General features: G+C 34.9%; 2 pseudogenes; both read right to left on the bottom strand.

Annotated features, from left to right (window-relative positions):
* Nucleotides 1-10,053: 10,053 nt before the first annotated feature.
* LOC130857603 (26S proteasome regulatory subunit 10B-like) lies at nt 10,054-11,234 on the bottom strand (annotated as a pseudogene).
* A 29,104-nt stretch (nt 11,235-40,338) lies between these two features.
* Nucleotides 40,339-106,770, bottom strand: LOC130857602 (nucleolar protein 56-like; annotated as a pseudogene).
* Between the last annotated feature and the right edge of the window lie 37,409 nt (nt 106,771-144,179).

Genomic DNA, 144,179 nt, shown 5'->3' with positions numbered 1-144,179 from the left:
CTCTAAGAGTGGAATCTCTATTTCCCCCAGTCCTGTGGAGGCCCTGCAATCAAATCCCACTGGCCTTCAAAGTCTGATTCTCTGGGGTTTCCTTCTCCCGTTGCCAGATGCCCAGGTTGGGAAGCCTGACATGGGGCTCAGAACCCTCACTCCAGTGGGTGGACTTCTATGGTATAACTGTTCTCCAGTTTGTAAGTCTCCCACCATGGTTATGGGATTTGATTTTATCATGATTGTGCCCCTCCTACTGTCTCATTGCAGCTTCTCCTTTGTCTCTGGTTATGGGTTTATTTATTTATTTATTTATTTATTTATTTATTTTTTTTTTTTTTTGGTGAGTTCCCATGTTTGTGTCGATGATTGTTCAGGTGTTAGTTGTAATTCCAGTGCTATTGCAAGAGGGAGTGAATGCACGTCCTTCTATTCTGCCATCTTGGACCATCTCATAATATTGTGATTTATAACAACAAAAAAATGTATTTGCTCTTCCTCCCTGTTTCTGGCACAGAGCTCTTAAAACCCTTCAAATTTCCTAAGTGATGAGTGATATGAAGGTATCTTTTTTATGTTAATGAGGTGAATTTTGTACCCCATCTAAGGATGGGGGCTGACTGCCAGGAGAAATAGCCATGTGATTGGTTGGTTGGAACTTTCAGTCCCACCCCTCAACCTCCAGGAAGGGCAGAGCAGAGAGGACCCAGAGGTTGAATCAAATACCAGTGGCCAAAAATTTAATCAATCATAACTATGAACAAAAAACCCAACCAAGGTCAGGGTTTGGTGAGCTTCTGGTTTGGAGATGCAGGGAAAATGGTGCCTGGAGAGGGCATAGAAGCTCTGTGACTTTTCCCCATATCTTGTCCTCTGCATCTCTTCCATCTGGTTATTCCTGAGTTATATCCTTTCATAATAAACTAGTAATTTAGTGAGTAAATGGGTTTGCTGAATTCAGAAGTACAGGTAAAAACCTGGCATCCTGAATGGGAAGCATTCTCAGTTGTTGCAACCTCTGATCTATATAGCCTGTTGGTCAGAAGCACCTGTGATGACCTGGGATTATGACTGGTGTTTAAAGGGGGTAAAGGGCAGTCTTGTGAGGCTGAACCCTTGACGTGTTGGATCTAATGGTATCTCCGGCTGGATAGTGTCAGAATTGAGCTGAATTGTAGAACACTGAGCTGATGTCTGGAGCCTTGTTTGTGTCAGTGTTGTAGGGAAAGCCCCTTCTCACACATACCCACATGTTGAGAATGGTCTCCAAGCATCTAAACATCCTTATATAGACATTTGTGATTAATGATGTCAGCTTGAAATTATGATCCTGGTAACTTTAGGTATTTGCAGGATGCTCTAATAGATTACTAGGAAATTAAGTATCAAGCAAATTATTAACCACATTTCTTAGGGTACCATGTGGAACTTAAAATATTTTCTCTAGTGTTAGGCAGTATCTTTTATTGATATTATAGAACACTGATTCTGAGCAACCTTGCCTATTATTATGAAAAATTATAATCAAAATTTTAACTGTGCAAATAAATCCTGGATCTAATTCCATAATAACTGAAGTGAGGTAAGAGATTAATAATGGCAATAGAATAATTTATTTTTTCCTTGTTGAATGTTTATGTAAGATCTATTCTATAATCAATTACATACTAGCAAATTCAAAATGCATCTTGATTGTCATTTTAAAATTTTTACTCATTATTGTTCATAATAACACAATACATTTATGTGACAGCATTCTAAGAATTATTAATAGAGCTTAATATTATTGACATCTGTACTAGTCGGATACAAACACTGGTTAACTTATACCAAAAGAAACATCTCAGAAGTCTAATCAGGTGGGTCACAGAATTAATGGGATGGTTGGGTTCAGGAAGGAGCCTGGAGAACAAGGCAGAGAGAGGACAGTACTACTGGAGCACAGAGTTTAGATTAGTAACGATTGTTGTTGCTGGTGCTGGTATTGCTGCCATGGCCCTGATAACTATGGTTTTTTATTACCACACCACTGGAGTTTTAGTTCTAGTCCAGTTGAAATGGAAAACAAAACAAAACATTGAAAAATGTGTTTGTCTTGCATTGACCTAGCACCCTCAGAATTCACCCTTAATTATATCTCATGGGATTTTGTCAAGTTACTAAAATATCATAGTTATTTTAGAGTTATAGGACTTCTTCTTCTAGATTTCTGTTTCTTTTTTTTGAATGTGTCTCCTGGTAAAATCTGGAGTTATTAGCTAGAGACAAAAGGGATGAAAAGTGGAAGGCATTTGGAGAAATGGCTTCTCTTTTCAAAGAAACTCCATCAGCCAAGGTTGTCACAGAATCTTCAAGCCAGCAGAACAATCTTTCCAACAGGAGAGAGAAACTGATTTGGGTTTCAGAATACTCTGAGTCTCCTTAATCTCCTCTAGATCCCCTTTCCAATTATCAGTGTTCAACTGCTTCTCCACAAATCTCTTAAATTTCACAAAAGAGACCAAAGGAGGCTGAGAAATTGTTTCATTTTGTAATCTGATAACCTCCTGGAAAAAATGTTAGCTTTTCTTATGGAGATTCCTTGGTTCTAGGCATGGGGCTTGAATTTCAATCTTTACTTGAGCTGAGAATTTAGAAATCTGATCTAGCCATTCTCTTTCTTATTACGTGTGAAGGAAATGATTATTTTTTTCCTTGTGCCCTTCATATAGATTATGGCAGTTGCCACACAGACCCCAATGACTGTTTCACAGTGGGTCCTTTATTTCATGTGACCACAGAAATAGATTAGATCATTTGTTCTTTGCTGAACGCTGTGGAATTGCAAATCTCTACCTTTTAGTGCTAAATTGAATCTTGACTATCTTGAGCCTCACCTGTGCCAGAGACAGAGCCCAGATTTCTCTGTCCTTGAAAGTCTGTTCTTAGAAACCACTCCAATTTCTATACAGTACTAGTCATGGTTTGCAGCTACAAATAATAGAAACAAATTAAGCAGAAATGGACTTTTTTTGGAAGGGTTTCAACCATAGATAGCATAAGTAGGAAAGCTAGAGAACGGATCTTGAGCAATAGCCAAGGCAGGCGAGGCACAGCCAATATAGTACCACAGGGACCGTATGCATCCCATGGAGCCAGCTGGACCTTGGCCATTGCCTCTGGCTTCACTGCCACTGCAACTTCAGCCTTTCTTATACTCCTATATGGTCTCATGATTTCATTATGTTGTGCATGCCCTGAAGATTTATTTCAAGTACATAGACTTGTCAATTATAAAAGATAGCACTTAATCATGGCTCACTATGTACTATGTGCCAGATATATGGTAGCTTTTTATATTTATAGCTAATCTAAATACTATTCCCAAGGTTGAATTGTCCTCATTTTGAACATGAAGATGCTTGACTCAGAATCTAGTAATTCTCAGAAAAAAATCACATAACTGATATGGATGAAGCTGTGCTTACACTTCAGCTTGTCAGACTCCTAAATTAATGAGCTCTCATCTCACCTCTTCCACCACTGGCTCTATTTCCTGGTTTAGTTTACTTTTTGTTTTTGAAAGTAAACAGGCTTTCCTGGTCTTTTTGTCCCAAAACTCGAGAAAATGCTTGTGTTTTCTGGGGTTTTAGGCCACCGTTGCTTGGGTCTACTGTTCTGTCTATTATAGATGAGACTACGTTGCCTCCCACATGCAACTTTTCAGGAAAAACTGGTTAAAAAAGTAAACAAAACAGACACCAACAGGAATGTATATTAGAGAAAGTATACAAAGGCCAACTAATTTATTTTATTTGCACACTGGATGCCGGGAAAGGGGGTTGGGTTTTAGTCTTTGCCTTGCTTTCTAGCCAGGAAATATTGTGGGATATAAATAAATGCAGCTTTGGTCCCATGGAAAAAAAGTGTTAAATTAGTAGGATGAAGGAGAAGATTAAGGCTTGAATATTTGCAAAAGTGGAACCCTAAAATAACTTGTATACAAAACAAAACAAGCCCAGAACTTTAAGTCACCATGTACTGTAATCAAAATACAGGTGGTGGTCAAATATACAATGGCCCACAGGCAAGGCAATGAACTCAGCTCAAAGGTTATAGACTTCATCTACTCCAAAGGTTTATAACTCTGTTTTATGGAAGTGTAATTTAAGTGAGACAGAGAAACACAGCAGAAAAAGAGTGAAAAAAGGGAAGAAAGTTCAACTAATCTTGTTCTTGTTTTAAAAAATAATTTATTTACACTTTATTACATGTTATTTGAATTGTTAACATTTTGAAGTACTTAAATGCTTTGATATTTGATTCACTACTCTGATACTGTTTTGGATCTTTTAAAAATATTATTAGATAAATAGCATAGTAACTTCTTAAGTAAGATTGTGAGCTATTTGTATTTATACAGACTAAGTTTAAGTTCCATCTCACCACTGACTAGCTAAGTAACCTGGTCAGTCTTCAGTACTCTTAAGTTCTGCATTATGCCATTGGAAGGTTAAAAAAATGAAGTGAGATAATGCATGTAAAATACTTATATTAGTATATGACATTTTGTTAGGACTTCTATATATATGTTATCTGTTGTTATCATCATAATAATCATCATTGTATAATAAAAATGATCAAATAAATCATCTTAAGACAATTACCAACAACATTATTTAATGGCAAATTACTAAAACAGGAGATGCAACAAGGATGGGGTCTACCTGTGTTATTAAAAAAGACTCAAGGCACGAAACAAATCTAAAACTGTTAATAATTACACTGAGAAAAAGTATCATTATCAATAGAGAATAAGATTATATACCCAGAAATAGAGACTCAAAATGAACGAGATACTTTCATAAAGTAGCCATATATAAATAAATATAAAAATCCACATTTTATATACTGGTTTTTGGAATTTAGTCATCAATTTTGAAAAACAACTTCTTGCTTAAATTCTTTAAGTTGGGACTTCCTTGGTGGAGCAGTGGTTAAGAATCTGCCTGACAATGCAGGGGACACAGGTTCAGTTCCTGGTCCAGGAAGATCCCATATGCCACGGAGCAGCTAAGCCTGTGCACCACAACTACTGAGCCTGCACTCTAGAGCCTGGGAGCCACAACTACTGAGCCCACAAGTCACAACTACTGAAGCCTGGGCCCCTAGAGTCAGTGCTCTGTGACAACAGAAGCCACCGCAATAAGAAGCCCGCACAGCGCAACAAAGAACAGCCCCCGCTTGCCACAACTAGAGAAAGCCTGTGCAGCAATGAACAACCAATAAATAAATAAATAAATAAATAAATAAATAAAATTTTCAGTATATTAATAGATTAATTTTAAGAGAAAATATTCATAGCCCCTGGGGGAAGGGCAACTATTGGAGAAGTACATGGTTCAGGAAGAATTTTGCTTTATATGTATTACTTATTTTATTTCTTCACAATAAGAATTTAATTGTGAAATTATAATTGTCTTCAGAACTCCAAGAGGAGAATAGAAATAGAAATTCTAATCAGTTAATAATGGAAATAATAGAAATTCATTATCAATAATTTACTGTGACTCTAGACCAGGTTAAATAAAGACAAAAACAACATTCAGGATAAATGAAGATAAAAAAATAACAAATCAACACAAAATGTGGAATACCAAAACTAACCTGCAAAGTAAAAGGGTAAGACTTTGTATACAGAGAGGTTTGGGAAGTGTGTATGTTTAAAAAAGATACCATCCTCTCAAAGAAAATAGAGATGCAACAATAAAGTAAGATAAAAAAGGATAACGGAATAAAAAGGGAATTTCCTGAGTTAAAGTTAAATGTGGAAAAAATTATGACCAACTTGCCAGATGTCAAAATATATCAAAATCACATAATTCAAGGGAGTCTTGATATAAAGGGAAAAAAGATCTTAATGTACTAGAAATATATTTATATCAAAAATTGTAAGAAATGAAATAGAAAAAATTATATGCGGCATATAGATCCAATATGAAGAAAAATAATAAAATTGACATTTCTATGTTTCAACCAAGGTAAATAAACACCAAATAATCTTCAGGGCTGCTCACGGGTCCTTCTCTGATTATATTTGTCTTCCTGCCAGAGACAGGCAATTCTGAATTTTGTGAAAATTAACTCCCACTTTTTTTTAAAATGTTTTAACACACATATATGTAAAATAAGTGATATTTAGTTTTGCTCATTTTTTGTTACATTGCTATAAATGAAATTGTATTTTGTGTATATGTCAATGACATATTTTCACTCAAACTTGTGATTTTGAAATTCACCCACAATGATGTGTGTAGCTGCAATTTGCCATTTTTCATTTCTTTCTGTGTTCCATTGTATGAATGTACCACAATTTATTCATCCACTCATCTGTTGAATGTAAATTCAGGTTGTTTCTAGGTTGCTTTGTGTTGTTGCTGTTATTCACACACACACACACACACACACACACACACACACACTTGAAATTACTGGGTGAAAGGAAGAATATATACTTCCTAGATAGTGCAATTACCACCTTTCTCTTGCCCAGTAGCTCCATTAATTCTCCTCTCTATCTCCTACATCATCAAATGCCTGCCTCCAACAGGTTTATGTCCATCACCATACAAATACACTGTATTCTCTCCCATCTTAAAACTATCTTTTTTTAGAAGCCTTATATCTTTTGGTTAAGATACTGCTCCATTATTCTGGTTTCTTCTATAGAAAATCTTCTGAAAGAGTTATTTATAGTCACTATTCTCTAGTTTCTCTTCTATCTTTATTTCTTTGACCCAGTCTAGTCTTATTGCTCCAATGAAACTGCATATCAGCTACTATAACACTAAGCCTAATGTTTTATTTTATGCCAAAATTTATTTTACTTGACCTACTGGTGGCATTTGATCCAGTTGATCACTCCCTCATTTATAAAACACCACCTTCATTTTTTCTTCCATGTAGGACTTTCTTGGCTGCACAATTCCACTTTGCTTTATTTCACTTTATTCTGTCACCTTCAGTATCTCTCCAAACTCTAAATGGTGGTAGCATCCTAAAATTCAGTCCTTGTTCCTCTTCTCTCCTTTATCTATTTTCATTCTCTCTATGTTTTCATACAGGCTGATGGTTTTCATTGTCATTGATATATCAAAAGATCTCCAACTGTGTATCTTCAGTCTAGACTATCTCCCACTGACTTTCAGACTCACATATTTAAATGACTTGATGACCTTTCCATTTCATATCTAATAGGCATTAGAATGTAATATGCTTAAATCCAAATTTTTCTTCACATACTTGCTTTCACCACTTTCTTTCTTATTAAAAATGGTGATTCTCTCCTTCCAGTTGCTTAGACCAAAGAACCTTGTATTTATCCTTGATTCTTTCTTTCACCCCTCATATCCTTATCCACTTGTCAACAAATCTCATCAGTCTACCTTTAAACATACCAAAACATGAACACTTCTTACCACTTGGGTTATTAAGCCACCAGATGCCTTAAATCTCTGTTCAATTGTCATAACATCTATGAGTCTTCTCTAACCATCTATGTTAAATTCCCTACACATCCAAGCATTTCCCTTCTATGCTGCATTTTTCTCTTTTGTGCATGTCAATCATTAGCATAACATATTTTGCTTACTCTTTTTTTAAAACAGTGTTTCTCCCTTTGTATAATGTAAGTTCCATAAAAGACAAGAGTTTATGTTTCTTTTGTTTGTGGCTGGGTATATAGGACCTAGTATATTACCATTCATATATTTGAACCTGAAATTTTAGTTGAAAGAATGGATAAACGAATGGATGGGATGTATAAAAATGTGTTCAATCTCATAAATAATCATAACAGTGCAAATTAAAATAGCATGATGTATCATAAGTCTTAAATTGAGACAAAAATGAACTAAGACTAAATATCATAGAAGGAATGAAGCAACATAAATCAAAGTATTTGGAATGTGCAGTTCCCTGACTCAAAAGTTTTATGTCTGGGAATTTGTCTTAGATATAGGTATGTTCATTGCAGTGATGCACATATGTATACAAATAAAATACATTTGTTTAAAGAAACCATTGTTAAATATTATAATAATTATTCAACATGTAATTATTGAACATAGGATGATCTTTCATTTCCTCTTTCTCTCTACGTACGTATGTATATGTGTGTGTGTATATATACACACACACATATACACACACACATATGTATATGTTTGTATGGACTTTACTTTTGAGAGCAGTTTTAAGTGCAGAGAAAAATTGAATGAAAAGTATGTAGTTCCCATATTCTCTCTGTTCCCACACATGCATGGCCTTCCCACTATCAACATCCTGAGTTGTACTTTTGTTGTAATAGATGAATCTACACTGACACATCATTATCACTTCAAGTTCATAGTTTACATTAGGGATTACTCTTGGTGTTGTACATTTTATGTCAATTATTTTTTAAGGAAAAATCATGTTACAAAACAGTATAAAGCATACTACCCCTTGCTCATTAAAAATATGATTATTCAGAAACATTTTTGATCTATGAAACAAAATATTAATGCTGGTTATCTCAAGACATTAGTAATGAAGGTGGTTTTATTAGTAATCCATATTTCACATATTTTATGTATAAGGGCATTTTATAGTCTTCTAAACATAGAGTAGCATTTGCTCCTAGATTTCTATTATAAGTAATTAATCCAATTACATGTGTCATTTAAAAAAAGGATGGGGGGAAGTTGCGGGAGGGAGGGAATATGGGGATATGTGTATAAATACAGCTGATTGACTTTGGTGTACCTCAAAAACTGGTACAAGAGTGTAAAGCAATTATATTCCTATAAAGAGCTAAAAAAAATAAAAAATAAAAATAAATAAAAAAAATTTAAAAAGGATAAACTCTGAAAACTTACAAAATTATTAAAACTGTCTCTAAATTCTTGAATGATTTAATGCAATTATTAATGGGTCTACTTTTCCCCACACTGTGTTTTGAATGTACATTAAATTAGATATAATGAATTAAGGTACAATTTCAAACAATTATATTTTCAAGTGAAAATCTAAGGTCACCAATGATCTTAAACAGCTCCAATGTCTGGAAAATAGGAGTTAAAACTGCATTCCAAAAAAGGAAAAAAATATCGAATCTATTAATCTATCCTCACTCTTGAATGCAGCGCTGTAAACAGGTTTCTCAGGTCAGTGGAGAGGATAACAGGCTTTTAAAAGATCACTTCTCAATGGAGAAGTGTTTAAGACACAATGCTTCTTTGCCTCAAGATATCAATCCTCATAAGTTGCAAGAAACTAATCAGAAGTTTCTAAAAGTATTAGTTCCAACATGTGAACTAAGTTTTAAAATCTAAAAGAATATAAAGCCTCCAATATTTTTATGAATGTAAGCATTAATGAGACTATGGAGAACATACATTTGGGTAAAAAAAAAGAAAAAAAAATTAATATAGATAAATATATTGATTGCTTTGTTTTTGTGATTTCAGGATTTATACATAAAATTATCCTGAAAATTATGAATGGTCTTGCTGTCTAATTACAAAAATCAAATTACCACATGATTTTAGAAGTTTGTTCTTAGAGGATGAAGTGTAAATTATCAATGTGCTTGATGCTAGATTAGAGAAGATGGAACAGAATATAAATGAACTTTTAGAAAAAAGTGTTCAATATAGTATTTTTTTTTAGGAGAACTGAATCAAACAGATTTTATTAAACTTTTTAGGATGAGGAAAACAAATGATAAAAAATAAGTCATAAGAAATGCTCTCTGGTACTACTATCTCAAACCATTTTTATGAAATACTCACACAGCAAATACAAAAAGCTTCAACACACTTTTATAACTTTTGCTGCAATAAATGCAACATTAACAAACATACAAATTTCTTCCATATTTCTTAAAAGTAGAATTACTGAATTACTAATTTTTATGTTATTCATACATATTTTATTCATATGCTTTTCATAAGATCATTGCCAATACATACATTATTTTCCTTAACTTTATTTTTACATTAAGCCAATATGTCATGCAGCCATCAAAAACCTTACAGTAAATTACCCAGGTTTGTAGTCCAACTTAGACTCTAGCTTCTTAGAATCAGCCACTTTTCTGACTGCTTTCATAAAGTCTTCCTGTACTACAAAATCATGATCAGCACAAACTGCAAACATACCTGCTTCAGTACAAACATTTCTCAGGTCTGCTACATTACAGCCGCCTGAAAGCTTCACAATTGCTTCATAATCTATTTCCCCATGCTTTGTAATGGGGCCTGCATGGATTTTCAATATATCTAACCTTGCATGTTCGTTTGGTAAATCAATATGTATTTTTCTATCTAATCTGCCTGGATGAAGCAAAGCAGGATCCAGTGTATCCGGTCTGTTGGTAGCCATGATCATTTTAACTCCATGTAGAGTATCAAATCCATCCATTTGATTCAGTAGCTCCATCAGAGATCTCTGAATCTCTCTATCAGCTGAAGTACCCTCAGGAAACCAACGACCACCAATAGCATCTATTTCATCCATAAAAATTATGCATGGCTGATGGTCCCTGGCATTAATTAAACATTTCTCTGATCAAACGAGCGCTTTCACCAATGTATTTGTCTACAATAGAACTAGATACAACCTTTAAGAAACTGCAATCCAGCTGGCTAGCAACAGTTCGTGCCAAGAGTGTTTTTCCTGTACCTGGTGGTCCGTATAACAAACAGCCTTTGGGAGGTATTATTCCTACACACTGGAATAATTCTGGGTTTGTAAGAGGTAATTCTATTACCTCTCTTAATTCCCGAATCTGTTCTGATAGCCCTTCAATCTCAGAATAAGAAACATTCCCAAGGTCCTCATGAGACATGTTGTAAACCAGTGGATCTACCTCTCCTGGCATATACCTCACGAGAGTTAGTGTAATCACATCCAGAGCAACTCTTGTTCCTGGCTTCAGCTTACTCTTGTCAAGCTGTTGATGACAACCCACAACATATCTTGGTCCATTTGTAGCTTTAACAATGAATTTTTCTTCAGTTAATTGCTTAAGTACTTCATCCACAATCTGTCCAACACTTTGTAGGGCCTTCAGATCATTTTCAGACTTCATACTGCTTGGTAAGATCTTTTAATTGTTCCCTTAACTCCTTGAGATGGCCGTCGATCTCCTTGTGCTCCAGCAGCTTCTTGCAGTAATCCTGAAGCGCCTTAGCTCTAGGGTCTGCCATGATGAGAAGCCGCTGCTCCAATATAGTATATTTTACTGCTTGTAAGGAACTGTTAACCTATCTCAAAATTACTCATTTTGCATTTCTCCTATACTCCTAAATTATAGGAGAAAAATATTTTCTAAATATCTCAGGGATTTGGATAGAATGAAATAAATAGTTATAGAAGTGCCATCCTGTGAGTAAAACTGCAGAGGGCTGCATGCTTAAAGACATGAGTTTTAGGTAGAGTGCGGCCATTGAATAGCTGGTCCACTTGGTTAAGCCAACTAACCAATACTCTGACCACATTTCTCTGAAGGAAAATTACTGGTCTAATATTGTATGACTCCATGAGACATTATATTTGCCAGAGTTTTATCTTTATAAAAAAAAAAGCACATAAGCTTTCTAGGTTAGTTTTATGCCCACATGCCAGTAAATTATGTTTTTTGTAAGCTTCCTTGATTATTTGGTTGGACACTTGAAGAAAGACAATTTACTGTCATGGTGATCTGGAGATAAATTCTGATGGCTGCATCGAAAAATGAAAATCCTGAGAAATAACATAAGAAGTATTTCCGGCTATCTGGGTGTGTTTATAGTACAGAATTGTGGGAAGACATTCTGGAACCTTTTTGAAACATTGAAAATGTTGAAGTATGCGGGCCGAGCGATGGGATTCAGAATGTCCTGCTTGAGCAGTGGAGGAGCTGAGGGTGCGGGGCGTGGAGACTAATATCACCCTGTTTGGTCCTGAGGGATGGCTGGTTAGCCAAAGACGGGTAAGATTCCTCAGAGGAGGAACAACCTAAGACAGGCACAGCCACAGAGGGGCCAACAGGGGTGGTGCATAGAGCCTTCCTTATATCACCGTGTTTGGCCCTGGAGGATGACTGGTTAGCCAGAGACGGGTAAGATTCCTCAGGGGAGGAACAACCTAAGACAGGCACAGTTGCAGAGGGGCCAACACGGGTGGGGCACAGACCCTTAATCCTTTTGAGAGAGGTCTCCTGCCCCCAGGGCTGTTTTGCTCTCCACCCCCAGCTCAAATCCACACCTGCTCAACTCAGAACCAGGAAGTAAACAAAGATAATTGCCTCAGTCATGTGAGGCCTTTGATTGTTTATGAGTGTAACCTGAGAATGTTAGCCCACGAACTCAATAAAAGCAACCTGGGATGAGTCAGCAGGGCTCTTGATCCGAGAGGTCTTGAGCCCCCCGGTCCCACTTTTCTCTTCAGTCTGTGTCTGTGTCTTCTTCAAGCTTGCGGCACCCGTCACTCACCTCGAGTCGCCGAGCTGGTCTCGGCACAGAATGAATTAAACTTTGATCTTAGCTGGAAAAGTAACTTCTAGAATAATTTAAATATATCATCCTTAAGATGATCTTTGGAAGATCTGGTTGCTACGCAATTGAAAGGAAACAGTATGAATTGCAATAGGATTGGTTTGTTATATCTGTATTTGGTAGCCTTCACATTTTATGCTTCTGCATAAATACACATAAAACCAGTAATTCCAGAAGTTTTTAGTTTTATTTTTTGTTTTGCAGCTGGAAGATATGATGCTTTCTCATGTCTACTTGAGGAGAACAAGGGATAACTTTTTTGCTTTCTGTCAATGAGAAAGACACCTAACATTTTAAGGATAAGTTTATGTCTCTGTATGAATTGCTAGTTAATACACCTTCAACAATTAAATAAATAACTAATGAGCTAAGGAGAAATAAACGTAAACTTTATAGTGCAACTGTATTATTCAGCTGATATCATAGTCATATAAATAGTTTTAAAATTAGTGGTTTGAGTAGCTATGCCATGTAATAATGCATAGAATAGAGTATGTGGTTGTGTCTGTAAAGATTTTGCAAAATACCTCATTATTCAGAATTATTACACATAAAAATAGATTAAATATTAAAGCAACAACTCCAACAGAGCATCTAATTTATGCTGAAATTGTTGACTGTTGTTCATTCACACTGTAATGTGAGCTCATTGAAGTGTGGGACTCTTTTAATTATCTGTTTATTGGTTTATTGTTTTGTATCCCAAGTAGTGGGCACATATCTAACATAATTGATTGAATTGCTATTATGTTTCAGGCACCCTTTTAGGTGCTAAGAATATGAAAATAAGCAAAAAGACAAGGTTCCTAATTCTTCGCTTTTATAGCCTGTAGTACACTCTAGGAAATATGCAACAACTAAACATTGCAACCAAGGTAACCAATGGTGTTGACCAATGCTATGGTAACCAAAGTTTTCTATAATAGAGAAATTTAAGCTGATCATTAAGGTAGTAAAATCTCCCTGTGGTAGTATTTATTGACCTGAGATCCGGAAAAGAGTCTATCTCAGGCAAGGAGAACAGGGTGTTCCCTTCCTCCTGTAACAGGAAGAGCATGTTCGGCACAAGAGATTGAAAGCAGTCAGATACGATTAAAAAGAAGAGATAAAAGATCTAGACCATGTCAAACGGCCACTGAAAGTGATTTTGCACATATTACTATGCGTTGTACTCCTGATATAATTTTATGTTATTTTATTTTCCATCATGAGAATACAATTCCATAAAAGCAGGGACCTTGTATTTCTTGTTTTCTCTGTGCTATAACTCCCAAACCTTTAATAATGCCAGAATACTGCAGATGTTGAATACATGATTCACTCAATGAAAAATGATAAAAATTGCCATTAACTATTATTACATTGGTAAAAAGTTATGGGACAGAACATGTACAGAAGAAAGCTTCTCAGTCAACCAAGAAACATATGCCATTCTTTAATAGACAGAGTTAAAGAAAACACAAGCATGAAGGCAGACAGGTGGGCTTTCCAGAAAAGCCTTTGCCCAACGGATTAATAGTTCATTCTATATTAACTCTTCTATTTTCCCTTCACTCTTGACTCAACTTAAATTTGTCTAGTGAGATGTTGCTTGGGTACAGTATTACTGTCCTTGGGCCTTCATGTTCCGATTGGCAAGATGGAGGTTATAATAATTTGTTTGACATGTTGTTGTGAAGAAAATGAGATGAAAATAATATAGCTTAGAATATAAACATGACCTATGGTTGATAACATGTAGAATTTATGTTATCTTGCTGCTCCTGCTGAAGCTCTTGCTACTACTGTTGGTACCCTGGTATTAGAGGATGAATTCTTTGAAAAGATGACTGCAGTGGAGTATAGTGAGCAGACTGACTGAAGGGAGTGTCTTCGAAATCAATGCCTGTGGAAGGAAAGTGAAGGAAGCCAGGGTTGGGCAAAGGGAGTAGAAATGGGAGAAGGCTAGTGCCAGCCTTAGCTGACCCACAAGCAGCTGCAAAGCTAAAATGATTCTTTGGAATTTTTCTCCAATGGGCTTACATGGTCATACCTTTATTCTTCTGACTTTCTCACTCTTTGGATGTAGGCATCAACAGGAGAGGTGTGACCCTGTGGGAGGGAGCTCTTTGCATCTGAGACATCCATGGAGGGATTGAGAGCTGATGTAACAAGTCCTTTGATAGGGGAACTGGGTGCACATCACTGTGCCCAGTATACCTGGCTTCTTCTTTCAGATGCCAAACTTGTTAGAATTCTGACTCTCCCAAAATTTAACAGAAAGGTCATTGGTTGGGAAAAATTTTTTTTCTATTAATCTATTCTATTTTATTCTATTTTCTATTCTATTCTATTCTGTTCTATTCTATTCTCCATTATTCTATGCAGTGTTTACTATGCAATAATTATGGTGATATACATACGCACACATTCTCTTTGATTCTTACAAAAATATCATTTTAATGTGATAAAAAACATATGACATAAAATTTATCATTTAACCATCTTTAAGTGTACTGTTAAGTAGTGTTAAGTATTTTTGCATTGGTGTGAAACATGTCTCCAGCCCTTTTTCATTATGCAAATCTGAAACTTTACACTCATTAAATAACAATTCCCCTTATCCCCCTCAACCTAGCCCCTGATAACTACCACCCACTTTCTGGTCTATAAATTCAACCATTTTAAATAATGCATGTAAGTGGAATCATACAGTCTTTTTGTGCCTGGCTTATTTTACTTAGCACACTGTCTTCAGTATTCATCCATATTGAGGCATGTAATAAGATTTTCTTCCTTTTTAAGGCTGAATACTATTCCATTGCATGTGTATACATATTTTATTCATCCATTTGTTCATCCATTGACAGAAACACTATTTTTACAAACAAATAAAATGAGGTTCAGAGAGGTTAAACATTACCCTAGAATCAGAAGTAAACAGGCAAAAAGGTCAAGACTAAAATCTTATAATCTGGTTTCTAATTCAGGTTTCTTGGACTAATTGATATCTAAGGTGATTTCACTTTCAAAATTCTAAGTCTCTTAATGCACTGAAATATGCCCTGCCACAACCAGAATCTGTATACTTTATTTTAAAAATATATTCCTGATATAATATCTATCAGGGTCTTAAAAAAGGGAGATGTTCAAAGAAGGCTTACATATATGTTGACATAAACTGATTTATTCTGAAGTGTTGTGAACTTAAGTTCCTGTTTAGGAAGTTTACAGCTTTTAGGAATTATTACTGAAAGTATTTAAAATGATGTTACTGACATTATTTCACATACATAAAAAAAAAGATGAAAAAAATTATTATTACCAGGAATGACTGGTTCTACTCATTGAATATGTGAAAAGGATGTATTTTGGCTTATGGTTACATTGATAAAATGAGCCTAAATTTAATTCAATAATTTTTGTTTGATTTGTTGTAATTGCTTTATATTATAAATTCAAGCATTCATATCATTTTCAACTTAAAGCAATGCCTAAAGGAATCTGAAAATTCAATTAACAAGAAGGTTGTTTAAAGTTGTACTCATCCTCTCCTGGGAAAATGCTCTAGTATTCTAAAGCAGTGGCTCTTGATGTGCAAGCCTGGGACTAGCAGCATTAGCCTTACTTGTGAGCTTATTAGAAATGCAAACCCCCAGAAACCATCTCAAAACTGCTGAATCAGAAATTCTGGATGAGGGGCCAATCAAGCTGAATTTCAACAAGCCTTCTATATAGGTGCATGTTGAAGTATGAGAACAACTGGGAATCATTGATCTAGACCATTTCAGGCTGGAGAGAGGTTAATGTATTGATACTTAGATATAGAAAACTGTTGTGAGTGGTCACAGACCTTGGCGGAGAGAGAGAGTGACTGCAAGAAACTGATTCCTGGCTGAGAAAAATAAGGAAATGTATAGGAAAGATAAAGCATTTCCTTGCATTAGTATTGAATGAGATGAAAATAAAATTACTCTCCAGAAAAGGGTCACACCTAGAGAGAAATGCAAAAGCAAAAAAAGAAATAGAATTCATAGTTTCTACAGTACCCAGGTCTACAAACTCCTGGAAGTGTTTAAAAATACAAATGTCTAGACTTTCCCAGCATTCTCCCCTCTGGAGTTTATTTAAGGGCCCAGAGATTTCCATTTTGTAAAAGCTCCCCGAATGAGAAACATAGATTTAGTATGACTAATCCTGCAATAAACATGCTTATTGACGGGATAGCAACAGTGTACCAGTATCCAATGATTCCCAGCCTGGGACTGGGAGGGAGGAAGAAATTTAATTTATTAATTTATTTTATCAATTCAGATAACTCTAGTGTTTGTTCTGGCTTGAGAATTGCTGCTAATTCCGACATTTCAATAATTTCCAAGTTGAGAAAAGTTAGAAATTTTATCAATTTCCTTTTACATTTATTTTTGTTTCTCCAAAATAGCTGGTTCAATAACAGCTATATCTTTAGTAACTAAACAATTCTTAAGACTAAAATATAGGGCTTCCTAGGTGGCACAGTGGTTAAGAATCTGCCTGCCAATGCAGGGGACACGGGTTCGATCCCTGCTCCAGGAAGATCCTACATGCCGAGGAGCAACTAAGCCCATGAGCCACAACAATTGAGCCTGCACTTTAGAACCCATGAGCCACAACTGTTGAGCCCATGTGCTGCAACTACTGAAGCCCATGTGCCTAGAGTCCATGCTCCGCAACAAGAGAAGCCACAGCAATGAGGAGCCCACGCACCACAACAAAAGAAAGCCCGCACACAGCAAAAAAGACCCAACACAGCCAATAAAATAAATAAATAAATAAATAATTTTAAAAAAAGAATAGATGTGGTCAATCCACAATTAAAAAAAAAAAAAAGACTAAAATATAATAAACTTTGGTGAAAAACTTTAGAAACACAAAACTTTGTTTCCCAATATAGTACTATAACCTTTTTACCATTCTAACCTCTGTTAACCCAATTTTAGGTATGAGCTTATTGTCAAATTTGCAATTAAAATCATCTACATCTTTACATTTTCATCTGGTTTCATTGGACTCTCTTTTTACTTTTAATTAAAAAAATATATTTAGTTGGTTGTGGCAGGTCGGATCCTCATTGTAGCGTGCAGATCTTTTAGTTGCGGTACGTGGGATCTAGTTCTCTGAGCAGGGATCGAACCCAGGCCCCCTGCGCTGGGAATGTGGAGTCTTACCCAATGGACCACCAGGGAAGTCCCTCTTTTTAATTTTAAAAGCAGAATGGGGGATTCCCTGGTGGTCTGATGGTTAAGACAGCGCTTTCACTGCCACGGGCTCGGGTTCAATCCCTAGTTGTGGAACTAAGATCCCATAAGCCATGGCCAAAATAAAAAAAAAAAAAAGTGGAATTTTCTATAGTTGCTACCATCCTTGGAATAAAATACTCATAGGATATAGATGTGTTCTCTAGTTAAACAGTCTTTGGCACTTACTATATATTTTATGTTACAAAATATATCTATATCTTTAACTATCTATCTTACTCTGAATAATATTTACATATAGATGTGGCATCTTACTATGTATATTAACTTAGGGATAAATATAGGCAACATGCAATAAATATGGATACCATGCAGAGAAAGTCCAGTGATCTTTGGGTAATATAATTAAGCCAGACAGCATTTTCCCAGGCTGTGGCTATTTAATTACTTCACATTGTAAGTGATTCCATTTGAAAGTGACTTTTTTCCTCATGCTCTTATAGATACAAACAAAGTGATTAAAAGAATTTATGTATCTATCTATCTATCTATCTATCTATTATCTATCTATCTATCTATCTATCTATCTATCTATCTATCATTCTATATTTTGGTATAGAGGCCATGGTGAGTTTATGAAATTAGCAGGCCCCAAATTTTTCCCCCTTTGGTGATAACCAAGTCATTGAAAACAAAGAAGTTCACATTGTTACCTCTGTGTTCCAGGGAAAGCTTTGATCAATGTTTTACAATGTGTCATTATCAGGTAACACATTCTTCACAGTAGGTAATTAGCAGGTGATAATGAGAATCAAGTCCAATATTTCACATATGCCCCTAAAAGCTGTACTTCCCGCAGGAGGAAGGAGATGAGAAATTGGGTTACAAAATGGTTTTCCTCATGTTGCTTCACTAAATAGAAGGGTAAATTCTTTTTAAAATCAGAAAGCTGGACAAATGTTAGGAAATCAGAATCTGCAAGCAACCAGATAACACTATTGATCATTAACTGTGGATTATCTATTGCATGCAGTGTGTTTTGGTTGAACTAATTTTTTAAATAACAGAGACTCTTTTCATGTATCACTGACTCCCAAACAAATATCTTGGCTCATTTACAATTAACAACAAAAGTTAGAAGTTATTAAAAATTAAGCACCAGCTGAATTTACTGGACAACACCCAAGGTAATGTACGGCATAATTTTGTGTGGAAGATCTGCCTGTCTTAGAATCTCCATCACCAGGTTGCCAAAGCAGTGGAGATGTCCAGTTGAGACCACTCTTGGTGTGAAAACAAGGAAGAATTATAACACAGTGGCTAAATTCTAAAGCTCTGGAATCAGAAGTTTCAGGTTTTCATTCTGAGTCCTATATGCTTATACTGGGTGACTTTTGACAAACTGCCAAACTATCTGAGCCTCTTTAGCTTTTCATGTGAGGCTGATGGAGTGAATAAAAGTGAATCTTTCATAGGTAGATGTGAGAAATATAGGTGAGCCTGAAGATAAAGTCCTTAGAGTACTTGGGGATGAGGGCCACATAATTTCTAGCTATAATTACGATGATCATGACTTCTGCTATTATCATTGTCTAGCAGAGCTCTGGTAACGCTTCCCAAGATATTGCCCAGGAAGAAGTAGAATATTAAGCTGTCATCAGCCACTAATAAAACCTGGAATAGAATATGAACTTAGATAAGCTTCCACCTAACATGGAAGCATGTTTAGAGGAAATGAACATGTGTCAGGTTGGTTTTAAGAAAGCATAATGGTAGTAGGAGGAGACAGAGGGAAAGCCTCACTGCATATAAGAATGGTTGCCTCAGGAAGGCTCAGATGGGTTCTGGGAATTAAGTACCTCATTACTGCATGATGGCATGAGATTGTCAGTAACAGCATACGTCAGAGGAAGAATGCAATGTCTTCTTAAATACAGTGTGAAAAATTTAGAGAGAAAAACTGAAATTATGCAAGAGGAAAACTTTGATAATTAAAATGGACATTTATTGAGTAATAGACATGTGCCAGGGACCGTGTTATGAGGGGTGACAAAGTCTTGCTTCTCCTAAATAACAGTGTTGCTTACAGCTTTAATGTGTCTATTAAAGAAAGCAATCTCAATTTAACTTCTAGAGTAATTTAAAAATGTGCAAACACACATATAATTGATGTATATATACCAATGGGTATATTTTATATATATACACACACACACATCAATTTGAGTTAAGATATAGTATTTATATATTACACTCGTGCTTATTTTTTGCAGGATTACACAGATTATTTCACCATACAACAGCTTGTTTTTTTTTTAACCCAACATTTTAGAAGCCTATTAATGAAACAATTTCCTTCCAGACAACTCATTACCTGTGCTATAATAGATTATGATATACCCAATAAATTTCTAGATAAGATAAAGCAAAGTGACTTTCCACAAGATTCTATAGTAAATCCGTGAAAGTTATAGCTCTATATTTCCCTTAATTGACCCACTATAATAATAATAAAAAAGAAATAATTACCTTTTTTAGCCAGTCTGAGATTGCTCACTATGACTCTACAATTGTTATAGTAACTGGCTACTGAGAAAATGCCAAAGGCATTCACAGAAATCCAGAGTTCATCAAAAGGTTCTGCTTTATTAGTCTTTGCTGATCAGTAAAATTACGCTTAATGAGAGGGGAACCAGGGCAGGGGAGAAAGGTAGGGAGGCAGTGCTGTGTTTTGGATAACTATGGAAACAGTTGCTAGGAAGCACATGTCTGCAAATTCTTTCCCTGGACCCACTCCCTCAGCCTCTAACCCTTGCCCCATTTCTGGGATTTATATTGCCATTTATCACCACAATTGGTCAGTGAACATTTTAGAGTAGATGGGCTAATCATGGCCATTTTCATACTATCTTTGAATCTGAAAAATAGCATATATCATTGTGATGACAAGAACTGCTGATGAGAGAAGAAATAGATGTTAATGCCTACTGAGACGTTGGTTTTCTTGTGTTGAATTAACTGTTCCTATTGCTTAGCACATTCCCAGCACCTTTGACAAAACATGATATTAAACATTTCGGATAAAGAATGCCAAATGTATTTGCTCTGAGCCCTCTGTCTCCTTTTTTGGTGAGCTGGAAGACACAAGCTAAATTTATTTTTAAGAATAGTCGAAATCCGACCCCAACAAATTATTACAAATTGTATCATATTTGATGATCCTCTTTGTGATGGATTTGTGTGTGTGTGTGTGTTTATTCATTTAAAAGATGCCTCTGCAATGGGAAACACATACTCTGACAGTTTACAGGCCAATAAACAAATCCCTATTATTAAATACCACTGTCAGAAAGTGTCTTGGTATTTGATTACTGGCAATGGTTCCTGCTGAAGAGATTCTTGGTAATAAGATCCTTGATTCTCTGGAAAGGTAGCCTGACAGATTAACCAACTTGTGATTTATCCAATCAAGGACACTCTCAGGAAGATTTGAGTGTTTCCCTCCCTTTCAATCATAATAATGACGCTAGCTAGCCCAAGATCAAGATAGGCATTTTTTTTCCCCTATAAACTCTTAGAAAAAGAATCAAGCCCTGTTCATTAGTTCTTGTTACATTGAGATTGTTCTCTAGGAACATGAAATTGTGAAAAAATATTGATTTTATGAAACTCAACAGATGTTTACTAATTATTAGCATCATTTTTTCTGAAAATAGGAATGGTTATTTAAGAAATTATATGTTTTCTATTGCTGCTGTAACAAATTACCACGGAGAGTGGCTTACAAAAACATAAATGTATTATCTTACAGGTCTGGAGGGCAGAAATCTGAATTGGTCTGTTTGGGATAAAATCAAGGTGTCGGCAGGGCTGTATGCCTTCTAGAGGTGCTAGGGGAGAATCTGGTTTCTTGCCTTTTCCATCTTCTAGGGGCTACTGCATTCCTTCGCTAGTGATCTTCCAACTTCAGAGCCAGCAATAGCCAGTTGGGGTTTTTTCTTTCTTTCTTTTTTTTTAGATTGTATCACTCTGACAGTGAACCCTCTGTCTCCTCTTTCACTTATAAGAATTTTTGTAATTATATTGGGCATACCCAGATAATGTCCACATCTCAGTTCCAGCTGATTAAAAATCTCATATTCATCTGCAACATTAGCTCCCCTTTACCATGTACCATGACATATTCACAGGTTCCAGGGACTAGGATCTGGACACATTTAGGGGGATGTTATTCTGCCTACCTCAGTGTATAAACTGATTTCTGAGAATTTATGTGGAAAAGGATGTAACTATACTACAGCAACTAAATATTTTGGAAATATAATGTTGGAGTTTGATGTTTTATTATTTTATGTTCTTACAGATTATGTCAGTTAAAGAAGATTTACCACTTAAGAAAACTCTACCCTGCTACTACAATTAGATTCCTTAAAGCTTGGAGATAAGAGAAAAACTATGGGAAAATAAATGTGGAGAAAATTAATAGAAGTCCTTCCAAATATATATATATATATATATTAACATTAGCTGAAACAAAATACATCAACCAAAGAACAATCATTTATATTCCACTTTTCTGGCATAATATGTTTATGGATACTAAGATTCAAATTTTGTTATATTAACATTTCTGAATTTGGGATTAATCTTTCAATGGCTATTGTTCAAGTAGGAGTTATAAAGCACTCCTTCTGCTTGTACATGGCATCAAAACTGGCAGAATGAATGTAACTGGTTTGAAATAAAATTCCAGATACAAAGAGGGAGCACTCTTTTAAGAAATGCTGCAATAACAAAACTCTCCCTGGCAGAGATAACATGTGAAAACACATACAATCACAGATACACACATACCCTCTCTCTGTCACATACATACACACAGATACATTCTATCTGAAGAGTTTTAGAAGAGTTGAACACTGAATATGAAAATATTTTAAAGGCACTTTAACCAATATATTTCACTTATGTTTTCTTTTTAAAATAAACAAAAGCATATATTATGTCTAAAGAATCTCAATAAATATAACAGTATGTGATAAGAAAATATTGTAACATAGTTTCACTAGCAGCATCTTTTCTTTCTTAGTGTTACATAAATAATAGTATTTCTTATCACTGATGACATCCTAGATTGAATGAAATAGTGTATGACCTTTTATATCTAGTATTCTTGTCTTTAGGAAACCTATCACCACAATACCATGTTGGAAGGTCACTGGCAGTACCCCATATTTACCACAAGGGTGAATGGTACCCCAAGTAAACCAATCAGAATATTATCACCCCTTTATCCCTAGGGATGTCACTCATGGTACATTATCCTCAACAAAAAAGGTGAGTAATGATACAAGTCAGCCACTTAGAATATTTAAACCGCTGGTCATGATTTATTTCTGAGTTGGGGTTAATCAGAGTCTTTCCTGAGATAGGATATATTGGTCTTAAGAAGAGTTTATTTTGCTGGAATCAGAATCAGTTTGAGTGATTTGCTGGATGGAACTGATTTAAGACAATCTTCCATGAACATGTGGAGACATAGCATGAGAAAAAAAGAAAGTTAAAGAAATGTATACAAAAGCATATATGAGAGATAGAGAAAAGTAAGAGACCATATAAGGTCCACTGGGGTCTTGGATCTAGCCGTGCCTAAGGGAGGATGATTATGATGTCGGCAGCTGATTTCATATGTTTAATTTTCTTTCTTTTTTTTTTAAAGAACTTTTATTGAGATACAGTTAACATACAATAAACTGCATATATTTAGAGTGTACAATTTGGTATCCCAATCTCCCAATTCATTCCCCCCAACCCTCCCTGCTTTCCCCACTTGGTGTCCATATGTTTGTTCTCTGCATCTGTGTCTCTATTTCCACCTTGCAAGCTGGTTGATTTATACCATTTTCCTATATTCTGCATATATGTGTTAATATACGATATTTGTTTTTTCTCTTTCTGACTCCCTTCACTCTGTATGACAGTCTCTGGGTCCATCCATGTCTCTACAAATGTCCCAGTTTCATTGCTTTTTATGGCTGAGTAATATTCCATTGTATACATGTACCACATCTTTTTTATCCATTCATCTGTTGATGGACATTTAGGTTGCTCCCAATTTTCAAATATAATTTAATATCTTTTTTGAATTAAAAATATGTTTCTATTTTAATTGAGATCACATCCATTTACAGCTAAATTCAAATCATATTGACATTTTTGTAATACCGACTTCCTTTCAGAAATGCAGTATTTAAATTACCTTGTGTTGTTCCTACTTTCTGTATTGCTTCATTAGTGTAATTTCTTCCTACAAAGGTCCTGCCAGAACGAAACTTGAAAATATATAAATAGATATTCAAATGGATATACATTTAAAGTCAACAAAAGAGATCAGAACAAATCTCATTCTCTAATGTAAAATAGACGGCTAGTGGGAAGCAATTGCATAACACAGGGAGATCAATTTGATGATTGGTGATGACCTAGAGGGGTGGGATTGGGATGGTGGGAGGGAGGTTCAAGAGGGAGGGGATATGGGGATACATGTATAAATACAGCTGATTCACTTTGTTGTCCAGTGGAAACTAGCACAGTCAGGTAAAGCAATTATACTCTAATAAAGATCGGGGAAAAAAAATACCACATGCATCACAAAATCCAGAAATACAATTTAACTTTTTTGGTTTTTATTAACTGCCAAATGTACTCCTGTAATACATTTTCCCAACATTTTTTGGTAAGTATTCTTTGATCACTTCTTCATATAATGACAGTTTTTGCAAAATTTTTTAGGGAGAAGAAAGTATCAATTTGTATTTCTTTAGCATGATTGATTTAAATTAACTTTTTGTTATTAATATTTTTAACAAAAAGTAAATGTGAACCAGATTCTTCAGTTACAATTTCACAAGTTTAATGATTAGAAGAAACTTCCATGGCCCCAAACATTTCAAATCATGTTTCTCATCCAGTAAACCATGTATGTCCAAGATTGAGTGCCATTGAGGGGTTTTTCTGGAAGCCATTCTTACACCAGAATGTTTAGCACAACTAACTATATAGGGATATGGCTGCAATTCACATGAATAGATGCTAATAAACCCAAATAAAATGTGCCCCCAATCCCACAGTCCCTTACCCAGTTCCTAAAATGCACACGCTCGTTCCAACGGTACTAGTTAAAAGGGTTAAGAGACGGAGGAGCAGAAGTAGGATTAATCATTGAGATACTGTCCTCAGTCAGTTGAATAACAATACCTTATTTTTACAAATTTTATAAAAACATGTAACTATGTGAACACATTGCTGAGATTCCTCCTAGGACTGAAATTACCCCATCCAAGTGAGGATTCTGAAGTTCAAGCTTCATTACCTTCCCAGTAAATGTACCTCTAGGTCTTGCAAGGAATTTTTAAGTATCTCACCTTTAATTTTATATGTTTATGTATGTGTATATATATGTATACATATGGCTCTTCATATTAATTTTGTAAGAAGCCATCCTATTCCTAAATTGTCTATAGTACTAATAGATGTGATAGAATCACATTCTTGAGATGATTCTTAGTTGGTGTATTATATTCCTTCATTGTGCCTATCTCTTCACAGTAGTTTCTACTCCCCTCATCACATCTCTGTAACCATGAAGTTCTTCACCTGATCATTCACAGTCCACAGGCTAGGCCAGAGGGGATGCTCAGCTTTAACAAAGTTACTACAGCTTCTTCATTTCAGCATTTTCCCTTTTGTCTTAAGCTCCACAAAGTTTTTATTATTGGGGTAACATCACTGTATCATTATGATTATTTTACTACTTTTAGTTTTGTTTTCCTCCTAATATGCACAGAGATAAATGGTAAACAACTAAAATTATTTCTGTCTTCTCTGAGATAGTTTGGTGGAACAGAAGAGCCCCACTTTAGCAGATTTTGCCAGCAATTATCAGCCCAGGTTGCCTACTGAACTGCTAATCTGCTTCTCTCCGAATCTGAGAGTTATATTGAGCACGGTTAGCGCCCTGCCTAGATCCCCTTGGCTCCTTTTTATGAGTTTTGTGCATCTATCCTCAGCTTTTGTGCTTTGCTTTTTATGTTTTGTAAAGAGTTATGATTTTTCTGCAAAATTGACAGAATCAATAACTATCTCTTTGGAAAGACCAAGAGCCTCAACTCCTAGACGAAAGCACTCATTTTTATTTTTCCCTTGCTAAACCCAAAACCAGGGAATGTCCTTTTGTAGACTCGCTCACTCTTAGCCTATATGTTTCAGAGAATGGATAGTGGGACATTTGCCTTGTCCCACACACGTTCTTGTTTCCACGTTCTTTTTCTTGTGACCAACCTAAGTGCCTGAAACTTACAAAATTTATGCTAATGGGTAGGAAAATTTCACTTACTGAATTTCTCCTTTTATCTTTTTTTCTATTTTATGGTGCTCTTACTTTGGGATCATTGATAGATCAGAAGACTACCCTTGGAGATTCCAGAAAGATGGAAGTGGCTGAGAGGTTTTTTTTTTACATTCCTTGTGGTAGCCGTAGTCAGTGATTGATGCAGGAGTATGAATGCTCAATTCCATTGCCTTAAGGAGAGTGAAATATAATTTATACTTCAGGCTTCCTCACCTGTGTTAACCTGGGAAACGGAATTGGGCATGGTCAGGAATCACATCCTTGTCTGGCTTCCCCTTTTTTGTCTTACTTCGCCCACTACCTTACTGGTTTCCCCTGGGAGCACATCCTTCATAAATCATTGCACATTAATCCCCATTTCATAGTCTGTTTTTAGGGAACTTGAATTTAGAAAGTGGTATTACTGAAAATTTACTATCATTCTGTCCTTAACCAAAAACAGAATTTAGTACTTCTTTTCATGGATGCAGTTTTTCAAAATTTTTTCCTGGAATTTCATGTGCTTCTTTGTTGTTATAGACAATACACACACAGAGACACATACATGTACACATACATACATACATACATACATACCTGCACACACACACAAAGCAACTATTCCGAGGCCAGGATGAAAAAGCTGGACTTGTGAGTATGGATTATCTCTGGTTAGTTTCCTGTTGTCAGTTCAATTTTTAGTGCAGTGTATTAGGCTGTACTTAAGAAATGTTAGGAATCAATGACTGTAATCTTTTCATATTATTAATTATGAGAATAGAAATCTAGTTAGTAAAGGAGGGAAGCCCCTACTGGGAGATTTTCTTTTCACTTCCATTTTTCTAACCCTATGTATCATCTATCTATCATCTATCTATCTATCTATCTATCTATCTATCTATCTATCTATCTATCATCTATCTATTTATCTATCTATCTATCTATCTATCTATCATCTATCATATCCCTATCAATTATTTATCATTATCTACTGCATATAGGCAGATAGGTAGTGTGATATATGTCTCTCAAGTTATAGAATGAAAGGACTAATTGGCCTGTGATCATTTTCTTTTTTCTCATTCTTTTATTTATTTGAGAAATCAATAATATCACTAGTAGCTGACTTGGTTTAGTAGTTCAGCTAGCTGAAGTGAGCAGCTTGGTCAACCATATTGTTATCAGACTAAAAAGCCTAAATGTGATCAGCTCTCTCTATATATATATTTTTATCCTACTGTTGAAAATTTCTTATATTTCAGTACTTTCTAAAGTGAGTGGTTGATAAACGACAAGTGGGAAAAAAGTTTGAAGTAACTGTGTTAAAGAAAAACATCTGAAGGCACTGTATTTTGTAGTGACAGCTAGTAAAATAACAGTTATTTATGTTGCATTTTACTGTTCAAAGGAAAAATGTGCTAGGTAATGGAAAGTAGGAGAAGATATAACAGAAATGCTGATGCTTTTTTTCTCAGGAGAAACCTGAACTCTAGTTGAGTGGTTCCGGGTCTTCTTTTCTCTTCCTCTCTGACATCTATTTTCAGACACATCACATTCCAATAAGCGGACAGAAATTTGGATTGTCATTCTCTGTCATTGTTCCTCAGGCTATTTAATTCGTGTCTACTTTTAATAAATGTAAAAATCTTTCCCCCATTTTTGATATCGCTTGCCCTCCAAACTCCTTCATTACTTTAAAGAAAGGCACTGCTCTGTTGTAAATTTTCCAGCATGATTTTCCATTTTCATCCACAGCTTTTCATCAGATCCTAGAAAATTCAAAGATTATTCTGTTTTAGAAGAAAATCCAGTGTTTGTTCTACCGGAAGGGGACAACTGATAGTTCTTGCCAGTTTTATATTAGGAATACTCATAATTAAAGTAGTACGGGTGGCCATATATTTTTTCTTGCTGTTAATAGAAGAACAATCTCTATTGTGATAACTTCTATAAAATTAAAAATAGAAAATTAAATGAAAAATTCTAATCTATTTATTACTTTCTCAAAAATCTACTGAACAATACAGTGTTGCTTGGAAAAGACATAACAGTACCCTTCTGAAAAAAGAACTAGGCCAATTATTGCTGGACATCATGAGTCATCAAAGAAATGCCAAAGAAATTCATAATGAAATATGACTACACACCCAATGGAATGACTAAAATTTAAAATGCTCTTAGAGATCAAATGTTGATGAGCATGTGGAACAACCATGCTTTCATACATTGCTGGGACCAGTGTACAATGCTATAACCACTGTGAAAATTGGCAGTCTTACAAAGACAAAACTTACAACTCAGCAATTCCATTCCTAGGTCTCGGCACAAGATAAATAAAAATATTTGTTCAGAAAATGGATCTCAAAACACATGATCAGTGAAAGAAGATGGATGGTAAAGTGTACGTACTGAGTGACTACATTTGCATGAAGTTCTGGAATAATCAAGGTGATAATCAGAACACTTGTTACCTTGGAGGAGGTATTGACTGGACACAGGCATTAGGAAACCTTCAAGGACTACAAACAAGTCCTCCATCTTGAGCCACATGATGGTTACATGGGTGTATACATTCATTAAAAATCATAAAATGGTACACAGACGATCTTAACTTTTTCATGTATGTAAAATATACTAAATTTTTAAAAAAGTAATGGAAATTAAAAAGAGAAGAAAAGAATCAAAACAACTATGTGCTATGTATTTTGTGTATGTTGCATATTTTTTCCTTACAGCAATCCAGTGAAATATATGTTCTATTTTCTAATATATAGGTAAAGATATCATATATCTGAGACATTAATTTATTTGACCAACCTGTTAGAGCAAATGGAGAAGTTAGTATTCAGTCTGATCTCATGACTTTTAAAGATATTGCTTTTTCCATTATAATCATGGACTAGCTAATTAAGTTTTGTATGAAATTAAAAATTACAAATAGATTGAAAAGAATATGGAAGAGGCTGTAAAAGGTTTATAAAATTACAAATAAACACAAAAATAGGATAAACCAAAAACAAGTACTGAGAAAACGGAAAATGTAAAATTAACAGAAAACATTATTAAAGGAAGGAAGTTCACCCTTCATTGTGAGAGACTGAAGTATGAATAGATAAAATGTACAATATCAAATAAATACATTACAGCATAGACCACCGGAAAAAAGATACCAAATGGAAGATACAGGAGCAATGTGATTGATCACAGCAGTCTCAGTACAGGCTACAACAGACTTGTTGTGATTTTTTGTAAGCCATTTGACTTGTCTTATTTTTCTTCACGTGTAAAAGTAGAAAATCTAATAATGAATTTTCTTACAAGACTGTAAGGATAGTGGGGAGGATTAATTAGGTAATGTTCTCGGGAGCTTTGAAGATTAAAAGCATCAAATAAGTGCTAAGAATAAAATACAAAACCAAAGAGGCACAATCGAAAAACACTCAAGTCAGAGAGATGAAAGGAGAAAAATAGACTTAGAAAAAAGATGGACGTTAAAGTTTGGAATGACATGGAAGGAGAACAGGAGTGAAGATTTTGGAAAAAATTAACTCCAAACACACACATACATGAAACAAAATATGTTTAAAGTGATGTTGATATATATTAATTCATTAAGACTATGACTTTCTGAAACTCTGCATCAATGTTATTCGTATTGCAACAGAAACTGAATATTTTCTTTGCAAAGTCATAGGATGTTCCATCTTTATCCACTTCCAAAGCTGTCTCCTTTCATTTTTGTAAAATCTGCTTTTAGGTGTCACATGCCTATCCAGTGTGAGACCTTTGTTCCCAGACTCTACTTATCCCTATCATCTACTCTAAATGTGAGAGATTCACAAAGTCAACCCAAAATAAAATGGATGGGACTCAGTGACCACAAAGGGCTTCAGTGATCTGTGAAACAAGGAAATGAGCCATTCTCCAGAAAAACGATTGGATGGACTAAAAAACTCTAAAGCCAGTTACTATAGTCAGCTTTACTCTGTAATTTCTTCAAACCAAATGAAAATTTCAAGGAGAAAGATAAAAAAACCAAACAAGAAAAACTATTGTGACTACATCAGAGAGACATTTGTTCCTTAAAAAGTTGTGAGGTTTTCTGCATGAAAAATTTAGTTTAAATATCAATTTGGAATAGAACCAGAATATTTATATTTATCAAGAAATATTACAGAAACCACAGGTCCAGAGGTATTATGTGAGTTTGAAGTAGAACCAGAATTTTAATGCCCAGAGCTATTAGTCCTGAGGAGGACCAGTGAAAAGCAAAACCATGAGGTTGGTTTAACTTTCCAGGACTTACTTTTTCCCCCCCCAAATGACCTTTTCACCTAAGTTTTGAATACCGGATGCCTGATTAGCAATTCTATCACCTTCAAACTTCCAGCTAGCCTTTTACATTCACTCAGTGCATCATCTTCCTGATCTTGACTCTGAGAGCTACATTACATTTTGGCATCTTTATGCTATCAAATTTCAATTGCTTTTCCTTCCAAATTACTTTTATGGAAAAATGTGATCTGATGAACTAATTTATACTGAAGATATTATAAAGTGCATTGGTGAGGCACTTTTTTTCCTGATCCATTACAAACTACACTCAAATAGCCCAAATGCTGCTGAAGTACTTTGAGAAAATTCAATGGGTTTTGTCTCTAAAAGCAAAACAGGAACTTTTGTAGCTTTTTAGCAGGTACTTTTGGGGTGGTAAATTAACCTAGAGTCCCTAAAATCAAAAGTATTTTTCTATATCTGTCTGTTGCTCCTTAAGATGACCTGTAAAGTAAATCTTATAAAGCCATAACTTATTTGAGTTCAGTGTTTAGGCTATATTTTCATGAATCTTTCCCTGATCCTCTACCTGTGTTGAAAGTTGCTCTACAGTTATTTATGTACTTTCTTATCCTGTCTTCTGAACTATGAAGATAGTATTATATCTGATTCATCTTTGTATATACCATGGAGATGCATACAGTATATATGTCAGATTAGGTAACTGATACTATATTACTAATACAGCATTAAGTCCCTAATAAACATTTTTTGAATGTTTGAATGATGCAATGAGTGAAGGATGGGTGAGTGAAGCAAATATGGCCATTATTCAGGAAACTATCCCTGGTGTTCCCAAAGACAAATTAGGATGTCAGTGGGTTATCTCCTGTATCACAGTTCTGAACATATATCTTTCCAGACTGAATACACTCTAGGACTCCCATTGCATACTAAAACTCAAACTTCCTAGATAGGAATTAAAAATTTTCCAGAATCTGGGATCAAATACACAGTTCACCTTAACTGGTTATTGTATACACTTAAGTGCCCAGGGAAGACATTTTAGCTGAACTAGATTTTGGCCATTTTTTCATGATGCCATTAAGTTGCTCATCCCTCACTGTATTTTAAATGCAGTTACCATACTCTCCTTCTCACATACCTGTCCAAATTTATAATGTTTAGTAGTGCTTCTGCAAAACATTTTTCTTCCCTTCTTAATGCACCTTTCACATTTATTTCATGTTATTTGTGGTTTATTTCTATTGTGGGCAAGGATCATGTCATATCCATCTTTGTACATGCTATTTCTTTCAGTGCAGTACCTGTGACATGGCTTCCCTCGAGGGATCATAGTGGACTCATCCCAATAACATTGGTCACCAATTTCAAGGAGCTAAGGAAACTGAGCTAAGACCTGCCTTGTGTGAATGACTGCATAGAGAATCACCGTGAGATCAACAGTCTCCTGAAATTACTTCAAAGTCAAGAAGTAATATAAAGCTGGTAACCCTGTAGTAAATTTGGAGGAGATGTATATCATAAGCTTTTTTTCGTGAATGAGAAAATTATAGGTGTTTTCAAAAGCTGACTGAAAAATCCAAAAGAAACATTTCAAAGAGGGTTTTGGAACAAGGTATACATGTACCAAGGGATTCTGTGTATGATTACAATAAACAGAAACAAACACTCAATTAATATACTCATCTAAACAGCTAATTTCCTACCAGAAGAAAAATGGCACTTAATTAATTTGGCTGAACAGGACTCCTGGCTGTGAATTCTCAGCTATGCTGCTTAATGGGGTCACCTAAAAGACCAACTAGAAGTACAGAAGCTATTGACGAGAAGAATTGGAAAAACTCTGTATACCAAGAAACTTCTAATTAGAGGCAATTATTTGTAAAGTTATTGTCCTGTTTTAAATGTATTATTAGAGATACCTATCTAGAGGGGAAGTGACACAATGAGAGTTGAATTAAATGTAAGAAGGTAGTTCAAGTTCTATTGCTTTGAAAGGAACCTCCTAACTCCTGGCTGTCTCTGGTGCCATCCCACATTCCCCTGTTAGCAGTGCAAAGTGGGTCACCCTTGAATCTTATCCTTTCTATCTTATATAAAATGAAGATAGTTGCGTTGACAAAAATATATGAAAGGAAAGAAAAACTTCTAGCCATGGCCAGGAGCTATTGAAATCATTTTTTGTTTTTCCTGAATGTAACATTTTAGAAAGGTTCAGAAGAATATTTTCAGTAGCCATAGCAAAAGCCTTGCTTTGATGTTAGATCAGAGATATCCAACTTTAGTGGTCAAAGTCATTGAGTATCTGGATAAAACTCAAAATATTAAAGGACAATAAATACAAATGTAGGTAAATTCCATTGACTAATTTCCATTGGATCTGCATTTTGGGGTTTTCTGCTAAAGGAACTTGGGTCAACTATGTCTTTAAATTAAACTTGTGTTTGGATAGGCTTTGGAAAGGGGCATAGATATTTATAGAGTGACAAATTAACTTATCAACATCACCAGATATTTTCTTTTTGACACTGTTTTATGCCTGTGCCAGATAAACACATTTGTTTGGCATGCAGTAAGGAATTTATGACATTTAGGGCAAGTCTGATCTGTAGTAGTAGGAAAGCCAGAGGGCTATGTGTATAAAGGGAGGCTTTAGGGCGATAGAAATATGCATCAAAAACCAAAAAAAGAAAAAAAGAAAGCACTTTGCATATCTTGCAAATATCATCTGAAGCAACAAATAATAGTGCACTGATCTATTATGTTGCTAAGTGTTTCTGCTTTATAATCTCCCTTCACTGAAGCAACTCTTAAGGTGCTTATAGAAACAATGAAAAGAAAAGCCTTGGAGAGCATAAAAAGGTCCAAAATTGAAGGAAACACTTTCAAGAGGGTTTTTTGTTTGTTTGTTTTATGAGAATAAAAGAGGTTAGTCACAACTTCAATTACAGTTTATTCAGTACTTGGAAATTCTAACAATCTAAACAGGAGATGTGACACACTACTTACCTAAGGTTATTTTCTTCCTACAGTGCTTAACTCTAAATAATCAGCTCACTATAGTGAAAATCTGACCTGAATTTAGAGAGTGTTTTCATTTCCCTCACAGTCATGTTGGAGGTATAGGGTAACAACTATGATTTGACAAATATTTCCTATGTGTAGTTATAGTTTAATTTTGAAACCATATATAACCTACATCACTATGGGATCCAGTTGACTACTAAAATAGATATACATTGTGCAATTTTATGTTTGAGATATTAATTACCAGTGCATGTATGTGGTCATTAGCATCCACAAAAAATTTAAAAAACTAAGTAGGCAGTACTTTTCATTGAAATGTAGACAAATTCATTTCAAATGTGTCTATCTCTGAGGCACTCGTAGAAAAGCAAAATATTCTTGTGCAGAATGCTGACTCTGTCAGGCACTGTTCTATACTAATAATCTATTGAAATATTTTTTTCATATTATTAGGTACATTTTTAAACAAAATCATTGTTTTCTCAGCTAATTTTATTGTATAGTTGTAACATGTGTCATTTAATAATTTTCCTCTTTTGAAAAGTTAGGTAGGTGGTTTCTAATTTTACCATATTGTAACAATGCCGTTTTGAGCATTCTCAAGAGGAAAAACATGCCATTTTTTCCTGTTTATTTTGTGTGGTAGGGGGGAGAGGAGGTTCCAGATGTAAATTTGCTATATCAAATGTACATTTAAGGGTTGATAAGTATTATACAATTTCCCTTCAAAAACTTTCATCCCTTGTCTAGCTACCCTATTTCTGGTGAAGCGTCTCTCCAGAAAAGGATTTAAGCATAAACTTTCCGTTTTACCCTTGCCATACCTAATAGAATTATCTACCTACAAACAATCTGCTGAGTTGGGATGCTGAATAAATTGGGTTCGAGTTTGGTCATTTATACTCTGTCCTCCTCTTTTCCTCCCCACTGCCTTTTATATCAATCTCATTTCCCATGTATATGACAGTCTTCTCTACTAGAAAATAATATTCCTTCCTTTTTGAGTGTTTTATTCATCTTTATTTTCTTTCAGTTCATAGCACAATTTTTTAAAAATTCTAAACATTCAGCAAATGCTTGCTGAATAAAAATTAACCATGGAAAATATGGCTTGATGAATATACATACACCAGAATATATGCTTATATACATGTAGACATATAAATTGATATAAAAGTTTATATATTTATATAAATATGTATATATAATTTAATAGTAGAATAACATTTCTTTTCTAAATCACATAGTGAATATTTTAAGCAGATATTGAGTTTCAAACTCAGAAGCCTAAACAGAAATGACAGCTTTGTTTTAAAAGATTCTTTCTGTATTTGCAAAGACAACCAATGCCCCCTTAGATGTTTCTGTCTGCAGAGGAGCCATATTTGGATAAAGAGAAGTAAAAAACCTTACAGTGTTTCATTAAATGAAATAAGTTAGATCAAAATAATTTCATTGAAGGTATAAGGCAAACCTGTTCATGCCAAACACCCAATAGAGATTTCTGCCTCTTTGTAAAGTTTTCTGGCTCTGCATACCTGGATAGAACCTGATAGTAACTTCCTGGCATCATCTTCTGGGCTTGCTCAGAGTAGAGCTGTGGTTTTTCTAGTATTACAGCTGATGGTTTACAGCTAATCCTAATGGAAAAGCAATGCCACATTTGCTAATCCTAACAGAGAGGCTAAACCACTTTCACTTTCAATCTGGAAATCCAAAATCAGATGAGTTTTTTAAAAGGAGGTGCCACTCTAAATTCTATCCCAGTAAATACAAGATTGTGTGTTTATCTGTAAACATAAATATTTCAAGTCACTTGCTATGTTTAAGAATGCACTTGAAGTCACTTTTCTCCCATGTTACAAAAAAGACAGCCATTTTCACAACTCTATTTAAAAGGTTCCATAAAATTTATTACAAACTGAGAACTGCCAACTATTTCTTAACCATAGACTAAGCACTTGATTCTCTTTTTTCCTTAAATTTTCAGATTAAATTGTGAAGCTTAATATTTATAGGATAAATATAAATTCACATATCACTTTCAAAATATTGTTTTTGGAACAAGCTAATGTAAGGAACCATATAGCTAATTTATATAATTATTAATAAAATGTCATTGACAACTAAGATTTGTACAATATTTTACACCCTAGGAAAAATTTGCCTATACACATATTAGAGCAATTCACAAATGAGGAATATTTTACTAGAATACACATTTTGGCATTGCAAGTGAAATCACCCACATCATGAAAGGGCTGGGTCAGTGGTGTAGTGTAGGGGAAGTTACTCATACTGGGTCACTAGACCCAATTGTTAAATTTTTAAGAATTTTACTGGCTAGTTGGCAGCATGTTGGTAGCCAAAAATGGGCCATATTGGGGTATTTACACCATGGAAATTGGCAAAAAGTAGAGACACTCCACTCCATCCCAATCCATAACATTTTAAACATTTACCAGCACATCACTGGATTGGTCCATATTCTATAATCCTTGCTATTAACAAAATTCTAAAATTGCTTTACAAGCTCTAATAATCTATCTATAAAAGAGTCACTACCTGAGAACTAATGAATAGTGAAATTAAGATTAAAATGCAAAATTCTTTATAAAAAAATAGTCATTTATACTGCACTTTTACTGCTTATATTAATGGAGAATAAGTTTTAACGGTGCTGGACTACTGGATGGAAAGGGGGTTTCTGTTCTCATGGATTTTCTTAGCCTAAGTGTCTTCATATTTTTCTCCTTTACTTTATGCAGAAATAAAATTAGAAATCAATAATAGACAATGTTAAAATAGTTTTTATTAAGTATTTGATTGAGAAAATAAAATCTTGGTTAAACAATGGTACATAGTCCATATATCATATCTCTGGGATTTAATTTCAATACTCATTTGCAAAATAAGAAAATTTGAAATAAATTATATATAAGGTCTTTTATGACAGCAAAAAATCTGATTCTTTTGGTCAAATAGATATTTATAATACCCTGCATATATTTTCAACATTCCCACACATTTTGGATGCTTTACTAATGATGCCTATATCTTGTCAGTGGGGAAGATATTTGTTTAGGTGCATATGGAAAGTTAGGGGTACCTTATAATACATACAGGTATACCTCTTCCATCAAAAACTATTTAGATAATACATTATTTTGTTGTAAGACTTTCTTTTAGCCATCATGCTGAACTTAATTTGTTCATAAACACTCGTAATTAAATACCCAAATGAGAAGCTTTTATCAAATAGTAAAGAAAAACTCTGGTCTGACACTTTACAATAACTAGAATCATGACTTAGGTGGAGCTAAATGGATAGAGTAATCATTAGATCTCAGATGCAGCATAACATAGGACAATGTTGAGTTCAATTGGGGTATATTTTTGATAACAGAAAGCTGAAATTTTAAGTATATGGCAAAGTTTTTTCACTACACTCAAATATATATATATATATATATTTATATATATATAAATTGAAGAATTAAACAAATGGAGAGATATTCCTTGTTCATGAATAGGAAGACTCAACACTGTCAAGATGTCAGTTCTTTCTAACATATCTATAGATTTAATGCAATCACAATCGAAATTCCATTAAGTTATTTTGTGGATATTGGCAAACAGATTCTAAAGTTTATATGGTGAGCAAATGATCCAGAATAACCCATACTGTATTGAAGAAAAAGAACAAAGTTGGAAGTGTGACACTACCTGAATTCAAAACTTACTATACAGCTACAGTAATCAAGAGAGTGTGACATTGGCAAAGAATAGGCAAATAGGTCCATGGAACAGGATAGACAGCCTAGATATAGACTATATAAATATAGTCAATGCATCTTTGACAAAGGAGCAAAGGTAATACAAAAGGGGTAGAGATAGTCTTCTCAATAAATGGTGCTAGAACAACTGGACATCCACGTGCAAAATATGAATTTAGACACAGTCCTTGCACCTTTCACAAAATTTAACTCAAAATGGATTATAGAGGACATCGCTGGTGGTGCAATGATTAAGAATCTCTGCTAGCGCAGGGGACACAGGTTTGATCCCTGGTCTGGGAAGATCCCACATGTCTCTGAGCAACTAAGCCCGTGTGCCACAACTACTGAGTCTGTGTTCTAGAGCCCGTGAGCCACAACTATTGAGCTCACGTGCCACAACTACTGAAATCCGTGCACCTAGAGCCTGTGCTCAGCAACAAGAGAAGCCACAAGAAAGAGAAGCCCACACACCACAACAAAGAGTAGCCCCTGCTCTCCACAACTAGAGAAAGCCCACACACAGCAATGAAGACCCAACGCAGCCAATGAATAAATACATACGTACATATGTACATACATTTATTTTTAAAAAATGGATCATAGAATTAATTGTAAAACATAAAATGATAAAACTCTGTTCTATGCCAGTCTCAGCCTATCATTAGTGATGCTATTGGCTAGGAATGCCTATGTGCACTTGCCTGGGGCCTTCAGTGAGCCCCACAGACATTTCCCCTTTCAAAACCAATGTTGTGGCTGGGCTGGCCCTGGTGGTTCTTATCATGATTGCAAGAAACCCTTAGCAATAACCCTCAGGGAACTTTGAAAAAAAGCAAAGTTTGTTACTCATAGGTCCTGGAGAACACACAGCACACAGTATGGGAACACAGCATACACATAATGGGAACATAGCAAGATCACAGGGGAAGAGAGGAGGAGAAAGAGAGAGCGAGCAGGCACCAGTGCAGGCCTGGGGTGCTATTTCTACTGGGGTTAGGACGCTGGGGTCCAGAGTTTTGCGGGTTCACTCTTTATGGGTGAATTTGAAACACAAGAGCAGGAATTAAAGCATGAGAAGGGAAAAACAAATGGACAATTATTTAACTAAATCATCCAGAGAGCACTAAAACAAAGAAAACTTCTGGGTGAGGCAGGCTGGCTCTTTATCTAGTCCTATAGGGGCCAATGCATTTATTTGAGATAGCTATCTTTGAAGTGAATGTCTTGCCAATCAAAAGCTTAAGGTCATACACTTGCATTACGATTGAAAACAAACACCCAAACAAACAAACCCTCAGGCACTTATGCTACAAACTACTAGAAGATAACAGAAGAGAAAACATAGGTGGGTATGGCAGTGCCTTTTTAGATACAACATGAAAGGCACAATCCATGAAATAATTAATTGATGTCTCACTTTCTTAAAATTAAAAACTTCTACTCTCTGAAAGACACTATCAAGACAATGAGAAGTTAAGTCACAGAGTGGGTGAAAATATTTGCAAAAGACATATCTATTGAAGGACTGTTGTCTAAAATAACAAGGATCTCTTAGAAGTCAACAATAAGAAAACAAACAACCCAATTAACAAATGGGCCAAAGACCCTAACAGACTGCTCACCAAAGAAGATATACATATGGCAAATAAACATATGGAAACGTGGTCCACACCATATATCATCAGGGAGTGCAAATTAAAACAAGAGTGAGATATCACACACACCTATTAGAATGACCCTTCAAAGATAGCTATCTCAAATAAATGCATTGCCCGCTATAGGACTAGATAAAGAGCCAACCTGCCTCACCCAGAAGTTTTCTTTGTTTTAGTGCTCTCTGGATGATTTAGTTAAAATTAAAATCTGGTCCTGATTACACCAAATGCTGACAAAGATATGGAATAGCAGAAACTCTCATTCATTGGGATGTAAAATAGTATAGCCACTTTTATGAAGGTTTGGTGATTTCTTATAAAACTAGATATACTCTCACCATTGCATTCAACAATCACACTCCTTGGTATTACCCAAAAGAGTTGAAAACTTATACCCATGGAAAAACCTGCCCACAATGTATGTAGCAGCTCTATTTATAACTGCCAAAATTTGGAAGCAGTCACTTTGGCCATCAATAGATAAATGGACAAATGAACTGTTGTACACCTATACAATGGAATATTATTCAGCTCTAAATAGAAATGAGCTATTAAGCCATGAAAAGACATGGAGGAAACTTAATTGAATATTACTAAGTCAAAGAAGCCAATATGGAAAGGCTACATACTCTATGATTCCAACTATATGACATTTTGGAAAAGGCAAAATTATGGAGAAAGTTAAAAAAAAAATCATTGGTTGCCAGTGGTTGCCAGTGGTTGGTGGTGGTAGGGATAAACAGGCAGAACATGGAGAATTTTTAAGGCAGTGAAGTACTATGTGTGATACTATAATGATAGATACATGACATTTGTCTAAACCCATAGAATGTATAATACCAAGGGTGAACCATAATGCAAACTATGAACTTTGGGTAATTATGATATGTCAATGTAGGTTTATCACTTGGAACAAATGTTCTACTCTGGTGTGGGATGTTGATAATGGGTGGAGGTTATGTATGTATGAGGGCTGGGAGTATGCAGGAAATCTCTGTTCTTCCCTCAATTTTGCTGTTAACCTAAAACTGCCCTAAAATTTTTTTAATTAAAAAAAATGATAAAAACTGATCTCTATTCAGCAATATTCTGTAATACCTGAGATCCAAAAATCTTGAAGAAATTTTTTAAGGAGATAAAATTAGCATTTCACATAACATTTCTCCCCTTAAACCAGGGCAATGGGGTCTCACATTTTTACCTTAATTTTATCGGGTCTTGTCCTGGCTCCCTCTATGAGTCTCTCCACAAGGTAAGAATTTTTCAGAAACAAGAGCTCATGCCCATTTAGAACATGCATTCTTACTCCTAGATTCCATTTTGGATACTAGAACCACAGAATTCCCTGCCCTAACAGCCATGAACCAGACTTAGGACCAGCGCCATCTCAGTCTTGCATCTTAACTTGCAAAGGTGGACCATTTACTCGTGCACACCCCTAACTCCAAGGGTTGGCCTGTAAGCTATTTGCAGAGGGTGTAGATGAAGATTGCTCCTGAGACCTGGAGCGTCCAGTGCAATGATGGTGAGCGCATTCATGGTGGGGAGAAAGGGAGGCTGTTAGTGAAGGGAAAAATTACATAGATGATGAGGGTGGAACATAATGTGGGTAGAATCCCAGAGATGCACTTTCTGGAAGGTCAGATTCTGGCACAGAATTCCAAGGAGATTTTCAAACTTGGTCTTCCAGAACATATGAAGGTACATGCAATCAAAGTAAGAAGATTGAACAACTTTTACTTAACAGTTTTTCAGCTTGATGTATGACATTTTTGACATTTAGACTTACAATTTGTGAGCCTCCATTTTCACTTTTGTTCTGGGCTGCACAGTTGTTAGGGATCCACTTGCCATGAATATTGTTAAGAACATTTTCAGTCTCTTCCAGTTTTCTTTCAATACAGGCCTATGGGAAGAACAGAGTTTTGAATATACTTGTTCAATAAGTTGCAAAACTCTTTTCTGACTCTTTCGTACAACCTGTCTGCTTGGAGTTCATTTCCTGTGCACCTGTCCATATCACTAGAATCTGTTGGGCAATGCAACTGATGGAAATATCGCACATGGACATGCCCCAGCTGCCTCATCAACTACAATCTAGTTTCATAAGTGTATGTAACTTCTACTAACTAGAATTATCATTTCTTGCATTTCTGAAATTCCACAAATAGCAAGTAAAAATTTAGACAGTCAATCTATGATATGTGTGCTTCAGTTTGGGATAGTTATGCCTTCCGAAAATTAAAACCAGGAAATTATCCAGGCAATTTAATTAAAGACAATTTAGTGGATTTTACGTCGTTTTTTGAACATAGTTTTCCCCAAATTCATACAGACAATTCTGTCAAACTCTCTCTCAGAAGACTAAAATTTTAACTATGTTTGCTGTCAATAAATAGGATTAAATCACCTAGGTACCTTTCTTAAACCAAATTTCTTATGGGTACAAAAAGAACAGTGTTCGTTTTGTTCTGATTTTTAGATTAAAAATATTACTCCAATTTTGTTAATGATTGTCTTGGTTCACACACTTTGTGTCTACTTCCAGATATTGTGTTCTCACACAATTCCAGTTTAGAAACAAATGTTTTAATCTAAGGTTACCATCTTTTCCTGTTGCTTTAGTTTCACTATAGTGTTTGTTTAAAAAAAGTGGTGTAGAAGTGCAATGTTTTGGGAAAAGAAAATCCCTCAACAAAGTGAAATAAATGTTAAAGAAAATAATTCAGAGTTGAAATAGGTCCTCATTTTAAGTAAATAAGCTCAGAGCCACAGGTATTAATACATGTTAAGTTTGAAGTATATATTGTTATATCTTAAATACTGCTTAAGGATTTTAATGTTGTATATAATAGAATGACAGTGAGTGTTACTCTGTGACCTCAGATATCTGTTGGCCTAGGAGACTGGGAAACTAACGACTGTATACTAAGATTATGACTGAGTGTTGAGAATTTTAGGGGTTTTTGAACCTGAACAAGTGAAACAGAGTTCAGGAAACAATACATATATTTGTAAAGGCAGTAGATTGTTCTTATGTCTCTCTGCTTTCTTTGTCCTCTCTACCAAGCTTGGACTGGGCCAGTCTTCAGATCTATGAAGAGGCTAATCAACCATATTGGACTAGAACAAATGCCCTTAGGTGGTCCAATAAGTCAGTCATGGAACCAGTATGGGAGCTAATTTTGCGCCTAGGTCAGGCAAGGAATATCACCATGGTTAGTAATTCCACATGAAAGGCCATGCAAACTTCATTAATGAAAGTATGACTGAGTGAGCAGAGAAGTTCCTATTAACCAAGGCTGTGGAGATGAGTCAGTGAGATCAATCAGATTTCTTGTGTGACCATCTTACTGTCTTGATATAGCAATGCCTACATTTGAAATGCATTGACAATTTCACATGAGATTGTAATATGTAAATACAAAAAAATCATATGGTGGGAACATTATCTTGTATTAGTCTAAAAAAAATATTTAGAATAGTAAGTTTTTGTAGTCTTACGAGTGTATCATGGTTTTGAAGTGTTTTCTATAATGGAAAGATTTTCTAATTATCACTTGTATAACTTTTTCTGAAGATCTCAGAGCAATACAATTATGCAAAGTCTTCATAATTTGTGAGTTTTATCACAATGTAGGAACAAAAAAAAGTCTTTGTGAGCTTGAGTAACTATTATATTGAGAACAGTGAGTTAAATTTAAAGACATATGTATTCATGTTTGATAAAACTACTTGATATATTACTCTAAATTTTGAGACCCATAGAAAATCGCTTCAATTGATAAAAAAAATGTGCAAGGCTCTGAAGTTAATACCACTTCAAAGTTGAAAAGCTATATGCCTTAAATGGTATAGGTTGTTTCTGCAACATGCCATTAAATTTTAAATTTTACAACTATGTACAAACTTTAGGATGATCTCACATTTAGAAACACACCAAAAATTAGAAGATGCTATTTTGAAAATATGGTAGGAAAATATACATTATTTTTCCATGGTGTGATTTTTTTAAGAAACTAAAACCTGAATTTGGAGAGTGACAACAAAAGAAAATTGTCAGGAAATATTTTTCACTCTATCAGCTATATGTGCTATTGAAAAGCCTTTTAAGTCCACTGCAAGCTTACAAAGTTCTTTTAAATTAAATTACCACATTAAATAATAATCTTATGAAAGTATATAGGAATAATTACAGATCTGAATAAAAATAGTTCTTGGGTGTAAAATCAAATTTTGTCCCCTCTGCCCGTCCCAGAAAGATGACTCAAAGCAGGCAGCCCACTTAGTGTGGAGTGCAATATCATCCACGGCTGCCAGCCTCTGGAACATTTGCCCTGTGGGTCATGCCACTGCTCAGGTTTAGGGTTTGACCAGCCCAGCCTGATTCTTTGTTCTTTGCTTCAAGAACAAATCTATATTTTTTCAAATGTTACATATTTATTTTTATTTACCCTTTATTCATTTATCACTTCATATATTTAACTTAAATTTAGCTCTGTCTCCCCCTGCCCTTTTTCTTGGTAATTGATGTAACACTACTGTTCCTCCTGTAGTATTTTCCAAGAAGAAAGAGAAGTCATTAGCATACTGTCATGTCAGACTGTTGTTTCCATAGAAACAAGCATTGCCCACTGGTGATAGCTGATCATGCATTTGCTTATCAGGTAACTTTTTATTTCCTTTTAAGGTTGGTTTAGAATATTTGCCTTTCTGTAAGGGGAGCCCTTTGAATACTTTGCGTACTCAGTACTGTGCTTGTTCAGGTCTTGTAATCACATGAAATAGCTCAAAAAAGCCTTCAAAGGAGTTGGATGCTGCCATTTTTACTGATCAGTAGAGTAGCTATGAGATTAATATAAATCCATATTCAAAATATGTAGTTATCTGCATAAAAATTTGGGCTAGTTCTTCATAATGTTAAAAATATGTTAAATGCTTTAATTTGGTTAAGATGGAACACGTTTTAACAGTGTAATAATTTTTAAAAAATGGCCTTTGGGATGAGCATGGCAATCACACTAAAGGTGAGGATGCAGAACTGATCTAAGATACATGGTCATTCTGCTGGTAGATCCATTAAGTATAGAATATAACTATGATATGTATTTTACCAAGCAAATGATGGATGTTTTAATATTTGAATGTAAGATGATAGTCCTGTTTATAACTACTTACATTTTTATCTCAAGTAATATTTGATTTAATAAATTAGTTAACTGGGCAAGTTGATATATCTATTGCACAAGGGCATACTAATGCAATTAAAAATTAGCTTAGGCAAGAATTATCATGAAAAATTTATAGAGTGCTACCAGCAAAGAATGTTTTGTATTTACTATGCCTAATATTGATTCTTCAAAGACGTGTTTCATATCCATGTTGTTTTTTACCTTAATCTTTTTTTGGTATAAAATATTACTTGAATCAAAAGATAACTCTATATTTAACAAAAGGGTTCATATGTCAACATTTACTGAAGTGGTTAACTTTCATATCATTATTTAAACCTTAAGGAGAAGGAGGTTAAGGTTTTTTTTAAAGATTCATTTGTAACTAGGCAGGTCTTAAGAAAAAAAAAGTGTTAGTAGCCCACCAGCAGAGATCTGATTTATTAGATGTGGTTAGACCAAAGATGTACATTATACCAAGAAATTCACATGGCTCTGATGAAGATAGTTTCTATACCACATGTGATTAAAGAAATTTTAAACAATAGAACATGATTTTTAGAACCAAAAGGAAACAAAAAAATCTATCTGTATTCTCTTATCTCTCTCTGCATATAGGCCTTTAATAAAAATTCAGCTAGGAGTTCTCCATTGTCTGCAGATCATCAATGCTCTTAAGCTATCTCCTTCCGCTCCCCCATTTATCTACTTCATTCTGTTTTCAGAAAGAAAATTAATTGCAATACATTGGGCAACCATTATCAGCACCTTTAAGTTTTCCATCCCTGTCTCTTTCAATTCAGGAGTAGTACCAATGAAACAATAGGTTTGATTGGGAGGATGTACCCTAAATCTTATTTTTGAATCTAGGCTAACTGTGTCTGACCAGGAAAGGCTCTGAGTGACAATTTTATCTCCTGCTGTTTAGAAAACAGAGAATTTGGCTTTTCCATCTCTCTCAGTCTGCTGATTCTCAGTAATTTAGATTACAGGCCACAGGCAGAGAGGCTCTTGCTTCCACCTCTGCCTGCAAACTGACAGATTCTTGCCTGGGCTTATTTCTTTTTTATAGAATTTTGCTAAAAGTAATAAGAGCAGTCAGAATTCTGTGTTTTTCCATCCTCTTCCCCTACAGCTACAAGTTCCAAGACATTTGGTATGACTCCCAATTATAGTTCACCAAATGTTTTTCCCCAGGACAAGTGTCACAAGCATACTGGCATATACTGTAGCCTTTCTTCTACCTGCTGTCACATACCAAGACAATGCCACATGTTTTTAATTTTTGTTGGGGCAAAGCCCTTCTTCCAGGTACCAGTTTTGGAAGTAGAATTCAGACGATACTGCTGGAGCAAGAAACCCTACATTTAGTGGCTTGAATGACGTTGTAGTTTACCTCACACAAAACAGTACAGAAATGAATTTTCCAGGGCTGGTAGAAATGACCTGTTCCAAGAAAATGTTTAGGGATACAGGTTTCTTTTGTCTTGCTCTATCATCTCCAAGTGTTCTGTACTTGGTCATATCATCACTAGTTGGCTAGCATTTATATCTCTGCCCAGACCAGAAGAAAGTAAAGGAGGAAATCCACTTTTGGTGGCTTTATAATCAAGGCGATGATCCAAACGTTGCTCACCTAATTTCATCACATATACCACTGGCTCAAAGTAAGTACATGTCTGCGCCTATGCTAAAAGAGGCTAAGAAATATATCTTTTAGGATTATTATGTGGTAACTAAAACTTGGGAGTTCCATCATAGAAGGGAATAAAGGGGGAATAAAGGCAAGAAGACAATTTGTACTCAATGCCAAAAAATGATAGTTGTGATGGATAATAAGAAAATTGATTTTAAAAAATGTTATTTGCTATGCAAAGGCTAGTTTTTTTAAAAAAAATTACACTATCCATTATTACTGAAATATTCTTTTCAGATCCATTTTCATTGTGCAATATCCCTGCTACAGAAACTATGGCTTGGCTTTAGTATTTCCTATTCTATCAAATACAAGGCCTTCTGAATAGCTCTCTAGCTCTCCAGTGCTTCCTTTACCATTTGTCTATCCCCAGCTCTGGAATAGTTTTACTAAGTTCTTAGCAACACTCATTCCTCCCTTTGTGTTTTTAATCATGGAATTTTTTTCTCTAATAACTCCACTCATTCATCTTCATCATCTTCAAAACCCGATTTGAAATTTGTCTTCTCCACAAAGTACCTGATTACTCTGCATAATTTTCCATTTCTCGCAGCATCAATTTTCAGTGTTAATTTGCACTTATGAAGATATTACCTTTAATAATTTTAACTCATTTCACATTTGTATGCTATCTTCCAGCTAGACTATAAACACTTAAAGGACAAAGATAAAGCACTTCTTTTGAAAACACCAATAATGTGAATAGTGAAGTAAATGCTCCTTACTGAAAAAGCATACCTCCTACAACAGAAATTTTTGGAAGAAAAGCACAGTGTTTGAGAATGAGAATGCCTTTCCTGTTTCTGCTGTTTAACTAGCTATGTGGTCTTGGACAGGTAATCTGATATTCTGTGCTCCTGTTGCTGTTATGCTAATGATGAAATCTAATAGCTTTGCCAGCAGAGTTCTTTAAGTGTGGTGACCATGGCATACTGGTTATTCAGTTTTTCACTTACAATGCTTAATAATATCATTTTTCTATGTAAAATCTCTTATTATTTATAACTAATTTACAAGCTTTTTGTTTTTCATAATATCAGGCAACATTGGTACGAATATCAATGTGTGCTACTGCCACTGTACTAGCTTCTAATGATAATGCTCAACTCCTTTCTCTATGAAACTTTAGAGGCATATAAAAAAAGGAAATTCACGTATATCTATTAAAATAAATTTACTTTTTACTTACTAAATGAGAAACAGCTGATTAAACAAATAGGTCATCTACTGTGACTGAAGGCCCAACAATGTCAGAATTTGTAAAACCAAAAGTGAACCAATTCCATGCAGTTCATACTGACTCAGCACTTTTACACAGAGTAATTAATGTAAGATGATATGATAAGGTTATTTGATCTCTAATGTCCCTTCTAGCAATAACATTCCATGATATACACAGCAAAAAGTGAAAGTTTCTTTATACTTTTAAATATTAGTGTGATATATTCATATTATTATTTTTCTAGTAGATTAACTTAAATCTATCATATAAAGAACTAAACAGCTTCTGAATAAGATATATATCTCTTATGTTACAGATAAAACTTCTCACATACATCAAAGCTATAAAATTCTGGATCCTAGCACACCATCCAGAAATATTAAAAATAACTAGCCATCCTGAAAATAAGGCTGAGTCTTATATTGGCTTCACATAATAGTTATTTTATTTTCTTTTTTAAAGCCCTGGATGCACAATGGTTCTCTATGCACAGTAACATTTTTATAATGAGATAATAAAAGCAAATATTAATATTGTGCTTTGTCCTTCTGCTTATTTTTTTTCCTTCTACTTATTTATAAAGAACTTCCTAGTCAATCAGAAACCAAATTCATTTGCCTCCTACAAATAGTCTCAGGGGTTCTATATTCTCCTGCCAAACATTTTATTAACTGATCCCAACTCATAAAACTGGGATTTTTTTTTTTCATTATCAGAAATTGGTCTCATATAAAGTGAAACAAAATTTTTAAAATGAGGAACTGTATTTTAGTTGATTCACGTCAAGACACTTGAATCAGCTAGTTAAATAGTTACCAATATCCATCCACTCGGCACTAACCTAATTTATGGTATATTGCTTATCTTTTGTTGCAAAACTGGTCCTTCATCTGTCCTTTATTCCATATATTCTTGTTAGTTAAAATTGGACTTTGTGATAGGTAATGTAAGAACCCAAAGTAATCTAAGAATATTTTTGTGACTTTTAAATAGGAGGATAAAAAAATAGCTGGAGAAGCCCTAGAACAAAGTAGTAGGCAAACCTGAGGTAGATGAAGATTTTTCAAAGTTCCTACCAAATTTAATCTAATCTATCTCTAGACCAAATTAAGGAAATGAGCCCCCACTATGGGCTAGAATAAAAAGAACACCTTCTGGGTAAAGGTAATGTTTTAAGAAGATTTTACATTTTTCACTTTAATACTGGTGACTTCCTCTGCATAGAGACAGGAGTATATTAATTACCATATGACAATAAAAACTGACTCTGAATTAATGCCAGTAAGGAATTTAGCAGAGAAGTTCTTTAAAACAACTATGATTAATATATTTAATAAGCTATAGAAATAAATATAGAAAGGTGAAAATGGAAAATATCACTAGAAAACCTGAATCTAAAAAGTCAAATCAAAATTCCAGATCTTAACAATACAGTAACTAAAATTACTAAACGCAAAATATGTACAAGACAAGATTGGATTGGTACAATGAAAGATAGCAAAACATACACTAAATCTGAAATTCTGGGAAAAATATAAATACACTAAATAATTTTAGTCATGTGAGAAATAGTAAAAATATAATATATTCTTTATCTCACAGTGAAAAGAATCCTGGAAGAAAAGGAGAAAATGAAGCAGAAGCAATACTTGAAGCATTGAATGTCCAAAAATTGTCCAAAACTGTTGCAAGACATGAACCTTCAGATTCAAGAAGACCTATAAAGCATGTGCAACATGAAAGAAGAAGAAGAAGAAGAAGAAGAAGAAGAAGAAGAAGAAGAAGAAGAATGGGAGGGGGAGCAGGAGGGAGGAGGAGAAGAAAGAAGGGGAAGGAGAAGGAAGGGGGAGAGGAGAAGGGAAAATGACAGAAAGAAAATCTTGTGAGCAGTCAGAAGAAGAAAGATATTACTTTCAAAGGAGCAAAAAAAAAAAAACACTGACAGATAATTTGCAAGATATATGATGAAAGTTAGAAGACAGAGGGATTAAGTTGTTAAAGTTTGAGAGAAAATACTTATTACACTTAAATTCTACTTTCAGTGGAAATAATCATCAAAAGTGAAGATAAACTTTCTGATTCTAACTAGGACACAGAGAGTTGCAAGAAACCATTGATCTCACTCTAACCACATATGATATAAGCTACAGCACCATAGTTGTCTTGAACATGTGAGAAAGCTGAGGACAATAAGTAATCCATGTAAATTAAAATACAGAATGTGGAAATTCTTTTTAGGAGTGAGAAATCATGACTTGCTTGCATTCTTGGTGAAGCAGTAGGAAGGGGAAAAATTTACCATAAAATGGGGTAGGGAAAAAAAAACAACCAAAACTTTAATATTTATTGACTGAGCGTGGCCTCATTCATGTTTTGAAATTCCAAGGACCTGTAGCCATAGAGAAAGATTACATTAACTGGCATTTCTTACATTCAGGACATCACTGAATGCTTGGGAATAACATGCTGAAAACTGAGTGAGGAAATAAGGTAGGAAAACAGCAGAAAATTACTCCTAAGAATTCTGGACACTTATCAAATGCAAGACAGTTAGCAGTTTGATAGTAATGCTAAGACATGAGAATCACAGCTATATTTTTTTCTCTGTAGAATTTACTTATAAAAGGTATAGTGCTATTTTTAGTTATGTTTGTTAATTATATTGATAAAAAATTCATTAAAAATTATTTTTAATGCATTGTCATGAACTTGAAAGTGTACTATCTTTCTATGAAAAATAACACATGATAAGCCATTCTACTTTCCACTTGAACTTGACATGCAAACAAAGCTATTCTTTTAGTGTTTTTAGTTTTAGATGGAGTTAGATTTCCTTAGATCATATCATTTCTTCTTTTTCTCTAGTTGAAACTTCTCTTTTCCTTTTGAAAGTGATGATACCAATTTGTAGGGAATGTTAAAATATGGCTTTATTTATGTTGGGGGCATGTTAAAACATCTATTTCTTTTCATTCTGTACACTTCTCAAATCTTGGCTACTGAAATGGGGTTTCTTAAATTGGTATGATTCTTCCTAAAGAATTCTTTCCATTTAGAATGAAGTGAGAAGTTTATAACAATCCTTAAAACCCTTTCCACTTTCTCATTCATTCATTCATCTGTTTGAAAATGTGCTATTGTATAAGCCTTTGTCGTAGAATGAGGAGCACTGCTGTGTACATTGACCTCTGAGGTTGGTGAAAAAACTATTTAGTACTGAATTTCCAAAGATTCAAAAAATGTTAGAATGATGAGCTAAAATATTATAAAATAGAGAGAATACAAAGCTCTATACTTTCATTTGATTATTGGATCATCATCTATATCATCATTCCTAAGTCTTTTTAAGGTGAAAGTAAACTGTGATTATGCTAAAAAGCAATGTTGAACATATACAGTGTGATGTATGAATGTCTCCACAATATCTATCCATGAGATAGATATTACCTCCATTTTCTGGCTGATTAAATTCAAACCCATGGTTAAATAAGTAGGTCAATGTCACAGATAAATCCTAGTGTCTCTGACAGCAAAACCTATAGCCTTTCTGTCTATAGGCACTTTCTGTGCCTCTGTTTTTCCTTTTTTTGTCTTTTTTAAGGAATTTTATTGAGATATAATTAACATACAATAAACTGCATATATTTAAAGTGTACAATTTGATATTTTGTGCATCTGTTTTTCCTATTCTAAAGTTGATTGATTTCATCCAAGACTCTTGGATTTATTTTTGGTTGGGTTAAGTGAGCTTGCTCAGGGTATATAATGCATGGGTCAGAAATTAAGAAACAGAATTATAGTAAACATGGAATGTGCATTGCCAGCCTAAGAAAGGTTTACAACGTGTCCACATTTGAATGTTGCCCAAAGTGAAAATATACCTTATTCTGACATCGATGAACATAATAATGATAGAGCTAAAAAAAAGAGTTGTCAGGGGTCTCTTGGAATGGTAGAAAAATAATTCATTTGACATTCTGAAATAACAGACACCCATTTCTCTTAATAATGACACTTGAGAATTCACTAAAGTAACAAGTCCATACTGATTGACAGTGTTGATTACTGAACACAGCACTCTCTGTGCCACCCTTTCATTTGTTCTCTTTACTTCAGTGTAAGTTCTATTTCAACATGTCTGTCCTTTGAAGATGAAAAAGAAGTTTTACAACGTGTATTTTTTTCTCTTTAAGGGAAAAGTTTAGGGTGGGGGCACTGGTAACATTGTTAGTATTTTATTTTTATGTTTTGTTTCCCTTTAATTATAGGTTTGCCATTTAGACCAAGTCAGAGTCTAATGAATGAATTGGCTGTGGCACAGCTGGTCCACAAATGTCAGTAGGGATGTATTGGGGGATATTTTTTCACATTATTAACTGCACCACTGATTTAGCCATGGTAACTGATATTATTTCAAGAGTTGGGAAAGAATAGATCAACTCAGCTATAGCTCTAACAGACACAACCTCAATTCTTTCAACATTGGCATAAGACTCATTAATTTTAATAAAAACTCTTTTCTTCACCTCAAGAAATGTTTCCAATTTCTGTCACAATTTGAATCCAGTCAGATATGTGATCTTAGGCTTCTTCCTCTGATAATTCATACAAGAACATCTTTTCTACCAGTATCTTTGTTTCATCATTAATGAATAACATCAAATCTGAGAAACATGCATTTACTATGTGTTCGAACATGTATTTGAGAATCTCATCTTTTAAAGCCAAAGGTGGAATATTTCTGCACATCCCAGGCCTCTGGAGATTCTATGCCTAGAATATGCTGACAAGTTAACATTCTTTCAAGCAAACCTAATTTCTTTTCTTTCAAAGTAACTCTAAATGTTTGTATTATTCTTTTCACAATTTTGTATCGAGTCAGTCCAAAGGAAAGCGATAAGGGGTTCAGGACACTGCTCAACTTTATGCCTTACTACAAAAACTTTTTGTTTTAATTTTTATACAATTGAAATATCTGTTGAAATATAACTGCATTTAGAGTATCATAATGGTTATAATTTGTACTACCTGAGTTCTAATCTTAGCTTTGTCTCTTAATAGCTGTGTGACCTTGAGCAAGATAATGAATCCTTCTGTGGTTCAGTTTCCCTATGAATAATGCATACATAAGGCTTAGAAGACTCTTTGGCACATATTTAGAGTTCAATAAATGTTAGCCATTTTTATAATCATTTCGTTGCTGCTGCTCTTATTATTTGGGCACTCAGTGTCCATGTGCCATGGGTTAATAAGAGGAATTCCTTAAGACTATGTAGAAAGTCTTCTGAGTCATCTAGAAAAATATTCACCATTCCCCTGCAGCGCTGAAGCAGATCTTTGCAGCTAAATTCCTTTTCCACTCTACTTACAGATATTCAAATGGTAATATAATTCCTATTTTTTCCTACACTTTTCTTTATGCCACTTAAATGTATACAAGGAAGTATTGCAACCATGTGTGCGAATAAGATTTTACTATGTGCATTTCAACAATTCTAAGTTTACTTGACAAAAATTTCAAAATTATATTTTGGCAAATTTCACAATCCTTGGCTCAACCAGGACCTGAGGATCTTTCAGGAGGGATATTTTCATTAGTGTTAAAGAATATATTTTCTCCTTGATAAGCTTGAATAAAAAGTAATATGTGTTTGATACTAATGCCTGTAATTCTCAGTATTTTCTAGTTTCAAATTCTTATGGTATATAATCTCCCCCAAAAGCCGTAGGTGGAATTTAAATAGCTTTGTTCAGGGTTGGATGGGTTGTAATGCCAAAAAAAATTAAACACAGTTTAATATGGCTCTTTGTGGGAGAAGTGGGACCAGTTGGTTAACATTGTCTATCTGGCAATAAAATAGAATTATGAGACAATATAATTCAAGTCTCCGAGCTCTTCAAACATTTGCTAAGGGTGTGCAGAGGAAGTAAAGGATACGAGTATACAACTTCTAAGTTTTCTCTCGCTTTTTATATTTCAACATCCTTATTGCACCCAAATATTTAGAAAGCTATTTGAATATATTTTTCTTCACACCAAATGAATTGGTGACATCCTTTAAGATAAACAGAGATAATTTAGGTGATATGTAAACATCATTGAAAATCAGTAGGTGATGGTGATTTAGCTAAAAGGAAGGAAATCAAGGTCCTTATTTTTTTTTTTTTTCGGGGTACACCAAGTTTAATCATCTGTTTGTATACACATATCCCCGTATTCCCTCCCTTCCTTGACTCCCCCACCCTCGAGTCCCCCCCACCCTCCCCGCCGCAGTCTTTAAAGGCATCTTCCATCCTCGAGTTGGACTCCCTTTGTTATACAACAACTTCCCACTGACTATCTATTTTACAGTTGGTAGTATATATATATCTGTGCTACTCTCTCGCTTCGTCTCAGTTTCCCCTTCACCCCCCGCCCCCTCCCATACCTTGTGTTCTCCAGTCCCTTCGCTGTATCTGCATCCTTGTTCTTGTCACTGAGTTCATCAGTACCATTTTTAGATTCCGTATATGTGAGTTAGCATACAATATTTGTCCTTCTCTTTCTGACTTACTTCACTCTGTATGACAGATTGTAGTTCTATCCACCTCATTACATATAGCTCCAGCTCATCCCTTTTTATAGCTGAGTAATATTCCATTGTATATATTAGCCACATCTTCTTTATCCATTCATTTGTTGATGGGCATTTAGGTTGCTTCCATGTCCTGGCTATTGTAAATAGTGCTGCAATAAACATTATGGTACATGTTTCTTTTGGGATTATGGTTTTCTTTGGGTATATGCCCAGGAGTGGGATGACTGGATCATAAGGTAGTTCTATTTGTAGTTTTTTAAGGAACCTCCAAATTGTTTTCCATAGTGGCTGTACCAACTTCCATTCCCACCAACAGTGCAGGAGAGTTCCCTTTTCTCCACACCCTCTCCAACATTTGTGGTTTCCAGATTTTGTGATGATGGCCATTCTGATAAGTGTGAGGTGATACCTCACTGTGGCTTTGACTTGCATTTCTCTGATGATGAGTGATGTTGAGCATCTTTTCATGTGTTTGTTGGCCATCTGTATGTCTTCTTTGGAGAAATGTCTATTTAGGTCTTCTGCCCATTTGTGGATTGGGTTATTTGCTTTTTTGGTATGAAGCTTCATGAGCTGCTTGTATATTTTGGAGGTTAATCCTTTGTCCGTTGTTTCATAGGAAACTATTTTTTCCGATTCTGAGGGTTGCCTTTTAGTCTTGTTTATGGTTTCTTTCGCTGTGCAAAAGCTTTTAAGTTTCATGAGGTCCCATGTGTTTATTCTTGATTTTATTTCCATGATTCTAGGAGGTGGGTCAAAAAGGATCTTGCTTTGATGTATGTCATAGAGTGTTCTGCCTATGTTTTCCTCTAGGAGTTTGATAGTGTCTGGCCTTACATGTAGGTCTTTAATCCATTTGGAGTTTATTTTTGTGTATGGTGTTAGCAAGTGTTCTAATTTCATTCTTTTCCATGTTGCTGTCCAATTTTCCCAGCACCACTTATTGAAGAGGCTGTCTTTTTTCCATTGTATACTCGTGCCTCCTTTGTCAAAGATAAGGTGCCCATATGTGTTTGGGCTTACTTCTGAGTTCTCTATTCTATTCCATTGATCTTCCTTTCGATTTTTGTGCCAGTACCATACTGTCTTGATCACTATGGCCTTGTAGTATAGTTTGAAGTCAGGAAGCCTGATTCCACCAACTCCATTTTTCCTTCTCAAGATTGCTTTGGCTATTCGGGGTCTTTTGAGTTTCCATACAAATCGTAAGATTTCTTGCTCTAGTTCTGTGAAAAATGCCATTGGTAATCTGATCGGGATTGCATTGAATCTGTAAATTGCTTTGGGTAGTACAGACATTTTCACGATGTTGATTCTTCCAATCCAGGAACATGGTATGTCCCTCCATCTGTTTGTGTCGTCTTTGATTTCTTTCATCAATGTCTTAAGGTTTTCTGCATACAGGTCTTTTGCCTCCTTAGGCAGGTTTATTCCTAGGTATTTGATTCTTTTTGTTGCAATGGTGAATGGGAGAGTTTCCTTAATTTCTCTTTCTGCTCTTCTGTTGTTAGTGTATAGGAATGCAAGAGATTTCTGTGCATTAATTTTGTATCCTGCTACTTTACTAAACTCATCAATTAGTGCTAACAGTTTTCTGGTAGAGTCTTTAGGGTTTTCTATATATAATATCATGTCATCTTCAAAGAGTGACAATTTTACTTCTTCTTTTCCAATTTGGATTCCTTTGATTTCTTTTTCTTCTCTGATTGCTGTGGCTAAAACTTCCAAAACTATGTTGAATAATAATGGCGAGAGTGGACACCCTTGTCTTGTTCCTGTTCTTAGAGGGAATTCTTCCAGTTTTTCCCCATTGAGAACGATGTTGGCTTTTGGTTTTTCATATATGGCTTTTATTATGTTGAGGTAATTTCCTTCTATGCCCATTTTCTGGAGAGCTTTTATCATAAATGGATGTTGAACTTTGTCAAAAGCTTTTTCTGCATCTATTGAGATGATCATATGGTTTTTAACCTTCAATTTGTTGATATGATGTATCACATTGATTGATTTGCGTATATTGAAGAATCCTGCATCCCAGAGATAAACCCCACTTGATCATGGTGGATGATTTTTTTAATGTGCTGTTGCAGTCTGTTAGCTAGTATTTTGTTGAGGATTTTTGCATCTATATTCATCAGTGATATTGGTCTGTAGTTTTCTTTTATTGTGACATCTTTGCCTGGTTTTGGTATCAGGGTGATGGTAGCCTCGTAGAATGAGTTTGGGAGTGTTCCTCCTTCTGCAATATTTTGGAAGGGTTTGAGAAGGATAGGTGTTAGCTCTTCCCGAAATGTTTGATAGAATTCGCCCGTGAACCCATCTGGTCCTGGGCTTTTGTGTGTTGGGAGATTTTTAATCACTGCCTCAATTTCCGTACTTGTGATTGGTCTGTTCATGGTTTCTATTTCTTCCTGGTTCAGTCTTGGAAGATTGTATTTGTCTAAGAATGTATCCATTCCTTCCAGGTTATCCAATTTATTGGCATAGAGTTGCTTGTAGTAGTCTCTCATGATCTTTTGTATTTTTGAGGTGTCCGTTATGACTTCTCCTTTTTCATTTCTAATTCTGTTGATTTGCATCTTCTCCCTTTTTTCCTTGATGAGTCTGGCTAATGGTTTATCAATTTTGTTATTCTTCTCAAAGAACCAGCTTTTAGTTTTCTTAATTTTTGCTATTGCTTCCTTCCTTTCTTTTTCATTTATTTCTGCTCTGATCTTTATGATTTCTTTCCTTCTGCTCACTTTGGGGTTTCTTTGTTCTTCTTTCTCTAGTTGTTTTAGGTGTAAGGTTAGGTTGTTTATTCGATCATTTTCTTGTTTCTTAAGGTAGGACTGTATTGCTATAAACTTCCCTCTTAAAACTGCTTTTGCTGCGTCCCATAGGTTTTGGGTTGTTGTGTTTTCGTTGTCATTTGTTTCTCGATATTTTTTGATTTCCTCTTTGATTTCTTTAGTGATTCCTTGGTTGTTTAAGAGTGAATTGTTTAGCCTCCATGTGTTTGTATTTTTTGCAGTTTTTTTCCTGTAATTGATATCTAGTCTCATGGCGTTGTGGTCTGAGAAGATGCTTGATATGATTTCAATTTTCTTGAATTTGCTGAGGTTTGATTTGTGACCCAAGATGTGATCTATACTGAAAATGTTCCGTGTGCCCTTGAGAAGAAAGTGTATTCTGTCGTTTTTGAATGGAATGTCCTATAAATATCAATTAAGTCGAGATGGTCTAATGTGTCATTTAAAGCTTGTGTGTCTTTATTTATTTTCTGTTTGGATGATCTGTCCATTGATGTAAGTGGGGTCTCCCACTATTATTCAAGTCTCCCACTATTATTATGTTACTGTCGATGTCCCCTTTTATAGCTGTTAGCAATTGCCTTATGTATTGAGGTGCTCCTATATTAGGGGCATAGATATTTACCATTGTGATCTGTTCTTCTTGAATGGATCCCTTGATCATTAGGTAGTGTCCTTCCTTGTCTCTTTTAATAGTCTTTACTTTCAAGTCTAATTTGTCTGATATGAGTATTGCTACTCCAGCTTTCTCCTGACTTCCATTTGCATGGAATATCTTTTTCCATCCCTTCACTTTCAGTCTATATGTATTCCTTGGTCTGAAGTGGGTTTCTTGTAGGCAGCATATAGAAGGGTCTTGTTTTTTTGGTTGGAGCATTTAATCCATTTACATTTAAGGTGATTATTGACATGTGTGTTCCAATTACCATTTTCTGAATTGTTTTGGGTTTGTATTTGTAGGTGTTTTCCTTTTCTTGTGTTTCCTACTTAGAGAAGTTCCTTTAGCACCTGTTGTAAGGCTGGTTTGGTGGTGCTGAATTCTCTTAATTTTTGCTTGTCTGGAAAGCTTTTGATTTCTCCCTCAAATCTGAATGAGATTCTTGCTGGGTAGAGTATTCTTGGCTGTAGGTGTCTCTCTTTCAGGACTTTCAGTATATCCTGCCATTCCCTTCTGGCCTGCAGAGTTTCTGTAGAAAGGTCAGCTCTTATCCTTATGGGTTTTCCCTTATATGTTGTTTGTTGCTTTTCTCTTGCTGCTTTTAATATTTTTTCTTTGTGTTTAATTGTCGTTAGTTTGATTAATATGTATCTTGGTGTATTTCTCCTTGGGTTTATTCTGTATGGGACTCTCTGTGCATCTTGGACTTGGTGAATTATTTCCTTTCCCATGTTGGGGAAGTTTTCCACTAGAACCTCTTCAAATATTTTCTCAGACCCTTTCTTGTTTTCTTCTTCTTCTGGGATGCCTATAATTCGAATGTTGGTATGCTTAATGTTATCACTGAGGTCTCTGAGACTGTCTTCTATTCTTTTTTCTTTTTTCTGCTCTGTGGCAGTTATTTCCCCTATTCTATCTTCCAACTCACTTATTCGTTCTTCTGCCTCAGTCATTCTGCTGGTTATAGCGTCTAGAGTATTTTTAATTTCAGTTATTTTGTTATCCATTGCTGTTTGTTTTTCTGAGTTCTTATGAACTGTTTCTGTACTTTCTCTATTTTGTTATCGAGATTTTGTTTCATTTTTACTATCATGACTCTGAATTCTTTTTCAGGCATTTTTCCTATTTCCTCCTCATTTATTGGTCTTGTGGGTTTTTTTCCTGCTCCTTTGCCTGCATGGTGTTTCTTTGTTTCCTCATGGTTGTCCAAACTTTTGGGGTTGCTTGTCCTGGTGATAGAGGTGTTTATAGAAGACTGTCCAAGCCTCAGACTAATGTCCAAGTATTGGATTAAACAAATATTACATCTAGGAAATACATACATGTATATGACACACAATTACTGAATCCATTAGGACATAAGGCTCTGGAAAGACCTGACAGAACCCCAGTGTGCTATCAGATATTCAAAGAGAAACCCAGCAGAAATTGACAACTGAAACAGAACAAATCAGAGACAAAAGCAAAAGCAAACAAACAAACAAATAACACCTTACACATACAAACACTAATCCAGGGAGATTTTGTGAGCTAGGATCAAATATAGAAAAGAGCCAGAGTACCACCAGACAGAATGGAGACTCTCAGAATGTAATTAGACAACTGTACTAAGAACTAAGATAAAGACAAAAGCCTAATATTAAATACCAAGGCAGTGTGTCATCTGGAGAATAGAGCAAGGAGTCTGAGCAGACCGATAGTGTTGCTTATAAGTATGTTAAGATAAAATAAACTTAAAAAGGCTGGAAGAAAGGGGAACAGAAGAGCGTAATGTGGTTGGAAATATGTAAATAAAAAGAAAGGAATAGAAATGTATAAAAGATAGGGATAAAAGGAAAGTATGAGAGATATATTGTCCGTACTACCAAAAACTTAGCTAGATATAGAAGTATATAATAAGGCAAAAAAAAAAAAAAAAAGAAAAGAATAAAAAATATCATTAAAAAATTATGTTATAAAACTTGTAGATCCCTTAGGGCTAAGATCGTATTTAATAAAGAAAAAAAAAAAAGAGAGAGAGAGAGAAAAAGAAAAAAAAAAAAATCCAGAACTGATCCCAGAATGGACCAGTTCCATAGGTATTGATACTATTATTTCTGTTTCCTTAGCATCTCAGCTGTAAGTGTCCTTCTCCTTGCCTTGGGTTTTTTTGCATTATTCTGTGACCAGCAGAGGTTCCTTTAGTGTTTGTCTGTAAGCGTTGGTGTGTGGGGAGGGAGAGGGTACAATAGTGGCTCCTTCTCCTGGGAGTGAGTGAGCAGTGGCGCACTGTTGTTTCAGTCGGGCTTGGAGGTGCCTGTTGCAGAGGGACGCTGGTGGCTCAGGTGTAAACAGAAAGTCTTAGAGTTGGGCCTCTCTCGGGGTTTTATGTTGTTGTTGCTGTTGTTTTCTTTTTTTTTTCTCTTGGCAGCCTCCCTGCTGCTGGCATTCCAAGGGGTTTTAATCTAGCTCCGCCCGAGTGCCTGAGGGTGCTTGTTATCCCTGAGCGCCTTAGGTGGCCTAGGGGTGTCTCTCCACTACCTGTTGCAGAGGTGCCCAAAGAGAGAGAGAGGCTATGCGCGTGGCTCCTCCCCCCGGCCTGTGAGCCTGCAGCCTCCAGCCGCCATCATGGCCGGGCAGTTCTCAGGGACGGGCACTCCTCGCCGCGGACCTCCTCCCTCCTGTCCTCTTGGTCTGTCACCTTACTGGCAACAATGTTTCTCACCCTGAACCAGCTCTCCAGTTCCCACGCTCCCGCTCCCGGACCCTCCATTCAGCCGCAGATCGACTTCTCGGTCCGGGAACACTGAACTGAGCTGCAGACCCTCCATATGTTTCTCACACCCTCCCATCTGCCACAGCTCCGCCGCTTCACCCTCTTTGAGCCCTCGTAGATACCTCCCTACTGGCTATGTCGGGCTCCCCGCGGTCCTTTCTGGTGTCCGAGGCCGTCTGCTGGTGTTCAGCTGGTTCTCTGTGGGAATGACTGCGTCCTTCCATGCATTCCCAATGCATCTGTCAAGAGGGATGCACTCCACGTCCCTCTGCTTCGCCGCCATCTTCACCATCAAGGTCCTTATTTTTAAAATCCCCAAATCAAGAAAAACCTCTTCTCTTGTTCTAAAGAGTAACTGTGACAATTGGGGTAAAATTCTAGCTAGTTTTCAAATTACTGCTAAAAGTGACCCAACATGGCCCAGATATGCTCTTTACCTTGCTGTTTCCACCATCCAAAGGGATGATACCTTTTTAGTTCAGTTCTGTTATCACACTGTAGTCAAAGGAAATATCAATAAACTCATGAAACAAGACAAAGAGAAAAAGAGATGTTTAACTTTATATCATGTAAATGTTTAATATGTTTTTTCACCTGTAAATTCTCATTATAATAGGGATTCTTTTTCTGTTTTGTAAATAAGTTCATTTGTACCTTTTTTTTAGATTCCATGTATAAGTGGTATCATATGATATTCGTCTTTGTCTGACTTACTTCACTTAGCATGGCAATCTCTGGGGCAATCCATGTTGCTGCAAATGGCATTTACAAAACAGAAATAGAGTCACTGATGTAGAAAACAAACTTATTGTTACCAGGGGGAAGAAGGGAGAGGGATAAATTGAGAGATTGGGATTGACATATACACACTACTATGTATAAAATAGATAAGTAATAAGGACCTATTGTATAGCACAGGGAAGTCTACTCAATACTCTATAATGGCCTAAGTGGGAAAAGAATCTAAAATAAGTGGATATATGTATATATATAACTGATTCACTTTACTGTACACTTGAAACTAACACATTTTAAGTCAAGTATATGCCCATAAAATTTTTTTAAAAAATAAGGATTCTTCCTCTTTTGAAGTTGTTAGATTAGGAGGTGCTTTTATTTGTGTTCCTGAGAAGCAGATCCTGAAGTGATCATTTTAGGGAAAGTGGCTTCTTTGAGAGGTGCAAGAAACACTGAAGTAATGTGGTAAGTGAGACTAGAAAGAGAAGGCAGTGAATAAAGATGTATTTTCAAGTGAGTAGCCATTATGAGTGCCTAGAGCTTAGATCTGTCAAACACTTTGGGAAATGGTATAAACACACATTTCAATTATTCCATAGGAGAGGCAAATGAACTGGGGTCTTTAGCCCTTAACTCCTATTAGGCATTGATTGAGGTTTGTTTCTTAGGGAATGGGGGGAGTGTTGTTAACTCCTTGATATTCCTAGCCTATAAGGACCTTGGCACAATGGTTTTCGTCCCCTAATGAAAAAAACTTCAGGCAAAGAGATTCAGATACTGCCAGTGGCAAGTCGAATAGCAAACATTAAAGTAGTATTGTTAAAGTGACGTAAGCAGAGTACCAATTGCATTTATTAGAAATGACCTCCTCTGTGTCTTTAAAGTGAAAGCTATCTGATTCTAGCTGTTCTTCACATATGCTCACATATCACACTGGCTTTTTCATTATCTCATTACATTGCAATTGCTTATTTATTTCTACACTTCATATCATTCACCAATGAAATTCTAGTGCACTGCCCAGTAATTGCTCAATAAACATTTCTTAAATAAATAAAAATCTCCTCACAATTAAGAATGACACTTTACAATATACCATTATTGATTTTTCTTACTTATCTCATGCCAGTCCAGATGGCTTGCAAAGTTCTGATTTACAGGGAAGATTATTCTAGTATTTTAAACATACTTCACAGTCACCTGCATTTAGAAGTACTTTTTCCAGTCACTCTTATTCTCCTGACCTATTACCATTTACTTAGAAGTTTGAGTGAAGGAAATGAAATGCCATACACATATCTTGGCATACTCAGATTTGAAGGATAAGTATATTAAACACCAAAAGCAAGGTAGTGCAATTACATGAGTAAATATGCATTGCCAGGTAAATGCGCTTCACAGGTATGCATTATAATTCAAGAGGCTGCATTCCAGAGAAGAGGGAACAATGGGTTGTCAATGAGATTTTAAATGAACAAGAAGTATTCCTGTCAATTTGAGAGTGATCTAAGAACACACTTCCAGTAGAAGTGCTGGCCAGTGGAGATGTGGACAAGTTTACATAGAGTTAGAGACTCTTCCATCAACTTGATACTTCCTTGCTGCCAGTACTCACAGTTTCCCTTGGTAACTTATTACTAACTGGCCACATAGAAGGGAACGGAAAAGACTGGAGTAGGATGTTCTCAACTTCCTTAGATATAAGTATATTTATGTGTATGTGTAGTTGCCATGCTTTTTGCAGTTTAACTCATCTGTTCACAGTTTGGTCTATAATTACTGTTAAATGAGTGATAGACAGATGGCAGAAAAAAGTGGAAGGAGACCATACAAACACCATCACTTATTAGATATTTGTCTTCAGAGACCAATATTGTTGAGAGAAAGATTGTTTTTTGACTTCAGAATACATTTGCGGTAATGGCATACTCTCTCATTGAGTATTGGGAGATCCTGGATTTCTTGGTATGGTGAGTGATACCTATGAAGTCACAACTAAGGACTGCAAGAAGGAGTGATAGTGAGAGTCTCAGGTATATCACTGATAAATGGCTAACCTTCAAAGCATCAAGAAAATGAGTTTTATCTCAAGTTATACTGATAAGGCAAGACTAATTTTGAGTCTCAGACTATGTAAATCAGAAAATAAACTCTATGTGTCAGTAAAGGCCAATATCTCTAGATGAAAAGTCACCTAGAGTAGTGGTTCTCAATGGGAGAACTCTGAGAAACATTTGGCATTATCTAGGGATATGTTTGGTTGTCACAGCTGAAACGGATGCTACTGGCACCTATGGAGAGAGGCCAGAGATACTTCAAACATTCTACAATGCATAGGAGAGACCTTAACAGTAAAGAATTATCTGGCCCAAAATGCTAATAGTGTCAAAGCGGAAAAACACTGACCTATGAATAGAGACTTGGAGCAATTTCAGCCACAAAGCCTTGAAGCCTGGAAGTAGCAATCTATTGAGAAGGGACAGCAACTGTTGGGAGGATGAAAGCTTGTCCGCCTGTATTTTCTTACTGCGTGGGCTAATAATTACCTCCAAGAGGAGTGAGCAGGGAGTTTTGGATTATTGGAATCCTGGCTAGGTTGATTGAACACTAGCTGTTTTATGAGAATTTGAGTACTAAGAACAATAAAAATTCTGAATCTTATATTAATCAGTCCAGGCAAATAAAAGAGAAACTGTAAGTATGTAGATATGTCATGTAAATATTTCAAAATTATATTATAGAACAATATCTATATAGTTCTCTTGAAAATGTATTTTCAGTACTAATGAAGTATAGGGCAAATGGCAGAGAGAGTGACACATAGAGATGTTCTTTCAAAATATTATTCTCCACATTTTCCAGTGAAAATTTAAATATGAGAAATCTCAAGGAATTACATTATTTCCAGGCAGCCTTGCTTCCAGGTCACAAAAGTACAATACAATGTAACAATGATAATGCTTTTCCACATAATTCTGGAAAAAAATCATTATATGATTTTTCAAAAATTAACAAATATTAATAAAAATACCTCTAGATTTTTATAAGAAAAATAATTTCACTGTTGCTCTGTAGAATACACTTTCCCCTTGTTTTAAAACTAAGTGATAATCACAGCAAAGCTCTAAGTCTGATTTACACTATTGATTCCCTAGTCAAATGCTAAATGTCTTTTTTCTGAGATTTTAATCTCAAGAAGCATTATTTAACGTATTTTGGTAAATGTGCATCAACTAGTACTGTTTGTAAAAAATGTACTTGAAGTTGGATATATAGTCTAGATTAGGCATTCTGAATCTTGCATCTTGAGAATGGGCTTTGGGGTCTTTGCCTCAAAAATTAAACGCAAAATTCTCTATTTGAGTGTACTTTTATCCCCTGTGGAAGCATGTTATAGTTTTCATAGGATCGTGACAAGGTCCATGGACCAAGTATTTAAAAATATTACCCCAGAGAACAGTTTGAAAGGGCTTAGATCAGTCAGAAAGTCTAATTCTTTCCCTTTACTATGGGGGAATATAAAATTAAAGCTGTCATATTCCCTACTGGAGCAGAGAACACGAAAGGTGAAAATGTTTTGTCACTCTAGGCTTATAAGGAAAATCCATTTTTCAAAAAACTCATATTTTTGAATACTTTGGATTCTTTTTTAAATGCAAATCAACAAAAACTGTAATCTTAAGATATCTTTACCTACTGCACCCAAAGTTTTGAGGATACACACACACTCACACACACACGCACACACAGACCACATTTTAATAAGTCCAATTTTAAAAATAAAATACTATAAAACAATCTTTTTAGGTACTAAACTTTTTAGGTACAAACTGCTGCAGTTGTAATCACTTGCAATTAACCTATTGTAGTCTCTAGCTCTGTATTAACTTTTAAAGAGAATAAAACAATCCCACCACTGGGCATATACCCTGAGAAAACCATAATCCAAAAAGAAACACGTACCACAATGTTCACTGCAGCACTCTTTACAATAGTCAGGACATGGAAGCAACCTAAATGCCCATCAACAGATGAATGGATAAAGAAGATGTGGCACATATATACAATGGAATATTACTCAGCTGTAAAAAGGAATGAAATTGGATTATTTGTTGTGAGGTGGATAGACCTAGAGTCTGTCATACAGAGTGAAATAAGCCAGAAAGGAAAACAAACACCGTATGCTAACGCATATATATGGAATCTAAAAAATCGGTACTGATGAACCCAGTGGCAGGGCAAGAATAAAGATGTAGATATAGAGAACAGATATGAGGACTTGCGGAGGGGCAGAGGGGAAACTAGGACAAAGTGAGAGAGTAGCATTAACATATATACACTACCAAATGTGAAACAGATAGCTAGTGGGGAGCTGCTGCATAACAAAGGGAGATCAACTTGATGACTGGTGATGACCTAGAGGGGTGGGATAGTGAGGGTGGGAGGGAGGCTCAAGAGGGAGGGGATATGGAGATATATGTATAAATACAGCTGATTCATGTTGTTGTACAGCAGAAACTGGCACAACAGTGTAAAGCAATTATACTCCAATAAAGGGCTGGGGAAAAAAAAATATGGAAAAACAGATTCCCAGACAAAGAACTTTAAAAAATAATGTGTATGTTACATCTCAATAAAAAATAAATATAAGAAATTACTATTAAAAAAAGGATAAAAAATATTGCTTTTATGATTCTTTTTTCAACTTTTATTTAAGAATGTTCAACTTATTTCCTTTAAAGTAAACCTGTAGCAATCTGGTTGTATTTCTGTTATGTCTGTCATGTCATTCTGTATTTCACTATGATTAATTGTAAATGTCTCTTTATTTCATAAGAGATTACCCTCCTGAAATCAGGTATGTTTTCTTATTCACGCTTTTTTCTATCAGAGTACCTTTCAAATATAAAGTGCTCAAAAATGATTGGATGCTAGCTGCCGCGGGTGTGGGAAATCTGGCCTTAGTGTGATTCTTAACTGGTGCAAAGAGCTAAATGTAAGGCCAGACACTATAAAACTCTTAGAGGGAAACATGCAGAACACTCTATCACTTAAATCAAAGCAAGATCCTTTTAGACCCACCTCCTAGGATAATGGAAATAAAAACAAAAATAAACAGATGGGACCTAATGAAACTTAAAAGCTTTTGCACAACAAAAGAAACCATAAACAACCCTCAGTATGGGAGAAAATATTTGCCAAGGAAGCAACTGACAAAGGATTAATATCCAAAATATACAAGCAGTTCATGCAGCTCAGTATCAAAAAAGCAAACAATCCAATCCAAAAATGGGTGGAAGAGCAAAATAGACATTTCTCCAAAGGAGACATACAGATGGCTAACAAATACATGAAAAGATGTTCAATATCACTAATCATTAGAGAAATGCAAGTCAAAGCCACAATGAAGTATCACCTCACACTGGTCAGAATGGCCATCCTCAAAAAATCTAGAAACAATAAATGCTGGAGAGGGTGCAGAGAAGAGGGAACCCTGCTCTACTGTTGGTGGGAATGTAAATTGGTACAGCCACTATGGAAAACAGTATGGAGGTGCCTTAAAAAACTAAAAATAGAACTAGCATATGACTCAGCAATCCCATTCCTGCACATATATCCTGAGAAAACCATAATTCAAAAAGAAATATGTACCACAATATTCATTGCAGCACTATTTACAATAGCCAGGACATGAAAGCAACCTAAATGCCCATCAACAGATGAGTGGATAAAGAAGATGTGGCACATATATACAATGGAATATTACTCAGCCATAAAAAGAAATGAAATTGAGTTATTTGTAGTGAGGTGAATGGACCTAGAGTCTGTCATACAGAGTGAAGTAAGCCAGAAAGAGAAAAACAAATACTGTATGCTAATGCATATATATGGAATCTCAAAAATCGGTATTGATGAACCCAGTGGCAGGGCAAGAGTAAAGATGCAGTTGTAGAGAATGGACTTAAGGACAGGGGGTTGGGGAAGGGCGAAGGGGAAGCTGGGATGAAGTGAGAGAGTAGCATTGACATAGATACACTATCAAATGTGAAATAGATAGCTAGTGGGAAGCTGCTGCATAACACAGGGAGATCAACTCAGTGACTGATGATGACTTAGAGGGGTGAAATAGGGAGGGTGGGAAGGAGTTGCGAGAGAGCGGGGATATGGGGATACATGTATAAATACAGCTGACTCACTTTGTTGTACAGCAGAAACTGGCACAACAGTGTAAAGCAATTATACCCCAATAAAGAGCTTAAAAAAAAAGTTCTCAAAAATGATTGAATTTGTATACTCTAATAGTGTTTCAAACTTGGTCAAAATAATTCCTTGAAAAAATAACATAGAATATAAATTTTACTTTGTCAAATATTTACAAGGGTTTACTTGGTTAAAGATGCAAATTGATAATCCAGTATCAAAGAATAGTGAGATCCTCAAATATCTAATATAAACATACATAGGAAGAATAGAGTTTCAAACTAAGGTCTCCTTATATTAGGTTAGTTAAGAGTTCAGCTCAAACATGAAGATACATGTGGGAAAAGGGAATATTGTGACAAGTATCTGATTTGTAATCACATAAATGACCAAGTTACTTAGAAAACTTTTACTTCTTCTGGCTCAGACTGGTTGTAACTGGAAAAGTAATATATTTTATTTCAGTTTTCTTTTTTCTTGACTCCTCTCTTTTTGCAGTGATAATTGTGGGTTGCAAATACAAACGTAAAAATATCCAGATATTGCAGACCAAGAAGTCAAATTAATGATGTGCTTATTTAGTCCATTTTGCTTTCACAGCACATGTATTTTAACTGTAATTTGTAATATTGAGATTTTGCAAACCTAAGTTAGAGCCAAATCTCAATATAAATATCTTTTCCCACGTGCAAACCTTACCTGGGGTGAAACAAAGATTCACCATGCAAAATGTCCGTGTGCTAACTACAGATTTACAGAACATCCTGAACTTGACTAAGGAGGACTAAATCAAAAACCCATTTATATAATTCTTTGATAACTATTCCAGAGCCTGCCCAGGCACTGCAGGTTATTAGCAGGTGTTACATTATCCCAGCCAGCTGTCAATACCTGCTGTCACCACTGTAGATGCAAAATATACACAGAAATATAGCAAATATATTCCCCTGATGTCCTTCGCCATCATGTTTTTTTTTTTTTTTTTTTTGTGTACCAGTTTTAGAATATCTTTTATTCTAGTTATTTCAGATTCCTAAAGTTTTCAAAGTGCTTGAAATTCTAGATCTGTTGCTTTCTGTGTACCATCAGGTCAGAGAAGTTATTTTTCATTTCCTTTGGAGCTTTCCCCCTTGTTTACTGTAAGTTGTCAATATTTAGATAAATTTTTTTTTATTATTTTATTTTATTTTTTTGGGGGTACACCAGGTTCAATCAACTGTTTTTATACACATATCCCCATATTCCCTCCCTTCCTTGACGCCCCCCCCCCTTGAGTCTCCCCCACCCTCCCTGCCCCAGTCCTCTAAGGCATCTTCCATCCTCGAATTGGACTCCCTTTGTTATACAACAACTTCCCACTGACTATTTTACAGTTGGTAGTATATATATGTCTGTGCTACTCTCTCGCTTCTTCTCAGTTTCCCCTTCACCCCCCGCCCCCTCCCATACCTCGAGTTCTCCAGTCCATTCTCTGTATCTGCTTCCTTGTTCTTGTCACTGAGTTCATCAGTACCATTTTTAGATTCCGTATATGTGAGTTAGCATACAATATTTGTCCTTCTCTTTCTGACTTACTTCACTCTGTATGACAGATTGTAGTTCTATCCACCTCATTACATATAGCTCCAGCTCATCCCTTTTGATAGCTGAGTAATATTCCATTGTATATATATGCCACATCTTCTGTATCCATTCATTTGTTGATGGGCATTTAGATTGCTTCCATGTCCTGGCTATTGTAAAGAGTGCTGCAATAAACATTATGGTACAAGTTTCTTTTGGGATTATGGTTTTCTTTGGGTATATGCCCAGGAGTGGGATGACTGGATCATATGGTAGTTCTATTTGTAGTTTTTTAAGGAACCTCCAAACTGTTTTCCATAGTGGCTGTACCAACTTACAGTCCCACCAACAGTGCAGGAGAGTTCCCTTTTCTCCACACCCTCTCCAACATTTGTGGTTTCCAGATTTTGTGATGATGGCCATTCTGATTGGTGTGAGGTGATACCTCATTGTGGCTTTGACTTGCATTTCTCTGATGATGAGTGATGTTGAGCAACTTTTCATGTGTTTGTTGGCCATCTGTATGTCTTCTTTGGAGAAATGTCTATTTAGGTCTTCCGCCCATTTGTGGATTGGGTTATTTGCTTTTTTGGTATGAAGCTTCATGAGCTGCTTGTATATTTTGGAGGTTAATCCTTTGTCCGTTGTTTCATAGGCAATTATTTTCTCCGATTCTGAGGGTTGCCTTTTAGTCTTGTTTATGGTTTCTTTTGCTGTGCAAAAGCTTTTAAGTTTCATGAGGTCCCATTTGTTTATTCTTGATTTTATTTCCATGATTCTAGGAGGTGGGTCCAAAAGGATCTTGCTTTGATGGAGGTCAGAGAGTGTTCTGCCTATGTTTTCCTCTAGGAGTTTTATAGTGTCTGGCCTTACATGTAGGTCTTTAATCCATTTGGAGTTTATTTTTGTGTATGGTGTTAGCAAGTGTTCTAATTTCATTCTTTTCCATGTTGCTGTCCAATTTTCCCAGCACCACTTATTGAAGAGGCTGTCTTTTTTCCATTGTATACTCGTGCCTCCTTTGTCAAAGATAAGGTGCCCATATGTGTTTGGGCTTACTTCTGAGTTCTCTATTCTATTCCATTGATCTTCCTTTCGATTTTTGTGCCAGTACCATACTGTCTTGATCACTATGGCCTTGTAGTATAGTTTGAAGTCAGGAAGCCTGATTCCACCAACTCCATTTTTCCTTCTCAAGATTGCTTTGGCTATTCGGGGTCTTTTGCGTTTCCATACAAATCGTAAGATTTCTTGCTCTAGTTCTGTGAAAAATGCCATTGGTAATCTGATCGGGATTGCATTGAATCTGTAAATTGCTTTGGGTAGTACAGACATTTTCACGATGTTGATTCTTCCAATCCAGGAACATGGTATGTCCCTCCATCTGTTTGTGTCGTCTTTGATTTCTTTCATCAATGTCTTAAAGTTTTCTGCATACAGATCTTTTGCCTCCTTAGGCAGGTTTATTCCTAGGTATTCTATTCTTTTGGTTGCAATGGTGAATGGGAGAGTTTCCTTAATTTCTCTTTCTGCTCTTCCGTTGTTAGTGTATAGGAATGCAAGAGATTTCTGTGCATTAATTTTGTATCCTGCTACTTTACTAAACTCATCAATGAGTGCTAGCAGTTTTCTGGTAGAGTCTTTAGGGTTTTCTATATATAATATCATGTCATCTGCAAAGAGTGATAATTTTACTTCTTCTTTTCCAATTTGGATTCCTTTGATTTCTTTTTCTTCTCTGATTGCTGTGGCTAACACTTCCAAAACTATGTTGAATAACAGTGGTGAGAGTGGACACCCTTGTCTTGTTCCTGTTCTTAGAGGGAATTCTTCCAGTTTTTCTCCATTGAGAACAATGTTGGCTTTTGGTTTGTCATATATGGCTTTTATGATGTTGAGGTAATTTCCTTCTATGCTCATTTTCTGGAGAGCTTTTATCATAAATGGATGTTGAACTTTGTCAAAAGCTTTTTCTGCATCTATTCAAATGATCATATGGTTTTTATCCTTCAATTTGTTGATATGATGTATCACATTGATTGATTTGCGTATATTGAAGAATCCTGCATCCCAGGGATAAACCCCACTTGATCGTGGTGTATGATTTTTTTAATGTGCTGTTGGAGTCTGTTAGCTAGTATTTTGTTGAGGATTTTTGCATCTATATTCATCAGTGATATTGGTCTGTAGTTTTCTTTTTTTGTGACATCTTTGCCTGGTTTTGGTATCAGGGTGATGGTAGCCTCATAGAATGAGTTTGGGAGTGTTCCGCCTTCTGCAATATTTTGGAAGGGTTTGAGAAGGATAGGTGTTAACTCTTCTCGAAATGTTTGATAGAATTCGCCTGTGAATCCATCTGGTCCTGGGCTTTTGTGTGTTGGGAGATTTTTAATCACTGCCTCAATTTCCGTACTTGTGATTGGTCTGTTCATGGTTTCTATTTCTTCCTGGTTCAGTCTTGGAAGATTGTATTTGTCTAAGAATGTATCCATTCCTTCCAGGTTATCCAATTGATTGGCATATAGTTGCTTGTAGTAGTCTCTCATGATGTTTTGTATTTCTGAGGTGTCCGTTGTGACTTCTCCTTTTTCATTTCTAATTCTGTTGATTTGCATCTTCTCCCTTTTTTTCTTGATGAGTCTGGCTAATGGTTTATCAATTTTGTTAATCTTCTCAAAGAAGCAGCTTTTAGTTTTATTTATTTTTCTTATGGTTTCTTTCCTTTCTTTTTCATTTATTTCTGCTCTGATCTTTATGATTTCTTTCCTTCTGCTCACTTTGGGGTTTCTTTGTTCTTCTTTCTCTAGTTGTTTTAGGTGTAAGGTTAGGTTGTTTATTCGATCATTTTCTTGTTTCTTAAGGTAGGACTGTATTGCTATAAACTTCCCTCTTAGAACTGCTTTTGCTGCGTCCCATAGGTTTTGGGTTGTTGTGTTTTCGTTGTCATTTGTTTCTAGATATTTTTTGATTTCCTCTTTGATTTCTTTAGTGATTCCTTGGTTGTTTAAGAGTGAATTGTTTAGCCTCCATGTGTTTGTATTTTTTGCAGTTTTTTTCCTGTAATTGATATCTAGTCTCATGGCATCGTGGTCTGAGAAGATGCTTGATATGATTTCAATTTTCTTGAATTTGCTGAGGTTTGATTTGTGACCCAAGATGTGATCTATCCTGGAAAATGTTCCGTGTGCACTTGAGAAGAAAGTGTAGTCTGTCGTTTTTGGATGGAATGTCCTATAAATATCAATTAAGTCGAGATGGTCTAATGTGTCATTTAAAGCTTGTGTGTCTTTATTTATTTTCTGTTTGGATGATCTGTCCATTGATGTAAGTGGGGTGTTCAAGTCTCCCACTATTATTGTGTTACTGTCGATGTCCCCTTTTATAGCTGTTAGCATTTGCCTTATGTATTGAGGTGCTCCTATATTGGGGGCATAGATATTTACCATTGTGATATGTTCTTCTTGGATGGATCCCTTGATCATTATGTAGTGCCCTTCCTTGTCTCTTTTAATAGTCTTTACTTTCAAGTCTAATTTGTCTGATATGAGTATTGCTACTCCAGCTTTCTTTTGACTTCCATTTGCATGGAATATCTTTTTCCATCCCTTCACTTTCAATCTATATGTATCCCTTGGTCTGAAGTGGGTTTCTTGTAGGCAGCATACAGAAGGGTCTTGTTTTTGTATCCATTCAGCCAGTCTGTGTCTTTTGGTTGGAGCATTTAATCCATTTACATTTAAAGTGATTATTGACATGTGTGTTCCAATTACCATTTTCTGAATTGTTTTGGGTTTGTATTTGTAGGTGTTTTCCTTTTCTTGTGTTTCCTACTTAGAGAAGTTCCTTTAGCACCTGTTGTAAGGCTGGTTTGGTGGTGCTGAATTCTCTTAACTTTTGCTTGTCTGGAAAGCTTTTGATTTCTCCCTCAAATCTGAATGAGATTCTTGCTGGGTAGAGTATTCTTGGCTGTAGGTTTCTCTCTTTCAGGACTTTCAGTATATCCTGCCATTCCCTTCTGGCCTGCAGAGTTTCTGTAGAAAGGTCAGCTGTTATCCTGATGGGTTTTCCCTTATATGTTGTTTGTTGCTTTTCTCTTGCTGCTTTTAATATTTTTTCTTTGTGTTGAATTGTCGTTAGTTTGATTAATATGTGTCTTGGTGTATTTCTCCTTGGGTTTATTCTGTATGGGACTCTCTGTGCTTCTTGGACTTGGTTCATTATTTCCTTTCCCATGTTGGGGAAGTTTTCCACTAGAACCTCTTCAAATATTTTCTCAGACCCTTTCTTGTTTTCTTCTTCTTCTGGGATGCCTATAATTCGAATGTTGGTACGTTTAAGGTTATCACTGAGGTCTCTGAGGCTGTCTTCTAGTCTTTTTATTTTTTTATCTTTTTCCTGCTCTGTGGCGTTTATTTCTCCCATTCTATCTTCCAACTCACTTATTCGTTCTTCTGCCTCAGTCATTCTGCTGGTTAAAGCGTCTAGAGTATTTTTAATTTCAGTTATTTTGTTATCCATTGCTGTTTGTTTTTCTGAGTTCTTATGAACTGTTTCTTGTACTTTCTCTATTTTGTTATCGAGATTTTGTATCATTTTTACTATCATGACTCTAAATTCTTTTTCAGGCATTTTTCCTATTTCCTCCTCATTTATTTGGTCTTGTGGGTTTTTTTCCTGCTCCTTTGCCTGCATGGGGTTTCTTTGTTTCCTCATGGTTGTCCAAGCTTTTGGGGTTGCTTGTCCTGGTGATAGAGGTGTTTATAGAAGACTGTCCAAGCCTCAGACTAATGTCCAAGTATTGGATTAGACGAATATTCAGTCTAGGAAACACATACATGTATAAGACACACAATTATTGAATCCGTTAGGACATAAGGTTCTGGAAACACCTGACAGAACCCCAGTGTGCTATCAGATATTCAAAGAGAAACCCAGCAGAAATTGACAACTGAAACAGAACAAATCAGAGACAAAAGGAAAAGCAAACAAACAACAAATAACACCCTACACATACAAACACTAATCCAGGGAGATTTTGTAAGCTAGGATCAAATATAGAAATGAGCTGGAGTACCACCAGAGAGAATGGAGATTCTCAGAATGTAATTAGACAACTGTACTAAGAACTAAGATAAAGACAAAAGCCTAATATTAATACCAAGGCAGTGCATCATCTGGAGAATAGAGCAAGGAGTCTGAGCAGACCGATAGTGTTGCTTATAAGTATGTTAAGATAAAATACACTTAAAAAGGCTGGAAGAAAGGGGAACAGAAGAGCGTAATGTGGTTGGAAATATGCAAAGAAAAAGAAAGGAATAGAAGTGTATAAAAGAAAGGGATGAAAGGAAAGTATGAAAGATATTTTGTCCGTACTACCAAAAACTTAGCTAGATATAGAAGTATATAAAAAGGCAAAAAAAAAAAAAAAAAAAAGAGTAAAAAATATCCTTAAAAAATTATGTTGTAAAACTTGTAGATCCCTTAGGGCTAAGATCATATTTAATAAATCAAAAAAAAAAAAAAAAAAAGAGAGAGAGAAAGGAAAAAAAAAAAATCCAGAACTGATCCCAGAATGGACCAGTTCAATAGGTATTGATACTACTATTTCTGTTTCCTTAGCGTCTCAGCTGTAAGTGTCCTTCTCCTTGCCTTGGGTTTTTTTTTTTGCGTTATTCTGTGACCAGCAGAGGTTCCTTTATTGTTCGTCTGTAAGCCTTGGTGTGTGGGGAGGGAGAGGGTGCAATAGTGGCTCCTTCTCCTGGGAGTGAGTGAGCAGTGGCGCACTGTTGCTTCAGTCAGGCTTGGAGGTGCCTGTTGCAGAGGGCGCTGGTGGCTCAGGCGTACACAGAAAGTCTCAGAGTTGGGCCTCTCTTGGGGTTTTTTCTTTTTGATGCTGGTTTTTTTTTTTCTCTCAGCAGCCTCCCTGCTGCTGGCATTGCAAGGAGTTTTAATCTAGCCCCACCCGAGTGCCTGAGGGTGCTTGTTATCCTTGAGCGCCTTAGGTGGCCCGCAGGGCATCTCTCCAGTGCCTGTTGCAGAGGCACTGAAAGAGAGGGAGAGGCTATGCGCGTGGCTCCTCCCCCCGGCCTGTGAGCCTGCAGCCTCCAGCCGCCATCATGGCCAGGCAGTTCTCAGGGACGGGCACTCCTCGCCGCGGACCTCCTCCCTCCTGTCCTCTTGGTCCGTCACCTTACTGGCAACAATGTTTCTCACCCTGAACCAGCTCTCCAGTTCCCACGCTCCCGCTCCCGGACCCTCCATTCAGCCACGGATCGACTTCTCGGTCCGGGAACACTGAACTGAGCTGCAGACCCTCCATATGTTTCTCACACCCTCCCATCTGCCACAGCTCCGCCGCTTCACCCTCTTTGAGCCCTCGTAGATGCCTCCCTACCGGCTATGTCGGGCTCCCCGCGGTCCTTTCTGGTGTCCGAGGCCGTCTGCTGGTGTTCAGCTGGTTCTCTGTGGGAATGACTGCGTCCTTCCGTGCATTCCCAATGCATCTGTGGAGAGGGATGCACTCTACATCTCTCTACTTCGCTGCCATCTTTTTCTCCGCCATCATGTTTTGAAGTTAGAAAATATAAATTTTGTTTACCTATCATCTTCATTCTGGTTCATTAGTCTAAATGGAGTTATACAAAATACATATTATTTAAGGTTGATTTTTCTAATCATTTTTATTGTTAAAAAAACCATAAAAATTAACTTTAAGATAGCTAGAAATATGATCATTGATATGTAAGCAAAACTTTTAATGAGTTTTTGCACAAGTTAAATTACAGGGAAATTTTCCATGAAATTGCATTTATTTTCACAGTGTGGTTTCCTCTTTTCAGTTACACTCTTTTCTTTGAATCTATGTCATTTACAGGACCACAAGTCAGCTCTCCTTCTCACCTCTGCCTTTTGTGAATTCTCTATACTGAATATTTGTGGCATAGATATACTAAAGAATAATTAAATTTATAACTGAAGAATTCTTTGCCCCTCTAGCAAGCTAAAGTGCAAAAAAAAGAAAAAAATTCAGGATCTTAAACTTTCTAGATTTTATTTCTTTAAAATCAACTCACATATTGTTAAACCAGCTTATTTTCCCAAAGCTATTATCATCTTAGATCTCCCATGAGGTGTTTCTCTTTGAGTTTCCTTTTCAACTGGCACATGCACAACCTTTCCAAATTCCTTACTTAACAGTTCAAGCAAACATGTTTATTCTTACTCAATTGATCAATTTTCCCCCAATCATATCTTTAAATTCATGTCTACCACAAGAACAGATTTTAAAGTGATATTCCTGGAAGTTGTGATTTCATATCAAAGTCAATTTCTTTACACAAATTCTGATTCATGGGAGTCAAGTCCTGTCTGACTGGTCACACATAGCACAGAGGTTCAACAATAATACTTGAATAGAATGCGTTTGAGGGAACAATCTTCTTAACAAATAATCCATTCTACTTCCAAGGTCAGTCTTTTTCAGTGTCAGACCTTTTCTCTAAGGGGTTTTATCATATCAGACAATTTCCAAAGGGGAAAAAAATAGTCTTTTAAGTATTTTGAGTTCTATTGCATTCTCATTCTATCTGATAATCAGATATTAGAGATTTGTGTAATAATAATCTGGAAGAGATTTGAAACTGCTTTATCCTTTTTGTTGTCCCCCCCCCCCACCCCGGTGCTTGAAAAATAAGTAGACTTTTGACAATTTACTTCTTTCTAGGTAAAAAAAATTAACAGATAAGCATAATATATTCAGATCCCTGTCTATAAATTGGGGTTTCAAGTTCTGAGAGTTAGTGTTTGAAATGAGAGAAAGTTTTAAAAATCCTCCTTTTCCATTTTAGTCAGATAAAAAAATGTCATCTTATATTTAATGATTGATTTGATTTGTTCTTTAGGAAAACTGTATAGATTTAGTTTCTATTCTTTTCAACCAGTGAACAAGGAGGACTTTAATAATCTCCTATACATATGCCAACTTAAAAAAAAAGTCTTGTTTCTATTTTAAAAATTACTATAGGTAAATATTGTTAACTCCATATTTCTTAGAATTGAGGCCAAGATATTTAAATAACTTGGCATGCTTTCAATTTTTTTTAAAAGAGAGCAAAAATGTATTGCAATAAGGCTTTTCAATATAGGTTAATTGTGATTGCCTAATTGCAAAGCCCATACTTCTGTCATGTCACAGATGGAACTCTTGGCCTGAGCTAATGTAGAGAGAGTGCATGGATAAAACTAAAGTTATATTGGCACTTTCAGGCACTGCCTTGGAGAAGTTCATGGGTTCTAGTGCTCTGAGTCATGGAAGAGATGAGACATAAATAATATTAAATATATTAGTTCTATTAGAAGCACTAAATTTGAGAATCATATTAGTAACAGTGATGTAAATTTACAACAGTATAGGCACCTGGGTAAAATTCTGTGTATTTTGTTTAAATGATACTGCTCATGTCACAAAATTGCATCAAATACAACCTCATTAACTTGAGTGCAAGGTACTTTTTGACACCATTCAACATAAAAATTCTTTTGTATGAGAAACTTGGTTTATAAATTTTGCAGTATATGTCAATGTATACAGTACTTGTCTTAATGTGATGATTTTTTTAAGCATTAGCAGAAAAATAACTTTTCTTTGTTTTTGTTCAAAGGATGACAAGTGATTTGCTTTCAACACATAATTTCTACTTTCAGTTTGGCTCTGATTTGAGGTCAGATTAATGTAGTCATTTGTTCTGGAATTGTCTTCACACAGTTTTACCATAGAAGTATCTTTATACTATATTATCATACATATAAAATATTTTACCTCCAGTAATATACCTTTACATTATTTAGTTTGCTAAAGTACTACACATACGCATGCATGCTTATAAAACCCTGGTACTTGGGTATTCAACGATGCCTATATATTTATTATGTACTATTTTATTTACCAGTCACTACTTGGAGGCACTGTTACCCTATTAAGGAATGATAGCATCCATGTTGTTACAGTTTCTACATGATTGTATTTATTTTCAGTAAGATAAAATAAAACTTCATCAGAAGTTCTGGTAGTTGTAATATGAGATGATCAGGTGATCTCCCTCTGCAGAAAACAAGTATATTGAAAATATTGCCTCCAAAAGGAGTAACAATTTCAGAGTCCTAAAAACCAAATGCAGACAACAAATTAAGAAGCAATTATTCTTCAAAACTCCAATGTTATTGGATGAAAATGGTAGCAAATCTGTAGCCTTCTTGTTGGGCTTTCCCATCAGCTTGATCAGAGAAAGCTTTAGTTTTAACTGTTTGTGGCTGACTGCAAAACCTAGCAGCTTTGAAATAAGACATGTAAGACTCAAGTGAAGGCTGAGAGGCAGTACAGAGTAGCAAAAACCTGTGGTTTTGTTGGTTAAATGTGGCTGATGTGGTTAGTAACTAGAGGGAAAGCAAAGTTTTCCAATCCTGAGGTAACAGGCTGAGTGTATGGTAAGAGGAACAGCAGCCAGAACTTAATAGGGAGATTCTAAAAGTGAGGAAGATAGATGCTGAGATGAGGTCTCCAAATATTTCTAATTGCTTTCTAAACTATACAGTGTAAAGCAACCTGGAAGGAGCCTGGAAAAATAGAGGCCAAGGGAGATTTAAGTACTGGTTTTGACATTATAGGTATTTCTCAAGTCACATGTAGCTTTGCTTGCTAAAGGTAGAAACATCCCAGACTTGAGGTTTATGAGCACATCATTGACCTGAATCACTGGCTGATCACTAAACTATGCAGACATAGGTATAAGTCCTCCCTGCCCTGCCCCAAAAAAAGAGGAAAAAGGGAAAAGCTGAGCAAAGATAATTACAGCTGCACACCCTGAAGAAACTGGTTACGTCATTTAATTTCTGACAAGAGACTAAAATAAAGATCAAGAACAGTAAGAAAAATAAAACAGAAACCAGAGTTCCCATAATATACCACCTAAAATATCCAGGTTTAAGCAAAATTGTGAGATATACAAAGAAAAAGGAAAATATAAAACAAAACAAAGCAAAGCAAAAATAACCTTAAAACATAACTTAAAATAATCCCATCTGTCCATATGTTGGAGTTACTAAATGAAGACTTCAAAGTAACTATTTATTTAAAGGAAAATATGATAACAATGAGACTAGAAATACAGATTCTCAAGAGAGAAATGAAAAGTGTAAAGAGAACCAATTGGAAGTTTTAGAGATAAAAATTATAATAACTAAAATGAAAAATTCAATAGATGACTTCATCCACGAATTTAAAATGGAGTATGGGAAAATATGAACTTGAAGATAAATTAAAGGAAATTATCCATTCCAAAGATAGAGAGAACAAAGATTGAAAGAAAATGAATAGCTTCTCAGAGATCTTTGGAGTAACTTCATGCATTTCAACAAATGTGTAATAAGAGAAAAGAGAAAGGGGGAAAATAAAGAAATAATGGACAAAAATTGTTTTTAATATTTGATGAAAACTCTAACTTACAAACCCACACACAGACACATAATAGTCAACTGCTGAAATTCAAAGACAATGAAAAAGTCTTTCATGTAGTAAGAAAAAGTGACTGATAGCAGATAAGGAAAAATGGAGACATTGATTTCTCACTAGAATAATAGAGGCTGGTAGGCATTGGAATAAAATATTTAATGTGCTAATGGTTAAAGAAGAAATAAAAGTATCATCCTTGGTGGACAAAATAATCCTCTATGTAGAAAATCATAATCAATCTACAAAAAAGTCATTAGAACAAATAAGTTTAGCAATGTTGCAGGATTATAAGATCAATACCCCTAAATCAATTGTATTTCTGCATATTAGCAAAAACAAAACCAAAAAAAACTTGATAATGTATTTTAAAATAATTCCTTGGAAAATAGTCCCAAAAGGGAATAAAATATTTAGGAATAGATTTAATGAAAGTAGAGCAAGACCTACACACTGAGAAGTAAAAAACATTGCTGACAGAATTTTAAAAAGACATATAACTGGATATATATACCATGTTCATGAATTAGAAGATTCAAAATGCCAAAGAGTTAATTCTTCCCTAATTAATCTACAGATTTAATACAAACCCAAAGAAAACTCCAGTAGCCTTTTTTTTGGGGGGGTGGGGGGGGAGGAAGGGGATAGAAATTTGCAAGCTGAGCTTAAAACTTACACAAAAATGTAAAGAACCTAAAATAACCAATTTGGGAAAATAAAATATCATTGTGGAAGACATATACTAACTGATTTCTCAGTTTCCTATAAAAGCTAAAATTATCAAAAAAATTCAGTACTGGTATAAGGACAGACGTATAGTTGAATGGAATAGAATAAAAAGTCCAAAATGGCCCTCACACATGTGATCAATTGGTTTTGGACAAAAGTGCCATAGTAATTAAATGAGGAAAGAATATTCTTTTCAACAAATGATGTAGTAATATAAGTGTATATTGACTGAACATTAATCCTTCCTTAATGCCATACAAAGCAATCAATATAAAATGAATTATAGATTTATATGTAAGAAGTAGAAGTATGAATTTTTAGAAGGAAACATGAAAGAAAAATATTTGTGATTTTGCCACAGGCAAAAATTTCTTAGGTGTGACACAGAAAGTACAAAAAAAAAAAAAAGAAAGAAAAATGACTAAACACCAAAATTAAAACTTTGCTTATCTAAAGATATCTTTAAATATTAAAAGGTAACCAACAGGCTGGAAGAAAATATTTGTAAAACCTATCTATATCTTATGGATCCAAACTATATAAGAACACTTGAAACTCAGAAATACAAACTCAAATATTCTCATTAAAATGAACAAAATATTTTGCTGACAATTGACAATTTCCCCCCAAAAGATAATTGAAGAGCAAGAAGCACATGAAAAGATATTCAACATAATTAATCATTAGGGAAATACAAATTTCAATCACAATGAGACACCACAAAACACACACTAGAATTCATTTTTAAAAAAAGAAGAGAGAATAAATACTAGCTATTGGTAAGAATGTGGAGAAACTGGAACCCTAAAGCTTTGCTGCTGGGAAAGTAAAATGACGTAGGCACTTAGAAAACCAGTTTGCTATTTTTTTCAGCTTAAGTATACACTTGTCATATAATCCAGCCACCCTATCCATCATAGTCTACTCTAGGGAAATAAAAATATGTTATATTTTATACCTTCCACTAATTCTTTTAGGCAAAATAAATAACTGCATCATTTATACTAACAGAAAATCTGGAAACAACCCAAACATCCACCAGCTGGTAAATGGATAAACAATATATGGTATTTTAACATAATGGAGTATTATTCAGCAAAAAAAGAGGAGAAACTGCTAATACATGCAATAATATAGATCAATCAAAATTATAGAGCCAGAATCCAGTATATGGGTGTCTGGGATTAGGTGTGGGAGTGAGGATTTATTGCAAAGAGCACAAGGGGATGTTATGGGTATGATGGTATTCTAAAACTGAGTTGCAGCGATGGCTGCACAACTGTGTAAATTTATTGAAATCATTAAGCTGTACACCTAATATAGTTGAATATTATGGTATGTAAATTATACTTTAACAAAGCTGTGAAAACATTCTCTGTAAAAATAAAGAGAAAGAGAGAGAAAAAATAAAATTAAGGTTTGGGGTTCTTGTTACTACATAATATTAAACTGATTTATGTACATATAAAATAACATTTAATTGATTTTCTATAATGTTCTAGGTTCCTTGATGATATCAAAAAAAAATTCTCTGTCTTCAAGTCACAATAATGACTTAGGCAAACAGAACTGAATAACAGAAAAAAATGAGGTGAAAGTTTAAAATTGAGATAGGAATTCCTATGAAAATAAAAAATTGATTTGAATTGAGGGTTCTGAAGAATACTTCAGAAAGAATATGCCTAAGTTGGCTATTAAATAATTTTATAGGATTTTAAAATGCAGAGTTGATTTTGAAAATGCATTTCTGAAAGAGGAAGCAGCATGAGTAAAGGCATGCAGACTCTAAACATATCATATCATGTTGCTATGAAAAAAAAAAAAATAGGAACGTCTCTCCAGTAAAGAGCCTGCAATTTTCTTTTAGAAACAATCTTGTTAAGAGGTATACAAGAGAAGTATTTTTTTTATTAAAATAAATGAGCAATATAAACTTGCACTAAAGTTACAATGTCAAAAATTACCCTGATATTCTTTATACCCTGATATTGTTTATAATCTCACTTGCGTTTTAAATATCTTTTTAAATCTCCCAACCAAGCTCTTTTAAATTGTATTTCTAGACCATATGTGATTTTCTCTAAGAACTCATAATGTAGGTGACTTTGGCATTATGATCATGTAAGTAAGAGAAAATCAAAGAAATATAGTTAAATTAGGCAAAATTATATGTAGATGTACTTCTTTTTAGGAAATCAAGGACATAGGAATATAGATTAAGAAAACAAACAAAAAGCATCCATTCATGTAGGAATATTATTTTTTACAAAAAAAATTTACAATAGGATTCTCCTAAAGTATGGCATTCAACATTGTGCTACAAATAAACAATTAACATGAATTTAGTTAATTTACAGAGTGATGTTTATCTGTACTTAGATAATCTCAAGAATGAGTAAATCTGGTTAGAGCAAAGGAGAACACAGAGGAAGTATTTGAGAGATTGCCTAATAGAGTTATTGCTCCAGCTAATTCTCCACATTCCTAGCCTTTTATGTTCTACTCCATCATGCAGCTTCTGAGTGTCTGAAAGTCACTCTGAGGTTAAGTTCTGATCACACATTTTTCAGGTGACCTGCAAATGACAATCGTGTCCAATATTTTGGAAGTGTTGGTTTTAAATTTTGATTTATCTTTTTATAGATATAATCATTTGTTGATTAGAATCAACATTGTCATTCAAGATAAATGGGCAAGGTGTATAAAGAACATACATTTTAAGTCCAAGAGTTTACTACATTGATTGCATAGGTTCACAATTTAAAAGTAAGTTTGAATATTTCCTTTATTTTCATCTTATGAACACAATGTGAACTTATATAAAAGTCTACTTTAGAAGACATTGAGGCTTAGAGAAGGCTAAAGGAAAATTTAGGGTGCTTATTTGTAAGTTATTGCAACTCTTTTAGAATAATAATAGTGCTCTGCATAGGATGGATAGGATTGGCAGAAATAAACTGGAGATAATAGAGTCTCAAGAAATTTCTGGGTCTTTTACTGCACATCTCTTGCCACCTATCCAGAAATACAGAGGCAGGTGAAAATGGAAATTAATTTCAAACCAGTACCATGATGAAAAATAATAAGAATATGATAATGTTAGTTTTTATAAATCACATAAAAGACTAATTTTAGCTGCACTTACTCCCAAGATTTAATTTTTACCCTTTTGCTGACAATGAACATCTATTTACACTGAATAAACCACACCATTTGCATCCTACTGCACTATGTTTTCCCACTCGTCATTGCTGAAGGCTTAGGAAAATCTGCTAAGTCTTCAATGATAACATAAAACATTCAAAAATCATTTTTCAAGTGAAAAGACAATATCAGGTTTTAGAATGGGATCATCATTTTTGAGAGTTAAAATCAGGCAAGTATTGAGACAGAATATGTAAATTATCTCAAAGGAATTTATATGAAACCTGAAGAGAAGTGCATATAAGCAAATGATTCCAAATATGCTATATACATATTAAATGTTTCTACAGAGCAGGTGATTTTCATTCTGCTGTGACTCATTTTGGAATCATTCCAGTTTACAGCGGCTTTTCTTCTACATGTTTTAAGTTTGAAGTTTAATAATCAATGTCAAAAACATTTAGTGTTCCTAATGAATAGATTGTAACATACATTCTTCTTTAAACTAATTGTGATATGAAACGTACCATATATATTTGCATGTAGAACCATATTTTAAAAATAAAATAATGGAAAGTGTTAGAATATTGATCTCATAGACCTTTATCTGCCTACTTATGGCATACCTTGACATAGGCTGCTAGTACGATGTTGACATGGAAAATGTGTACCTCTCTTCAGACTGGAATGCAAAAACTAAACTTTTAAAAGTACAATTGTGTTATTATATGAAACCATTTGCTATAGATCAAATCATACTTCCAACTCCACTCTCCCAAAATAAAAATTAAATTTCAGAGTCCAAAATCCTGGTGAAATTCTGTAAACCTGCGTCAGATGTCAGACCTGAATCCTTACCTCAGAAGTATAAAGTTTTCAGTATATGAATAAAACCTGGCAACCTGACAAACGTACACCTTTGCCCAGAAAAAAACAGAATGAAATTGCCTAGATTTACTTGTCCATATCAATAGAGAGAACACAAAAGGAATAATACAAAAGCATAATTAATCTAAAATATATCACACTTAGTTTGCAATGTTCTAGGTTGTTTTTTTCCTGCCTTGCCTTACTAATCATGGTTTACTAAGGTGAATTCTGAAGTTAATTGACAGTATGTTGGCACGCTTTTTCTGAGGTGGCTCAGATGGCCAAGGTGATGAGTCAGGAAACAGTCTTGGATCAAACAATTCTGATTGTTAATCTTTAAAACAGAAAAGTGTTTTACTTATACAATTATAATGATAAGTCTAGGTTTTGTGGTACTTGAAATGTATACTATTTTGGAGACTTTCTTTAAATAAAAGAATGCAAATTTACAAATATAAAATTTCATACAAAAGCAAATCCTAACTGAAAGTGGTCATAATTGATTATAATGAAATACCTAACTGCTGTAAATTTTACAAAAATACATGAATATGTTTCTAGAGCCCTTGAAAGAAACCAGTGCAAATGAGGACCCTCAAGCTTGATCTTTAGTAGCTAGCTTCCCTGTATATCTTTCAAGAATCTACATGCAGTTTGTAATGCACTTCTAAGTCTAAAGATATGTGGGGGTGACAATTTGTATGTTGTCCAGCTAGAGGTTAGAAAGGAAGTTGTGAGACTAGAGGGCACGGCAGGAAGAAGGAGAGATTGTTCACAACTGAACACAGACTCTAACAGGGCACAGCAGAGTTGTCTAGTGGTGAGTCATTCAAGGAGCGGTGGAGGTGAGCAGGAAAGGAATGGGAGCATGGAAGCATGGCACCAGAAAGGAATGTGTACTCGCTGTGATAATTTTTAAATAACATGAATGATAGGAGCAGGAAGTTAGACTAACCCAACCCCAAAATTCTAGCAAAATTCCTCCTATTTCTGGGTCTGCTGCTGAGAATATCTCGTGATGGTGGAGACCTATAGTTGGAAAGGCAAGCTGGTGCAGCAGATCAGAAGAGAGGCCTGGTGGGGCTCAGCTCTGCATTTTAATGCATGCCATCTTCAAATCCTGGAAACTGGTATAATGACTCAGTTGCCAGAAGTATTTTTTACCCTGTTAATGTGGAGTTACATAGACCAATACTTTTGAGATAGCAGTCAATGATCTTTTAATCTTTGCAATGATTTTTTAATCTTTGACACACAAAGTTATTAACCAATTGCTGAAATTTACCTGTGGCTCCTCTCTCTCACTCTCTCTGGCTCTCTCGCAAACACTTTATCTATTAGAAAGGAAACATATTTTCACTTAGGAGGAAGACCTTCTGTGATTCTATGTGGCACAGAATATATTCCTCATGTACATTGTTCATGTATTCATTTTACTATACATGCACCTTTCAGGATTATTCAGATAACAGGAAGGGTAATGTACAGCTTATTCCTGGGATTCTTTCATATTATTCTTGTCCTCACCTATTATAGTCTAAGCCCAGGGAACTGCTACTCCTTTATCAAGAAATCTTTCACTTAAAAATCATTTCTTTGGATTATTTTTAAATTTACACCCCAGTATTGGCTCATGTGAATTATGGCAAACTAGATGAAATATTACTACTGCAAGTAACATGATAAGAATGAAAAGTATAATACCAATAATAAAAATAGATTTAACTTATTGATGACTTATGTGCTAAATGGTTAACATACTGTATTGGGTAAAATTCTAATATAGCCTCTGTTATTTACTTCCCACCTTAACAGATGAAAAAATTACATCCTTGTAAGATTGAAGAACTCAAATTTATACAACTAAAAATATAAAATTCCTAACACTTCTTTCATGCTTAATATATGCTAGACATTGATCTAAGTGATTTATATATTAATATATTTAATCATTATAATAATACTAGAAGGTAAGTAACAATACTATAATGTTTCCTAGACAAAGAAACTGCAGCAAAGAGAGGTTAAGTTACTTGGCCAAGGTCACATAGCAACTAAGTGACTGACTCAGGATCCTACCTAGCTGTTTGGCCACAGGGTTCATCCTTTTAATCATTACACTTAAATTTTGTTTACTGAGAAAAGAATATTAACTAACATTAATTGATCTCAAAATGATCAAGAATTATCTGTTCTAAGAAAACCAGCAAATAAAAAACAAAATGATACAAGTGCAGTTATTTTCTCCACAGGAAACAAACCACAAACATGTTCTTGCAACTCTCATTGAAGGTGATACACCTAACTCTAGACCCAGGCCAAGGTCAGTGGGAGTGCTAACTCTGAAGAAATAAGATGAGAAAAGATTATATTTGATTGAAGTGTCAGGTTCAGCATAAAATATCTAAGACATTTGTTTAATTTTAATTTAAGATCAAAAAAAGCTAGCATGTCCTCTCACACATCTATTCAACAATTTACTGAAGATTTCAGAGATTACAATCAGTGAAGAATAAGAAATGTATGAGATCCATATTGAAATGGAAGGAAAAATCCTCTTCATTGTAAGAACATGATCATTTGTGCAGGAAACCATTAAAAATATACAGAATATTTTAGTAGAACCATTAAGTAGCTTTAGGAAATTTTCAGGATAATATATGAATATACAAAAATCAGTTGTGCTTTTTATATGTGACCAACAAACATTCAGAAATTAAAATTGTAAAATATGTCAAAATATAATCTGTAATAACATCCAAAATATGAAGTACTTAGGGAATATTTGATAAATGTACCTGACATGTATAGTGAAACAAACAAACAAAAAACATTGCTGAGAGAAGTTAAATAAGACCTAAATAAATGTAGAGTTATACTATGCTTATGGATGTAAAAAATCTATATTAAGATGTCATTTTTTCCCAAATTGGTCTTTAAGCTCAACCCACTCCTGGTCAATATCCAAGAAGGATTTTTTTTCTTGAGAACTTTGCAGGCTAATTCTAAAACTTATATGGAAATGCAAAGAAGCAAAAATGACCAAATCAAATTTAAAAAAATGTGGGGGACTTACACAATCTTATATACACATTTATTAAAGGTACTGTAATAAAGATAGTGTGCGATAGGTAAATAGTTATATAGATCATGTAGAATAGAGAGACCAGAGAGACCATATACATGTATGGTCAATTAAACTTTTAAAAAGTTGCCAAGGCAGGTCAGTGAGGAAATTATCTTTTTTTTTTTTTAAATAGTGCTGGAATAATTGGATAGCTTTCTGGAAAATGGGAATGTCAACCACTAACTTCCACCAGATAAAATATTAACTTGAAATGGAGCATATTCCTAAATGTAAGTGCTAAAATTATAAACTTCTAAAAGAAAATGTGGGCAAAACATCTTAGTAAACTTGAGCATCGCAAAGATATCTTAAAAAGGACAAAATACCATAAGAAGAAAAAAAAGGTAAATGATATGTCACCAAATTAAAAATGCTTGCTCTTCAAAAATAAAAAGGAAAGTCAGTAAATGGGAGAAAATATTTGCAACATAAATATACAAATTATTGAATTTAGAATATATACAGAATTTTCAAATCTTAATAAGAACTAAAAAAACAAAAAACAAAAGCTTTGAATGAGCACTTCAACAATGGAGCTATAAGAAATGACAAGCGTATGAAATTGTGTGCAACATCATTTATTATTGGGGAAATGAAAGATATAAACTACAGTGAGATAGCACTGAACACTGACTAGAATGGTGAAATTAAAGCAATAGATCATACCAAGTATTGGCAAGGATATGAAACAATTTGACTCAGATTCACTGCTGGTACGAATGTAAAATGCCACAACTACAGTTGTCTCTTGAACAGCAGGGGTTAAGGGGCACCTCCTGCACTGTTGAAAATCTACATGTCACTTTACAGTGTGGTCTCTGTAACAGCATTTCCATATCCTCTGGTTCAATCAACCCGAAGATCATGTAGTACTGTGGGAGGTATTTATTGAAAAAACTTGGCTATAAGAGGACCTGCACAGTTCAAATCTATGTTGTCAATGTCAACTGTACTTTGTAAAAGAGTTTGGCAGTTTAAAAAAAATGAGTTTTTTATGTCTATCTTATAACAAAGCCATTTCATTCCTAGGTATTTATCCAAGAGAGTTGAAAGCATATGCTCATACAAAGAGCACACAGTGCTCATAGCAACTTTAATTGTAATAGCTAAAAACTGGAAACAATCCTACATGCCACCAGCAGGTGAATGGATAAACAAATTGTGGTATACTCATACAATGGAATTCTACTCAAAGTGGAAAGGAATTAATTAGCAATACTTGCCACAACATGGAAACATTTCAAAATAATTTCTTGAAGTGAAAGATAGCAGACAAAAAGGGTACATAAGAAATGAGTTCAATATATAGGAAATCCTAGGCAATGCAAGCAAATATAGTTATAAAAATCAGATCAAAGTTTGCTTGGGGACAGAGGAACTGGGGAGGGAGGACTGGATTCCAAGAGGCATAAGGAAACTTGTGGGTGATCTCTGTACTCATTATCTTGATTGTGATGATGATTTGTTGGATGTATATAAAAATAAAACATTTTATATGTAAGCTATGCACCATTTAATGCATAGCAATTATAACTTTATAAACTTGTAAAAAACAAGGATGGTGAGGATGACAGGATGATGAAAAATTGTTGTAGGAACAACAATCACTGAATCACTGGCTTTACCCATTTAAAAAGAAAACGACTTCCTCCATGTAAACTTTCTTACATAGATAGCCTGAACCTCATCACAAACCACACTAGCTAAAGTTGACAGAATGCTTCTAAAAATGTCCACTAGGCTGAAATATCATTGATTTATGAATAGGGCATGGTTAATTGCAAATGACTAAGGGTAATGTGGGTGTGGTTTGGGTCCAGGGTAAGGCAGGAAACTAAACTCTTCATGCTATATGGTTTTATAAGGCATCTCTATTTGAATCATCATATTTCATCACATTAAATATCCTATGAATTAGGATCATGTTATAATTTCTGTTATTAACATTTGATGGCAAGAAGAAATGTCTCAGTTATAATAAAAGATTTGGCCAATATTACTTAACTTTAGCTTTTATCTTCTTATTCTAAATACTATGCTCTTTTCATCATAAAATTCTATATGTATGCATTAGTAACAGTAGACATCCATAGTACTCAATGCAAAATTACAGTAACATGACACTCAGGAATGGTCGGTGTGAGGCAAGAATAAAAGATGTTGCGCATTGCTTCTTAGAGATAGTGAGTGTTGAGCCAAAGCTTGAAGGAATAAACTAGGATAGATTTGTTAATAGCAGTTGCACAGTGTCTGGATCATTAAATAGGATCTCATTAAATACAAGTTGAATGGAAATTGTTTCAGTAGTCTGAGAATCCTATGAGCAAAGTCAGAAGATGGGGAGAATTTAAATTTTTTATGGCGGTACTAGTAAGAAACCTGGCTAAATTTAAAGAGAACCACTAAGTGGGTAAAGCACCACTTCAAAGATCTGGGAAAGGAGAGAGAGGGAAGTTTACCAAAAAGTTTCAGAAATAGACATATTACTCCTTAAGTAGAATTGGGGTAGACTAGGGGTTAATAGCATAAATACCAGAGCCGATGGTATACAGGTCATATTTTGCAATAACTGTTATTAACAGTGAAGAATTTTGTTACCTCTCCATGTCTCAGTTCCTTCATAGTAAAACGGGAGTAGTACTAAGACTTTCTTCATTTTAAGAATAAAGGTGTTATTACATACAATGCTTGTAAAGCAATGACGGGAGTATAGTTAGCATCATACAATGGTTTACATCAATGAATAGGAAAGAAATTGGAGTTCTGTAATGCCGAGTGTACTGATTACACCAAATAAGTTGTCATTACACTGTTTGACATCAATATCTGATCTTTCCTTTAGTTAATGTACTTATAGTCAACATTGACTTCTCTAAAGTTATTTCATTTATGGGTTCTTTTCAATTCTAAAGGGGTTATCGGAGTTGCTTATACTTCTGGTACATATCATTGCATGCAAGCACATATTACTGCTGCCAAACTGGTTTCAAAGCAAAAAAATAATTTTTCACTAAAGGCTCTATAATTTATTATTGTCTGAGGTGTAAAAGCTAGTGGTGTATGGCAATGATTTTAAAGGTATTTTATAATTTAATTGGCCTTTTCTTCTCTTTTTTTGAATTCATTGCAGATTAAAGTAGGCATTATGGTTTCAATGGAACAAAAGAGTTATCTTCAAAACATGTCACAACTGCCTGGGAAAGCTGGTAATAAGAAGCTGCTAATAAGGACCTGCTAATAAGCAGCTCAAAAGTACCTCAAAATAACCGTGCCATGAGCTTCTCCATCCCCCAATCCAACCTGCTTACATCAAAGGGAGAGAATACAGAACAGAATTGCATATTGATTATAACCTGCATTTCTGTTGTGGGGATCTTTTGTTGTGCACAGTTTGAGAAGCTTAATATGTATAATATAAAAGAAGGAAAATAGCTTAAGAGTAATGAAATATGAGTCCAATTATTAATAGAATGTCTCTATCTTACTTCGTGGGCTGTAAGAACTGAAGTAATGCTTTTATTCTTGTCTTTTACCTTTTTTCTTTCTTTTTTTTAAAAAATGTAAACCTGAATTTGGTAGACTTTTACTTGCAGAATCCATGGTGTGGCAATGCATTTCAACCAAAAATCATATCTGCAATAGGGTTGATCATAAATCTTTCCATATCGGGCTCAAAGTTGAAAAATGCTACATTAATTTGAGTATTCATTGGATATTAGTTATACTGCGGCCTAGTAACTAGTTTTCTCACCATTTTCATTCAGGAAAATCATACTTTTACCCATTCTCAGTTATGTATTTTGGATGAAGTTTCACATGCCTTTTAACAAGAAAGGTTTTTTATAAATGGTGTCTCTTACAATCAAACCATTATTTTTTATTTCTATGACTAGAAAGATGCTTATGTGACCAATAAGAGTTAATTAGAAACAATGACTTTTACTTGAAATTTAGGGAGGGATTTTTCCTTTTGCTACTGGAGAAGATACAAGATTTTGAGATCTGGTGCTTTTGCTTTTGCAGCCATCTTGCAACAATGAAAAGAGAACCTGTATGAGTATTTAGTCAACTTGGAGAGATATTAGGAAGAAACTTTCCTTAACTAAGTTTACTACCTTTCATACTTCTTTTGAAACCTTGCAAGAAGCAGAATGTTGATATTTGCTTCCTTAAGATGAAAATAAAAAAAAAAGTATTCAAAACAAGTACTTTTTGGATGCTAAATTGTAAGACCCATATTTTCTTTGTTATTGGAGGTAAACATGTATTTCAAGTTTATGGATATTACTGAAGTTTAACAAGCCTATTGTGGCTAGCAGACATTTCTCGTGAGTTATTGCTTTTTTAAAATTTTCTTTAATATTAACCCATTCTCCTAAGATCATTTCTGGATGTGTTGTGAACATAAGGATCCAAGTATATTGAATAGAACAAATATCCTGTAAGTTGAAAAACAAGCTGTCATCTTTTTTGTGGTCTTTAAATTTAAAAAAGTGAGTAGTACTAAAATATAAATTGGTCATTTTTAGCTAGTTTTTAAAAGGAATTGACAGTGAAATCAGCTACACATATGTCACAATACATTATTACTAAACTTTTTTTGAGTATTTTCTGGAAAGTCAACCCTTAATATTTGTTTCCTGTGGTTTATCAATGTCTAAATGTCTGGTAAGACTCTGAATTAGAAACACAGTAAGTGAATGATACAGTAATGCCTATGCACTGTACTTTTAAAATACATTAGTGAATCCCAGCAGAGTAAGTTACATGGGGATAACTAGTCCAAAGATAATAAATATTAACTTTGGTGGTAAGGGGAACAATTATAAAAGAACAATGGAGAGCTATTCAACTAAGGAAAAAACTTCAGAGGATTCAATCGTCCACAACATGAGTTAACTGGATGGATCTAAGTATAGGTATCTTTCCCCTGGAGGTATTAAAACTTGTCCATATCAGCATGGAGGCTAAAGCTCAAGCAGAAAGTTATAGTCCTATCAGATTAAGATTTCACAAGATTGAATTTTAGGCAAACAGAGTGTCTAGAATTTAAGGAAATAAATCTCAGAAAAGCTGAAGTCAAAGCAGGGCCTGCCCGCCAAAACATCAATAAACTTCTTTAAAGCCATGGTTTCCCTCTGGATTGAACGTGTACATCGGACATTTCAAAAGCCACGTGGAAAAAAACAAAATTAAGCAAAATCTGCAGGACTAAAAGACTAAGAAGAGAATTCATCTTCTGCCTAAAGGAGAGAGGGCAGAGTCTGGAGTCTGAGGCTGGTCAGGCTAGAGGTGTTTGCTAAAACTCTTGAGTTTTCCAGAGTCTGCCCTAATAGAGTATTAGAACAAGCCTCCACAGTTCAAGGTGAACTTCCAGCAACTTAATTATCTGCTTAAACAAACAAACCCTCATCAGAAGATAATAGGATCCAGGAACTCTATGAAGTGCTCTTTATAATGTCCAGTGTCTAATGGAAACTTATAAAATGTGCTGATAAGTAAGAATAATGTGACCAACTGTTCCAAAAAAAAAAAATAAAAGTCACCAGAAACAGACTAAAGGATAACCCAGATGCAAAAATAGCAGACAATGTCTAAAGAAGATACTACAAATATTGATACATTCAAGAACTTAAATGAAAATGATTAAATTAACTGAAAAAGTAGAAGAAAATCAATAGCAGCAAACCAAATGGAAATTTTAGATTTTAAAATTGCAATATCTGACATGAGAAATAAAATTACTGGATAGACTTAGTAGCAGAAATAAAGGGCAGAAAATAATAGGTTGATTTTGAAGATAAATATCTAGGGAAAAAGGACTTAAAGAATAAAGTAAATCCCAGTGACTTTCAGAGTGATAACAAATGTTCTAAGATATGTAAAATTGAGTCCAAGAAAGAGAGGAATGGAAAAATTGGGACAGATTTTTCCAAATGTGATGAAAACCATCAAATTACAATTCTAAAATACTCTGCAACCCCCAAGCAAGATAAATTTTAAAGAGTCACACCTCATAAAGTAGCTAAAATACAAAAATAAAAAGAAATCTTGAAAGAAATGAGAGAATAATACATTACACACAAAAGAACAATGCTATAAATAAAGACTAAATTTTCTGATTTTATTTAATAACAGAACTGTAAAGCACATGAAGCAAAATCTGAGAGAAAGAAGTTCAGGTATCCAAATAAATAATGCACTAAATTATAATAATTGCCTCTAACAATTAATAGAATAGCAAGACAAAAATCAATAATAATAGTATCAATCTACTTTAATCAGCATTTACAGAATATTATCCCTAATAATGCCTGTTCATAAAATGTCTTAATGAACTAAAAAATTAAAGTATAACAAAGTATGTTTTCATTGTAACATAAATTATAAGTTAATGCCATTAAATTCCATAAATATTGGTAAATAAAATACTTCTAAACAACCAATATACATAAAAAAGATGAAATCACAAGGGAAATTAGAAAATATTTATAATCGATTGGTAATGACAAAACAACATATGAAAATTTATGGCATACAGCTAAAGCAGAGCTTACAGAGAAATGTTTAAGTTTATACACCTCTATTAAACCACATCTAAATGAAAGATCTAACACTTCACCTTAAAAGCTAAAGATAAGCATATTAAACTCAAAAATAGGTAAATGGAGTAGGTAATAAAAATAAAAGCAAAAATCAGTGAAATGGAAAACAAGAATAGAGGCAATTAACAAATTCAAGAGTTTGCTCTTTGGAAAATACAATAAAATTAATGAACCAGTAACAAGGTTGATCAAGGAAAAATGAAGGAAACTCCAAAAAATATTGTTATCAAGAATGAAATATGGAACATACCACAGATTCTACAGAATATAAAAATATATTAAGGAAATAGCTTGAATAAATTTGATGAAATATATATTCTATGAAAAATACAACTCACCAAAATTTACACGAAAATAAATAGAAAATCTAAATATCTCTATATCTACTAAGCACATTACCAAAAATGTCACACAAATAAAAGTCTATATCATGGTTTTACAGGTGAATTTTGTTAAATATGTACGTAAGAAATTATATCAATCATATAAATTCTCTCCCAAATGAGGAGAAAAAAAGACTTCACAATTCACTTTAGGAAGGAAACATAACAGCAATATCAAAACCTGATGAATATATCACAAGAATATTAAATTAAGGCCAGTACCCACATGAATACAGAGAAAATCTTAACAAAACCTTTGCAAATTGATTCTAGCAATACACACAAAGAATAATATATTCTAACCAAATGGGATTAGCCTGAGAAAACAGGGTTCAACATTAAAAATCCAAACAAGACAAATCAGAAAGAAAAGAAAGAAAAACATGTTTATCTTAGTATATTCATAACAAAATCTCTCAGTAAACTATGAATAGAAGGCAAATTCTTCACTAAGATGAAGAATTTCTTAATGGTGAAATAATGAACATCTTTATATTAAATCTCTCCAAAAAGGAAAAGAAATCTGCTCTCACAATTTCTCACTTATTTTCAGTACTGTATTAAGCATCCTAATCAGTGCAATAAGGGGAGAAAAAGAAACAGTAGGCATAGGATTGCAAAGGAAGAAGTAAATGTTCTTATTCCCAGATGACACAATTGCTTGCATACACAGTCCCAAGGAATTTACAAAAGTACTACTAGAACTAATGTATAAATATAGCAAGATCACAAATCAATGTTAAAGTTAATTGTAGTTTTATATATTGACAGCAATTATAAAATGTTCAAATCCATTAACAGATGCATCAAAATCCATGAAAAATAAGTATAAATTTAGTAAAAGATGTTTAAAATCTCTACATGGGAAACTACGAGAGATTGCCATAAGAAATTAAAGATGATCTAAATAAATGAGACAAGTATTATGCTCATCAATTAAACAACTTAACATTCTTAATATTTCAATTGATCTTAAAAGATTAAATGCAAAACAGATGGAGGGACATACCATGTTCCTGGATTGGAAGAATCAACATCGTGAAAATGACTGTACTACCCAAAGCAATTTACAGATTCAATGCAATCCCAATCAAATTACCAATGGCATTTTTCACAGAACTAGAGCAAGAAATCTTATGATTTGTAAAGAAATGCAAAAGACCCTGAATAGCCAAAGCAATCTTGAGAAGGAAAAATGGAGTTGGTGGAATCAGGCTTCCTGACTTCAAACTATACTACAAGGCCATAGTGATCAAGACAGTATGGTACTGGCACAAAAATCGAAAGGACGATCAATGGAATAGAATAGAGAACTCAGAAGTAAGCCCAAACACATATGGGCACCTTATCTTTGACAAAGGAGGCACGAGTATACAATGGTAAAAAGACAGCCTCTTCAATAAGTGGTGCTGGGAAAATTGGACAGCAACATGTAAAAGAATGAAATTAGAACACATCCTAACACCATACACAAAAAGAAACTCCAAATGGATTAAAGACCTACATGTAAGGCCAGACACTATAAAACTCCTAGAGGAAAACATAGGCAGAACACTCTATGACATCCATCAAAGCAAGATCCTTTTTGACCCACCTCCTAGAATCATGGAAATAAAATCAAGAATAAACACATGGGACCTCATGAAACTTAAAAGCATTTGCACAGTGAAAGAAACCATAAACAAGACTAAAAGGCAACCCTCAGAATCGGAAAAAATAGTTGCCTATGAAACAACGGACAAAGGATTAACCTCCAAAATATACAAGTAGCTCATGCAGCTTAATACCAAAAAAGCAAATAACCCAATCCACAAATGGGCGGAAGACCTAAATAGACATTTCTCCAAAGAAGACATACAGATGACCAACAAACACATGAAAAGATGCTCAACATCACTCATCATCAGAAAAATGCAAGTCAAAGCCACAATGAGGTATCACCTCACACCAATCAGAATGGCCATCATCACAAAATCTGGAAACCACAAATGTTGGAGAGGGTGTGGAGAAAAGGGAACTCTCCTGCACTGTTGGTGGGACTGTAAGTTGGTACAGCCACTATGGAAAACAATTTGGAGGTTCCTTAAAAAACTACAAATAGAACTACCATATGATCCAGTCATCCCACTCCTGGGCATATACCCAAAGAAAACCATAATCCCAAAAGAAACATGTACCATAATGTTTATTGCAGCACTATTTACAATAGCCAGGACATGGGAGCAACCTAAATGCCCATCAACAAATGAATGGATACAGAAGATGTGGCATATATATACAATGGAATATTACTCAGCTATAAAAAGGGATGAGATGGAGCTATATATAATGAGGTGGATAGACCTAGAGTCTGTCATACAGAGTGAAGTAAGTCAGAAAGAGAAAGACAAGTATTGTATACTAACTCACATATACGGAATCTAAAAATGGTACTGATGAACTCAGTGACAAGAACAGGGAAGCAGATACAGAGAGTGGACTGGAGAACTCAAGGTTTGGGAGGGGGCGGGGGGTGAAGGGGAAGCTGAGACGAAGTGAGAGAGTAGCACAGACATATATATGCTACCAACTGTAGAATAGATAGTGGGAAGTTGTTGTATAACAAAGGGAGTCCAACTCGAGGATGGAAGATGCCTTAGAGGACTGGGGCGGGGAGGGTGGGGGGGACTCGAGGAGAGGAGAGTCAAGGAAGGGAGGGAATACAGGGATATGTGTATAAAAACAGTTGATTGAACTTGGTGTACCCCCCAAAAAATAATAAATAAATAAATAAAATTAAAAAAAAAAAAAAGGACACGTGGGCGAACTTTGGGAAAATAAAATAGGAGCCAAGTTACCTTCTGAACCCGCAGCACATTCTGGGCTATGACTCCTTTATTAATGCTAGAACTCTAAAGAAACAAGCTACTTTCATTATTTACATAAATAAAACACAATCTGAAGCAAAAAAAAAAAAAGATTAAATGCATTTCAAGTTAAAATTCCTACACTATTTCTTGTAATAATTGGTGATTTGAGACTAAAATGTTTATTGAAATTTAAAATATTTTAAATAGCCAAAAATAGTTTTGAGGAAAAGAAGTTGAAAGATTAATACCACATGATTTCAAATCACAATATTCTTTACAATGAAGTTACAGTGATCAAGACTGTGTTTTTGGAGTTTGGATGGAAAAAAAAATCAATGAAGCAAATAGAAGATATAGGAACATATATAAGATCAATTGTTTTTTGATGAAGACACCAAGCCAATTCAATAGAGAAAAAAGAATATTTTTCAAACAGTGTTTTAGACCTGCTGGATAGCCACTGGATTAAAAATAATAATAACATCAACACCTACATGAAGTGTTACATAAAAATTTATGTAAAATGAAATGACTTATATAAATAGACTTAATGTAACAGGTAAAACAAGAAAGCTTCTAGAAGACATAGAAATACATCTTAACAACATTGGGGTAGGACAGAATTTCGTAGAAAGAACCAAAACATGCTAACTATGAAAAAAAAATGATAGAATTTATCAAAATTAAAACTTCTCATTATCAAAACACACCCTTAAAAAAAGGCCATAGAGACAAACTACTATATATAAAATATATAAACAACAAGGTCCTACTGTAATAGCACAGGAAAGTATATTCAATATATTCTAATAAATCATAATGTAAAAGAATATGAAAAAGAATATATATATGTATAACTGAATCACTTTGCTGCATATCTGAAACCAATACAACATTGTAAATCAACCATACTTCAGGAAAAGGCCATAAAAATATTTATAATACATGCATTTGATAAAGTTTTGTATCAACAATATAAAGATCTTACCCAAAGCAACAGTAAAAAGACAACTTAATTTAAAAATAATTGGGCAAGAGACCTGAGCAGACACTTCACAAGTGAAGATAAACAGAAGGCTAATAAGCACAGGAAAGATGTTCAACATCATTAGTCATGAAATTAAAATTACAGTGAGATCATTTCAAATCTCTAGAACTGCTAAAACTTGAAAGATTGACAACACTAAATGTTAGTGAAGAAGCTATTGGAACTCTCTCATACATTACTGGTTGCAATGTGAAATGATATACCCTCATCGCAAAACTGGCAATTTCTTAAAAAGTTAAATATACACCTACCCATGATTCATAAATTCCACCTGTAGATATTTACTTAGGAGAAATAAAAAAGAATCTATCCACTGAAGACTGTACAAGAATGTTTTTAGCAGGTTAATTCAAAATAACTCCAAATTACAAATAACTCAAAATATTGTCTGAAGAAGCCTGGTTAAACAAATTGTAGTATATTCCTACAGTGGCACATTACTCAGAAGTTAAAAAGAATAGGCTACTGATATACGGAGAAATACCAGAAAAAAAATCTCAAAAACTTTAAACATATGAAGCCAAGTACAAAACAGAATAATATGCATGATTCCATTCATGTAAAATTCAAGAATGGGTAAAATTAAGCTATGGTTTAGAAATGAAAAACAGTGGTTGTCTCTGGGACAGGTGAGAAGTGATGTGTAGGAATATGTTTAAGAATCTTTCTTTGGGGAAAAAGTCCTAATTTAAAAAAAAATGATGATTTCCATGTGGTAAATACTGAGCTTGCCTATTTCAAACTACTATCATGTACTCATTGAGTACAGAATGTGTAGTAACACACAATATAGTATTTCTGCCATGCAGAAGAAATAGACAATCTCAAAGGCACAACACTAAAATGTGATAAAATTCTTAAGATCTGTTTTTTCATTATACATTCAACTGTTTTGATATAATTTTCTTCAACATAAATGGAGAAAAGTTATGACCTATTAATAGAATACGAAAGAAAATAATGCATTTTTTGTCTTTATGACAAGTAAAATAATGGTAGTAAATTAGTATTCCCCAAATGCTTAAATTATAATTAATTTTCATGTCATTATGGTAATAAAGATTTTCTGATATACATTCTGATTAACAGATGTTTGATCTTTCTGAACTCTTATCCATTCACACTTTTTTAGAAAGAGTTTGAAAAGCATAGTCATCATAATCATAGGAAAAAAACTTTATCTTCAGAAAACCTTAACAAGAAAATTTCATAAACTGAGTTCCATTTAATAAATTCAAATTACTAACTCAAAATATAATTTGGTGATATGTGTGGCTTGTATTAAACAGATTTTCTTGGATAAGTTTTAATAAGCACACTTTCCATCCACTCTAGTTTATAATGTCATTCTAATTAACAAGAAAGGATATACACTGTGAATCATACATGTTAAATAGGTGTGCATGTTGACTGTCACAGATAAAAATGAGTGATGAACAGTTCAGCCTTCTCAGTACTGTCAGAATTACTCAGTATTTTAGCACTTTGAAAGCCTCATTTCACCATTATCTGTGCCTTTTGTGGTTTATACACCTTTTTGCTTCTCACTGGGATTTCTTTCTCAATACCTGTCATAACCAATCACTGGCCAATGGAGTGTGATGTACATTGATTCTAGTGAAAAGATTTCTCTTAGTCTAGCTCCATTTAAACATCTATTCCCTTACTGAACACAGAACTTATTTTATTTGGCCAAGACAAGCCTGGACTCAGAAGGGTTCAAAGAGGCAAGACTAAGTGTAGTGGTAAATGATGGCAAATCAGAGTGAGAGTAGACTGAATAATCTTAACTTTCTCAGGTGATTTATGTGAGTAGCCATATCATATAACTGGCAATATCCTAGAGGTGGAGGCCTAAGAAAAGTAGCATAAGAATTTTAAATACTGAAGAGCAAAGACATGCCCCTTTTCTTTCCCTTTTTCAGACTATTAATATTAATTTAATCATATAAATGAAAAAAATTTTCTTTTTTTAAACACTCTGTGTTATTCAATTTGCACAATATCCTATGGGTTATGTAGGTCTGATGCCATTACTTTGGAGGCATATATGATATAATCAAGGTACAGAAAGAGCATTATACATATATATTTCAAGATCATAGTCTCAGAATGAACTGATGTGTCTGTATGTGTGGTATATGACATCACTTCTCACTTACGTGCCCATGGTAGATATCACTATCAGTCATGATATAATTCATGAATTGCAATACCTAAGATAAAACAAAGATATAAAGATTCATGAATCAGTCGTGAGTACTTTCACATTCTAGGAAAAAGTAATTTAGTCCAGGGAACTACCATGCCCAGTAATTTTCTCCTAAGGGGAACCTGGGAAGCTGAGGAAAATCTTTGATGCTAGTCTATTATTATACTCCTTTCTTCCCTCTAAAATACAATAGCCCCAGGACTTCCCTGGTGGCGCAGTGCTTAAGAATTGCCTGCTAATGCAAGGGACACAGGTTTGATCCCTGGTCCGGGAAGATCCCACATGCCGCGGAGCAACTAAGTCTGTGTGCCACAACTACTGAGCCTGTGCTCTGGAGCGTGCGAGCCACAACTGTTCAGCCTGTGTGCCACAGCTACTGAAGCCTGCGAGCCTAGAGCCCAAGCTCTGCAACAAGAGAAGCCACTGCAATGAGAAGCCAGCGCCCTGCAACAAAGAATAGCCCCTGCTCACCACAACTAGAGAAAGCATGCATGCAGCAGAGAAGACCCAATGCAGCCAATAAATAAATAAATAAATAAATAAAGTATTGAAAACATAAAATACAATACAATAGTCTGGAAGTTAATTTTCCAGGCTATTGTCCAATGAAATTATCAAATCTTGAGACATACCAGGTTCATATTTATCAGCCCCTTTCCCCTCCATCCCAACACTCATATTTTTTCTCCCCTCCCTCTCTCTCCCTCTCTCTCCCCCTTACTCTCTCCCCCTCTCTCTCTCCCGCTCTTGCTCTCATTCTCACTCTCTTGCTCTATGTGTGTGTGTGGCTGTGTGTGTGTCCTTTCTTTCCCCTCCCCCTTATTATAAGTGGTACAGTTTTAAGCACTGAATGCTCTATGAATGGCTGAGATCAAATTAAAATAATCATTTGCACTTACTCCTCAGAACATGTATGAGTTACCTCTTTTGAAAACTATCTTCAGCCTCACAACTCAGGGAGAAATTATCATTCTCTTTTTATAGCTAGTACTGTATTTGCACATACCTACTCTTATTCAAACCCTCAGTCATACTGTGTTTTTGTTTACTTGTCACCTATTCTAAGAAAAATAGGTTTTTTTAAAAAAAGAGACAGACTCCTTCTTTTTCACTTCTGTATCCGTAGAGCCTAGTGATATTCTTGGAATCTAGGTCATCATGTTAACAGCAAACATTAATATCATTTACAGTGTGCTAAATGCCCTACTAAATGTTTTGTATATTTTGCCTCATTTAACACTCACAAAATGTTATGGGGAATGTGATTAACCTCATTTTACAGATGAATAAACAAAAACTTAGGTTAGATCACTTGCTTAGGATACTAAAGTAAATTTTACATGTACACACACACACGCCATATATATTATAACATATATAAATAAATAATATATAAATATGAATATCTTCCTATGATATATAATTGAATATATAATTTATATACATGTGTAAAATTAGAATTAAAAAGTAATTGCAATGACTGTTAAAATATCAAAAAAGGATTTCTAGGGAAGAGTGTATTTTCACTGCTAATGTTCAGAATGGCTAGTGAATAGTGATAACAAACAGATTGAATTTGTTAGTTTTATTCCTGCTTTCGAGTTCTCTATAGATAAGGGGCTCCATTTACCTCATGTACCCAAAGTGATTGCTCCCACGCCAGCACTCATGGCACCCTATTGCAGTTGGGTCTACCCAGAGTGAAGAATATCTTAATTCTCAAAATGCTGCTTGGCCAAGTCATGTTTCTAAAGGGCTACATCAGTATAGCGGTGCCACAGCTTTCATTGCACAGAGTCATCTTATAACTTGGAATTCTAGACAGGTAGAATAGAAGCAAAAAGGCAGCTCAACATACAAGACAATGACACACTAATGGAACTGATGTTACAGCAAAGTGATGAAGTTGAGTATAGAGTGAAAATAGAGAAGGAGGTCATATCAGAAGCTTGGAGGACTAATCAATGCTAACATAAGGAATGGGAAATTAATTCTATTTCATTGGGAAAATAATTGGATATTTCTATGAAGGAGTAATTGCCGGGATCAACTCGGTGACTCGAGGTGAGTGACGGGTGCCGCAAGCTTGAAGAAGACACAGACACAGACTGAAGAGAAAGATGGGACCGGGGGACTCAAGACCTCTCGGATCAAGAGCCTTGCTGATTGATCCCACCTTGCTTTTATTGAGTTTTCGGCATAGCCTAAGGGTCTAACACTCCCAGGTTAATCCCATAAACAATCAAAGGCCTCACATGACTGGGGGCAATGATCTTTGTTTGCCTCCTGGGTCCTGATTTGAGCTGGGCCTGGAGAGCAAAGCAGCCCTGGGGGCAGGAGACCTCTCTCAAAAGGATTAAGGGTCTGTGCCCCACCCGTGTTGGCCCCTCTGCGACTGTGCCTGTCTTAGGTTGTTCCTCCCTTGAGGAATCTTACCCATCTCTGGCTAACCAGTCATCCTCCAGGGCCAAACACGGTGATATAAGGAAGGCTCTATGCACCACCCCTGTTGGCCCCTCTGCGGCTGTGCCTGTCTTAGGTTGTTCCTCCTCTGAGGAATCTTACCCGTCTTTGGCTAACCAGCCATCCCTCAGGACCAAACAGGGTGATATTAGTCTCCACGCCCCACACCCTCAGCTCCTCCACTGCTCAAGCAGGACATTCTGAATCCCATCGCTCGGCCCACATACTTCAACATTTTCAATGTTTCAAAAAGGTTCCAGAATGTCTTCCCACAAGTAATTACTTGAGATTTTCAATGTGGAAATCTTACTCTGACTACAATGTAGGGATAGAGTGGTAGAGAGAAAGAGTAGAGGCAGGGTATCTTTAGAAACCTTTTGAAATATTAAAGAAAATGTGATGGCCCTGAAGTAGGGCAGTGTTATTGGTAAGTGTTATTGGTAAGTTACCTGCAAGAGCAGTGCAGCAGCAGCTGTGAAAAGTGGCTGAATTATGAATACCACTGGTGAGATCTCTGAACCCCAGGATTCTCCTGCAGCTGTCTCATGTAGTGGCTTTTATTTCTCCCATATCTCACATGTGGCTGAACTATGAATTATGTGCCTTCGTTGCCATTTTCAGGCCAGACAAAATAAAAGAAAAACAACATTTTTTATTATTTAATTTTATTTTATTTTTATTTTTTAAGAACTTTTATTGAGATATAATGGAAATACAATAAATTGCATATATTTAAAGTGTACAATTTGATATTTTTTTCTTATTAGTAATGTATATATGGCAATCCCAGTCTCCCAATAAAAACTTAAACTTTTTTAATTAAAAATAAATTTAAAAAAACAGCTCTAGAGCCTTCAAAGTATGTATTATCAGATTACGGCTGCATACAATCCCTCTGTGTTGCAATTATTTATTGCCCTAGTAGTCACTGCACCACCTCTCCTTAAGGTTTTAGCACTTGTATCACCCTCTCTCAGCCACTACTCCTATTATTGTCCTTGACGATTCCTTGCATTCTGGATGATGCATCCTGATCCTGTTGACTTGCCTCCCTCAAATAACTTTGTCATTTACCCCATTCCCTTGGCTACCACATCCATGCTGTCAAATTTGTTATTATCTATAACTGTACCACTTCTGTAAGTCTCAGTTTCAAGCATCCCACTCTTTGGACACTGATTCTTATAGTTACAGCTTTGTATTTCTTATACTTGTAGTCCTGCAATTCCTCAATCTTATTGGTATCTTCTATCCACTGCTACCCACATTTTCACATCTATTATCCCCTTCAGGTTCTCATTTTCTTTTTTACCCAACTGTTTCCAGGTTGCATATTTAAAAACACCACTACATGCATTTCAATTTGCTTGTTCTTCTCTTCCTCTATTATTCTTTCCAGGAATAATCTCAGATATGGTTAAATATATGATTTGCTTACACTATGTATTCTCCCAAGTAGCTGAACATGTCTGGAGAAAACTAAATTAAAAACACAGAGAATGACCACAATTTAAATGTTGTATCACAAACTTCAAGTGAGTCCTCCTAACTTTTTGGCAGTCTTTACAGCATTTCCCAAGGTAATTCACTCTCAATCTCTGAGATGACTATTTCACACTTACTCTTCACTCTATTCTTATTTTACTTGCTTCTAATTTCCCTGGGAAATGTAAGTGAAGAGAACTTATTCTCAACAACCAAAGCTACCATCCTACCTATTTCTGTATTCATATGTTATCTCTTTCATCTTATGGTAATAGATGAATTAACTCTGCTCATATCTGAGGCTAAAATCACCATATATGTGCCAGAACCTGTAGCTTACTGAATTTGAGCAAGAAATAAATTTGTAATTTGTTAACTCTTGAAACTGAGGGTTGTTTGTTTTTGCAACAAAATCTGGACTATTCAGACTAATTCATGGACATAAAAATAATCATTATATTATTTTTCTATAGCTGCATAAGAAAAATTTAGCCACTTAACACACATTTATTATCTCACAATTTCTGTGGCTTAGGAGTCTCCACACAGCTTAGCAGGGTCCTCTGCTCAGTGTCTCCCAAAGGTCATGACTGAGGTTTTGGGGGGCTATACTCTCCTCTGCAGGCCTGACTGGGAAAAAAATCTACCTGCAAGTTTCCTCAAGTTGTTCGGTGAATTTATTTCCTTGCAGCTGCATCAATAGAGACTCTAGCTTTTTGCTGGTTGTAGCCTGAAAGCATCCCTTGAGTCCTATAGTTTGCACAGAGTTTCTTGCCAGGTGGACCTCAACACAGCCGCTTAGTTCATCAAATCTGCAAGGAGAGTCTCTGACTTCAAGAGCTTTCTACTGATTAGGTCATCGCCTTTTTAAGGGGATTCACCTGAGTAACTCAGGCCATACAGGACTCGCTTTCACTTTATTAAGTCAAAATAAACTTGGACCTTAATGACATCTGCAAAATTCCTTCACATCTATCCTATTCTGTTGGCTGGTAGTAAGTCCCTAAAGTCAGGGGGAGGCATTACACAGGGCATGAACACTAAGTTACAGGAATCATGGAGAACATATAAGAATTTTGCTTACCATACTCATTTAAACAAATTTAAAGTTGTAAATTAAAAATACAATTAAGTAGAAACACAGTGCTGTTAGAGCTTGTAAGAGTATGATTTGCATATTTCATTAACTGGAATTGGATTAGAGTAGTGAAAGTCAAGCATGGAGAGAAGGTGACAAAGTTAAACATTTTTGATTAGTAAATTCAACAGAAATAATTTTTAAGTATGATGCAGAATAAATGTGTCAAAGATAACTTTGGGGTTTCTGAATTAAAACTTGGGTGGATGATGTTACTGAGCTGGAAATAACAGAGAAAGGAGGGATTTGGGTGTTACTACAAAGTCCATTTTGAATACATTGAGTCTGAGTTGCTTTGGAGAACTTTCAAGTAGAGAGTCTAGGAAGCACGAATTTAATAGGTACTTATAGTTTAAAGGAGAGGTCTAAAGTAGAGATATAAATTTGGGGGCTCTCAGTGTAAAGTTATAAGCATGAGTGAGATTGCATAAGCATGGGGAGAAGAGGAATGGCCTATGAAAGAACCTTGAGAAATTTTAACATTTAAGGGTGGGGCAAAGGAGAATAAACTTGCAAATGAGATGTTATAGATGTAAGAAGAAAATAAGAAGAGCATTTAGAAGGTATCAAAAATACTGAGTGATGCTTAGAGACCAAGGAAAATGAAGAGAAATAAAGGTTCATCATCTTTACAGATCGAAAACTCTCTGATGACTTTACTAGACCAATTTTGGTCAAATAATGGGGCTAGAAGATAGATTGACATATATGATAAAGGAGTAAGTCAGACAGTAGCTGACTATGATATTTAAACAGAGAGCAGAATTTTGTGGGACTTGGTATTCAAGTGAATTTTTCTTTTTTTTTTCATAACAAAGATATGGAAAGTGATAACCTGGGGTCCTAGTGGCATGATGCTCATAGAATTTGTCACTATTTTGGATTATGGTAAGCCAATAAAATTCAGGGTCGTCAAAGTGCAAGCAAGTAACATGGACTTGGCAGAGAACCAAACTAGGTAATTTTGTGTAAGCAAGAATAAAGGTTGTCAAAGTAAAATAAATAGACCAGTGATTACAGCATGAAGGAAGCCTCTGTGCACAAAGCTTAGGTTTTTCATTAATAACTTTAGAGAATTTTTCAGTGCTTCTGTCATTATGAAGTGAGGTCCTTTCAAGATCATATAACAAACATAATTTAATCAAACATTCACCGTGTGCTAGGAAGCACCTATGAAGAATTTTTTCTTATTATAATTATTTTCTTTAATTGAACCACAGATGCCTAGAATTAGATTAATTACTGCTTAATGGCAAACTGTAAACATGGACCACATATGCCCTCTCTTATTATTTTTTTGTTTGTTTTTGTTTTTATTGGGCTATTAGGGGTGGGGTGGGAAATACCTCTGCAAGGTATGCCTCGCTAGGGAAATGTCCATTCCAGTTTTCCTGGGAGAGCTTTTGGAATTTTTTCTTTTACTTGGAGCCACAGCTCTTGCTGGCAGCAGCCTTTTCAGGTACAGTGCTAAGTGGTTCCTCCTTGGAAGAGAAATTCCTCTTTTTCTTGGGGACACTCTTGTTTCCTGACTCTTCAGGGTAACTAACTGGTTCCTCTTTGGGGAAAGATTTCTTCCTCTTGGGAAGACTTCCACTGCCAGACTTCCACTGTTTCTTCAAGATCACTGCTAACCAGCTCCTCCTTGGAAAAAGATTTCTTTTTCTTGAGTTTAGAGAAGTAGACAGATGGGTCTTCCATTCCATTCTCCTGAGGAGACTCCTGGGGCTTTTGCTTTTTCTTCTTTTTGGGTCTTTCACTTGTTTCCTCACACTCCTCTGGGGTACTACTGCTGTTTTGTGAAGATGCCAGGGAAATCACAGCCAGTCCTTTCTTTTCCTTCTTCAAGCATTTATTCCGTTTCTCCAGCTTCCTAGTAATCTCAGCAGCTGCTTCCTCTGCCTGAACCACCACTGCCTCCTTCATGACCTGTAGATTCTTTCGTGGAGTCTTTCCAGTCTCATAGAAGGACAGCCATTCCTCAACTTGTTCTTGAACTTCTCCCCAAATATACTGGTGAGTACCTCAAAGAAGAAAACAATTCATGAGGCAATACTGCATTTGTGCCATGTATCGCAAGTGTGGCCTTTGTTCCCTTGGTTCTTGGCAGCTGCTCAACCAATGAAGGTTGCCCTCTGTTACTTTATTTTGACTTCTTTTATAGCCCTGTGATTCTGCAGTTTTCCTACTCTCTCTCTCTCTGGCAGGGTGGGTACATTTAATTTTGAGGTGAAGGATTAGTCAGCTCATTGTTTTCAAATTCATAAATCACATTATGTAAAATAGCATTTACCAGTGACAAAGCTAATATATTTATTTTTATCTGTCTGATTTCTGCATCCATTTCCTAATTAGTTCTTCATTCATGAAGAAATGAAGAGCTTTACACAGGGACCTCATAAACTTCATATATGAAAATTCACCTCTGGTTGCACCTTGAAATAACAGTTCTTGTTTTTTAATTATGCTATCTGTATAATTTACCATCCAAACCTGGATGTTTAAGAACAAAACGGCACATGATCAATTATTAACCAAACTCTTCAGTAACTATAGAATACTGTGTCAGGTAGTTTTGCTATGTAAAAACAAAATTTATGGCTTGAATCAGCGATGATATATTACATCATCATCCTTTGTGGGTTGGCTAAGTGGTTTTCCCGTTTCAGCAGTTTTTCTGGTCTGTGAAAACTAGCTTGGATGATGAAAGGTGGCCACATGTATGCATCTAGCAGATGCAGGTAGGCCTCCCGGGGTTAGCATTCCTCTGCTCCATGTGGTTTCATCTCCAGTTGGCTAGACCAGCAATTTTCAACAGGGCAGTCCCAGGTTTTAGAGGAGGAGCCAGAGAGGACAAATCCTAAAGCATAAGCCCTTTTCACGTCTGCTTGTTCTCGAGGATTTCCTGGTCTCACTGGTCAAAACGAATCACAGAGCCAAACCCAGAGTTCATCTAGGTAGATAGAGAGAGATGTGAATAAATCAAGCTCAGTACAGTTATAATCTACCATAGCTATCCACAATTGCTATTCTGGAACTGTATCTGGTATATTAAAAGATACAACCCCCACTCTAAATATTAGCTTATTCAATTGAATAGAAGCATGAATCATTTCCTTTGATTAGAAATAAAACAAAGTTTCAAGCTTGTGGTAGTTATAATATCATAGTCAACAAACATATTCAAGGAATTTCACATTTTTGTTTTCAATAAGTCAGGTTAATTTTGTTTCAGAACCTACATCCTAACAGACTGGCCGAAATTTGGAAATTCTTGATACTCAAACTTTCTCTTCCTGAACTGATGTGTGAAATTAGTAGGATTTCACAAAGTACACGGGTACATGGGGAAGTCCTTCACTAGCTCAGTGTGGTTATCACTGAGATAGACAAACAATGTCTTCTGGCATGGCTCCCTCAGGTCTACTCATTCTGCTGTTTTCATTCAAGTTTGGGGCACAGGAAATTGTATGATTTCTGTAACCTTAGCTTATGGCTGTGCCTCTTCTTTTTTAGATGCATTATTTGGTCATTTATTCTCTAAAATGTTTCTTTGTCCCTTGGAGAGCTGCCGGAATCAAAGAATAAAATGTTGTTTCTTCTGAAATTATTGAACATTTTTACACTTTTCAGCTCAGAAGAATTTAAGATCTGTTTCTGGTCCACAGAAACTATCTCCATTCGAAATCTGCTCTCTCTGGTAGGCTTAGGATTTCCTGGAGGGGCTGAAAAATAGTCTTTGTTTTTAATTTGTTAACTGAATGATTATTTTTATTTCATTTTAATTTATTGTGGAAAAGCACTTAACATGACATCTCCCTTCTTAAACTTTTAAGTGTACAATATGTGATTGTTGAGCAAAGGAGCAATATTTTACACCAGATCTGTAGAACATACTCATCTGGCCTGACTGAAGCACTGTGTCTGCTGACTAGTCATTTCCCATTTCCCCTTTCCAGGCTTAGCTTCTGGCAACCATCATTGCACTCTTTGATTCTATGAATGTGATTATTTTAGACACTCATAAAAGTGGAATCATACAGTATTTGCTTTTCTGCTACTGGCTTATTTCATTTAGCATAATGTTCTCAAGTTTCATCCATGTTGTCCCCCTACTGCAGAATTTCCTTAATTTTTACAGCTGAATAGTAATCCACTGTATGTACATATCATATTTTTTTTATCTTTTCATCTGCCTGGGGACATTTAGGTCATTTCCACATATTGGCTATTGTGAATAATGCTGCAATGGACATAGGTGTACTAACACATATCTTTGAGATCCTGATTTCAATTCTTTTGTAAAATTACCCAGAAATGAAATTTCTCAATGATATGGTAGTTCTATTTTTAGTTTTTTTTAGGAGCCTCCATATTGCTTGCCATAGATCTGAGAAATGAAGTCTTGAAGAGTACTTCTAATTGGATTCTGCTACATACTTCCCCTAAGAAATAAATCTTCCTACTTGCTTGAAGGAGGAAAACACAAATGAGTAATTTGAGAAATTATCTAGCTACATGCTCATATCAACATAGCTTTTTGAAAATTTATCATATTTTATAATATTTTCTAACAATATTTTGAGTAATAGCAGCATAATTGAAATATATGAGCTTCTTCCTATGCTTTAATTTTGAGTAATGAAATATTTAGATGTATAAGCTCTTGGACATTTTTCCACCTCAAGTCTCATTAATTTGTTAACACAGCACTCGCTGTTTTAGTGGTAGATAATGCACTGATGAATCAGTAGAGATAAGAGGACCAAGTAAAGAGCATAGTACTTTAAGTATTTTTTGATATATCTTTAGATTTATAGCTTACTAAATATCCTATCTGGTGCACAAAAGAGAATTTTTTGATTTCTGAGTTGAACTGCTGAGAGAAAATGGTATGGCATGAACAAGAGGTAAATAAGCAAAGATAAGAAAAAAGTGCTAAGTGTTTAATAGAGAAGAAGAGTTTTCAAAAAATTAATAGAAAACTCAAAAGAAAAGTAAGACTTCAGTGTAATGAAAGTCATGGTAAAAAGTAAAAGGAGCTTGATCAGTGCCAATTTACCAGCAGTAAGCCTGGGGGAAACAGACTGCTTCTCTAGGCACTAACAAATCTAGCAAACTGTCAAGCAGTCACTCAACAAGGCATCCACTTCCCAGAGAGCAGAAGGTAAAGGCAAAATCACTGTTACTTTTGGCATTTATGCCTTTCAGGGTTCAAGTAACTCTGGGCAGTTAAGTTAAATGAATGCACTTACTTTTTTTGATTTGCACACTTGTTTCTATTTTAGTCTGCATATCGTGGAATCTTGGATTACATAATTATTGATTTTTTTTGTTTCATACTTACAACTTAGTTCTACATCTCTAATTGTTCTTCTCGTTTAAGCAAATATGTATACTGGCTAGTTTTAGTACACATGAAAATCTGTCATAGTGAATTCTTTTTAATTTCTTCTCCTGAATTTGAATTAATGTATTTTTAATACTCCAGAAATATTAGTTTACTTTCTAAATATGACTAGGTGAATGCTTAGGTTAACTACTAAATTTGTACATGAGGGGATTTTACTGTTAGGGTCAATTTTGTAAACTGCCTTATATTGTTCTAAGAATTTGGGTTGGATTCATGGAAATTTATAAGAACCTGATATTTTCTTTTCTGTTAAGTAAATGTACTATGTCTTTGTTTCTCACCTTTTCTACCTTCTTTACAATAGATCATATATCTTAGCATAGCACAACAAGCTTCATACTTTTGATTAAGTTTTAGTAGTTAGAGATTTCAACATTTTATCCTTCAAGTATATAAATATTTTCTCCTCATCATTTTTTAAAAACAGTAGTTCTGTGACACGTCTATATGTTGTTTTGTTTTTCTTTCTTTTGCTCTGATTTGTTTTTTTTAGAACTTCTTAAATCTGTGGCTTAACGATTTGTCAATTTTAGAAAATTTTCTTTTACTCTCTCTTTAAATATTTCTTCCGCACCATTCACTTGTTTCTCTTCCTTCCGGTGCCTATTTCACACATACTGACGTTCTCAGCATATGCCCTGTCTTTCATTCTCTCTTCTGTGTTTATCATCCTTCCTTTTCCCTCCTTTTATTATCTTTCCAGCCTCTTTTCTAGATATTTTCTTGTGACCTATTTTATAGTTTGACTTTCTTTCCAGCTGTAGCTAATCTGCTATTAAACCCATCTGATTACTTCTTTCAGGTATTTTATTTATAAGTTCTAAAATTATAATTTGGTGCTTATAAAGCATTTCAAGATCTCTGCCAAAATTTTCAATCTTTTATTTTCTTGACTGTTTTAAGCCCAGTTATTTCTAAAATTTGTGCTTATCACTCCATTATCTGTATTTGTTGGTAAATTTGTTTCTATTATATATTGTTTCCCTTGGGTTTCTATCAACCTGGCTTTTCTTATCATGTGCCTACCTATATTTCAGTGTTTCAGACATTATATGAGAACATTTGGTAAATAATTTGAGACAGGGTAATATTTTCTCTCAGAGATGGATGATTCATGTTTATTTCCATGAGTATCTGTGGGTGCCAGCAAATTCAGTTTCCCTTGATCCCATTTCAAGATCGAGATGATTTCCCTGTGCAGGCCAGTCTACCTCAGGTTTACCCTTACTGTCAGGGTGTACCCTTTCTTGATTCTAACTCAAAGCCTTGGACTTTCTTTATCAGTATCCAGATTCCTTTCTCAATGGGTGGGTCTTGATCTCCTATTTTTTTCCTCTTAGCCTACAGGTAAATCAATAGCTCTGCTCCTCTTATGGAAAGGAAGATGCATCTAGTGTGAATAATGGCCATAAAATGTCAGGCTGATCTCTCTGAAATTCTCTCTTCTGGATATTTACTTGGCACTTTTCAACTGCTTTTTTTGCTGCTCTTCCCTGATACCTTCAAGTGGAATCATAAAGCATTTTGTTAAACTTTTACAGTTGTTTTTAATGGGTATCTTGGTCTGAATTACATAGTCTACCAATGCTAAAAGTAGATTTCTCCCATAAATATGGGTGTGAGATAAAGTCTTGTTTTCTTTTAGTAAATGCAACTGAAATTCCATAGACATGAATTAAGGCCTAGAGTGTCCTTTCTTCCTTCCTCCCTCCCTCTTTCTTTATTTTTTAATTTTCTCTCCCTCTTTCTTTTTCTTCCTTCCTTCCTTCCTTCCTTCCTTCCTTCCTTCCTTCCTTCCTTCCTTCCTTCCTTCTTTCTTTTTTCTTTCTTATAGCTCTTTTCTACAGGAGACTGAAGTTTTTTCTTGGAAATTCTCAGTTTGACCCATTTTCTAACTTAACTGCTCTTGCAACCAGTTGAGATTTTTTTTTCTTAAGCATTGTAGACACTTTTTAGTTGCCAATATTTATTCATCTTTCCTAAGGAAATCTCAATTTCTTCTTGTGGAATTAACTCTCTTTTATTGGGTATAATCTAGCTAGAGTAACACAGTGATTATTTTTAATTCTTTGAACATCCCTCATTTCATTTCCCTTCCTACAGCTGGGAAACGTCTTGACTTTATTGGTCATGGGGAAGACAGTGCCTATTCATCTTGCCTCCCTCTTTAAAATATAAACATGCCAGAAACTCACTTTAGGCAGGAGTATACTCAGCCTGTCAGAATACAGCCCCTGAATTTTGATTCATGATCTCATGAAACCAAAAACCAACAACCAGGGAAAGTACATTTTGGGGGTGTACAGAGACAGTTATATAGGTGGCATCCCACTTCTAGAGTAGTCATGGCAATGAGGAGATTGACAGTGTAAGTTTTATAGTAGCATCAGTAGTGCAAGCTGGTGTGTTTAGGGGTCATCTTTGGCAGTAGCAGGGTGTTCACGGGACTAGTTCTCAAGTGCAGTGTTTGATGTAATTCTGGTTGCATGGTGTCTGAAACGTCTTCCTTAGCTCTCCCAATTTTCTGAAGATGACTAGCAATGTCTTATTCTTCAATAAATCATTCTTATGCTTAAATCAATCACTGATAATTTATTTTCCTTGAAATTTGTCATTTACTGAACCAAATGAATATCCCAAATCTTTTCTCTATCATCTTTGAAAACTGAATGAGTACTTGAAGATGATTTTTTTAAATATTTAATTCTTTCCTTTTAGCATCCCAGCAGTGCCAAGGTGATAAGGATGTGATCTAAGCTTAGACAGATAAACACACTTTCTTTTTGACTATCAATACAAAAATGAAATACCAGGTTCATTATTACCAGTGGTGGTACTTAACTAGAGTAGTTCTGTTAAAATACTTATCTATTTTCTAACTCTTCAGAGATCCTTCAGGTCTATGCATTTTCAAAACAGGTTCTCTAGTTTGCTTACCAACACTTTCCACTCATTATTATTTTCTATTAAAGTCACATTTGTTTAAATTTCCCCAAGATGGTTTCTCTTGCTGCAAACAATGACTCATTATTACTATGGGTTGAATTGAGTCCCCCAAAATTCATATGTTGAAGTCCCAACCCCCAGTTCCTCAGAATGTGACTGTATTTGTGGATAGAACCTTTAAAGAGGCAATTATGTTAAAATGAGACAATACAGTAGACCTTAATCCAATCTGAATGGTGTCCTTATAAGAAGAGGAAATCTAGACATACAGTGAGACATCAGAAACACTTAAGCACAAAGGAAGGGCCATGTAAAGACCCATCAAGGGGTGGCCCGTCAAGGAGAAAGACCTCAGGATAAACAAACCTTCAGACACCTTGATCTTAGACTTCTAGCCACCTGAACTGTAATAAAATAAATTTCTATTGTTTAAGCCAACCAGTCTGTGAAATTTTCTTATGGCAGCCCTAGCCTACTAATATATTTATAAAAGGAATTTGTGCAACAGAACATATTAATGTTTTAATATCCTTATTGAGGCAACTAGGCATGTTTCAGCCTAAGTCAGAATGATGGATTTGGTTATCATCTCTGACTGGTAGAAAATTCGGATTAGACCAATTTCACAATTGATGAATGAGACACATTGATAAGAATTATAGTAGAAATTCTATCCAAATTTTGTTTACATGACCTGTTAGAAGAGAAAAAAAAAGTTGAGGAGGAAAGATATAGAAGTAATACAGTTGGTAAAAATAAACTTTTAAAAAAGCAAAGCAGAAAAAAAGGATGGACATTAGCTTTAATGAAGGCCTGTATGGTAAACTCAGAAGGAGAAAAGGACAGAGGTGTGAATGCCGCATTCCACTTTTGGGATGTAATCTGGAAGTGTCATGAATTGGCCTCTGCTTACTTCCCATTGGGCAGAATTTTATAGACTCCAGAGAGGTGGCCATGTGCTGAACTAATTCTCAAGGCTGTCTGTTATTAAAGAAGAGAAGAATGGTTTTTGTGCATAATCAGCAATCTCTACTACACACAGAAGTCTCTTGTTATTCAACGTATTTTTGGTTCTGACTCAGAGCATGAAGAAAATACTAACAAGGTTGTCTGGAAATAAAAAGCAAACTCATACTCAATGCATTCAGGTAAAAAAATACCAAGAACTCCAGGATGAGACAGCTACTTCAGTTAACAAAGAAAATAGGTAATCAGAATTTTACAGAATTTGTGTGTAGGAAGCACATTTCAATATATAAATTGGTTGGTTTAAAGTTCAGTATATAAAATGAACTTAGCCATACTAAAGGCTCTATAAGCATGACTGTGATATCCCAGTACAATGGAAATGCGGAAATGCACGAACTGACCAAAAGTACTAAAAGAGTTGGAAGAACCAAGGACATTAGTCACTAAAACTATTTCCTTAGTAATATCGGATAATGTCACCACCAAATCTTCAATGAGAATGAACTGGAAGTGGGTATCAGAATTTCAATGAATAATTTTTTTTAAATGCTCTTAATTTCAGGTTTGATAAATCCTATTGTCATTTTCATTAAGTCTAAGATTTTAATGATCTCATTCAAGAATCTCAGTAGGATGAATCCATTGTCACTTATAATCTAAAGTATGTTATTCTAAGTGGGCAAGAATAGGCAAACTTCCTTACAGAATTCTGCCTTTACAGGCTCATTTCCCCTAAGCTATATATTGGATCATTTGTTTGAATGCAACAAACTATGTGGTGATTAATTATGAAACATTCCATTTAATTTAATAAAAAGCTTGTTAAAAACACTATCATATTATGCACTGTCAGAGATGAGTATGGAATGGTTTCAATGTTTAACATATGAATATATACATTGCATATTAATTCTGCAGTATGTAAATTAAAAGGTATGCCTTTATATGAGATGCAGTTTCTTTGGTGGGTAATAATATTATGGAGGCAATAAAACTTATAGCTATGTGAACCTCAGGGGCGGTGGGTCTTGTGTCACTAAATAACAGGAGGCTTATCCAGAGAGGTAGAGAGTCTCAAAGTCATCAGGATCCATTCGCTTTTTCTGCAACAATAAGTGTCTGAGAATTTGAATGCTGTTTTATTACTAGATATTTAAAATATAGCTCTCTAACCCAACTTGGCCATGCACCATATATATGTTCACTGGGATTTTTATTATTATGAGAAATGAATCACACTCGCAAAATGGTGTTATGTCATTACCGGTGGATTGACTGTGCTTTGTATGTCTTGAAAATTTAATTGAGTTTGTTGATTTATTTCTAACAGTACACTAGGAATCTTCTTTCTATAAGTGTTTTCTTTTTCTTTCTCTAAGCAATATGAAATGGGAATCTTAAAGATTTAACATGCCCTAAACTTGTACAGATTATATATGCCTTAAATAAATGGTGAAAATTTAAAAGCCTGATTACATGGATTAAAAAAATTAGTAGGTTTAAGATCACATCAGGGGACAATAGACTTTGCTCTTCCCTACTGACAATTAATGTATCTAAACTATTATCTTAGGTCGCATAGTAGTAATGTTCTATTTTTAGCAACTCCGAAACTGTTAATGTATTTGATGCATGTGTCCCTGGACTCTAAGAATCTTCTCAGTGCACACCTCCTCAGACAACCAACATTTTTCTTTTTACTCTTAAAATAGCTCCCTCCTCATTTGCTAAATCTCTGAAGTTCCACAAATAGCGTCATTCCCTTTCCTCTTTCAAAAGTTCGATAAATTCTAGCCTGTCATTTTAAAGATGGTTACCAAAAAAAAAAAAAAGAGGAAAAATAACCACATTTTCTCTTTCTTCCTCTTTGCACAACAGTCTAAGCATTATTTAATTTTTATACCATTATTGCGTAGATGGAAGTTAGAGTGTAACAAAAATTGTAGGGGCCAGTATATAATTGTTTCATAATAGAAATGGTAATTGCATTTCTAATTGCCACTGTCCAGAGTCATGTTTGCTGAAGTGGTCAAGAGATTAGAAAGGTCTTTGAACAAGGTGCAATTTGAGATCATCTCTTTCATCTAATCAATAGGCAAAGGAAAAAAAAAGAGACTCTGACAAAGGAAACACTTTGGACTTTATTTTTAGTTCCCTATACCAGACAGTCATTTCACTTGGTATGGTTTATGTTAAGCTGTTTGATATGCACATCTCAGTGGCTTCCCAGTGCCCTTTCTTTGGAAGTAAACTGCACTAGGCATAAAAAGACTTGAAAGGTTTGGCTTCAGCCTACTTCCTGGGAGGCTACAGATGCCAAGTCTCCTCCACTTTTCTACTTTTTCCCATGATGATATTTCTCTAGTTCCTTATGGTCTCCATGTTTCCTACCACAACATAAACTCTGCAGATGCTTTCCATTCTACCCTACATTCTCATCTTCTACTTCCTTAACCTCAGCTCTCAGTTTATGTACCATTTTCTCAGGGATGCCTTCAATAACCGACAAGAACAAGTCAAATCTCTATATTATAGACAAGGTCATAGGTACATCTTTAAATGTTACGTATGCTTGTTTTATTCATATTTGTTTCTCTCCTTATTATCTGCCCAAGGCCTAGCATACTACCTGGTAATATGGAGGAAGTTATTTAGTATTCTGGAAGAATGATTAGCATATATGATATCTATCTATACATCAAGATTGACAAAGATAATGGGTGATCCAGGCATATAACGCTGGGATGGGCCAAGTGGGATTATGGTTTGCAACAACAAAAACCCTTTATTCTCCTCTACCCATATTGCTTGTCCAAGCTCAATCTATTGTGAGGTTAGTTCTCATGATTTAGATGTATTTTTGAGCAGAACTTCTGAATTTTCTGGACACTCAGATAATAAAATCTCTTCTAGTCACTCCAAGCAACAAAAGCAGTCTTATTCAAGAAATTAAAGTATCTAGTTATATACAATAATCAAACTCTAAACTTCACTTAAAACTTGTCTCTAACTATGGCTTGAGTTAGTTGGGATCCTGGGGTGGAAAAGGAGTATGTAATAGGCTTTTTCTCTTTCTCCCTGACTTCTATATTTGTACTTTTTTTTTTTCCTAAATATTCTCTGTTCCTTTCAAGTTTGAGAGAAGGAGTATATGGAATATAAGCGGATAGAGCTATCTAAGTAGACTGGCATTTCTTAGTGTTAAGTCCTGTCTCCAGGCTTGAAGGTGTTTAAAGCAGAGTCATTCCTAGATGTAAAATTTTAGAGACTCTAAAGGAGTTTTCTATAGGGGAGGCTATGTCATATGAAATTCTGTGATGTGGGTGATGATTTTTCTGGATGTATTTTTGTATATTACCCTTTAGTACCTGTTCTTGGGGGATCATCTTCGACACTGCTGCTGAGGTCCTATTCCTTTTCCAAGAAAAAATCTGCCTTTTTCTTGGGAAAATTCCATTTAGATGTCTCTAGGCTAGTTCTCACTTGCACATGTCCTACATCTGATCCATGTGAAACATTTATCTTTGCCATGTTATTAGTGGGGATGTAGTTATTTCCTAAACTTCAGCCTTCTACTATATGGCCATCAGCACTTTCAGAGAGCCTCTCACCATTTAGATTTCCTTTGCATCCATGTGTATGTAAGATTTCAGTCTATGCTGTTCTTCAGGCCCCTGGGGACATAAATAAGACTTTTGAAGTAGCCTGCTTAAAACATTCTTAACCTTGGAATTAAGGGGACATCACTTACTCCCTCTTTTTTTTGTTGAAAGAGGAAATATGCCCACTACCCATTTCAACAATGGGACTCTCACTTTAATTTTTTTACACTTCTCTTACCTATCCCTTTCTTTTGTTGGTTTAGCTGAATAGCTCAAAATTTAGCACCCTACTTTTAATTGTGGGTTCTTGCTCACTGTCTGTTTCTGAGCTTAGCCAGAACTGAGTCAGAATTGGCCAGAACTGCTGATTCTGCCAGTAGCAAGATATGTGATCATCAGCCCATTTCTTAAGTTATCTAGTTTCAAATTTCTCATCTGTAAAATGGAGGTTGCTAGAGAAATCCTTCATGTTTATTTCTGGATTTGTTTGTTTGTTTGTTTGCAGGTAAATTTAACTTATAGAAATAAAGAGATTAATACAGTGCCTATAGTTCCATAAGCAGTAAATGAATGTTAGCTACCAGTATTATCTTCAATACAGTGTCTTTGTCCTCAGTGGTACTTATGAAAATACACAAGGTTTAACTATTATACCTTCAGTATTTGTTTTATTTAAAAAAAATTCAAAACATTGACTTCATATTCTTATTCCATGTTCTCATCACAAATAAAGCACTGTGTAATAGAGCAGAACTCAAGAATATTTGTTTAGGAAAAAGATGCAAATTATTTTGACCAGTCCAAATCTTCAGTTAAATGATAAATTTTAAAAGGAAATAAGAAAAAGCTTAATTGATATTACTAAGAGGCCAATCAATACTAGTGAATATGATAAACTGCAATTTGCTAAATCATTTAAAGGTTATTTGTCCTATATAATTTGGTGGATAAATACTTGTCTAAAGAAGTTTAGATGACTGATCTCAACTGAATGTATTTATTGATCAATAGCAATATGAAAGACTCAAGTAGATCTCACAGAAGTAAGTACATTCACCAAGGAATCAATACAGGAAAATACCTGAAAACTTCATTCATCTAAAAAAGAAGATAATCAATTTTAATTTTAAAAAAAGGATAAATACTGCTGCTCCTGAAATAAAACTTTTTCAATATAGGTGTGAAATTTCTCTTTTAGACACAATTTATTTGAGATCTATTTTGCTACTTTTTAAAATCTAGGCTATTTTGAGGCTTCCTGAAATGATCAACTCTGCCTCCAATTTCCCCTGACAGGCAGGGGCTTTCTCCTGATCCTCTCCAGAACTGCCTCTTTAACAGATCAGAGGCAAAGAATATCCCTGTTTCTGAGCAACCTCTTTCAAAGATATGACAAACTACAATAAAAGGTTCTTCTCGCTTCCCTGAGCTATAGTTTATCATCAAAATACCCATGATGTAACACAGTGTGTATATATATATGTATATGTATATATATACATATACTTAAAATATACATATATATATGAACAACCATGAATTAGCAAATTAATTATATTTAATACATATTGTATATTTTCCTTTGACTTAGGAGTTTAAAACTTTGAATATATACATCAAATTTAGAAAACTGACCCTATATAAATTAGTTCCTTTATTTCCTCCCAGGAATTATTTTCATCCCTCCAATTGGTTGTACATTTTTTATCCTGATTAAAAATGTGCTCTGTAATTCTTTGACATGTACTCAAAACAGAGCCTTCAAAGTAGTTTTTTCCAGCTTCTAAAAACATTTCTGTGAGTATGATAGGGGTCATCTTGCATGGTGATGCTGCTTCATTATGAGGCTAAAGTTTCAAAATAGCATCCCCCACACTGTGTTCCCTTCTTTACTCATCTTTCTACCTCCCTGTAGTGACAGCTACTCTCAGAAAACAATGGGGCAGGAAACAATCAATGTTTTGAAAGATTATTGCATCCTGTGGATATAGTTTTCAAAACTGCCATCCATCCTGATGAAGTGAACAGAGAATAGGTAAACTCTAGGCAGGAATGAATTCTGGAATCATAGTTTTGATCTCGTGCCTAAAATATTTTAAAATCCCAATAGTAATTCAGTTGGACTATATGTATACTTTTTACTCACTCAAGATTTGCACAGTATACATATATATATTCTTATAACATTTCCCATAAAAAAGTGATATCCTGAGTCAACACTAAGTGATAACATTTGCTCTAGTATTAATAGAGTTACTAATCTAACTCTATTAATCTAATAACTCAAGATTAGACAGTCCTTCTAAATCTTATCTATTATTTTTCCATTACGAAAATACCAAAGAGCCTACTTATAAGGCAGTATGTTTTATAAGATGATCTTACAGAATCCTAAAAACCTTGTGCAATAATATGTCTCTAAAATGTTATCAGTAGTCTGTTTTTGCATGTAAAATTATTCTTCCTTCACTCTACAGATCTCAAATACTCTTTTATTAGGTTCATTTAACATAATCAGTGTAATGGACTTTCCCATCTACGCTGTTTACATGTAAACATATAGGCCTACTATTATGCAATTTATTTTGTTGTATAAAGAAATTAGTTTTCTAATATAAAGTAACCATTATGAAGGCTCTGTCACTTTTTCATGAATAACTTATTAGATAATTCATGAAAAAAATCAATAAAAATTTTGCTGGAACACAAAGTAAGGTTGTCTTTGGTTAAAAAATGAATTTAATTTCCATAATTTGAATGGAATTTATGGCTGTATTATGATGGGATCTTTGACTAGGCATTGTGAATAATAATCACTTGAAATCCAATCATTTCAGCTTTCCATTTTGTTTGTAATTAGTGCTAAACACTGATTCTCAAAGATAAGTTTTGGTAAACAAAATTAGATCTCTCATAGTTCCTACTGACAGAAATTGACTTATCTCGGGTCAAGAAATACCAGCACTCTCTAAGACTCTTTGAATTAAGGAAGAGTGAAATCATTTCCTTTGTCCTCAATCCAATTGTCATCCTTACAGTGTATGTTACACCATTATTCACTATTTTAGGAAGAAAATAATTAAAAATCTATGTTGATTGTAAGTTCATCAGGTAGAAGTGCCTTCAAAAGAATTCTGCAGTGTTTAAAATTTTTGTAAATTTCAGCCTTCAGGCTAAAAATGGGAAAATCTTTCGTCACTCTCAATTCTAGCCTACAGCAATAATTCATATAATTTTGAAAATTTTGCATAGTTCTCTACCCATAATCTTATCTTTCAAAGTGAGAGCTTAGCAAAAATAGGTCCTATTTTCAGGAGCATCTGTAATGATTATGGCAAGACTGATTGAGTCACATAGCTAAAACCCAAGTAAGCTTGACACTGAATAAACTCCTATCTGTCTATTCTTTCTGAGAGTGGGGTTTCCATTTTTTTACTTAAAAAAAAAGAAAAAAAAAGTAAAAGCACTTCCCAAAACTCTAACTTAGGACTTGGGGTTCCAAACTTAACTTCTGATATGTAAATAAACTTTACTAGAGAAAATGCCATATCTTAATCCCATTTCATTGTAAAATGTATAGAAGAGAACTCATTTAACACCTTATCTCTCTCTCAAAGAAGAGGCTCTTATTAAGCATTGCAGGATAAGTCTTTGACAACAGTGACTGCAGAAGTGGAAATAAGTGAGCCCTGGGAAGGAGTGTCTCCTTTTACCAAATATCAGATGTATATCTACACACAGGTGGGAAACCTGTGATGTTTAGCTACACTTTAGACATTTTGCTAAATAAAGAAAATCTTCTCCACTTTAAGGGTAACATTGGCCTTTGCAGTTTCTCAAATGAGCACACAAACTATTTTTTATACCATCATTGGACACAAAAGGAAGTACCAGAATCTACTAGTATTTACTTTAAAGAGTTGTTACTTTAAAATATATGAAGTTATATCCAAGACTTTTAGGAAATATATCATTTGTCAAGAAATAAAAATAATATTAACTACTATAAGTTATTTAGAGAAAGACGATCCAGTAGAAAAAAATGTTAAAAGACTGAAGAGATTCCTCGTGTAAAATGATATCCAAATAATCATGAAAAAGTGTTCCACTCTATAAGTCATTAGAGACATCAGGAAATACAAATCAAAATTGTTAAAACTAAAGAGATTGCCAGTAGCAAGTTGTGATTAGAATGTACACCAACTGCGACCTAAATAGTCATATAATGAAGGTGGGAGTTGAAAAATATAAACTTTTAATTTATCTATTAAATTTGAGCATACACATACCCTCTGAAATATACACAACAGAAATGTACGCATATGTACTCCAAAGCACAAGAATGTACAAGAATGCCCATGAAATTATTGTTTTGAATAGCCTCAAATTAGAAACAACCTGTATGTCTGTTTTAGTTTTCTCATATTGCCATAGCAAAATGACATAGACTGGGAAACTTCAATAACAGAAATTTATTTTCTCAGAGTTCTGGAAGCTGGATAGTCCAGGATTAATGTTCTGGCAGGGTTTTGTTCTGGCAGCTTTTCTTGCTGTATCCTCACTTAGCAGAGAGAGTGTGAGACAGAGACAGAGAGCTCTTCCTCTTAAAGGCAACAGTTCTATCAGACTAGGGTGCTACCCTTTATGAATTCATGTAACCTTAATTACCTCCTACAGGTCCTATCTTCCAAAGCAGTCACATTGAAGGGTTAGGGCTTCAATATATGATTGGGGGGGTGGATACTTCAGTCCACAGCATTCTATACACCCACTGAAAAATAAGTATATAAATCTTTATATAGTCATTCAAAGGATTAATATGCGTGAACAAAAATGAACAAATTGCTGCTACATTCAGCAACTTGGACTCATTCCACAAATAAATACAAGCCAGTACAAAAGTAGTGAAACAAACAAACAAAAAAAATAGATGGTACATTTCCATGTTTACAAAAGGCAAAAATATTCAATCTAATGTATAGTGTTAGAAGTCAGAAAAGTGATTACCTTGAGTAAAACAGAAGGATAGACATTGGAAAGGGGCATTTTAGGGAGCTACTGGTTCCATTTCTAACTTTGGTGGTGATTACACAGTTGTGTTCATTTGTGATAATCAGGCTGTCACATCTGATTTGTGGACTTTTTGCATTTGTATATTCTTTCAAGAAAAAAGTATTCCTTAACATTTGAAAAGGCCTTTAATGGCCTCTTCATAGGTTTTACTTTTCATCTACTCTAAGACATGAAATAGTTTATAGACCATTATCTATAACTTGAAAATTTAGCAAATGTGTGATTCCTAGTTCCATTTATTTTATAATGCAGTAAAAACAATTCTGTTTTGTCCTTCGAGCTAAAGTATATGTGTTAGAAAAAAAATCCAAATTTTCCAAACCTATCTTTTATGTCAAAAAACATTTACAATTGAATAAATTTAAGATTTCTTTCACTTTATTGTCTTCATTACTTCATAGGAAAGGAAAAAAAAGCATTCTGACATTTATGTTACATTACTTCTGATAATGAAAATCAAGCTAACATGTATGAAGCAATTAACATATATCTTTGACATTGTCCATGTTAATATAATCATGAGGTAAATTAAGATTAAGACAATTACCTGTTATCATAAATATTGGTTACTATAAATAATCTAATTAAACACACACATGAACTTAGCTCCCATAAGGCTATTATACTAAAGATTTTATATTATCTGTCTTCTAATAAGATTTCAGATTACAGAAATGTTTTTGGAGTAAAGTGATGTTTTAATAAGTCTGATTTAGCAAAATAATAATACTTTCTTAACACAGTTTCAACATAACAAGAAAGGGAAGGAAGAAATTATATAAACATTTTGTCCCAAGTCACATATTCTTTAAAGCTGTTTCCATATTTTAAGCTGATTCTTTCCTTTCTGGTCCTGTAAACTTTCTTCTGCTATAGCATCCTATTTATATGTTGCCCTCTACCCATAATTGTTTTCATATATTTGGTTGAACCTTGATTGAATTTCATCTTCCCTTTTAGAATGACATCATTTCCCTGATAATCTCTGTGGTAAAAAAATCCTTCTAAGCATCTGGCATATTTGTGTTGATATTGAATTCTGCATTAGTGACAGCACTGCAGACCAAGATACTAGAAACACAAGGTGAAGCTCTTTAAAGTAAGGTCATGAATTGATAGGCAAAAGAAAGAAAAGTATTCAGAGCAAAGATTGAACTCCATATCTCTTCTCTTAATTTATCTCTGTGCTCTAAAGTGGAAATTTAACAGCACCCTTATTATTCTTTATGTATAGAATGGGCACATGATTTGTGGATTCCTGGTTATATTTGTAAAAAAAGACCCTGTATTTTTTCCATGACATTCTTTTACCTTGAAACATCACATAATTGCCCTTAAATGTGTCTGAACGTAACATAAAACCAAAGAAGTCAAGACTGTTGGAAATAGATGAACGATCATACCTCAAATGCAGAGTTAAATATATCATTAAAAAATATTTCATCAGTGTCTGTCACTGCCTGTTTTATATAGTTCATTGTGTAAGCACTAGAAAATCTTACTATAGGTGTAGAATTTGACATTCTTTGGGCAATTGAACACCGCATTTTCACAGCAAGTTGACATCAAATTCTTTAACAAAGGTCTGTGTTTTGTAACATGATACATGGGGAACATTTACTGTTCAACAGCCCTCAAAACTTTTACTTCCATTTGGATGGTGAGCCATAATGTAAAAATCTCACTAAGACCTGACATCAGTTTCCAGAGTCCCCTGTGACAATAGTGTTTGCAACTTTGTAGCTGAAACAGGGACCAGCATATTCCATGCAAGTAAGCTAGTGAGAAAGATAGTGAGGAAAGTGATTCCTTATTTGAAGATCTAAAACATAAAGTCCTTGTGGATTTGCCTTTTTTTTTCTTTTAAAGAAAATCATGTCCTTTTTTGATGATCAGAACCATTGTTTTTTATTACTGGAGAGACCAGAACAAATTGAGATGAATCATGGGTAATAGAGAAAACATGAATCAATAATGAATAATTATCAAACCTGAACGCATCTTCCCAATTGCACACCCATCACCCACTGCTTCCTCTGTCCTTCCTGGTAAATCACCATGGTCTTCCTCTAACCTAGACAATGTGTACCATTTTCATTCTCACCAGGCCAGGAAGGGAAGTAGTACTGTTCTTTAGAGATACACCTGTCCCTCATCGCTCATATTCACTTCATGTTACTTACTCTAATTCTCACACGTGTCCCAAAAGTCTTCTGCTCTCTACAGTCTAATCATTGGTGACATCATTCAGACCCTCTGCATTTTTTAAAAATTGAAGTATAGTTGATCTACAGTATTATATAATTTACAGGTGTACAATATAGTGATTCACAATTTTTAAAGGCTATATTCCATATATAGTTATTATAAAATATTGGCTATATTCCCTGCATTGCACAATATATCTTTGTAGCTTATTTTACATGTAAGTTTGTACCTCTGAATTCCTTACCCCTATATTGCCTCTTTCTCCACTGGTAACCACTTGTTTGTTCTCTATATGTCTGCTTCTTTTTTGTTAAATTCACTAGTTTGTTTTATTTTTTAGGTTCTCTATGTAACTGATATCATGCGATATTTGTCTTTCTCTGTCTGGCTTATTTCACTCAGCACAGTACCCTCCAAGTCCATCCATGTTGGTGCAAATGGCAACATTTCATTCTTTTTTTTTTTTTTAACCTGGAATTTATTTTTATTTTTTATTATTTTTTTATTATTTTTTGGGGGTACACCAAGTTCAATCATCTGCTTTTATACACATATCCCCGTATTCCCTCCCTCCCTTGACTCCCCCCCGCCTCGAGTCCCCCCCACCCTCCCCGCCCCAGTCCTCTAAGGCTTCTTCCATCCTCGAGTTGGAATCCCTTTGTTATACAACAACTTCCCACTGACTATCTGTTTTACAGTTGGTAGCATATATATGTCTGTGCTACTCTCTCGCTTCCTCTCAGTTTCCCCTTCATCCCCTACCCCCTCCCATACCTCGAGTTTTCCAGTCCATTCTCTGTATCTGTGTCCTTGTTCTTGTCACTGAGTTCATCAGTACCATTTTTAGATTCCGAATATGTGAGTTAGCATACAATATTTGTCCTTCTCTTTCTGACTTACTTCACTCTGTATGACAGATTGTAGTTCTATCCACTTCATTACATATAGCTCCATCTCATCCCTTTTTATAGCTGAGTAATATTCCATTGTGTATATATGCCACATCTTCTTTATCCATTCATTTGTTGATGGGCATTTAGGTTGCTTCCATGTCCTGGCGATTGTAAATAGTGCTGCAATAAACATTATGGTACAAGTTTCTTTTCCGATTATGGTTTTCTTTGGGCATATGCCTAGGAGTGGGATTACTGGATCGTATGGTAGTTCTATCTGTAGTTTTTTAAGGAACCTCCAAATTGTTTTCCATAGTGGCTGTACCAATTTACAGTCCCACCAACAGTGCAGGAGAGTTCCCTTTTCTCCACACCCTCTCCAACATTTGTGGTTTCCAGATTTTGTGATGATGGCCATTCTGACTGGTGTGAAGTGATACCTAATTGTGGCTTTAACTTGCATTTCTCTGATGATGAGTGATGTTGAGCATCTTTTCATGTGTTTGTTGGTCATCTGTATGTCTTCTTTGGAGAAATGTCTATTTAGGACTTCCATCCATTTGTGGATTGGGTTATTTGCTTTTTTGGTATTAAGCTTCATGAGCTACTTGTATATTTTGGAAGTTAATGCTTTGTCTGTTGTTTCATAGGCAATTATTTTTTCCCATTCTGAAGGTTGCCTTTTAGTCTTGTTTATGGTTTCTTTCACTGTGCAAATGCTTTTAAGTTTCATGAGGTCCCATTTGTTTATTCTTGATTTTATTTCCATGATTCTAGGAGGTGGGTCAAAAAGGATCTTGCTTTGATGTATGTCATAGAGTGTTCTGCCTATGTTTTCCTCTAGGAGTTTTATAGTGTCTGGCCTTACATGCAGGTCTTTAATCCATTTGGAGTTTCTTTTTGTGTATGGTGTTAGGAAGTGTTCTAATTTCATTCTTTTCCATGTTGCTGTCCAATTTTCCCAGCACCACTTATTGAAGAGGCTGTCTTTTTTCCATTGTATACTCGTGCCTCCTTTGTCAAAGATAAGGTGCCCATATGTGTTTGGGCTTACTTCTGAGTTCTCTATTCTATTCCATTGATCTTCCTTTCGATTTTTGTGCCAGTACCATACTGTCTTGATCACTATGGCCTTGTAGTATAGTTTGAAGTCAGGAAGCCTGATTCCACCAACTCCATTTTTCCTTCTCAAGATTGCTTTGGCTATTCGGGGTCTTTTGCGTTTCCATACAAATCGTAAGATTTCTTGCTCTAGTTCTGTGAAAAATGCCATTGGTAATTTGATTGGGATTGCATTGAATCTGTAAATTGCTTTGGGTAGTACAGTCATTTTCACGATGTTGATTCTTCCAATCCAGGAACATGGTATGTCCCTCCATCTGTTTGTGTCGTCTTTGATTTCTTTCATCAATGTCTTAAAGTTTTCTTCATGCAGATCTTTTGCCTCCTTAGGCAGGTTTATTCCTAGGTATTTGATTCTTTTTGTTGCAATGGTGAATGGGAGAGTTTCCTTAATTTCTCTTTCTGCTCTTCCGTTGTTAGTGTATAGGAATGCAAGAGATTTCTGTGCATTAATTTTGTATCCTGCTACTTTACTAAACTCATCAATTAGTGCTAGCAGTTTTCTGGTAGAGTCTTTAGGGTTTTCTATATATAATATCATGTCATCTGCAAAGAGTGACAATTTTACTTCTTCTTTTCCAATTTGGATTCCTTTGATTTCTTTTTCTTCTCTGATTGCTGTGGCTAAAACTTCCAAAACTATGTTGAATAATAGTGGTGAGAGTGGACACCCTTGTCTTGTTCCTGTCCTTAGAGGGAATTCTTCCAGTTTTTCCCCATTGAGAACGATGTTGGCTTTCGGTTTCTCATATATGGCTTTTATGATGTTGAGGTAATTTCCTTCTATGCCCATTTTCTGGAGAGCTTTTATCATAAATGGATTTTGAACGTTGTCAAAAGCTTTTTCTGCATCTATTGAAATGATCATATGGTTTTTATCCTTCAAGTTGTTGATATGATGTATCATGTTGATTGATTTGCATATATTGAAGAATCCTTGCATCCCAGGGATAAACCCCACTTGATCATGGTGGATGATTTTTTTAATGTGCTGTTGGAGTCTGTTAGCTAGTATTTTGTTGAGGATTTTTGCATCTATATTCATCAGTGATATTGGCCTGTAGTTTTCTTTTTTTGTGACATCTTTGCCTGGTTTTGGTATCAGGGTGATGGTGGCCTCGTAGAATGAGTTTGGGAGTGTTCCGCCTTCTGCAATATTTTGGAAGAGTTTGAGAAGGATAGGTGTTAGCTCTTCTCGAAATGTTTGATAGAATTCGCCTGTGAATCCATCTGGTCCTGGGCTTTTGTGTGTTGGGAGATTTTTAATCACTGCCTCAATTTCCGTACTTGTGATTGGTCTGTTCATGGTTTCTATTTCTTCCTGGTTCAGTCTTGGAAGATTGTATTTGTCTAAGAATGTATCCATTTCTTCCAGGTTATCCACTTGATTGGCATATAGTTGCTTGTAGTAGTCTCTCATGATGTTTTGTATTTCTGAGGTGTCCGTTGTGACTTCTCCTTTTTCATTTCTAATTCTGTTGATTTGCATCTTCTCCCTTTTTTTCTTGATGAGTCTAGCTAATGGTTTATCAATTTTGTTAATCTTCTCAAAGAAGCAGCTTTTAGTTTCATTTATTTTTCTTATGGTTTCTTTCCTTTCTTTTTCATTTATTTCTGCTCTGATCTTTATGATTTCTTTCCTTCTGCTCACTTTGGGGTTTCTTTGTTCTTCTTTCTCTAGTTGTTTTAGGTGTAAGGTTAGGTTGTTTATTTGATAATTTTCTTGTTTCTTCAGGTAGGACTGTATTGCTCTAAACTTCCCTCTTAGAACTGCTTTTGCTGCGTCCCATAGGTTTTGGGTTGTTGTGTTTTTGTTGTCATTTGTTTCTAGATATTTTTTGATTTCCTCTTTGATTTCTTTAGTGATTCCTTGGTTGTTTAAGAGTGAATTGTTTAGCCTCCATGTGTTTGTATTTTTTGCAGTTTTTTTCCTGTAATTGATATCTAGTCTCATGGCATTGTGGTCTGAGAAGATGCTTGATATGATTTCAATTTTCTTGAATTTGCTGAGGTTTGATTTGTGACCCAAGATGTGATCTATCCTGGAAAATGTTCCATGTGCCCTTGAGAAGAAAGTGTAGTCTGTTGTTTTTGGATGGAATGTCCTATAGATATCAATTAAGTTGAGATGGTCTAATGTGTCACTTAAAGCTTGTGTGTCTTTATTTATTTTTTGTTTGGATGATCTGTCCATTGATGTAAGTGGGCTGTTCAAGTCTCCCACTAATACAGTGTTACTGTCTATGTCCCCTTTTATAGCTGTTAGCAATTGCCTTATGTATTGAGATGCTCCTATATTGGGAGCATAGATATTTACCATTGTGATATGTTCTTCTTGAATGGATCCCTTGATCATTAGGTAGTGTCCTCCCTTGTCTCTTTTAATAGTCTTTACTTTCAAGTCTAATTTGTCTGATATGAGTATTGCTACTCCAGCTTTCTTCTGACTTCCATTTGCATGGAATATCTTTTTGCATCCCTTTACTTTCAGTCTATATGTATCCCTTGGTCTGAAGTGGGTTTCTTGTAGGCAGCATATAGAAGGGTCTTGTTTTTTTGGTGGGAGCATTTAATCCATTTACATTTAAGGTGATTATTGACATGTGTGTTCCAGTTACCATTTTCTGAATTGTTTTGGGTTTGTATTTGTAGGTGTTTTCCTTTTCTTGTGTTTCCTACTTAGAGAAGTTCCTTTAGCACTTGTTGTAAGGCTGATTTGGTGGTGCTGAATTCTCTTAAGTTTTGCTTGTCTGAAAAGCTTTTGATTTCTCTCTCAAATCTGAATGAGATTCTTGCTGGGTAGAGTATTCTTGGCTGTAGGTGTCTCTCTTTCAGGACTTTCAGTATATCCTGCCATTCCCTTCTGGCCTGCAGAGTTTCTGTAGAAAGGTCAGCTGTTATCCTGATGGGTTTTCCCTTATATGTTGTTTGTTGCTTTTCTCTTGCTGCTTTTAATATTTTTTCTTTGTGTTGAATTGTCGTTAGTTTGATTAATATGTGTCTTGGTGTATTTCTCCTTGGGTTTATTCTGTATGGGACTCTCTGTGCTTCTTGGACTTGGTGAATTATTTCCTTTCCCATGTTGGGGAAGTTTTCCACTATAACTTCTTCAAATATTTTCTCAGACCCTTTCTTGTTTTCTTCTTCTTCTGGGATGCCTACAATTCGAATGTTGGTATGCTTAATGTTATCACTGAGGTCTCTGAGACTGTCTTCTATTCTTTTTATTCTTTTCTCTTTTTCCTGCTCTGTGGCAGTTATTTCCCCCATTCTATTGTCCAACTCACTTATTCGTTCTTCTGCCTCAGTCATTCTGCTGGTTATAGCATCTAGAGTATTTTTAATTTCAGTTATTTTGTTATCCATTGCTGTTTGTTTTTCTGAGTTCTTATGAACTGTTTCTTGTACTTTCTCTATTTTGTTATCGAGATTTTGTATCATTTTTACTATCATGACTCTAAATTCTTTTTCAGGCATTTTTCCTATTTCCTCCTCATTTATTTGGTCTTGTGGGTTTTTTTCCTGCTCCTTTGCCTGCATGGTGTTTCTTTGTTTCCTCATGGTTGTCCAAACTTTTGGGGTTGCTTGTCCTGGTGATAGAGGTGTTTATAGAAGACTGTCCAAGCCTCAGGCTAATGTCCAAGTATTGGATTAAACAAATATTACGTCTAGGAAACACATACATGTATAAGACACACAATTACTGAATCCATTAGGACATAAGGCTCTGGAAAGACCTGACAGAACCCCAGTGTGCTATCAGATATTCAAAGAAAAACCCAACAGAAATTGACAACTGAAACCGAACAAATCAGAGACAAAAGCAAAAGCAAGCAAACAAACAAATAACACATTACACATACAAACATTAATCCAGGGAGATTTTGTAAGCTAGGATCAAATATAGAAAAAGAGCTGGAGTACCACCAGACAGAATGGAGATTCTCAGAATGTAATTAGACAACTGTACTAAGAACTAAGATAAAGACAAAAGCCTAATATTAAATACCAAGGCAGTGTGTCATCTGGAGAATAGAGCAAGGAGTCTGAGTAGACCGATAGTGTTGCTTATAAGTATGTTAAGATAAAATAAACTTAAAAAGGCTGGAAGAAAGGGGAACAGAAGAGCGTAATGTGGTTGGAAATATGTAAATAAAAAGAAAGGAATAGAAATGTATAAAAGATAGGGATGAAAAGAAAGTATGAGAGATATATTGTCCGCACTACCAAAAACTTAACTAGATATAGAAGTATATAAAAAGGCAAAAAAAAAAAAAAGAATAAAAAAATATCATTAAAATATTATGTTATAAAACTTGTAGATCCCTTAGGACTAAGATCATATTTAATAAAGAAAAAAAAAAAATCCAGAACTGATCCCAGAATGGACCAGTTCAAAAGGTATTGATACTATTATTTCTGTTTCCTTCGCATCTCAGCTGTAAGTGTCCTTCTCCTTGCCTTGGGTGTTTTTGCATTATTCTGTGACCAGCAGAGATTCCTTTAGTGTTTGTCTGTAAGCGTTGGTGTGTGGGGAGGGAGAGGGTACAATAGTGGCTCCTTCTCCTGGGAGTGAGTGATCAGTGGCGCACTGTTGTTTCAGTCAGGCTTGGAGGTGCCTGTTGCAGAGGGACGCTGGTGGCTCAGGTGTAAACAGAAAGTCTTAGAGTTGGGCCTCTCTCAGGGTTTTTTTTTGTTGTTTCTGTTGTTGTTTTTTTTTTTTTCTCTAGTCAGCCTCCCTGCTGCCAGCCTTCCAAGGGGTTTTAATCTCGCCCCGCCTGAGTGCCTGAGGGTGCTTGTTATCCCTGAGCGCCTTAGGTGGCCTGCAGGGCGTCTCTCCACTGCCTGTTGCAGAGGTGCCCAAAGAGAGGGAGAGGCTATGCGCGTGGCTCCTCCCCTCCGCCCGTGAGCCTGCAGCCTCCAGCCGCCATCATGGCCAGGCAGCTCTCAGGGACGGGCATTCCTCTCCGCAGACCTCCTCCCTCCTGTCCTCTCGGTCCGTCACCTTACTGGCAACAATGTTTCTCACCCTGAACCAGCTCTCCGGTTCCCACGCTCCCACTTCCGGACCCTCCGTTCAGCCGCGGATCGACCTCTCGGTCCGGGAACGCTGAGCTGGGCTGCGGACCCTCCGTATGTTTCTCACTCCCTCCCGTCTGCCACAGCTCCGCCGCTTCACCCTCTCTGAGCCCTCGTAGATGCCTCCCTACCGGCTATATCGGGCTCCCCGCAGCCCTTTCTGGTGTCCGAGGCCGTCTGCTAGTGTTCAGCTGGTTCTCTGTGGGAATGACTGCGTCCTTCCGTGCATTCCCAATGCATCTGTGGAGAGGGATGCACTCCATGTCCCTCTACTTCGCCGCCATCTTTTCTCCTCTACATTTCTTTCTTTTTTATCGCTGAATAGTATTCTATTGTGTAAATGTACCACATCTTCTTTATTCATCTGTTGATGGACACCTAGGTAGCTGCCATACCTTGGCAATTGTAAATAATGCTATTAACATCGATTGAGGTGCATGTATCTTTTTGAATTAGTGTTTTTGTTTTGTTGGATATATACTCAGGAGTGAAATTTATGGGTCATATGGTAGTTCTAGTTTTAGTTTTCTGAGAAACCTCCATATTGTTTTTCCACAGAGACTACACCAATTTACATTCCCATCAACAGTGAATAAGGGCACCCTTCTCTCCACCTCCTAGACAACATTTATTATTTGTGTTCTTTTTGATGATAGCTATTCTGACAGGTGTGAGGTGATAGCTTATTGCAGTTTGATTTGCATTTCCCTGATGATTAGCAATGCTGAGCATCTTTTCATGTGCCTGTTAGCCATCAGCATTTTCTCTTTAGAAAAATGTCTTTTCAGGTCTTCTGCCCATTTTTTAATTGGGCTTTTTTTTTCAATGTTGAGTTGTGTGAGTCATTTATATATTTTGGATTTTAACCCCTTATTGGTCAAATTATTTGCAAATATTTTCTCCCATTCAGTAGGCTGACTTTTTGGTTTGTCAAAGTTTCCCTTTGCTGTGCAAAAGATTTTAAGTTTAATTAGGTACCATTTGTTTCATTTTGCTTGTATTTCCCTTGCTTTAGGAGATAGGTCAGAGAAAATATTGCTACAGTTTATATCAAAGTGTGTTCTGCCTATGTTTTCCTCTAGGAGATTCATGGTTTCCGGTCTTACATTTAGGACAATAATCCATTTTGAACTTATTTTCATTTCTTTTTTGGACCTTTTGAATATGTATGACAGCTGGTCTTCATACCAGCTTTCTGGGTTTGTTTCTCTTCAGAAAACCTACAATGTCACTTCCAAAGTCGTGTTCTTAAATGCATTTTTGTGTATGTTACTGAAATGTTTAACCTGCACCAGTGACATTCTATCATCTACTATAAAGTCTAAGTTTTCATTCTTAGTGTACATGTTCCTTCACAATTTTACATAATATTCAAAGGCCTACTTCTGCTTCTTCATACTTGGCCTTGACTTCTAATTATCAATAACTCCATGTTATTTTCTGATTATATCATAACCTCTACATCTATGGATAACTTGTGCTGGGTGTGGAATATTAGATTGTTTCAGTTTCAAGAAACATAAACTATTTTAGCTATCTTAAAGAGACATAATACAGGAAAATAAATGCTTACACAATTAGCAGGAGTGCTGAAGAAGATTTTAGGCCATGCCTCCACCAGTGTCTATCTTTCTCCCTGGAACACACTGCTCTATCCATTTGATACACTCAAATGTTATCTTTTAAGAGTCATCTGAAGCATCAATCACTCTCTGAAGTCTGCTCTGTCTCCCTCAGGGCTACTTGGACACACTAAGTTTCTATTGCATTCTGTATATCTCTTCATTGTGATAATTCACATAAATTATTGTATTGTTATATTTGTTTCTTCACTTAGAATATAGTCATCTTCAAGCTTTAAATTTGAGCCCCTTTGAAGGCACATGCTATTTTTTCTCCCAACTACACATATAAACACCATGGCCTGGATGAGCACCTGAAAGAAAATGGGATTTATAAAAAAGTTTTCAATGTATATTGAATGCAATAATATAATAAGAAGCCAAAGTCAATAACCATTGGTTGTCTTTACTAAGTGATGCATGGTAAAGAAAAAAGTGTGTATTTATATACTTGCAACTTGAATCTTTTCGCAAAGGTAAGAAAAATTGTATTAGTTATCAATCATGCAAAAGAACAAAGACTACTACATTTGGATGGTGGAAAATCATTTGGTCAAACAATTTGATCATTAACCATATACAAGTCCAATCTGTAAGATTTCACAGGGATCAAAATTTGATACATGAAAATCTATACTAGAGGGTTGGCTCCTTGAGAAACATTACATGAGTGTTTCTCGATTTGCCCTGCATAGGTAGCACACTGTCTGATGCTCTTCGACCCTAAATATCTAATAGTTAAGTAAACAAATAAATTGAATAATGAATAAATTTTAAAAATACATATTATTAAAAACTATAGTGAAGAGAAACATGCTTGAAGGCCAGGAGAAGATATTGACTATTTTTGCATTAATGCTTAAAAAATTTTTATTTTGCTGGTTTTAATTTTTGTTTTAATTTATTTCGCTAGGCAGTGCATTTTATTTTTTTGTTTGAGACCATTTATCTTATGTTTATATTTACTAACATACTAGAGAAAAGCTGGTGGGCTTGTAAATAAAATCTCAAAGTTTTTCTCAGCCTCAGTGGGTATTTTGAGAGACAGAGGGAGACTAGACTTGTGCTTGAACTGACAGTGAAGTAAAGGAGAAAATAAAGGTCTAGTAACATGGAGTATTTTTTTCTGTATTTAATAAACAAAAAACCTATTCCTAGTATATTTTAAACCAGTTGCAGTGTACAAACAATAAAACTTTAATTAATTTAAAAGACATCCAAATGAACTTTTGGTGTCTGATCCCTTTTTGGTACTATCCTGGAGCTGATTTTGAGAAAGTAACAGCAAGGTACGGTATGTATAAGTTAATATATACTTACATAGTGTTTGTAGTTAATTGCATTGGAGAATTTTAAAAGTTGAGAGTGCTAAATTAAAGTATGTTCACTCCTTAGGTTTGAATACTAGTACTTTTCTTTACCTCTCACTATGGACCATATATTTAAATATAATGAACACTAGGAAATACATCCATTTTCAAGGACTGGCTCAATAGGAAATAATTTTCTAAGCGCTTCAGCCATAGAGAGTTTTTGAACATGAAGTGTGATACAGGTTTATCAATTCTGAATTTCATGTTAGAGACGCAAATTGTTTCTAAGGGAAGTAAAATTTTCTATGAACAATTTTACTGAGTTTATCTTCATCACTTAGAAGACTTACTTTCCTTGGGAGAAGAAAAAGGAAGCGCTTGCTCACACATTTTTCTCTTCTAACATCTAACAGCTCTAATTAGGATAATAATCTCTTTATGGGAATTGCAAAGAAAATGGGGACAATGCAATTGCAAAGAAGTATTATTAAAATGTCAGCCTCAAAAAAAGCCATGCACTTTAAAGCATTCAGTTTCCTTGTCTCAGCATTACTTCCTCTTATCCATCTTACTAATAGAAGTGTCTTTAGCTACTTATTTATATCTTTATAACAAGAGAAATATACATATCTGTTGTGCTGTTTTGTAGGTTTATTATTTTAAATTAAAAGTTTTACTACAAGAAGAATGGATGACAGATAGGTGACGTGCCAAAAGTGATGACAGTGTTACACTGGTGTAATATTTTAAATTATTTTTTACTTTATATTATTTTTTACAAACTGAGAGTTTACAATGAGAACTAAAAATGGAATATGTCAAGCACAAAAGAAAAAAAAAAGTGCTCTTGAAGAACCTAATATAGGCATGAGTCATAAATGTAAAAGTCAGACCATTGTAATAAAATATTGTGGCAGGAAGTCATTGTAGTTGTTATGTAACTACAGCCATTATAGAATCAGATTTAGGAAAATTTGATATAGTTAGGGAAAAAAAAGAATAGTTGACAGATTTGTTGGAAGAAAGCTTTCAGAATGGGGAGGAGAAAACCTAACATTTTCTAAATAGTCAAATGAAAGAAAAGGAAAAAAAGTTGAGATTCACACTTGATACAGAAGAGAGAAGCAGTGCTATGTTTCATAAATAAGACTTGTTTGAGTTAAGCAGGTAAAGGTATAATGCCTATACAGATGAGACTGTCAGTATATATTGTGTAGAAAAATGTCTTCATAATATAATTAATATTAATCATGAATATATGTTCTTTTGTATTAGTGTATATTTATCTTAATACATGGGGAAATGTTAGAAATAATAAATAAGAAAATTTTCCTTTATGAGAAAATATCTTACATGAAAGAAAATGTTTTCACCAAGCACCAGGAAGGGTTTCGTATTGTTTGAAGAAAGATTTCATCTTACTAAAGAAAAGTATCTCCTCACAACTCATAAAATATACCTATTAGTTATTTGGCTCTAGCTAATTATGATAAGAAATGAAGAAAATGAATCTAGTTAAAGGAAAATAGTCATCTTGAGCTTTGTTAAATCCCAAAGTAAATATAAAGTTAGTATCTATTTGTCCTTTTTAGAATACTTCATTTGTTGTTTTTTTTTTGTTGTTCTGTCATTCAAAAAATTCAATCTAGTGCCTTAGATGGCATCCAATTATTGATGTTTCAAAAATGTTTTTCTATCCCAGTGAATTGAAGAGCAAGCTATTTAAATTATCTTTCACATCATAAATCTGCAATGATTAGTGTGTTACTGGCAGAAAGGATTAAAGATCATGTACAATGTTATATGACCACAACAAAATGTCTCAGAAGTACTGCATTTAAAAGAAAGTTAATATTCTGGATTCTTAAGAATTCTCAGATTACGTACTTCAGCAAAATGAATCCGTTATTCATATTATGTTGTATTGTGTTATGTTATGTTATGCTATATTTGCTTGCATTCATAAATACCTGAAAGTATGTTTTGACAAATCAATAATTACTTTATATTATAAGACTTTCTGAATGACATAAAATCTAGCATACTTTTAGTTATTTATGAAATACCCCCAGTAATAGTGCATAGCCCTAGTGTACATATGAATTTGTGATGCTAACATCAGCAGGACACTCATTCATAGAACTATACTTGAAAAACGGATGATTCTTGAAGGGTCAAAATTTTTTCAACTTCAGTTGTTGGAGACACTCATAGAATTAATTTGAAGGTAACTGAATACAAATTTTAACCTCATTTTTTGAAACAGCAACCAGTGAGTCTTCTCACAGAAAGTAAATTTAAATAAGTACATATTGGAAGAGAATAACCAGTCAAATTAAATAGAATGGGTTACATATTGAATTTCACTTCCAATGAATAATTTACTCACTGTTTGCTAAATAGGAAACTTCTTCTTTAATTGTTCCACTAATTAATTTCCTTCTGTAGAACTTACTAAATAACCTCCTTAAGGTAAGTCTGAATTGATTATTTTTTAAATAGCTTTTTGTTTTGAACAAGCAAATGCACATAATAACAACACAAGAGGTACAAAAGGACATGCATTAAGAAGTAAACCTTCCTTTCATGTACTTTACTCTAGTTAGCCAATTTGCCCCACTGGAAGAAACTAGTGTTATCATTTATGTATTTTTTTCAAATGTATACTTGGTATGTAAACACATATGGGGAGGTTGTTGTTCTGTCTTAAAACAAATAGTAGACTACAAAGCCCACTATTTTGTACTTCAAATGATTTTTGGAAATTATTTATACAACTTATATAGAGGGGCTTCATTTAAAAAATATTTGAATATTGAATATTTGACTATCGTGTTATTGTACAGATATAATAGTTGATCTAATAGGTGAATTTGACCCACCTACAAGTATATATTTTTAATTCTGTCATTTTTAGTTATGTTTTATTTATAATGAGGCATAGTAAGTATAGCAATGAACTATGTGAATTTTGACTGATATATATCATTGTATTTCTAAATCATAATATATTCTATATTTTCGTGTGTGTGTGTGTGTATTACTTTTACTGTTTGGGAAGGTAAAATTTCAGCATAATGGTTAATGCTATTTCAGTTACTATTGATTCATGGCAAATTACTACAATCAGTGGTATTAAACATCCGTTTTGTTAAGTTCATAGATTCTGTGTGTCAGGAATTTGGATAGGATGTCTTTTTACATACAATACCCCACCTGGGAACACTCAGTGTTTGGGACTGATTTGCCAGCTGGGAACTGGAAACATCTTGAGGTGTCCACATGTATCTGGTGGTTGATGCTGACTATTGGCTGAGACATCACCTGTAACTGTGGACCGGAACTACACATGGCCTCTCTATATGGTCTACATGCCTTATAATGTGGTGGTCACAAGGAAATCAAATTCGTTTCACCTGCACTTTTTTTTTTTTTTTAGTTAAATGGAATCATTGTTCACCAGTAGTCTTTTTGATGTAGTTTTCTAATTTACTTTTTAGCATTTTAGTTTATGCTCTAGGAGTGGTTTCAAGAAAGTCTCAGCTGAGTTAAATCCCACTGATCTCTCAATTCTGCTTTGGAACCAAAGGTTAGTTGGGTATATGCAATTGTTGTATAGTTCTCCTTTTCCTAGAGCACTTGGTAGTCATTATGCCTCTATTATCAAGTATTGGATGTTTCTCTGGAGAAGTCAGAGTCCATGCTTGCAGCTAATATGACATATTGTTTAAATACCTGAAGAATTCTTTCTTTAACCCCTTTTTTTATATGTGGGTGTTAATAATTTTGCCTGTATTTTTTCTCCTAGAATATGGTTCCCCTTTTCAAACTGTAGAGTCAAGTATTTATTGGGCACTAGAAAGTTTTCTTATTGTATTTAAATCTATTTTTAGGTTGGATTTTTTTTTTTACAAAGACGAAAACTATGCATATTTTGTATCTCCTTTTGTATCTATTGATTTGTTTCCTAATCTTCTTTGATTTCCACTTATTTTGTTTACTTTTCTTACCCTAACCTCAATGTCCTTTATTACTCTTTAGCAGTGCCTATCTCTTTTGTACAGCTATCAATTAGGCCTTCAATTTTAAATGAATTTATTTTTCAACTGCACTAGTTTTTAATTTCCTTCTATTGTCTTGCCCTTTGGTTCCTAAAATTCTTGCATCTTTGCTTTGAGATGAAGGAGGTGCCTTTTCTCCTTTTGATTTCTATGTAAAAGTCTATCTATGTCCCACGGTAGTATTTTTACTTGGAAGCTTTCTCAGCCTGCTCTTCCTTCTTTCCTTCTCTCATTCTAATTTTACCTGGAATTAGCTTTCTATAGACTCTGTGCTATTTCTTTTTAATTATTATGTACTTTTGAATGCAGTGACCTGGAGTGATTACTTATAGGATGCTCCTGTTAGGGTAGGGCCAATTTCCATGCTTCAGAATATCTCTGTCTTATGGCACAAAGTTTCATGGGTGGTTTTTTTTTTCTTTTTTTCTTTTTTGTCTTTGCTTTTTCTTGCCTAATAGGTTTCTGAAGACATAAAAATCCTTAAAAAGCAATGTTCATTTTCTTCTTTGCTCTGGCTCACTCAAATATTGTTCTCTGGAAATATGGAATGTGTCTATGATTATCAATGCAGTCCAGCCTCCTCTGAGCCTCCTGGATGAAAAACTGGATCCAGGGAAGTTCCTAACATAAATCGACACACATTGTTTCCATTTCTTCTAAAAAGGTGGGACCTCTACTTGAGAACTATCATGAGCTTCCTTCTGAGATCTTTAGTCATAAGCATCCTTTCAGTTTCTGTCTGCCTCTCTGTTTATAGCAGTCTTTCCTTATGTATTGCTATTCCAGACATATAGATGTCTTAACATTATAAATGATAGAGTTTGTCCTTCAATTTCACGTTCTTGCTTGAACCCAGTCATTTTATGCCTTCATCTCTTAACATTTTATTCTGCATTAATGGACAAATGCTTGTAGTAATTCTTGTTACAAAGCTAGTCATTTTATGCCTCCATCTCTTATCAATCACTTCCAATGCCAAGTCTTTCCTGACTCTCTTGTCTGGACTGCTGATAGAACTAATGAGCACATCTTCAAACATATTGCAAGTCCTTAGATTTATGACTATCATAATATGTATACATAATTTTACATGACTGTTTTCCTTGTAAATTCTTGGAGCAGTTACTTATAGGATGCTCCTGTTAGGGTAGGGCCAATTTCCATGCTTCAGAATATCTCTGTCTTATGGCACAAAGTTTCATGGGTGGTTTTTTTTCTTTTTTTTTCTTTTTTGTCTTTGCTTTTTCTTGTCTAATAGGTTTCTGAAGACATAAAAATCCTTAAAAAGCAATGTTCATTTTCTTCTTTGCTCTGGCAATAAGACAATGACTTATTCATCATTTCATTCTCCAGTTACAGCATAGGGAGTAATATATAATACACACCTAACAAATATTTCTTTGGCTGTTGATACATGACATCTAATTACCTAGCTTATACATGAAAACAGATTAGATTTGTTATCTTTTGGAAATATCCTATACTTAATTATATTAAATTTGTATGATGATGCCCTAAGGATTTTTTGATAAATGGTTTTCATTTTCACCTGCATTGTCAGTGAGGAATCATTACAAATCATTCAATTATAAAAATCAGTCCAGGTCTCTAACTATATAACTATGAGCTTTTTGTTTGTTTGCTCCAGTGTACAGTTAGTTGATTCTGTCTTGTCATGAAGATTTTTTATCAAAGTTGTTATTCAATAAATATTTATCAAACACTTAATACTAATTTAACTTTATTTTCAGTTCCTTCTGAGGAATACAAAAGACACTTCTAATATAGATCCTATTCTCAAGAAACACAAAGCATGGTAAAAGATAAGGCTTGCACTCCTTTAAAATTTTTTTCAGATTAAAATACATAATGCAACATAAAGACAAAATTACAAATCATTTACCATCTAAGCATCTTAATATGACCACAGTTAATATTTTATAATATTCCATCATAGTTATTTTCTCCCTATAATAAAACATAGGAAAGAACAGTAGAGTGGGTTATAGCAAAGCTTTGAAGTTAACCAGGTTTGTCTGAGAATAGTAACCTAATCTATTTAAGCCTCATTGTTCACATCTACAAAATGGGGGAAAATACAACTACTGCATAAAGCAATTAGCACAATGTCACAAACATAAAAATACCCCTAAATAGTCGTCGGTACCTCAGGGCAGAATATAGTCTAGAGTAGACAATAACAACTGCAATTAATTTAATCATTCTCTTTGATAGACATTTTATATTTTTCCAATTTTTTGTTTCCTTGGGTTTTTTGTTTGTTTATTTTGTTTACAATTAAAATTACAGTTATAAGTAATGCTGATGTGAACAGCTTGAAATATCTTTATACAGCTATTTTTATATCCCTGGAAAAAGATCTTTGCAATAAAATTTTGGAAGAGCAACTGGATCTTGATAGGCTTAGATCATTGTTTTTTTTTCCTTCCCAACCCAACTGCTGAACTTCTGCTTATTCGCTCAGTGTTTTAGCCTGAGAATCCGCAAATGGTTCAAGGAAAAGTAGGTACAAGTACTGGACTAGCCAATTTATACTTCCCTTTTCTTCAATCTTATCCCCATAAGTCCTGTTTTCTTTGTGGTTTTCCAATGCCTACAAACAGCTTTTCTTATAAAGTACCTTTTTGAATTGTCTTTAGATGGAGACTTGGTTTACAACAGGTGTATTCACCATCACCACCTGAGAAAACAATCCATTTCTTGACAAGGTAAACAAATCTAGTGTGAGGATTATTTTCACTCAGTACTCTAGAAATTAATTCTATTATTTTGGGATGGCATTGTTATTTGGAAGTCTGCTGTTAATTTAATATTTACTTTTTTGGTAGGTGCATCAATCTTTGTCTCTTCCTGCTTTTAAAATTGCTTTCTTTTTCTTGTGAAATATCAATATACTGTGTCTAATTGTGGACTTTAAAAAAATTAATGTCCATTTTGATATATTGTACTTCCTGACAAATTTATCATATTTCTGTATTAGGGAATTCTCAGCCATTTGTTCCTCAAGATTTGCCTTGCCTCAGTTCTCTCCAGACTTGTATTCTGGAACTACAATTAAACATATGCTCATTCTAGCCACTGTATATCTGAAATTATCTTTCATATGTTTAACTTATTTTTCTCTTTTGGCTGACATTTCAAAAAGTTATCTTCAGCTAGATATTTCTGTTCTTCAATTTATTCTTCATTTTTGTTCTGTGTTATTAAACTCATTCATTTTGTGTTTTGTTTCAAGGATCATGTTTCATTTTTGAAAATTTATTAGTTGATTTTAAGATTGCCTGGTCATTAAAGAAAGTCTTTTATAGCATACTCAAGTTTATGAATTCATTCTGTGTTTCCTTTTTCTTTTCAAACATAATTATTGTATATGTTTCCGTTATCAATTCTAACATTTGCCAAACTTGGAGTTCTAAAGTGGTTGTCATTACTGCTGACAAAACTTTCATGATGTTTTACCTTCTTGGATAGCTGTGGCCCTTGACTGTCAATTCATATTTATTTGTGAGGTTTGTGGCTGATTTTGCCTGATTCTGAGGTCTCTATCTTCCCTGAAGCACCCTAGATCCCTTTAAAATTGTGGCTTAATGAGGGCATTTGAGTTTTAGCCCTCCTAGTCTGTCCAAGGCTTACATCCTCTGTCAAAGAGTTGTCATTGGTATTTGCTCTGAGAAAAATTCTACTCCTACCAGTTCTCTCAATGTTCCCAAATTTAAGTTTCAAGATCAGGTTTCGGATGAAGTTTTTGTTTCTTTGTTTTCCTCCATTGGGTGTGTGGGGGGAGGGGAAAAGAGTTAGTTGGAGGTCTTTGAAGATTGTCTTTAAATTCCTAAGCATTAAGAAATACATTCAAAACATTTCAGTCTAGGTCTAGTTTTTTGCAATAGGAGGATGTTCCAGATAATCTAGTCCACCATGATCCTGAAACCACATGCTCTTGATAAATGATAAAATTCCACTGTGACCAAAACACCTATGTCGCATTCTATTCCGGCTGCTATATCAAAATATCATAGACTGAGTAGCTTATAAACAACACACATTTATTTCTCACAATACTGGAGACTGAAAGTCCGGGATTAAAGTGACAACTTAGTTGGGTGAAGGCCCTCTGCCAGGTTGTAGAGTTCTCATTGCAGTCTCACATGGCAGAAAGTTCAAGGGAGCTCTCTTGGATGTCTTATATAAGGGCAATAATCTCATTCATGAAGGCTTTGCCCTCATGACCTAAACACGTCCCAAAAGCTTTAACTTCTAATAATATTGGGCATCAAGATTCAACATATGAATTGAGAAGCAGGGACACAAACACTCAGACCAGAGCACCACATCTGTACAAAAATCCCAAGTTTATATTCAGACATATCTATGTTATTATACCTAAATTCACTTGATGCCTTCATGTCCTTCCGGTCTTTATACCTTTTTGTTTGTTTGGTTGGTTTCTCTTCATTTTCTCCAAGTCAAAACTAAATAAACGGTAATTTTATCTGTTCCCTCAGGATCGCACTCAGGATTATCATCATGATTTCCAAGCATTATAAAACATCCTCATACTCTCTGTATTAATTTCTCACCCCTACATCAATCCAAGTATTTATTTTCTTCTACTCTTCCAAGAACTTTTCAACCAGCTAGGGAAAATATATATTTTGATTGTCTTTATTAGAAAGGTATGATATTGAATATTATTTTTGTATTCAGATTGCCCATCAATCTTTTACTCATGTTTAGAGGAATCCATTTCCCATATATTTTGGTTAGAAATTTATCCCAAGGGATATCACTGCTCTTGCTACTCTTGACTTTTGAAACAAATGGCTAAATAGCCTATATCAATTAAAAAAACAACAATCAAATATAACCTTTGATGATAGATTATGTTACTATTCTTTCCTTCCAAATTAATTCTTTTTTAAAAGAATTAATTTTGGCTGTGTTGGGTCTTTGTTGCGGCACATGGGCTTTCTCTAGTTGCGGCGAGCAGGGGCTGCTCTTCATTGGGGTGAGTGG

Source organism: Hippopotamus amphibius, chromosome 7 (assembly GCF_030028045.1).
Source record: "Hippopotamus amphibius kiboko isolate mHipAmp2 chromosome 7, mHipAmp2.hap2, whole genome shotgun sequence".
NCBI lineage: Eukaryota > Metazoa > Chordata > Mammalia > Artiodactyla > Hippopotamidae > Hippopotamus > Hippopotamus amphibius.
The sequence above is the reverse complement of the archived record's forward strand: the minus strand, read 5'-3'. Positions and strand labels throughout refer to the sequence as shown.